Genomic DNA, 144,179 nt, shown 5'->3' with positions numbered 1-144,179 from the left:
ACCACCAGGGGAGCCCAAAAAGCGGATACACAACAGGCGGGGTTTAATGTGATTGACGCTCAGTTCATCCAGGACCAGAGTCTCTGTCCTCATAAATTGTCTAGGCCTATACCTATAATAGATATAGATTCTGTACCCTTAAGCCAGGTGTATTTTACTCATGTCAATCAAAAAATATGTCTGCAGGAAGGGTCCATGCACTCGGAATCTATCGAATGTTATGTGTTAGAGGGTTTGCTTTCCCTGGTAGTTTTTGGACTACCTTGGCTGATGTTACACAATCGCTTGGTGGAGTGGCAGATTAGGGAAGTAGTAACATTGAGTGATTACTGTCAAAAACACTGCATGTGCACCCATATAGCCAGTGCTGCCCCTCGATCTCTGTCGGAATACCTGTCTGATTTTGGGGGGTGTCAAGAACTTTTACCTCATCCACCATATGATTGCTCCATTAATTTAATTTCTGTGGTCAAGTTGCCTGAGAGCAGGGTATAAATCCTTTCAGGTTCGGAAAGGGAAGCCATGAAGGAGTATATCACTGAAAGGCTGGCTAAGGGTCATATCAAACCCTCCTCATCTCCCATTACCCTCCCATTGCAGCAGGGCTTTTCTTTGTTAAGAAAAAAGAATGAAGGTTAAGCCCCTGCTTAGATTTCCAAGAACTAAATTGGATCACTGTCTGAGATCTGTACCCTCTCCCTCTCATTCCGGACGTTTTTAATCAGATCATCGGGGCTAAGTGGTTTTCCAAACTAGACCTCTGGGGGGCATATAATCTCATCTGTATTAAGGATGGGATGACTGGAATACTGCTTCTAATATACCAAAGGTGTAGCGCCCACATCTCTGCCCACAGTCTCTCTCTCCCTGCAGAGACATCAGTGTAATTACCGCAGAGGCTCCCGTCATGCTCCTTCCAGGTCTGCTGCTGCCTGGAGTGCATGGACTCCTAGCAGGTCTCCAGGCATTGTGCTTAGGGTGCATGCATAGACACTTCCTATTTCATGAAGATGCGCACGTTCATTTAAAGTGTCCCCAGCCAATAGCTGGAGGTCACTTACTATTTAAAGCACTTCCTCCAACATGGAGATGCCTGCGCAATGTTGTGAGTTTGATCCTAACATGCTTGTCAGTTCTCAGGTTCCAGTATTTGTGTTCTAGACTGCTGCACCAGCCAGTGCTTTCTTCCATGGCAGCAGAGACTGCTGCACCCACCAGTGCTTTCCTCAATGGCAGGCAAGCCAGCTGCACCCACCAGTGCTCACCTCAATGGCACCCGAGCTAGCTGCACCTGCCAGTGCTCACCTCAATGGCAGCCGAGCCAGCTGCACCTGCCAGTGCTCACCTTAACAGCAGTCAAGACAGCTGCACTCGCCAGTGCTAATCTCAATGGAAGCCGAGCCAGCTGCACCCACCAGTGCTCATCTCAATGGCACTCAAGCTAGCTGCACCCGCCAGTGCTTGCCTCAATGGCAGCCGAGCCAGCTGCACCCGCCAGTGCTCACCTTAACAGCAGTCGAGACAGCTGCACTCACCAGTGCTCACTTCAATGGAAGCCAAGCCAGCTGCACCCACCAGTGCTCATCTCTCCATCAGACTGTCCTGTCAGCACCTGTGGTTTCTGTCATCTCCTCTGCCTGCCTGCATCTGTTGGACATTCCCCCGGGCCATCCCAGCTACCCGTTCCTTGGGGTCAGCTGCCATCTTCCCAAGGTTAGTCCTGGAGTAGCACCTGGATCACCTCCCTTGTCTCCTTGTCTCTCCCTGGACCTCGCTGTCGTTAGCTGCTGCATGTCTGTGGTCAGATTGCGTGAGGCTCCTAGTCACACCCCTTCAGGTTTTCTGTTGTGAACTATATTTGTTGGCTCCCTCTTGTGGTCACTAGCGGTATGGCACTTGGATTATCCTTCCCCAGGTTGGTACCCACCTGGTTCGTTAGGCCTTGGGTGTTCCTATTTAGACTTCCTGGAAACTCAGTCTAGTGCCTGGAATCGATGTAATCAGTCTATGTCTGTTTTCCTCCTGACTCCTGGTCCCTGAGTTTTGCAAGATAAGCTAAGTTCTGCTTTCTTATTTTTGTCCTTTTGCATTTGCTCTTATTTTGTTCCAGCTTGTTCAAAATGTGATTTCTGTTTTTGCTGGAAGCTCTAGGGGGCTGATATTCTCCCCCCACACCGTTAGTCGGTGCGGGGGTTCTTGGATCTTCAGCGTGGATATTTTTATAGGGTTTTTTGCTGACCGCATAAGTCCTCTTCCTATTTTCTGCTATTAATTAGTGGGCCTCTCTTTGCTAAATCTAGTTCATTCTTACGTTTGTCTTTTCTTCTTACCTCACCGTTATTATTTGTTGGGGGCTTGTATAATAACTTTGGGGTCTTTTCTCTGGAGGCAAGTGAGGTCTTATTTTCTCTGAAAGGGTTAGTTAGTTCTCCGGCTGGTGCGAGACGTCTAGAATCAACGTAGGTACGTTCCCCGGCTACTTCTAGTTGTTGTGCCAGGATCAGATATGCGGTCAGCCAAGTTACCACTTCCCTATGAGCTGGTTTTTGTGTTTGCGGACTTAGCTGGAACTCCTGAGATCCTCTACCACTAGGATCATAACAGTTTTCATTGGTCTTTGGCACAGTGGTTCCACCACCCAGCCCATTAAAGTTTGCAAAAGCCATGGTATCCACTGGCTCCCAGGCATCTTCAATCTCAGATCTATACCAGGAGGTCTCCCACCAGAAGGATAAACAGGACAAGATTCTATCCTATCTACTGTCTGTTAATACCCGTCTTGATACAATGGTACTTGATGCTTCCACATCCTCTCAGGCCGCAGTTACCACCACCGTGACTTACTAGGCAGCCAGTTATGCACCAGGTTCCGGACCTCTTCTGTCGGCTCCCCTACGCTCTGTCAGAGATCCCGCCCTGTGTCGGGGGTTCAATAACCAGTGCGTGCTGCACTTTGAACTCCTGGCTCATCAGTTCACCTTGGACTGAGCCAAAGTGGCCTTCATCATGTCACATCTATCTGGTGAGCTCCTAGCATGGCTCAATCCTCTGAGGGAAAGAAGGGATCCGTTAGGGTCAAACCTACAGTCCTTCTTGGAAACCTTTTGTAAGGTCTTCGACAAGCCCATTTGCGTTTCTTCTGCAGCCTCTTCTCTGCTTCAGTTACACCATGGTAGCCTCTCCGTGGGCCAGTATGCTGTTCGTTTTCATACCTTGTCTTTGGAACTACCTTGGAACATTGAGGCCAGGTGGTACCAACCTCTCTCGATAATCTGGTGTCTCCCGCAAACTTAATTGACATTAGGTTTCAGGAATGGACAAAAGAGGTTAACCGTGAGAGAAGATCAGTATATCTGGCTCCCACCTTTCAACAACCGATCATTAAGCAAGTTCCTTCTTCACTTGAACCTATGCAGATTGACCAGGTGAAGCAATCCAAGTGCTACCAAGAAGTTTGTCAGGCCAAAGGGACATGCTTCTTCTGCGGCAGCTCTGAACACATTCGTGGCATCTGGTTACCCAGCAAGTATTAGATCTGCTTCACCTTGCTTTTAGCAATACAGGACTTTGTTGCTCTGTTATTGTTAAGGGTTAATAAGTTTTATCTATCTCCTGGAACTCTGTCTTGAATCGTTTCAGTTGTTCTGTGTTGTCCATTCCTCTCTGATGCCTATGCTCTCCTGTTGCACTTGGGATTTGCTGGTGATAGTTTACAACTTCCCAGTTTGGTGTTCAATGAGTAGTCTGAATTAGCTGCAGTCAGTTTGTGTTGTTTCGAGAGATATCTGCATGGATTTGGTATTGTGTGTTATCCTAATCCTCTAACTATTAGGTTTGCCCCTCCTACTGTTCCCTTGATTTTCACTCAGTTGTTTTGTGAGTGTATTTGTATGATTATAGTCTTCTTTTATCCCTGTCTGTTTGCCCTATCTGTCAGGTTTATGTTATCCTATACACTTCTGTCCCATACATCTCTGGGTGGGGGAGGAAACTGATCAGCATGCATATAGGAGCATAGCAAGGTATGAGACCCCAGCATCTCCACCATCAGGGGTAATCTGGGGAACAGAGATAGCCTAGGGTCCTACTAGCTTGAAGGTCAGGGAAGGATCCCATATTGTGACAACATCTCAATTTATTCATCTTCATGTATGAGCACTACATGTAGATAAACAAGCACTTACATATATTGGTATGTTACCAATGAGGCTATTAATAGTTATCTGAATATTATTCTGCCATGCTCAATGCACTGGTGCAAAGAAATTATCGAAATCCACTGCTGGCAGCTCCCTTTTCTATAGCGGATCAATGACATCCCAGATGTGATCGATGGAAGACAAGATTTAGGTAATTAAAGCAGCTCCTAGCAAAGGCGTATCTAGACAGCTGGGGCATGTACCCCAGGCACATCTGGCAGGGGGGCGCAATAGGGCTGCCTAATGCGACGGTCCATAGTGTCTGCCCCGGTGGCTGCATTCTGCCACTCCCAGACTGAGAGTCGCCTGTTCTCTGTGCCAACTGTCAAGCTGACAGCTGACACAGAGAAGCTGCAGCACGCTGGCTCCCAGGGACATGGGCAGACATACCGCATGTGCGCTTGTGTAGCGATCTGTCCTGCTTCCTGCTTGCGCTTCCTCTCTCACACAGATAGCAGCCCCACTGGATGACATCATAATTCAGTGGCCAGCTGTGCCAGAGAGAGGAAGCTGCTGACAGTGATGCTTCAGCTGTGGGAGAGCGTGCAGACAAGTGATAGGTGCTGTGTGTGTGTGTGTCTGTGTGTGTTTGTATGCGTGTTGCTTGTTTGTTGTGTGTGTGTGCATGCGTAGCACTGTGGGGGAATGTGCAGAAAGGTAAATAGTGTTGTGTGTGTAGGGGAGGAGAGGGCAATGATGGGGATGGTGGGGGAGGAGGAAATGATGGAAGTGGTGGAATGGGCAAGGATGGGGATGGTGGGGGAGGAGGAAATGATTGATGTGGTAGAAAGTGCAATGATGGGTGTGGTGGGGGAGGAGGAAATGATGGAGGTGGTGGAATGGGCAATGATGGGGATGGGAGGAGAAGGCAATGATGGAGGTGGTGGAATGGGTAATGATGGTGGTGGGGGGAGAATGCAATGGTGGAGGGGGAGAGGAAATGATGGAGGTGGTGGAATGGGCAAGGATGGTGGTGGTGGAAAGAACAATGATGATGGTGGAGAGGGAAGTAAATGATGGAGGTGGTGGAATAGGTAAGGATGTTGGTGGTGGAAAGGACAATGATGATAGTGGTGGAAAGGGCAATGATGGGGATGGTGGGGGAGGAGGAAATGATGGATGTGGTGGAAAGGGCCATGATGGGGATGGTGAGGGGGAGGAAATGATGGATGTGAGGGAGAATGCAATGATGGTGGTAGTGGAAAAGACAATGATGGGAATAGTGTGGAAGGAGGCAATGATGGGGGTGGTGGAGGAGAAGGCTGTGATGGAGGTGGTGGAAAGGGTAATGATAGGGTGGTGGAGAAAAAAGCAATGATGGAGGTTGTGGAAAGAACAATGATGGTAGTGGTGGGGGAGAATGCAATGATGGTGGTGGTGGAAAGGACAATAATGGGGGTGGTGGGGGAGGAGGAAATGGTAGAGGTGGTGGAATGGGCAATGATGGGAGTGGTGGGGAAAAGACAATGAAGGGGTGGTGGTGGAGAAGGCAATGATGGAGGTGGTGAAGAGGGTAATGATGGGGTGGGGTAGAGGAAAAAAATGGCATGCGGGAGGAGGAGGACAATGAGGGGTGTTGGGGATTGGGATGAGAGGAAGGGGAACTTATAACGGACTTAGGAACAGGGGGAGGTTGAGGAAGACATTATTGCTTATTATGTCAAGCACAGTCCCTTAGCATAGAGTGTACATACTTATTATGTATAACACAGTCCCTTAGTATATAGTGCACTCACTTATTATGTATAGCACAGTTTCTTAGTATATAGTGTACTCACTAATTCTGTATAACACCATCCTTAGTTACATAGTTTCCTCTTTTATTATGTATAACATTGTCCCTTATTACGGACCATTCTCTCTAGTTATGTATGGTGCCATCCCTTATTATATAGCTTCCTCTGCTGTTATGTACAGTTCTGTCTCTTGCACAGTGTATTCTTGTTATTTTGCTATTCACAGCGCCCTCTTTTATTACATAGTCCCCTCTCCTTTTAGATATAAAATGACTGCTGATGGAGCAGCCGGTGACCAGATGACCAGTCCATCAGCTCCTCCATTAGAAAATAAACTTTCCCATGCTCCATAAGCCATCATTGCATTATACAGCTAAAAAGAGAGGATGGTATGTAATAAAAAAGAGGGCTCTATATAGTCCAATATGTAAGGAACGGTACTGTACATAACAAGATAGGGCACTGTATAATAAGGGACGGTAATATACATAATAAATATATACACATGTATGTGTGTGTTGCTATATACAGTATATACACTATATACACTCACCGGCCACTTTATTAGGTACACCTGTCCAACTTCTTGTTAACACTTAATTTCTAATCAGCCAATCACATGGCGGCAACTCAGTGCATTTAGGCATGTAGACATGGTCAAGACAATCTCCTGCAGTTCAAACCGAGCATCAGTATGGGGAAGAAAGGTGATTTGAGTGCCTTTGAACGTGGCATGGTTGTTGGTGCCAGAAGGGCTGGTCTGAGTATTTCAGAAACTGCTGATCTACTGGGATTTTCACGCACAACCATCTCTAGGGTTTACAGAGAATGGTCCGAAAAAGAAAAAAAATCCAGTGAGCGGCAGTTCTGTGGGCGGAAATGCCTTGTTGATGCCAGAGGTCAGAGGAGAATGGGCAGACTGGTTCGAGCTGATAGAAAGGCAACAGTGACTCAAATCGCCACCCGTTACAACCAAGGTAGGCCTAAGAGCATCTCTGAACGCACAGTGCGTCGAACTTTGAGGCAGATGGGCTACAGCAGCAGAAGACCACACCGGGTACCACTCCTTTCAGCTAAGAACAGGAAACTGAGGCTACAATTTGTACAAGCTCATCGAAATTGGACAGTAGAAGATTGGAAAAACGTTGCTTGGTCTGATGAGTCTCGATTTCTGCTGCGACATTCGGATGGTAGGGTCAGAATTTGGCGTAAACAACATAAAAGCATGGATCCATCCTGCCTTGTATGGAGCATCTTTGGGATGTGCAGCCAACAAATCTGCGGCAACTGTGTGATGCCATCATGTCAATATGGACCAAAATCTCTGAGGAATGCTTCCAGCACCTTGTTGAATCTATGCCACGAAGAATTGAGGCAGTTCTGAAGGCAAAAGGGGGTCCAACCCGTTACTAGCATGGTGTACCTAATAAAGTGGCCGGTGAGTGTATATATATATATATATATATATATATATATATATATATATATATATATATATATATATATATACACTGTGTTCCAAATTATTATGCAAATAATATTTCCTCATATTTTCTCTAAATTACCTATCTGAATTGCAGTCATTGTTATTTTCCAGTTATCTACTATTCTAGTATAATTGCAATGTTTTGGAACAAACTGCCTATGAAAACAGTATCTTTAAAAAAAAAATAAACACTCAAAATGCATGTTCCAAATTATTATGCACAGCAGAGTTTTCAACCTTTTTTTACTTAAAAATGGTCAATTGTGAAGTTCTAAGCATTATCAGCTTATTACAAAATGAAATCAAACAGTTTTCAAGTGAAAACTTTATTCTAGGTGATGTTACATTTGCACATAGGACCCCTTGTTCGAAAGAAGCCTCTGAACTCTCTCGTCCATTGAATTTGTCAGTTTTTGGATGGTTTCTGCTTCAATTGTTTTGCATGTGGACAGAATACCCTCCCAGAGCTGTTGCTTAGATGTGAACTGCCTCCCGCCATCATAGACACTCGTTTTGATGATGCTCCAGAGGTTCTCAGTGGGGTTGAGGTCAGGGGAAGATGGTGGCCACACCATAAGTTTGTCCTCTTTTATGCCCATAGCAGCCAGAGATGCAGATGTGTTTTTTGCAGCATGAGACGGTGCATTATCATGCATGAAAATGATCTTGCTGCGGAAAGCACGGTTCTTCCTCTTGAACCATGGCAGGAAGTGTTGTTTTAGAAACTCCACATAGATTATGGAGTTCATCTTTACCCCTTCAGGGATCATAAAGGGGCCGACAATCTCTCTCCCCATGATTCCAGCCCAAAACATTACTCCACCTCCTCCTTGTTGGTGCCTTAGCTGTGTTTTCATGGGGTGTCCATCAACCAGCCATCCTCCACTCCATCCATCTGGACCATTGAGCATTGCACGGCACTCATCGGTGAACAAAACCGTTTGGAAGTCAGTCTTCATGTATCGTTTGGCCCACTGGAGCCGTTTCTGCTTGTGTGCAGTGGATAGAGGTGGTCGACAGGATGGCTTACACACAGCTGCAAACCTCTGAAGGACCCTGCATCTTGTTGTTCTGGGGACGTTGGAGGCACCAGCAGCTTCAAAAACTTGTCTGCTGCTATGACAAGGCATTTTTGCAGCTGCTCTTTTAACCTTACGCAATTGCCTGTTGGAAAGAGTCCTCAATTTTTCCTTATCAGCACGCACATGTGTGTGCTGGGAATCAGCTACATACTTCTTGATTGTGCGATGATCACGATGAAGTGTCTTGGCAAAGTTGATTGTAGTCATGCCTTGACCTAAATACTCCACAATTTGTTGCTTCTCAGCAGCCGACACATCCTTTTTCTTTCCCATTTTGGCAAAAAATGTAGGCTGCTTAATAATGTGGAACAGCCTTCTTAAGTAGTCTTGCCTTTATTTGGACACACCTGCCAAAATAATTTGCACAGGTATCTGCAATTGCTTTCAGTGATATAAAGAGCCCTGACACACATCACCATCAATGAGTTTAAATGACAAACAAAAAAATTCTAACCTTATCACTCCAAAACTCTTTGTGCATAATAATTTGGAACACAGTGCATATATATATATATATATATATATATATCTTTTTTGTCAGAAAAGGAGGGGGGTCCAGACACATTTCTTGCACAGGGGCCCCAAGCTGTCAGTGTTTACCCCTGCCCAGGGATCAATCTTACAGAAGCGAGTACATTTGAGGCTCTGACTGCTGGGTCAGAGTGACACGAGCAGCATGATCAGATCATGTCATAACGCTGCTGATGTCATTCACTTGGACTGCAGAGGCGAACACTGGTGATAAATGATCCAGTGGAGCAGAAGACACCAAAGATTAAGTGCACAGGGGGGACAATTTGAGTGGGGATGGGGGGATTTATTATGTGTGGGGAGAATTTGAGTGGGGATAGGGGGATTTATTATGTGTGGGGAGAATTTGAGTGGGGATAGGGGGATTTATTATGTGTGGGGAGAATTGGAGTGGGGATGGGGGGATTTATTGTGTGGGGAGAATTGCAGTGGGGATGGGGGTGTTTAATGTGTGTGGGGAGAATTGGAGTGGGGATGGGGGATTTATTGTGTGGGGGGAAAATTGGAGTGGGGATGGGTGGATTTATTGTGTGTGGGGAGAATTTGAGTTGGGATGTGGGGTTTTTCTTGTGTGTGGGGAGAATTTGAGTGGGGATGGGGGATTTATTATGTGTGGGGAGAATTGGAGTGGGGATCGGGTGTTTAATGTGTGTGGGGAGAATTGTAGTGGGGATGGGAGTGTTTAATATGTGTGGGGAGAATTGGAGTGGGGATGGGGGTATTTAATGTGTGGGGTGAGATTTGGAGTAGGGATGGGGGATTTAATGTGTGTGTGGAGATCTGGAGTGGAGATGGGGTTATTTATTGTGTGTGGGGAGATTTGTAGTGGTGATGGGGGGTGTTTAATGTGTGGGGGAGATTTGAGGACACAAAATGAAGAGCAAAGGGGGAGAAGGTGGGCATATATAAGGAAACAGTACAGGAGAATAGGGGGCATGTATGAGGAAACAGTACGGGGGAATAGGGGGCATGTATGAGGAAACAGTATGGGGGAATGGGGGGCATATATGAGGAAACAGTATGGGGCATGGGTGCAGATATTATGGGGAGCGAACGGGGGAATGTATGCAGACACAGTATGAGAAGTTGTCATGTCGGACGCTATTCACACTAGGGCGTCCGACAGACAGCGGTAATTCCACATTCGTCCACTATAAACTCAGTGGCGCCGGCTAGACTTTATCCAGGTTGTCAGGGGTTAATCTAGCTGGTAATCGGGTTGGAGGCTGGGTCACACCCATGGCCTTTAAATAGTCATTCTGGACTTTGGGCGTCGCTGATTATAGCTTGTGTCTTGTGCCTGGTGATCTTGGTCTGGACTGGTGGTCTAGGAGAAGAAATATCGTATCTGGTGGTGTATTATCCTTTTTCATATTTCTCCTTCCTATATTTGTATTTGTTTTGCCCTGTGCACATTATAGTGTTTTCCTGTGTGTCTGCGGCGTGGTGCGTTTTTAGTTTTCCCTGTCTGTGCTTTCTGTAGGGGTTGGTGTGTGGTCTTTTCACTGGGTGGCGGGTGGAGGTTTCAGCATAGGACTGAAACAGGAGTCAGGGTCAGGCTGGTGGCCCAGACAAGCACACCATCAGTGTAAATTCTGGGAGAGGGACAGACAGGGTTTTCCCTAGTCTGAGGGATATCGCAGGGGCCCGGGTAATCAGCTGTAGTCTAACCAGTACCCGCGTGACATTATAAGCGGCCTAAATAAATTTTGGATGCCATGGATCCCATGACTTCCATAACCCGCCAGTTGGAGGCGCTGTCCTTACAGGTCACTGAGTTGAAGGCGGCAGTTCAGCAACAGGGTCTTGTAGTATCTAATGTGCAAGCTGAAACTGCAGGTAGAGTTGCAGAGGCAAAGATTCCTTTACCTGAGAGTCTTGCTGGGGAACGCAGTAAATTTGTTGTTTTTCGTGAAGCTAGCAAATTATATTTTCGTATGCGCCCGGTTTCCTCAGGTAATGAGGCTCAGCGTGTGGGCCTGGTGTTGTCATCACTGATTGAAGACCCCCAAGCATGGGCATTTTCATTACCATCTGATTCAGCTGCATTTAACTCAGTGGAGTTTTTTTTCTGCTCTTGGGTTCATATATGATGATCCTGACAGATTAGCTCTAGCAGAATCTAAAATATGCGCTCTCCGCCAGGGGGAGCGAATAGCGGAGGATTAATGTTCTGAATTTCGCTGCTGGGTGGTGGACACACAATGGAATGACCCGGCGCTGCGGAGTCAGTTTGTACATGGGGTTTCGAGAAGGGTTAAACAAGCCCTCCTGATGTATGAGACTCCTGCTTCTCTAGAGTCTGCCATGAGTCTTGTTGTCCGCATTGATCACCATTTGCGTCAGGGGATGCAAGAAACACCACTTATGGGGGAGGGCGTGGGTGCACGTGAGGTTGCTGCAGGTGAGCCCACGGAGCCTATGCAAATCGCAGGGGTGTCACATAATCGAGCCCCCTCACTCAGGAAGCTGGGAGCCTGTTTTTGCTGTGGTAAAAAAGGGCATTATGTTAATGCTTGTCCTCTGTTTTCTAAGAAAAGAAAAAACGGCGAAAAACTACAAAGCTCAGAGGGTGTGGAGGAGGCCAATCTGAGCTTATGCATATCCTCCATGGTGGTCTCTCAATGTATGCTTCCTGCCAGAGTTATGGTCGCTGGCAGAGAGCTGCCAATCACTGTTTTTGTGGATAGTGGGTCGGCCACCAATCTCATTGATGAGGAGTTTGCGCGCACGGCCGGGTTCATGGTCGGAAAACTGCCTCATCCTATCCGGGTGGTCACCATCAATGCTACTCCACTCCCACAGGGGGAGATTACTGAGTTTGTGGCTGAGGTTAAACTCCACATTGGGGTCCTAAATTCTGAGCAAGTTACATGTAGGGTGCTCAGTAATCTTCCTGCATAAATGGTTCTGGGTTTTCCATGGTTGTCTATGCACAACCCGGTGATTGACTGGAAAACTCAGGACATAATTCAGTGGAGCGGATTCTGCCAGGAGAATTGCCTGGCCACTTGTGTTTCCGCTGTGACTCCTAGCATTCCTGAGTCACTGCTGGATTTCGCAGATGTGTTCTCTGAGAAGGGTTGCTCAGAATTGCCACCACATCGATCCTATGACTGTACTATTAGGTTTAAACCAGGGGCCAAATTGCCAAAAGCTAGGATGTTTAACATCTCTGGTCCTGAGAGGCAAGCTTTAAAAGACTACATTGCTGAGAGTTTGAGCAAAGGGCACATCAGGCCTTAGTCCTCGCCGGTGGCAGCGGGGTTCTTCTTCGTTAAGAAGAAAGATGGCGGACTACGCCCGTGTCTGGATTTCAGGGAGTTAAACCAGATTACGGTCCAGGATCCATACCCTATGCCACTGATACCTGATTTGTTCAACCAGGTGGCTGGTGCTAAGTGGTTTTCCAAGCTTGACCTCAGGGGGGCGTACAACCTCATAAGAGTCCGTCAAGGTGATGAGTGGAAGATGGCTTTTAATACTCCTGAGAGTCATTTTGAAAATTTGGTGATGCCATTTGGGTTGACAAATGCGCCTGCTGTATTTCAACATTTCATAAATGTTCTCGCATGTACTGGGGAAATTCGTTATTGTGTACCTAGATGACATTCTCATTTATTCATGCGACCGTGATACTCATTTAGAGCATGTGAGGCAGGTGTTACAGCTACTCAGAGAAAATAAGCTCTATGCAAAACTGGAGAAATGTGTTTTTTCGGTTCAGGAGTTGCCTTTCTTGGGTTATATTGTGTCTGCTTCAGGGTTTAAAATGGACGCCACTAAGGTGCAAGCTGTGCTGCATTGGGAACGGCCTGATAACCTAAAAGCACTCCAGCGGTTCCTTGGATTTTCTAATTATTATAGAAAATTTATCAAAGATTTTTCTACCATTGCTAAACCGCTTACTGACATGACGTAAATGGGTACCAATTTCTCCGTCTGGCCTGAGGCTGCTGTGCGCGCATTCGAATTTCTGAAGAATAGTTTTGCTTTGGCCCCCATTCTGGTGCAACCGGATGTATCAAAACCATTTACCTTGGAAGTCGATGCGTCTGAGGTTGGAGTGGGGGCGGTGCTGTCAAAAGGCTCATCCTTGGGCGAGTTGCGTCCATGCGCCTACTTTTCCAAGAAGCTGTTGCCTGCCGAACGTAACTACGATATCGGCAACAGGGAGTTGTTGGCTATCAAGTTGGCTTTTGAGGAATGGCGACACTTCTTGGAGGGGTCGGTCCACCAGGTTACAGTTATCACTAGTGTTGAGCGATACCGTCCGATACTTGAAAGTATCGGTATCGGATAGTATCGGCCGATACCCGAAAAGTATCGGATATCGCCGATACCGATACCCGATACCAATACAAGTCAATGGGACACCAAGTATCGGAAGGTATCCTGATGGTTCCCAGGGTCTGAAGGAGAGGAAACTCTCCTTCAGGCCCTGGGATCCATATTAATGTGTAAAATAAAGAATTAAAATAAAAAATATTGATATACTCACCTCTCCGGAGACCCCTGCACCTTACCGCTGTTAACCAGCAGCCTTCTTTGCTTAAAATGAGCGCGTTTAGGGCCTTCCATGACGTCACGGCTTCTGATTGGTCGCGTGCCGCTCATGTGACCACCACGCGACCAATCACAAGCCGCGACGTCATGGAAGGCCCTAAACGCGCTCATTTTAAGCAAAGAAGGCTGCCAGTTAACAGCAGTAAGGTGCAGGGGCCTCCGGAGAGGTGAGTATATCAATATTTTTTTATTTTAATTCTTTATTTTACACATTAATATGGATCCGATACCGATTCCCGATACCACAAAAGTATCGGAACTCGGTATCGGAATTCCGATACCGCAAGTATCGGCCGATACCCGATACTTGCGGTATCGGAATGCTCAACACTAGTTATCACCGACCATAAAAATATGCTTTATTTAGAGTCAGCCAAGCGTCTGTCCCCTAGGCAGGCTCGCTGGGTATTGTTTTTCATGCAATTCAACTTTTTTGTTACATACCGACCGGGTCTAAGAACACTAAGGCAGATGCTTTATCTAGGTGTTTTCTGGGGGGAGAACCTCAGGAAGATCTGGTACCCATCCTCCAAAAGGGTGTAGTGGTCTCGGCTCTCACGACAGAGGTTGAGGCTGAGATTGCCGAGGCTCAGGAGGAAGTACCACCAGAGCTTCCCATTAACAAATCATTTGTACTGCTTCATCTTCGCCTAAAGGTGTCGGGTGAGCATCATGATGCTGTTTTGGCTGGCGATCCAGGGGTTAGGGGTACCTTGGAGTTGGTGTCGAGTCGGTTTTGGTGGACCAAAATCTGACAGGATGTGGTCTTGTATGTATCAGCATGTAACACGTGTGCTAATGCTAAGACACCTCGCTCCCATCCTGCTGGCTCATTACATCCTTTAGGGGTACCCAGTAGGCCATGGACGGAGATCTCCATGGATTTTATTACAGACCTGCCCTCCTCAGCTGGGAACACGGTCATCTTGGTGGTTGTTGATCGGTTCTCAAAGATGTCGCACTTTGTGTCCTTGCCTTCGTTGCCTAACGCGAAGACTCTGGCTCAGGTTTTTGTGCAGGAGATGGTCAGACTTCACGGGGTCCCGTGTGACATAGTGTCGGATAGGGGTACTCAGTTTGTGGCAAAGTTTTGGAAAGCATTTTGCTCACGGCTGGGGATCAAGTTGTCGCATTCTTCGGCGTTTCATCCTCAGTCAAATGGTCAGACCGAGCGTATGAACCAAAATTTGGAGCAGTACTTACGCTGCTTTGTTTCTGACAACCAGGAGGAGTGGTCGACGTTCCTTCCTTTGGCTGAGTTTGCCATTAATAATCACCGCCAGGAATCGTCTGGAGAGTCCCCGTTCTTTTGTGTTTACGGGTACCATGCTCAATTTTGTACTCTGCATCAGGGTGGCTCTGCTGGCATTCCGAAGGAGGACCAGCTAGGAGCACAACTGTCATCCGTTTGGAGGAGAGTGAAACAGCGCTTGCTGAGCGTGGGTGCAAGGTACAAACGAGTGGCTGACAGTAGATGTGTGCAAGGTCCAGACCTGAGTGTGGGTGATTGGGTGTGGATGTCCACAAAAAACATAAAACTCAAAGTACCATCCCTGAAATTGGGTCCAAGGTTTATTGGTCCATTTAGGGTCGCCGCCATCATTAACCCGGTAGCCTATTGTTTGGAGCTTCCTACGGTATATAAAATACACAACGTGTTTCACAGATCTCTTTTAAAGAAGGTGGTGGGTTCCGTGGACGCGGCGCCGATGCCACCTCCAGTCTTGGTGGATAGCAATTTGGAGTTTGAAGTCTTCAAGGTGGTTGACTCTCGTATATTGCGCCGCACATTACAGTACCTGGTACACTGGCGTGGTTATAGGCCGGAGGAGAGGTCTTGGGTACCAGCTTCGGACATACATGTGGACCGGCTGGTCAGTATGTTTCACCACTGCCATCCGGACAAGCTGGGTCCTAAAAGTCGTGAGGGCCCTGGGGTCCCTCGTAGAAGACGGGGTACTGTCATGTAGGACGCTATTCACACTAGGGCATCTGACAGACAGCGGTAATTCCACATTCATCCACAATACGCTCAGTGGCGCCGGCTAGACTTTATCCAGGTTGTCCAGGGTTAATCTAGCTGGTAATCGGGTTGGAGGCTGGGTCACGCCCATGGCCTTTAAATAGTCATTCTGGACTTTGGGCGTCGCCGATTATAGCTTGTGTCTTGTGCCTGGTGATCTCGGTCTAGAGTGGTGGTCTAGGAGAAGAAATATCGTATCTGGTGGTGTATTAACCTTTGTCATATTTCCCCTTCCTATATTTGTATTTGTTTTGCCCTGTGCACATTATAGTGTTTTCCTGTGTGTCTGCGGCGTGGTGCGTTTTTAGTTTTCCCTGTCTGTGCTTTCTGTAGGGGTTGGTGTGTGGTCTTATCACTGGGTGGCGGGTGGAGGTTTCAGCATAGGACTGAAACAGGAGTCAGGGTCAGGCCTGGTGGCCCAGACAAGCACACCATCAGTGTAAATTCTGGGAGAGGGACAGACAGGGTTTTCCCTAGTCTGAGGGATATTGCAGGGGCCCGGGTAATCAGCTGTAGTCTACCCAGTACCCGCGTGACAGAAGTGATGTGAAAAATGTATGTGGACAGAGTACTGGGGAGTCAGGTGAGCAGGAAGTATAGAAAGTGAGGGGGTAAGTATATGAGGAGACAGTATGGTGAACATGGGGGATGTGAGAGGAGACAGTATGAGGAGAGAGGGGAATAGTGTGAGGAGACAGTATGGGGGAGAAAAGTGAGTGGGCCCAGAATAGAAACTGAGTAGTGTGGGCGTAGCATGGAGGGACAGTGTAAGGGCACAGACAGGAGGGGAGGGGGAGTGTGATGAGAGTACAGTATAAATAATGAGCCCTATAGGGGGACACAGTATGAGAGGACAGTGTGAAGAGGGGGGCCGGTATGGAAAGGAGAGGTCCGTGTGAAGAGCATGTACCATAAGAGGGACAATGTGGGGGTCATATTTTGTGCAGACAATATAGTTAGGGGCAATTTTTTATCCAGGAGCATTATAATGACACTTCTATCTTTCAGGACATCATGTGGAGATTTACTGCAAAAGAGCAGAGAAGATGGAAGTCTGCAGAGACGAGCTGTGGATGAGAAAACTCATCATGGGGTCTGGACAAGATGAAGAAAAGAAAAGAAGGAGAACGACTCCAGAGACAACATCATCTATAAGTTACCTGAATGTAAATGTTAATTTGATACTAGCTAAGTCTCATGTTTTTATTTATCAGCATTGGTGATTTACATACATGCAGTCATGCGCTGACTAGACATGTGTGGCCTCACTCAATGAAAATTAACTGAGTGAGGTCTGGCACGTCTAGTCGGAACGTGGTCAGAAGTATACAAATCGCATGCTTGTGCTGACATAACTGTCCACCCCCAAGGGAGAATCCTAAAAGTATGCAGTGCATTAGTTGTGAGAATTCAGAAGCCTGCGATGCCAGGATTCAGCTCTTTAGGTTCCAGTAGTCATCACATGGACACTTCACTCATATGCGACTTTCATATTTAGCGTCCTGTGACAATGAGCTTCTCTTCCTGCTTCTCTCAGTTTTTCACTGAACATTGAGAGCATTAGGGAGAGCAGCTCGTGGGTACATGACTAAGTATGCAAATTGCATATGTCCTTGGTGGAAGGGGGGGCGCCAAACTGAATTCTTGCCCCAGGTGCCAGAAAACCTAGAAACACCTCTGGCTCCTAGGATATTTTGGAGAAATGACTGTATCACTGGTTTCTTGACCAAATCAAAGTAACATCATGCTGTTAGTGTAACTGGTTGTAAGACTATGAAGGTTTGGCTACTGTACATTATCCCCCACACACAAACACACACATGATAATTTTAGGAGAAGGACCACTGTGATGTTACCTCATGAAGGCCTTCAATGTAGCACACCAGACCTCACACAACTATTAAAAATCTCATTAATAGCACGAAACGCATGTAAGTGAACGTATTTCTGCTAGTTGATAATGAATAAATTTAAAATTTTGATTTATTTTTTTCCATTTTGTCATCTTTTACACATAATTAACAAGTCTATTGATACTTTGATTTCCGTAACTCCATGACTTTTTCATCTTGTTGTTGCAATTTCAATGAAGAGGAGCGTATTTAGGTATTCGGTATTAGGTATATAAAGCATCTGAGACTCCAATGACATAGGACTGTAATACATTTTCAGTTATCTAAGATGTGGTTTACTTACAAAACAGGCAGAAATCGTATATGAGTTTATAGCATATACATCTGTACCTAGGCAACAGTTTAAGAATATGCTTTTGTAAATATAGTAAATGCAACCAGTAAAGAATACATAGCTTATTTTTGGCAATTTCGTCTTGAGAACCACAGCCCATGGCATGACAATTTGCCACCGGGAAGAACGGAAAGTGCCTAGAAGCATTATTTCATGCAACATATGTTTTTGACATACAATCTGGTCTATATTCCCAGCAGACCCATATTAGATGCGCCAACTGTCAAATGTGCATTACCAAAAATCCCTTTCACAGTTAAACTATAAATGATTTTGTTCAACCATATTCAGTAAACTGTCACACACCTAACACATTTCTTAAAGTATATGTATAACTGCGTCATCTAATACTGTTTTCATTTCCTAGCTTTCTTCTGTGCACCTATTATTTAACTCTGGAAAGTAGTAATAAAAAAACAAAAACTGTACATGATATCTAATTAATACTATATTAATCATGAATTCTATTAGTGATGTAATTATAAGTATTACATCGATAGACAGTATATAGAGTTAATTCTATTAAAAATGTTATTACACCAAAAGATATGCTTAAATGGATTCAATAGTTAAATAAAGATTGTCTCCAATTTATTATTTTTCTTTCCATTTTACAGCTTATGCATGTTAAACTAAGGCAAGTTCAACTAATGTAAAAGAAAATAGTATATACTTTCAGTGCATGTTATTCATCAGTCATTAACCCCTTTCTGTCATCCGATGTACTATCATGTCCATATGGGCTGGGCGCATATGACCATGGATGGGATAGTGCGTCCAAGTCGATCGGCTGCGCACACGGGTGGTGTGCGGACGATCAGGGCCGGCGTCAGCTGATTCTCACAGCTGACACCTGGTACTAAGTGCCAGGAGTTTTCACTGACTGCTTCCGACACTTTAACCCCAAGAACACTGTGATTAAACAAGATCGCAGCATTCCTGTGGAATAGAGAAGCATCGCGCAGGGAGGGGGCTTCCTACGTGCTACCCTCAGAACAACGCAATGTGATTGCATTGTTCTGAGGTTCTCCCTGCTTGTCGACCCCCGGATCCAAGAAGGCCACTGGGTCCTTCCGAGTCCTGCAGGGAGGTGGCTTCTCAGTGCCTGCTGAGAGCAGGACCTGAGAAGCTTACTTCACTGCCTTTCAGATCGCTGATCTGACACAGTGCTGTGCAAAGTGATGTCCCACTCTGGGACAATGTAAAAAAAATTAAAAGAAAACATTATACTGTGTAAAAATATATTTTTTGAAATTCCTAAATAAAGAAAAAAAAGTTCCAATAAATGCATTTCTTTATGTAAAAAAAACAAAACAATAAAAGTACACATATTTAGTATCACCGTGTCCATAACGACCTGACCTATAAAACTGTCCCACTAGTTAACCCCTTCAGTGAACACGGTAAAAAAAACGAGGCAAAAAACAATGCTTTCTCGTCATACAATTATTTTTATATAAAATAGTTTTTATTGTATAAAAGCGCCAAAACATAAAAAAATATAAATGAGGTATCACTGTCATCGTACTGACCCAAAGAATAAAACTACCTTATCAATTTTACCACACACGGAACGGTATAGACGCCCCACCCAAAATAAAGTCATGAATTGCAGGTTTTTGCTTATTCTGCCTTCCAAAAATCGTAATAAAAAGCAATCAAAAAATGTCATGTGCCCGAAAATGGTACCAATAAAAATGACAACTCGTCTCGCAAAAAAACAAGACCTCACATAACTCTGTGGGCCAAAATATGGAAAAATTATAGCTCTCAAAATGTGGTGATGCAAAAACTATTTTTTAACAAAAAAACGTCTTTTTGCGTGTGACAGCTGCCAAACATAAAAACCCAATGTAAAAACCCACTATAAATAGTAAATCAAACCCCGCTTTAACACCCCCTTAGTTAGGGAAAAATAATAAAATAAAAAAATTTATTTATTTCCATTTTCCATTAGGTTTAGGGTTAGGGCTAAAGTTAGGGTTATGGTTGGGGCTAAAGTTAGGGTTAGGTTTGGGGCTAAAGGTAGGTTTAGGGTTAGGGTTGGGGCTAAAGTTAGAGTTAGGGTCCGGGCTAAAGTTAGGGTTAGGGTTGGGGCTAAAGTTTGGGTTAGGGTTAGGGTTGGGGCTAAATTTATGTTTAGGGTTGGGGCTAAAGTTAGGGTTAGGGTTGGGGCTAAAGTTAGGGTTAGGGTTGGGATTACATTTACGGTTGGGGCTAGGGTTGGGATTAGGGTTAGGGGTGTGTAAGGGTTAGGGTTATGGTTAGGGTTGGGATTAGGGTTAGGGATGAGTTGGGGTTTGGGGTTTATTGAGCTTAGGGTTGTGGTTAGGGTTGTTTTTATGGTTAGGGGTGTGCTTGGGTTAAGGGTGTGGTTAGGGTTATGGTTAGAGTTGGGATTAGGGTTAGGAGTGTGTTGGGGTTAGGGTTGGAGTTAGAATTTTGGGTTTCCACTGTTTAGGTACATCAGGGGCTCTCCAAACACGACATGGCGTCCGATCTCAATTTCAGCCAATTCCGCATTAAAAAAGTCAAACAGTGCTCCTTCCCTTCTGAGCCCTGTCGTGCGACCAAACAGTGGTTTACCCCCACATATGGGGTATCAGCATACTCAGGACAACTTGCACAACTACTTTTGGTGTCCAATATCTACTGTTGCCCTTGGTAAAATAAAAAATTGGGGGCAAAAAGATCATTTTTGTTAAAAAAATATTAATTTTTAATTTTACGTCTCTACATTATAAACTTCTGTGAAGCACTTGGGGGTTCAAAGTGCTCACCACACATCTAGATAAGTTCCTTATGGGGTCTACATTCCAAAATAGTGTCATTGTGGGGTTTCCACTGTTTAGGCACATCAGAGACTCTCCAAATGCGACATGGCGTCCGATCTCAATTCCAGCCAATTTTGCATTGAAAAGTCAAACGGTGCTCCTTCCCTTCCGAGCTCTGCTATGCGCCCAAACAATGGTTTACTCCCACATTTGGGGTATCAGCATTTTCAGGACAAATTTCTCAAAAACTTTTGGGGACCAATTTCTCCTGTTACCCTTGGTAAAATAAAACAAATTGGATCGGAAAAAAAAAAATTTGAAAAAAGTTAAATGTTCATTTTTTTAACATTCCCAAAATTCCTGTGAAGCACCTGAAGGGTAATAAACTTCTTGAATGTGGTTTTGAGCACCTTGAGGGGTGCAGTTTTTAGAATGGTTTCCTTTTTGCTTATTTTCTATCATATAGACCCCCTCAAAGTGACTTCAAATGTGATGTGGTCCTTAAAAAAAAATGGTCTTGTAAAAATGAGAAATTACTGGTCAACTTTTAACACTTCTAACTCCCTAACAAAAAAACAATTTTTGTTCCAAAATTGTGCTGATGTAAAGTAGACATGTGGGAAATGTTACTTATTAAGTATTTTGTGTGATATATCTGTTTGATTTAAGGGCATGAAAATTCAAAATTTGAAAATTGCTAAATTTTCAACATTTTTGCCAAATTTCCATTTTTTCACAAACAAATGCAAGTCACATCAAAGAAATTTTACCATTACCATGAAGTACAATTAGTCATGAGAAAATATTGTCAGTATCACCAGGATGCGTTAAAGCATTCCAGAGTTATAACCTCATGAAGAGACAGTGGTCAGATTTGTTAAAATTGGCCTGGTCATTAACATGCAAACCTCCCTTGGGGTAAAGGGGTAAAAAGAAGCACTCCCAAGATCATCTGTTTTCCCTAAATTTGTCTAAATGAGCGTATAATGTTGTGTAAATGCAATAAAATATTTACTGATCACTGTCTTCCCCAGTCCTCTCATCACCCATGTAACTCAAATCCAGACTTGCCGGGTCACAAAGGGGGTTATGTGTAAACCTAAGTCACTTTTGGGGAGCAGTCAGATGGTGGCATAAATCAGCCCAAGATTGGAACAGAGGACATAGTACTCTCCCAACCCAAGGGTGACAACTTCATGTATTTCTATATAGCTGTAGCGTTTGAGTCAGGCGAACGGCACTGCGTTTCGATCTTGGTTTGATTTAAACAGCAATCTAACTGTGCGTTTACAATGGGAGTCTCTGGAGCATCACAATAGCCTCAGTATTGCTCAGGGTAGTAGATAAAAGTTGGTCAGTATCAATATCATTCATGACCTGCTTGGGTTGTGCTGGAGGTAGTAACAGTTTTGTATCAATAGATTTCTATATGGGCTACCACATTGCTTCGTCTTCGAAAGGCTCGATGTGGAGTCAGACAGAGAATGACCAAAAGAATAGAAAAATTGAGATTTCTTTGGAAATGCTTCAAATGAGTAGATTACTTAGTGGCTATTTATTAATATTATTATTACTAACAATTATAATAATAATAACACAGTTTTTACTGCCCGTTTATGGCCAATGATATATATTTTCATTAGTTTGGGTTGTGAAGTACATATTTTCGATTATTCATATTTGGGGGGGGGCTTGTTGCAATTTATTTTTTTTCTTTTCCAGCAATAAGCCACATCTAAATTGCAACACTGTAAACCCAAGACTTATTTATGTAATTCCGTGATCTCACTTGTGGCCACCCATACATGATCACATTTCCATCAAAGCAGCATCAATAGTAAAAATCCCACTGATTTTCTGCTGTATCTTTGCACCAAGTTTATTTATAGCTTCAAATCAGTAGTTTTAGGGGTTTTTTCTATAAAAAATATATAGTTTTAAAGTAAAACTTCTTTGAACTGGTGAAACTTAGCATACAATTGTTTATGTTTTAAATGATGCCCCTAATACACTAAAGAGATGATGAATATCTCCTTTCTGACAGTGCACTGGATAAAAACCATATAGTAAACAGACGTGATAGCCACTCCATCTGTATTATGGCACGCGATGATAGCTGGATGTTAAAGATTTGATATATAGATCTATTTTTTATTGCCAACCCTGCCCCTGGAGAAAGTATTAAAATTTCCAGATGAGTAACCAAACAATAAATAGATGAGACAGTAGCTGTGAATATAACATTTTTGCATAATAATGAGAGATTGCAGGATAATGCAGTGTGCAGTTCAGTTTGTCTATATTATCATTTTGATTGGTTGACTGTAAAATCAAGAAATATAAACCAATAAACATGTGTCAGATGTTTTATTCTCTAGAGATTTAAAACAATAGTTATAAGGAAAGTTTACAAATGTAAAAATAAGCACAGCCCTCTCCTGTCTATCAAAACATATCTTACCTATTTATTAATTATTTTTTATTTGTGTATTTGATTTTTAATAGAAATAGAAATATATTGATGTGCAAGACAAAATCTTTCTTTGGAAGCACTGGTTCAGGATGTATTAGGATTTTCTGCATGTGGATGTCGATTTCTCAAGTCTCTGTATATATAATGACATATGATAAAAGAAACCCATACACAAAATATAATAAACACTTATGACTTTTACCGATACAAGTCAAAAGTTTAAAAAAAATTACAGGGAATTAAATCATCGTTTTAATTTTTTTAATTTAATGTGAATTTATTTAAAAAAATGTAATTGTTTTAGAAATCACAAATGATGCAAAAGTAGATGATGGCATGATAAACAATTTGCACGCCATATAATGTATATATCAATTTATCCCTTTTCACCTTAACCCCTTCACGACCCTGCCCTTTTCCGTTTTTGCGTTTTTGTTTTTCCCTCCCCTCCTTCCCAGAGCCATAACTTTTTTATTTTTTTGTCAATATGGCCATGTGTGGGCTTGTTTTTTGTGGGACAAGTTGCACTTTTCAACGACATCATTGGTTATAGCATGTCGTGTACTAGAAAACAGGAAAAAAATTCCAAGTGCGGTGAAATTGCAAAAAAAGTGCAATCCCACACTTGTTTTTTGTTTGGCTTTTTTGCTAGGTTTACTAAATGCTAAAACTGACCTGCCATTTTGATTCACCAGGTCATTACGAGTTCACAGACACCAAACTTGTCTAGGTTACCTTTTATCGAAGTGGTAAAAAAAAAATTCAAACTTTGCTAAAAAAATTGCACAATTTTCCGTTACCCGTAGCGTCTCCATTTTTCGTGATCTGGGGTCAGGTGAAGGCTTATTTTTTGCGTGCCGAGCTGGTGTTTTTAATGATACCACTTTTGTGCAGATACGTTCTTTTGATCGCCCGTTATTACATTTTAATACAATGTCGCGGCGACCAAAAAAACGTAATTCTGGCATTTTGAATTTTTTTCTCGCTACGCCGTTTAGCGATCAGGTTAATCTTTTTTTTTATAGATCGGGCGATTCTGAACGCGGCGATACCAAATACGTGTAGGTTTGATTTTTTTTTTTTATTGTTTTATTTTGAATGGGGCAAAAGGGGGGTGATTTAAATTTTTATATTTTTTAATTTTTTTCATATTTTTTAAAACTTTTTTTTAAACTTTTGCCATGCTTCAATAGTCTCCATGGGAGGCTAGAAGCTCACACAACTGGATCGGCTCAGCTACATAGCAGTGATCATCAGATCGCTGCTATGTAGCTGAAATGTAGGCTTGTTATGAGCGCCGACCACAGGGGGGCGCTCACAGCAGGCCGGCATCAGTAACCATAGAGGTCTCAAGGACCATCAGGTTACCATCCTGACGCATCGTAGCCGCGCGCCGTAGATAATGCCACTGTCAGCGTTTACCAGCGGCATTTATCTGGTTAATAGTGGTGGGTGAATCGCGATTTCACCCGCCGCTATTGCGGGCACATGACATGTCCTGGCTTTGAGGTGGGCTCAGCGCCAAAGCCCACATCAAAGCAGGGGACCCGACCTCCGTAGTAATAGTGCGTCGGAGGTTGGGAAGGGGTTAAATCCTTAAGTTTACCCCAATGTCAGACTTCCACCCTTTGATGTGGGCTCTGGCGGTGAGCCCACATCTTTCCTGGCACATGTCAGCTGTTTTGAACAGCTGACATGTGCCTGAAACAGCCGCAGGTGGAATTGCGATCCACCCTTGGCTATTAGCAAGCTAAATGCCACTGTCAATCTCTGACAGTGGTATTTAACATGCGATTCCGACAATCATGCCGGAAATCTGCCCATCATGACCCCGTCACGTGATCGCGGGTCACTGATGGGTTAGCATAACAGCCAGAGGTCCCCTGGAGACCTCTATGGTTGTCACTGCCGGATTACTATGAGTGCCGCCCGGTGGTCGACACTCATAGCAAGTGAGGCATTCTGCTACATACAGGTGATCTGATCATTGCCTGTATGTAGCAGAGCCTATCGGGTTATGGCAGCTTTTAGTCTCAAATGTGAGACTATTGAAGCATGGCAAAAGTGAAAAAAAAAAAGTTTTTAAAAATATAAAAAATTTAAAAATTCAAATCACACCCCTTTCACCCATTCAAAATAAAACAATAAAAATATCAAACATACACATATTTGGTATCACCGCATTCAGAATCGCCCGATCTATCAATAAAAAAAAAATAACCTGATCGTTAAATGGTGCAGCGAGAAAAAAGTCAAAACGTCAGAATTAAGTTTTTTTGGTCGCCACAACATTGCATTAAAATGCAACAATGGGTGATTAAAAGATCATATCAGCACCACAATTATATCATTAAAAACATCAGCTCGGCATGCAAAAAGTTAGCCCTCACCCAACCCGAGATCGCAAAAAAAATGGAGGTGCTATGGGTATCGGAAAATGGCGCCTTTTTTTAAGCAAAGTTTTGATTTTTTTTACCACTTAAATAAAAAGAACCTAGACATGTGTGGTGTGAACTCGTAATCACCTTGAAAATCATAATGGCAGGTCAGTTTTAGCATGTAGTGAACCTAGTAAAAAAGCAAAGCAAAAAAGAAGTGTGGGATTGCAGTTTTTTTGCATACATCATGGTAAAACCAATGGTGTTGTTCAAAAGTACAACTTGTCCTGCAAAAAATAAGCCCTCACATGGCCATTTTGACCAAAAAAATAAAAAGCTATTGCTCTGGGAAGAAGGGGAGCAAAAAATGAAAATGCAAAACCAAATATACCTTATAAATGTCGTTAAGGGGTTAATGAATCTAGAATGGAACCTCTGTTGGCAATATATTTGGATGTATCCAGTTTTACCCTTCATAATTTTCTGTGCCTGTTTTGTTTTTTCAATCTACATTCATATATGCGTTTTTTTCATTGTTTTTTATATATGTGAACTCTTTGGAGTAGTTTGACTTTATTATAAGTCAAGTAAATAAGGCAGCACACTGCAGCGCTGAAACATGCAAACATGAAACATGAAAACTGAAATGCATTACTGCACTAGAAATATGAAAAATGAGAGCATTTAGTGCATAAAAATGGCCAATTTTATGTGTACCTGGTAGCCTCTTTAGGGCATCTCTCGTATACCAGGTCCTATGCTTTCCTTTCCTCACTGAGAATAAACGTCTCCATCTGAATGGGTACCTGTGAAAATCTCTTCTTAGACTAACATTCTCTCTCTGTGGAGGGGTAATGGACCTTTTGCTATTTAATCACCTGTGGCTAGGAGGCAGAGTGCTTGGTCAGAAGGCTAAAGAATACATTTCAAAAAACTGACCGTCACATCCAAACATAGACTAAGTGTGAACAGGTGCTGAACCTAGAGTCACCAACTCATATACAGTCAAGTAAATAAGACAGCACACTGCAGCGCTGAAACATTCAAACATGAAACATGAAAACTGAACTGCATTACTGCACTAGAAATATGAAAAATGAGAGCGTTTAGCGCATAAAAATGGCCAATTTTATGTGTACCGAGCACACCGCCTCCTAGCCACAGGTATTTTAATCGCAACAGGTCCATTACCCCTCCACAGATAGAGAGAATGTTAGTCTAAGAAGAGGTTTTCACAGGTACCCATTCAGATGGAGACGTTTATTCTCAGCGAGGAAAGGAAAGCGTAGGACCTGGTATACGAGAGATGCCCTAAAGTGGCTACCAGGTACACATAAAATTGGCCATTTTTATGCGCTAAACGCTCTCATTTTTCATATTTCTACTGCAGTAATGCCGTTCAGTTTTCATGTTTTATGTTTGCATGCTTCAGCGCTGCAGTGTGCTGCCTTATTTACTTAATTCTAAAATAAATAAGATAAAAAATGGAGACATCAAAATAAAGAGACTGCCTACCAGATAAATAAATCAGTTCATAATAATCCAAAATTCTCATAAATGAATAAAAAGGCCTAATACAAAAATAGGATACCTTGAAGCAATATGAAAAAAGGAGAGAATTGAATATTCTAGGTGCGCATTGCATCCTATATAATCAAGTACAGTTAATAACACTCCTAAAAGTAAAAAAACATACAGTAAGTTTGATATCCAGTGTATTAAAGATAAATTAGCCAACAATTTAATCAGGGTTAATCCTAGTTCTGCCCTATCTAGACTGCTAAACATACATACATGGTTATTTATGTCATTACATATGCTACATAAAGTGCATAGTGCTTTAACCCTTTCACGACATGCGCCGTACTATTACTGCGCATGTCGTGTCTCCCCCTTTGATGTGGGCTCCGGCGCTGAGTCACATGTGTCAGGACAGTAACCATAGAGGTCCTTGAGACCTCTATGGTTACTGATGCTGGCCTGCTGTGAGCGCCCCCCTGTGGTCGGCGCTCACAGCACACCTGCAATTCAGCTACATAGCAGCGATCTGATGATCGCTGCTATGTAGCTGAGCCAATCGAGTTGTGCCAGCTTCTAGCCTCCCATGGAGGCTATTGAAACATGGCACAAGTAAAAAAAAAATGTTTTTAAAAATATGAAAAAAATATAAAAAATATAAAAGTTTAAAACACCCCCCTTTCGCCCCATCCTAAATAAAACAATTAAAAAAAAATCAAACCTACACATATTTGGTTTCGCCGCGTTCAGAATCGCCCGATCTACAAATAAAAAAAGCATTAACCTGATCGCTAAACAGCGCAGCGAAAAAAAAAATCGAAACACCAGAATTACATTTTTTTGGTCGCCACGACATTGCATTAAAATGCAATAACGGGCGATCAAAATTACGTATCTGCACAAGAGTGATATTATTAAAAACGTCAGCTCGGCACGCAAAAAATAAGCCCTCACCCAACCCCAGATCACGAAAAATAGAGACGCTTCGGGTATCGGAAAATGGCACTTTTTTTTTTTTTTAAGCAAAGTTTTGAATTTTTTTTCACCACTTGGATAAAAAATAACCTAGACATGTTAGGTGTCTATGAACTCGTAATGACCTAGAAAATCACAATGGCAGGTTAGTTTTAGCATTTAGTGAACTTAGCAAAAAAGCCAAACAAAAAACAAGTGTGGGATTGCACTTTTTTTGCAATTTCACCGCACTTGGAATTTTATTCCTGTTTTCTAGTAAAAGACATGGTAAAACCAATGGTGTCTTTCAAAAATACAACTTGTCCTGCAAAAAATAAGCCCGCACATGACCATATTAACAGAAAAATAAAAAAGTTATGGCTCTGGGAAGGAGGGAGGTGAAAAACGAAAACGCAAAAACCAAAAAAGGGCCGCAACTTGAAGGGGTTAAATTAATGTGTCTATACAGACTACAAAAGCATTCATAAAGGGTATATATATATATATATATATATATATATATATATATATATATATATATATATAAATCCATGGACAAATACCCAATATAGATATAGTAGCTTAAAGCATCAGAATAGCAGCAAGGTAATTAGCAGCAGAGTAGAAACAGAAGTAAATAAAGTGCATAGGCTGAAAGAAAGGGGTACATAACCTGGTAGTGCAGTGCAGATCCCCGATGTTTTGCGTGCTGCTTCTTCCTGGGGGATTCCTGTGAACTTATCTTTAATACACTGGATATCAGACTTAAGGTACCGTCACATTAAGCGACGCTGCAGCGATATCGACAACGATGCCAATTGCTGCAGCGTCGCTGTGTGGTCGCTGGACAGCTGTCACACAGACAGCTCTCCAGCGACCAACGATGCCGAAGTCCCCGGGTAACCAGGGTAAACATCGGGTTACTAAGCGCAGGGCCGCGCTTAGTAACCCGATGTTTACCCTGGTTACCATTGTAAATGTAAAAAAAAAACCAGTACATACTCACCTTCTGATGTCCGATATTTACCCTGGTTACCATTGTAAAACATTGCTGGCATCGTTGCTTTTGCTGTCAAACACGACGATACACGCCGATCTGACGACCAAATAAAGTTCTGGACTTTCAGCAACGACCAGCGATATCACAGCAGAATCGAGATCGCTGCTGCGTGTCAAACACAACGATATCGCTATCCAGGATGCTGCAACGTCACGGATCGCTATCGTTATCGTTGCAAAGTCGTTTAGTGTGAAGGTACCTTTACTGTATGTTATTCCTTACTAACTGTACTTAATTATATAGGATGCAATGCACACCTAGAATATTCAGTTCTCTCCTTTTTTCATACTGCTTCAAGGTATCCTATTTTTAGATTGGTCCTTTTTGTTCCTTTATGTGGATTTTGGATTAGGAACTGGATTTGGATTAGGAATTTATCTGGTAGGCAGTCTCTTTGTATTGATGTCTCCATTTTTTATCTTATTTATTTTAGAATCATTTGTGAATAAAGTTTCTTGTATTTTACGTTGGCTTATGCTTTCTTATTTTGCGTTGGACCAACCTTATAATTACTTACAGTGGTGCTTAAAAGTTATTGAACCCTTTGGAATTTTCCATATTTCTGCATCAATTTGACCTAAAACTACATCAGATTTTCACACAAGTCCTAAAAGTAGATAAAGAGAGCCACGTCAAACAATGAATGAAAAATGTTAGACTTTGTGGCCTTAGATGACGTCGCGGCCTGTGATTGGTCGCGTGAGCGGTCACGTGACCGCCACGCGACCAATCACAAGCCGCGACATCATCTAAGGACTTTCAAGCACTTGAAAGACCTTAGATGATGTCGCGGCTTGTGATTGGTCGCGTGGCGGTCACATGACCGCTCACGCGACCAATCACAGGCTGCGATGTCATCTAAGGTCTTTCAAGCGCTCATTCTTAGGAACAGAAGCTGCCGGTTACATCGGTAAGGTCCAGGCTGCGTCGGAGAGGTGAGTATATCAATATTTTTTATTTTTATTCTTTATTTTACACATTAATATCGATCCCGATACCGATTCCCGATATCACAAAAGTATCGGATCTCGGTATCAGAATTCCGATACAGCAAATATCGGCCGATACCCGATACTTGCGGTATCGGAATGCTCAACACTAGCTGTCACACCAGATATTGAAAGCAAAGGTTGGCAAATTTTGCCACTCTCAAACTTTTGATATCGTTGTCATCAATAAAATAAATTACAAAGTCTAGTATTGTTGATTGATTTGTTAGATTTGTTTCTTTTTATCTAGTTTTAGGACATGTGTGACAATCTGATTTAGTTTTAGTAAAATCTTTTTAAATCTCTAATTAATTTAACATATTTAACTTGATTATAGAAATTAAACAAATATGATTTGAATTCCCTGAGATCTGCGGATCCTGTCAAGTTTGAACAATGTGAGATTTGATTCACATGAATCATCCTAAAATGTCAGTTACAATTTTATACTTTGTAGTTGATTGTATCGGCTGTAGAGAGATGTTGTATGGGTTTCCATAAATGTCTCTTTCTCTTTCTCCCCCTCCTGCTTTCTCTTTCCTTCCTTCTCATCAAACTCCTGTATTCACTGTAAGGCCGGCGTCACACTAATTCTAATTCTCAACAGGCATTCAGTCAGGCTGCCGTCATACTATCAGTATTTGGTCAGTATTTTACATCAGTATTTGTAAGCCAAAACCAGCAGTGGTGATAAATACAGAAGTGGTGCATATGTTTCTGTTATACTTTTCCTCTAATTGTTCCACTCCTGGTTTTGGCTTACACATACTGATGTAAAATACAGACCAAATACTGATAGTGTGACGGCAGCCTGACTGAATGCCTGTTGAGAATTAGGTAACATAACTCTAAGTTCTCATCACACAGCCCAATTCACAATAACATCTTTCTCCCTGTAAATATCTTCTAATTTCTTTTGTTTAGAGGTACATGCTTGTCCCCACCAATCACTCCTATTATATCTAGTTTTAAGGAAGTTGAAAAATAACAGGATTCACATGTTCATAAGGAGCATCAGGACTACCACGTATTGTCCTACTTCAGAAATTTTACCCACCTAGCTCTCTTTCTCTCGCTCTATCTTTCTTTCTCTTTTTCCCACATCTCACTTCCAACTTACTGAAGCCACTTAAACACATTACAAAAGCAGCATCCGCTCTTAGGAAACCTCGTCTACTAGTCACATCATTTCAGCACAATGAAAATTACCTGCAAATCAAATGTTTAGGAAAAAATCACCAAACCTAAGGAATTCGAATTTTCAAAAGGTTCCATCAGCTCGATGTGATTACAATGAAATCTAGAAAACATTTAGCAATTTCTATAAAAATAAAATATAACATATACAATGTTTCATCTGGTTTTACAAACATTTCCTATATGTATTGATTTGTAACAGTCATGTCATCAATAAACACTAGTGACCCAGTGCCATTGGAAGCCATGCATGTCCATGCCATCACACTGTCTCCACCATGTTTTACAGAGGATGTGTTGTGCTTTGGATCATGAGCTGTTCCAAGCATTCTCCATACGTTCTTCTTCCCATCATTCTGGAACAGGTTGATCTCAATTTTATCTGTCCAAAAATACTTTTCAGAACTTCTTTAGATGTTTTTTTGAAAAGTCTAATCTGGCCTTTCTATTTTTAAGGCTGCTTAATGGTTGGCACCTTGTGGTGATCCACCTGTATTTGCTATTATGAAGTATTTTCTTTATGGTAGGCCTATACACTAAAATAATTATTTCCTGAAGAGTGTTCTTCACTTGGGTGGATGTAGTGAAGGGGTTATTCTTCATCATTGTAAGAATTCTGCAATCATCCACCACTGTTGGCTTCGTGGATGTCCAGGTATTTTTTGAGTTACCAGGCTTACCAATGCATTATTTTTTTGCAAAATGAAATCAGATGACATGTGCAAAAAAAGCTGTGGGCTCATCGCTGGAGCCCGCATCAAACAGGGGGAGGCGACCTTGGACGTACCAATACGTCCAAGGTCGTAAAGGGGTTAAAGAGGTTGCCTGAAATGTTTTTTTTTTCTAGGCATTGCATGGTATAACATGTATAACATAATTAATAGAGGCATATTCAACTGTTGTCATCCCAATGAAACCAGGGCAGACTACTCCACTTGTCAGTGATGTCTATAGAAGCAACTAATTTATCAGCTAGATGTCACGGGATCGCTAAAGAATGAGATTGCCTGCAGCGGTCTGGTGACTGGAACAGCATTTTATGAGATGTTTCTCTGACTATAAGCTGTTTTATTCACTGACTGGTGCACTGGATCCATGGGGGTGACAGGAGGTGAATATGCCTCCATTTACAATTTTTTAAAGGAGCCAGACAATCTGTTTAAACTGCTTATTATGTCAAATACCATAGTAACCAGTATGAATAACTTATCTCCTTTATTTGCTGGAGGGTTTATCACATTCATTAACCCCCATGACATTTCAGTAAGTAACATGTCCTGAACTACCTCAAATTTTTCTTTTGTTTTAATTGCATTTCTTTTTTTCTTAACAATCATTTTTTTCTGAGTTGTAGCCAGCAATTTAGTTCCTGCACAAATATCTACTTCCTCACCCCCCCATGTAATAACATCACTGACCTTTCCATAGAAACTATAGTAGCTCAGTGACCTGTTCATGTTGGTTAGTGGGAACATTACAGGTTTATCCCTGTAATTATATACATGGACTAGTAGTCACTGCACCAAACAAGCAAATTCACCTCCTGCTTCACGTCACAGCTGGTTTATTCTGCATGCTCTAGCAACCAGAGTAGGCAACCTAAGTAGTCTCAAAAGCATTCTTTGCAGCATAACTTAGATTATTTTTGCCACTAAAAAGGTATCATAATGACAAGATTATTATTTTATTTCTCCTACTGAGAGCAATCAATCTTCTATCCACGATAGACCTCCGACTTTATCATATGTTACTGCTGCTGCAGTATATTGCAAGGCTGCCAAGCGCTATAAAGGTGATAAGTAACGGGTCTAAATCTGTTGCCTTCAAGTGGGAGATTATATTAATTAATTAATTAATTATCACTAACTACTTGTTAAGTAATGTGTGTTTGGTAATAGGTCTAGTAGTAGAATGTATATTTATTATATCTTATGTTGCTTTGAAAAACACTGTCTTAGTAGTGTAAGGAGAATGCCATGAAGCCACAAAGCAGACACTTCATACAATCTGATGGTTTTTACATCTATGAATAAGAGGAAAAACATTTCAGCCTCTTCCACTGTCAAATAATTCAATAATCCTATTGTACATTAGGAAAATATTGTGTTTTTGTCCATGTTTTCTGTGGTCTAAAACATCAGTTTCATATGTCACACAGTTTATTATCTTCACGTGTTTGTATGCAACTAGTGAATTATTAGTTCTATAGAGGTGATTACTTTTCTGGGATATACCGTTAGGTGCACATAATGACTTTACAACTCCTGTAACGCTTCACAGGGATAAGGTCAAAATCTAAAAAGCGCACGTTATAAGTAGAGACATACTCAACTGTTGTCACATTGTTCCAAATGATGTCATATTAAATGAATAAATACTATACCCTGTTATATTGCTGTAGACAAAGTAGCCTAGATGCAATAAAAACATTACATAAACACTATATTAAAGGTGAATAGTTAACAAAGGTAATAAAAAACGAATATATGTACAAAACAAGGCAGTTGAACTACATGAATGTGGAAGCTCAGTATAGTATTTGTGGGAAAAATGACTCTTCAATTTACAGCAACTGTAATAATTTACATTGATCCCAACAGAAAAATACAATGCAATAAATATGTTTTTTGCAATGCTTTTCAAAATTACCTTTTTTTCTAATTGAAAAGCAATATCTGTATGGAGGACATCAGCTAGTGTAACTAAATGTGATAGATAGATAGATAGATAGATAGATAGATAGATAGATAGATATGGGATAGATAGATAGATAGATAGATAGATAGATAGATAGATAGATAGATAGATAGATATTAGATGGAGAGATAGATATTAGATAGATGGATGGATGGATGGATGGATGGATGGATGGATGGATGGATGGATGGATAGATGGATGGATAGATAGATAGATATTAGATAGATATTAGATAGATAGATGATAGCTATGAGATACATTTTATATTATAAATATAGCATTCTAAATTAAGGAATTTCATTTTCTAGCTACAAGGCTCATCTTTAGTCTATTAATCTAACACTAATTTCCACTTGATATAAACCTAATATACTGGTACATAAAGGAGATAAAACCTTTTCCCTTTAGAAACTGTCCTATCTCCAACACAATGTGAAAGTGAACATTACAGAGTTTTTATTGTTTCTGGAAAATGTTACAGGTCTGTGGGCCAATTGGTGCCTGTAAAATCTTTACACTATCTTTTTTAACAGAGGATGCCAATATAACTTGCACTGTAGTGCAAACAAATCCTAAAAAGAGGCGAGATAACATGAATTTAAATTCCAATGGGGTTCCTGTGCTGGTTTCCTAGTGCACCAGTCAGTAATGTGTTTGTGGGAATTCAGTCTTTTTGTCTGTAACAGGGGGGAAAAAAGCTAAATCTACATCGGTGGCCCAGTCTAGGTTTGCCATTCTTTAGGTTTTCTATTGATGTGAATGAAGTGGCCTGGACCTTTTATTTGATCTACTCAATTGCATAAAGTGACAGAATTCTAATATATTTGTTTAATGCACTTCAATAGGATTTCACTTTCTAACTTGCACATAAAGCCCAGACTTTCTAATGTGTTACCTACTCTTGGCACAGGGACATATTTCATATAACCTTGCCAATGTGTTCAGCAGAATTTAAGAAGGTTTTCCAAATCAAAAGTTGGCTATAAAGAAACAGATGTGAAGTTAGTGTGAATTCCTATAGTGAGGTCTGAGCCTATTGTAGGGGCACTGCAGGAGGTCCTGAGGGTCTATTTTCCATGCTGTAATTGAAACATATTAATTAGGTAATTTGTTGTTAGTTGGGTGAAAACAAATAAAGGACTCAGAAAAGACTGACATGGGGTGTTTTGGGATTTTTCTTTTATATTTTTGCTGTTTGATTTATTATTGTATTATGAGGCCCATTCATGCTTCTCATGCCATCAAATGGTTAAACTGCTTCCCTAAAATCGCTAAATATTTCTAACTAGCTGCATCAAATAATATTATAAATGGCAACTTTTTGAAAGTTTGCGATATACAATTATTCTGTTATTTACGTTAATTATCTCATGCCAGATTTGGATTTTTTTCCGCCTTCCCTAAAAGTGTTTATTGACTTTGGCCGAGAGCCACTGATGAGGATTAAAAAAAAACAAAGCTGTTGATTCATTCAGCCGTCAACCTACTTACTTGTTGATAAGCTTGAAATGAAAGTCCTGTTACCCAGAACAACAGTTTGGTTACAGATTTTTTTCACGTTTTCACTTATTCTCACAATGCAGTACACCAAGCATGTTCTCAATAGGGCTTCGACAAAACTTGGTGTAAAAGCCCAAACGTCTTTTAAGAAATCTCCAAAATGTTGCAAAATAGTTTTAAAATAATATGGAGTAAAAATTAAGTTTAGAAATTTACTAAAATCAATTAAAACAAGTCCAGTAGATAGATGTATCGCTTGCATTAGTTGATATCTTGTAGTCTGCAGGTGCCACTTTAAGATGACATGCGTCCTACTGCTCAATATATCATGACGGTCATAGTGATATAAGGTTATTTATTATTGTTGTGATTACTTATAATATCATTTACCATCTCTGGACCCTAATGCTTTTATAACCAATGTTTTGATTTGCATGAATTTGTAGCATTTATTTATTGTAGCATTTATTTAGTCCGTCCACAGGGACATAAAGCAGAAAAGCAAAAAGTGAAGTAATTCTCATTTGCCCCATGATACTGTAACATATTTATTTTAGGAGAAATGTGCTTTCACTTTTATATAGTGATGTATTCTTTATTCTTTGGCTCCTCTACTATAAATAAATACTTTTTTGGCCCTATTCTTAATTTTAATTAAATTTGTCCTTTACACCACATTGTCTGTTTCTGGTTTGGATAACTAAATGACAAATATAAATATATATATATATATATATATATATATATATATATATATATATATATATATATATATATATATATATATATATATATATATATATATATATATAATTTATAGCCATATAATATTCTCTGAATGTCCCAATTTTATCACCTGAAGTATGACCCTTTACATTTTGCAATTATAAAATAGTCTAAACGCTACTGTATAAGCAGATATACCTGTTAAGATACCAGTAATTTATACTACATTCACATTTTTCCTGTTTAATTGTGCCTCAAGCTATTAAATGCAAATATTCGGAGTTCAATAGCAATCTATGTTTGATTTAATTAAGATGAAAAAATCTTCAACTTGTGGCCACTTATTCCAATAAACAGAAACGAGATAAAAATACTAATAAAGAACTGCACACCTAATACCCACATAGCCACGATCTCACATATACACATAGAAAAGGAAATAAACAGAATTCAACTTAATACTATATATAAAAAAACTAATACAAAAAGACAGACCATCATGTTGAATTAACATTTTAATGAGAAAATATTATTTGGACGGCTAGGTTCATAATTTAACGGCGACACTTATTTTTGTAGTCTGACATACACACATGCTGTGAATAATAACATCAATAAGCAAATGCCATGCCTTCTGTACAACAAGGAGACTGAGTGGTCATTTCTTTACAGCTCAGATGACAGTAGGATCATTTGGAATTAACGTAAATTCACCGTACACAGCAACAGTACACTTGTGGGATTTTTTTTCAAAATTATTATTTTTTCAGCAAATTGCCTAAATCAAAACTGTAAGTGGGTCAAATAAAAGTGCATTAAACACATTTTATATTCATTCATATTCACAAACATTTACAATAATTTTAGGAAGTTTACGGGAGGGCTCCCCCTCTACCCCCCAAAAAAAACTGTGTTTCCAACCTAACTAGGGATATGACCCCTAACTTTAAAAATAAATAGATAAGCAATTTCAGTTCAGTGATATTAACTGATCGTTTTCCAGTGCCTTAAAAATAATACTAACAATTGACAGCCAACAAGTACAAGTGAATGGTTTGCTTTCTACGCTCTATATGTACATTAGGGCAGTATACGTGTAAACATATTTCTCTTATCAGGATAAAGGGTTAAATATATTATGCTCGCTTTCAGTGTTAGTGTTAGTGTTATGTTTGAAACTAATTAGCAACTTATATAGCTGTGCACATACATGTATTTGTTTCTACATGTAAGCAAATTAAGTCAAGATGATAAATCTGGCCAAAATAATCATTCACTGTGTCTTTAAGTACAGAAGATTGGATAATACCGCAATGCATATTGCTAATATTATAGACATCCTCTAACCATTCCATATGAGTTGCTGCAAATGTATGTGCCTTTTTTCTGTTTCTTTCTATTTTAGGGGGCACTAATATAGATATGTGCTCTTAAACTCTATTACCTGAAATTGCCTGCCCTTCCTTTCTGAAGTACATTGATTATAAGATGTGCAAAAGTGTCTTTGAGAATGGCATTCTTAAGCAGAAAAAAGTTTTCAAGTGTGTGAAGTCATGAACAAGAATACAAAATATCACATTAGATGAACAACTATCAAATTTCACAAACAATGTTGACCTCCTTGCCGGAATTAGTCTTTTGCTTTGACAGGGAAAAAAATAAAGTGAGTAAACTTTGGAGAAATGATTTGTGTTGCACAGTCCTTCACGTTAGTGCACTGCCACAGAAAGTAGGGAGGTGGGTGGGCTGGTGAGAGTGTCACTCGGTGTTGCAGGGCTACTTTGGCTGGTTGCTGTTTGGGGAGATGTTGGGCTCAATGATGGAGAAGAGTTTGACAAAATAGCTGGGATATGTGTTGGGAGTGCTGGAAGTGTTGGCATAGCTGCTGGTGTAGGTTTAATAGGAACTGGAATAGCAGGCAAAGTCTGTCCTCCATGACAAAGTGGTTTGATAGGCACTCCATAAGCACTTACACTGTAATCACTGTTAGCCATTGATATAGGTGTGGTAGTGTCTATCATGCTGGAACTGTACATGTGATGCCAACCAGTGCCAATGGGGCTGCCAACTGTAGTCAATTGGTTGTGAAGAGGATAAGCAGCTGACATTGGTGGCATTGTGGAAAAGGCAAGTCCTCCTGGCATTTTATATTCTCTGGCAATTATATTCTCAATAGCAAAGGGATGTTTAAAGCTTGATGTCTGTGAGACCCCCAGGTTATATGTTGACATCTGTGGCAAATGGGTACCAGAGGCAGCCAAAGCACTAAGCCTAAGCTTTGCTTGTTGCTGTAAGTACTGTGCTGCATCTGATGGTTTAGTAGGGGCAAGATGATCCGATTTCATTACCTTGAACCTTTTCCTACGCCTCAGGAAACTACCATTTTCAAACATATCACCACAACTTGGATGAAGTGCCCAGAAACTTCCCTTGCCGGGCTGATCTGGTCTCCTTGGTATCTTGATGAAGCAGTCATTGAAGGACAAGTTATGTCTCAGAGAGTTCTGCCATCTTTGAGTGTTCTCCCTGTAGTATGGAAATCTGTCCATGATGAATTTGTAGATTTCACTCAGGGGTAGCATCTTCTCCTGGGAGCTTTGGATAGCCATGGCCGTCAATGAAATATATGAGTAAGGGGGTTTTTGATCACTGTATGTGTTTCTTCCTGGTCGAGGCATCTTCAATATGGTCACAGGTAATCTATATGTAATCGAGGAGAGGTCACCAAGTCAGCTTTTTAGATAAAATCACAAGTACATATGTAAATTATTATCATTTACAAAATTGATATTACTATAGTTACTTAACAGTAATAACTCTTCCATATATTCTATATATATAATGTTTAGTTAAGTAAACCTTTATATCACTTTTCTTGGGTTATAAAGAACATAACAAGTATAAAAATACCATCATACCTTCAACTTTCTTGTAACAACTTGACACTCTGCATCCGGAATGTAGCAACGAAGAGGTTTCTTCCTTTCCGAAAACAAAATCCACAAGAACTAGCACTTTCTCGTTTTTCAGGTCTTAATTCAATTCTTAGCCAGCCTGGACCCTTCTTCTATAAACTCTGATCCTCTCCTTAGCATCAGGAATAAGCTTCTTTTCTATGCAGCAGTTGAATGGAAGCAGAGAAAGTATTTCTCCTTAGCTGGGTGGGAGATAAGCTAAGTAGTTGTGTCCATGTCCTTCCTCAAACCATCTGATAGTTTTATGTGGTGACATGAACAGAAAAGACCCCTGTAGAGGCGCTTCATTAATGTGCCACTTCTTTGCTATCATATGACAATCGCCTTGGGAGGAGGAGGAGGGAGGGAGCAGAGGAGAAGCAGAGTAAAGAGGAGGGGGCGTGGGGGAGAGAAAGGAATAATCTGGTTTCATTTACACCTATTTACATGGACACCTTGGGCCAATAGAAATCATTTCCATTTGAAGACAAGGCAAGGGGTGAAAAGGCTCAGCAACCGGAATTGAAGTGTGATGGTACCCAGTAACAGTGTGTGTGAAGGTATGCACCAACCTTCCTGTGTGCATTGCAGGGAGCTTAGTCTGCAATTCACACTTACAAATGGAGCTACTGAGCAGTGGGATGTTTGACATGGAAATTGCTTGGCTGTGGTATTCTGTTTGTTCTATATTGTTATCTGATTTGTATTGTTAGCTAACTTAAGACAGCGCTTTTACTTTTTTAACAAGAGGGGGAGGGCACCTGTTCTCAGGCCAATTCAACTAATTCCTAAGTTTTACTTCAATGTTACTTTTTTCTTTTTACTTTTTTTTTCTAGATGTGGCATTTCTGTTATTATAGATAACAAATACATCCTTAGGAAGTGCAAGACATTCATGTGTAAATATTATCTTGTTACTTTTACTGCCAATTGCATTATTTGTTGTATTTTCCTTAATAATGAAATTGAAATTGTTTTTTCAAACTACATTTGTTTTTGGATAATACCTAACCGTGTAATTTGAATGCTGAAAATTATTGAACATTAATGTGGCAATCAATAATTTGGCTAAACAAACTTTTGGGAACGCTTGTAAGTAGATTTACATTTGTGCCATAGGTTAGATTGCTAGAATAATTTTATTTCACTCTTCTTTTAAGTAGTTAATTCAAATGTCATGTCCATCAACCCAAACGTATGTAAATTGCGATAGACGTATAGCAGACGCATTAATGTGAAATTAGTGCCTAATTCCTAAAGATCAATATCTTGATTAATAGCATGGTATTCGATGTAACACAAGCTATCAAGTTATAAAACACCAGATTGATCCATAAAAAAGGAGTCTCCAAGGGGTGGAAGAGCAATTGATTTGATTCTTCTGCTATCTTGTTCTAAATCCCAAGGGGTGTCTCTGATAATCCCTAATCATTCAAGCTCATAACAACACTGTAAACTAAACAGCTGCTAAGCGGCCAGATGTGAGGCTGTAAGACACACATTACAGCTCTACAACAACAGGCGTGTTAATGACATCGCTAATGCAAAGCAAGGAGGTAGTGTTAGACTAGTTTCCCAGCATCATTCATATTAAGTAGGTATGAGATGAGAACTTTAGGAATAAAAGCATTTAATGTACTGAATACAATGTATATTCCTTGATCTTCATAAAACAATGCCAGCACAGAATGGTAAGTCTTCAAACAATTATCTAACCATAAATGCAACGTGTGTACAAATGTCCGCTTGTGCATGTGTATTAGCAGAATTCATCATTGTCTCCACTTCATCTCCGCTGCTTTCTCGTTTAACCCTCCCTCTCCTTACAGAGCGACACTCTGTGATTCTGCTGCTTCTCGGAGACAGAAAGGGTGACTACAATGATATTAATCACAAGATTCTCGTAATTCTGGCTATTCCTGTTGAGAGAAGTTGTTTGTTTCAAAATACCCAGTAGACATAATCATTATTGTGTCAAAATAAATAAAAGATGCACACTTGTTCAGCTTGGTCAACAATAAATTCACTTTTAAATTGTCCCTAAAAAGCAAAATATTTTCAGCTCAAATTTTATTCTATTTTTTAAGTATTTGTTTGATTGCTCCAAGTCGATGATTTGTGAATGCCTCACAGTTATATAGTAATAGTAATACCATGATCTCAAAATATACAAGACAAAAACAGTTATTAGTCAAAATGTAAAGCCAAGTGTGATAAAAATGCAAAGGACTTGACTTGATTATTACTTATTACTATTCAGATTAATATTATAAGCGCATTTAATATTGTCAACAAGTGGTTTTCATTAGTTGGATGTTTGCAAAGAAAATCATTTAATTTGTAGCTACAACAAAATGATGAAAAACAATGGCTACTGCTTACTAATAATAATAATTATTATAACCATAATAACAATAATAATAATAATCATTATTATTATTTATAATAAATAATATTAAATAGTATACATTTGTTTTTTAACTCTTTAAAATATTAACATTGCATAAGTACAGATGATGTGTTGGGTTTAGCTGCAGTCCTATGTAAACCAATAGATAACACTTTATCATTTTGCTTTGGATGATAAAAATATTATAGGGTGTAAAAATGACAATCTTAACTCTAAATAATTTGCATGTTTCACTTTTGTTATTTAATAATCTGCTAAGTCAAATGTCTTGTTTAACTTATCAAGCAATCTATTCAAAAGCATGATCGAAGCATATACTTATTATTTGCATCTAGATATAGATATTATTTATATGTGAGTCCAGTAGCTAACAAAAAATAGAGCATAAAAAATACATCATTTTTTTTCTTCATCCATTTATCTATGTGTTATATTCCATAAAAATAAAATTGGTTCATTTATGAGAAGAATTATTTATGGATAGAAAAAAAACTTTTAAAGAACTATTGTTAACACGACGATAAAAATGAGCAAAATATTAAAATTATTGAAAGCAAAATCATAAATGCGTTCAATGAGATGAGAACGTTGGTTGGGTAATTCCTAAAATATAAGTCTGCACTATAACATGCTTTAGACACCAATGTAGAATAAAAACCTAAAAAAGCCTATTAGGTTTGAAATCTAAAGAATTATGTCTTTACTTACCTGAGAATCACATAGCTACACAATAATATAAATAATATACATAATGCAATTTGTAAAGTGTTAGTATTTAGATTTATTAGTACATCGGTAAATATGGTGCTTCTCTGTATTAATACTGACTTTGCAGGACAAAAGATCTACATCATTAAAGGTTTTTTTAGACTTTTTCTTGCTGTTTTCTACTTTTTGAGAAGTTTTAAACCAGTGTTGAACATAAGAAATAATCATTGGAATAAACGTCAGCACTACAATGTGATCAATCATTGCCTCGCTACTTACCTGGGAACTTGACTGTTGCTACTAGTTTATATGACTGTATTATTATCATCAATCATTATTCGCATTTTATTTTTACAACTTTTCATTGTCTATGCTGGGTGTAAATTACTCCTCTAATGTGGTATCTTTAAGCCCAGAGGGCTTTGTACAATTAGATGTAGCTCACAAAAGATATGTTGGGACAAGCAAAACATTAATGACAGTTTTCTTTGCTGACCAATAAATCACCAAATCGTTACTTAAACACGATGAATTTAGGAGATTAAACAATTTCATTAATATTGAAATAGCTGCTGGGATTCAGATGACTTACTTGAAATGCAGAATCACGTTTCCCAATATTAACTGAAGCACTTGAGCACTAACACAATATGACCTTCTAAATTCAGTAAAAAAAAAAGAATTCATTTACAGAAAGCCTTGTCTGTGTTTTTAAATATATTAATTCCTCTTTACGGTATTAACTAATGATATTCTATGGATGTATACATAATTGTGTTGCATACGCTCTGGGAGAAATGGGTTAATACATTACATACACAGAAATGTAACTATCATGTATATGGATAAAAGGAGATCATAGGACTAAGGGATTAAAATAAATTAACTCACCATAGAATTACAATCACTTTTCATCTGGGACTGTTTAATTGAATGATTCAATATATTTATACTGTTAATAATGCCACAGTAAATTAAGGTGATTTAAGATGATAATTTATTGACTTTTCTAAGTTATTTTTTTCTTATTATTTTTTTTTACTATTTATGTTTTCTATTTCTAAAAAATAAAAAAAGAAACAAGCAGAATTTTTTTTTTTTTTTGCATTTTTAATATTTCCATCTTTTTTTGCTTAAGCATTTTATCAATTAAATTACTCATTTTTATTATCTCTTTAAAATGAATTTTTTTTTGACACATATACCCAAAGCAGGGAAATAGATTGGTTATCAATCTAAAAAAAATGTAAGGTAAGCGATCATTTATTTCATGTCTGTAGCAGGTGTAAGTTTACGGTATTAAGGTCTGTGGAAACTGTAATTCTATAAGAAGGAACATTTAAAAAAAATATGATTAGATAATATGGAATAATTACACAAAATCTTCTGAATTAAATGTAACGGGAATAAGAGTTTAATATGTTATTGACTGAATGTGTTATTTCATTAAAATAATCATATGAAACAACAATATATTGCTCTTTTAACGTTGTTCTTTTAATTATATAAGCCTGGGTATGCATTGAGAATCACATTTCAGTGCAGCTCATTGCTCTTAATAATGGAATGAATGGGATGTGAAATGTGTGTACTGGGTGTCTTTTAAAAGTGAACTTATCTCTTTGTAAAGAAATGCAACACAAATAAAAAAGAGGCTTTCTTGAGACTCATTTAAATGAGAAGATCCAACTGTTGTGGGGAAAATAGAATAAAATACACATAAGTCAATTATATCAATGTGCAAAGCAAATGGGAATCTTCTTCCAACCAAAGCTATTCAGTCTTTCTATCATGATGTGTAAAGCTCAGCTTTCTGCTTGAAAGGACTGCAATAGACTCCTGTTTTCTCCAAAAGCAGGACCCCACACGTTTACAGGTTTGGCAATAATTTATGCTAATTTCCCTTCAATAAATCCACAATTCGCTTCAGTAGCATGCAGCCTGTTCAGATGGCCAAGGGAGAGGGGCATAAAAGTGGCTAACACAATATTGGTTTTCATTCTGTAGGTTTTCAATGCAGGTGTGAGCATATTGTGCGCCCTGGATCTATCCTTTAACTCCAGCAGAAGCTAAAATAGACTAGCCTTCCTTTTCAAACACATGTTAATATTTACAATATAGAATTGGGGAGATGTTAAGCAGCTTCTTAGGGTCTCCTAGGCTTCAAACAATACACAGATCCAAACCAGATTTTTCAACTTGAAAGTATCCCCCATGCATTTCCAGTTAAGTCCTAGATTATATTTGATGAACTTACTTGTGCTCCCTCTGTTTACTTATTGACACTGAAAAGGGAGCTGATAGAATTGGGTTTGGGGACTGGTTTCTTTTGTTGTACTTGAAGGTTTTTTGAGTTTACCGAAGTGATTTCTCTGCCTATGGGAACTAAGAGCATGGACCAAACCCTTTGTTGCAGAACACTATTTAACAAATATACCACATTGCTGTGAGAAGCTACTTATCTTTCCTTTAAATGGGGCTTTGCTGCTTAGCATAATCTCTATGTCCCCACAATGACCAGTGATTCTTCCATACTACAAATTTCTGGAAATGCACTTGTAGCAGGTAAATATAGTAGATTAAAGTATAAGATTTCGTAAATGTAGTATTTTTCTAGGAATAGACAGAAACTTCACTTTGGTACATACATACATAGCAGATTATGTTCTTTTATTGGGAGTGAATCCTGCATACAACATACATTTTTGTATACAATATGTACTAATTATTTATTATATACTGTATTTATATCTATGTCTTTGTATATTTTGTTGTTCTAAAGTGTACCTATTTTAGGGTTTGTGCCATTGTGAACCTAATAATCTATTGTTTCTTGTATTTTGTATTTTATATTTCCGCCATTTACATATTGAGCTATTGTTACCTGTCATTAACTTGACTGTTGGCAAGTTCTTGCATGTTCAACCATGTATTCCATATAGAAATATACATGAGAAATCATTATTGAGATTGTAATGGAATATTATTTATCAACGCAGAATGAGAAGATGATTCTGTACCTTTCACTGAATGTAGCTGCACTGGTAAGTGTAATTCTTACTGATCACGCTACCAAAGATCTCTATTCCTTCCACTAATTTGTATTTCAATGTTTTATTTGTTTTGCTCTACATTAATATCACTTATTGGTGATAACTGAAATGTATTATTCTTTTATATTGCTACAAAATTGTACATTAGATATGGCTTTATAAATAGCTATATATTTTTAGTAATTATAATATGCATGACATTAAATGGACATTCTCACTAGCTAGATAACACCTATGCACAGAACAGATTAAAAATGTTTGAATGCTGGAGATTCGAATGCTGCGACCCTCATTGATTCTGAGAAAGGGTTTCAAAAATCCCATATAAATGGAGCGGAAGTGTGCATGCTTGACCACCACCCCATTCACTTCTTTGTGACTGATGGAAATAGCTGTCTCCATCATCAACTGAAGAAGTAGATGGAGTGGTATTCATACATGGACATTAGATAAATTCGCAAGTGACCCAGTTGGGAACCAAGTTGTCAGACTATCAGCAATTATACAAATGTCACATATCCAGTATACAGGCAATAAACATATTTAGTTGGAAAACTCCTATAAAAACGTTCTTGATCAGAGTACAAATTTGACATAGAAAGTGCTGGAGGAATAACAAACCCTAGCTCAACTTACAGTGAAAGCTCTATAGGTTCACATCAGTTATATATAATGCAATTATTTCTGCAAAAAATATGACCAATAATCTACAGGAATTGGTATATCCTAACAGGTTGGATTAAAAAAAGTAGTACATTTACCTTACCAATCTTCTGCCATTTAGATTTTCACACATCTCTGATAACCAAGCTCATCTCTGTTTATTCGATACTAGCGATGACAATGTTAGTGTGTGACTGTTGTAGTGCTCACATGTCTGCACAACTCATCATCACTTGAGGTCAGGAAACAGAGACTGGCTGGGTGACCAGGGATGCCTTGATAATATAATTTGCATCTATCAATTTTGCTGTACATTCACAGGCAATTCTCAACAAATTCCAAAACACCAGAATTTGATTGTTCAAATATCAAACCACTTTCTTAAATACTGTATTTGGCTGTCACCCCGCTGCAATGCAGGTAGGTACAAGTTCCACTAGATGGCAATGGAGTAGAAGGAGGGCTGCACCTAGACAAAGCAGGCCTGTCATGCAGCAACGAGGCTACCACTAGGCGGCAGCAGGAGAGTCAAACAAGCCAGTGCAGTATAGTCAGTAGCGCAGTACCAAAGGAATAGACGAAACAGAGTCAGAGACAAGCCAAAAGGTCAGTAACAGTCAGGAGCGGATAAGCCAAAGACAGAAGCAGGTCAGGATACAAGCCAAGTCAAAACCAGGGAGTATATACGTAAAAGGGGAACCACTAAGTCAATACAGACATTGGGGAAAACAGAGATATGGGTTAAATAAGCTAAAGCAGCAGGATAAATCAGGATATACCAGAGTCAGCTACACACGCTGTAGGCAGAACTATAACTGGCACCGCCTGCAGGATGCAACAGCAATAAATAGTGAAGCCTGAAACCAGACTGAGGCTGAGAAAAGTTAACCCTTGACATGATCAGAATGGGAAAAGGGGAGACAGAACTCAAAACCCAGTCTGGATCATGACATCGGCATTATGCAAATCTTTCTGTCTCTTCATGTGATCACTTCCATTACTCCTTGTTCTTCTTTATGCTAAAGATAGATCTTAATAACAATGCCTATATATATTGGTCATTGTGCTGCTGCAGAATATATTTGGAGCCAATAAGACAACTCCCTGGGAGTATTATATGATAGATTAGAACTGGGTGTATGTCTCAGTATTGAGGACACTATTAACATTGACCAAATCCCCAAATCCATTAGCTGAAAAGCACACCAAAATTGCAAGGCAAATCCACCATGCTTCCCTATTGTATGCATGCACTCATTGTTCTGCTCTCCAGGCCATCAGTAAACAAGTTGCGTTTTGTTACAGTCAAATACATCATATTTTGACTGATCAGTCCAAAGCACCTGCTGCAATTTGTCTTGTGTTGTGTTTTCTTGCATAGTTGAGTCACTTGTCCTTGTTTTCATGCCAAAAGATGCTTAAATATATTTTGGTTTCAATTCTTCCATGAAGACCACTTCTGATCAGACTTCTCTGAACAGTAGCTTGGTATAGCTGGGTCTCACTGTTGCTGATAGTTCTGAACTGATGGCACTGCTGGACATTTTCCGATTTAAATGGAAAGTAAGTATAATGTGTTTTTCAGCTGCTGTACTAAGCTTCCTTGGCCGACCCCAGCGCATGCGGCCCTCACCATTGCCCTCTTCTTAATTTCCTTAATGGTGAGATATACAAGCAGATACTTATTCATCATGCAATACTATCAAGGATGCATCTGATTGGCTACAAATTTAGTTTGCAGCAGTACAATGGCCATAAACATAGAGCTAATGTTATTATGAACTATTTTCAGTGTGAAAAACAATAAATCCTGGTGATAATATGGCCTCACAGAGCCCTGATCTCATCATCATTGAGACTGCCTGAGATTACATGAAAATACAGAAACTTTTGTACAATACATCAAAAAGAAAAATACCTGCCTAGATAAATGGCAAAGCTTCAAATCAATATAACCATCAAAAAAACGAACCTAGAAGCTATTTAGCCATAAAATAACAAAGTTTTATTAAAGACATACAAAGGTACAACATCAATAAACAAAAATTAAAAAATTAAAAAATGGAGGTAGAAAATATGCAAAAAAACCACCAAGAGGTAATACAATGCAATGATGTTAAATATACACAGGGTTAATGAACAAGTGTTTAATTCTAATACAAATGTGCGCAAGGATCAATTTAATGGAGTCCAAACAAGGTACTTCCCTTCGCCAAAAAACCCCCCACAATGTTAAAAATGAGATAATAAATGGCACTATGCGCATATAAATATAAACCCAGGCATATTAATAATAGGGCCTACCAAAGAAAATGCAGACTCCAAAAAACATGTGGCATTATATATTTTGTATGAAGGCTACAGCAGAAATCAAAAAGAATATAATCCTTAAATGAACAAAAAAATCATACAAAAAACCAAAATAGTTTAAAGTGCATACAGTGATCTAAGTAGTATAGCAGCCTATATAATATAGTAGCCTACATAAAGGGAATATAGTCCTTAATGTATAATGAGCCAGTCTCATACCAATAGTAAAACTGATTGGTTTTGTACAAGCCTACATCCACAGAAGATATTTTTAAAGTTCTCTAAGATGTATAGAAAACGCCCCTGCTAAGTTCCTTCAAAACCTATGTGCAAGTGTAGATTGAAGAATGGACGGTGTTCTTGGATTTCTCTCAAGTAGATTAATTAGAAAGTGACTTCCAATGAGCAGGCATGATTTGATGCTGTTTTGAAAATAACCGGAAGTCACATCAAATATTGGTTTGATTTAGATTTCTGTTAGTTTGCCATTATATTTCGAACAACTTCCTTGCAAAGTTCCTTCAAATCTTGCGTGCAAGTGTACCTAGAAGAATTGATGCTTTGATACTATTTTGAAGGCAAAGGGTGGTCACATCAAATATTAATTTAATTTAGATTTCTGTTTTGCTCATGCACTATGCATTTTGTTAATTGCTAAAAATAAACTATAACTATTTCTATTTTTTAAAAGCATTCTATATGAATATATACATACACACTGTACTCTGCAAAGTTTTAGGTAGATGTGAGAAAATTCTGCATTGTAAGAAAGCTTTAAACAATGAAAGTGTTAAAAGCTTATTTTTCATCAATTAACAAAATGCAAAGTGAATGAACAGAACTTAAATCTAGACAAAGTCAATATTTGGTGAGACCACCTTTTGTCTTCAAAACAGCATCAAAGCATGAGAGAGAGATAAGCAGAGCAAATAATAATAATAATAATTTTTATTTATATAGCGCCAACATATTCCGCAGCGCTTTACAACTTATAGAGGGGACTTGTACAGACAATAGACATTACAGCATAACAGAAATCCCAGTTCAAAACAGATACCAGGAGGAATGAGGGCCCTGCTCGCAAGCTTACAAACTATGAGGAAAAGGGGAGACACGAGAGGTGGATGGTAACAATTGCTTTAGTTATTTGGACCAGCCATAGTGTAAGGCTCGGGTGTTCATGTAAAGCTGCATGAACCAGTTAACAGCCTAAGTATGTAGCAGTACAGACACAGAGGGCTATTAACTGCATAAAGTGTATGAGAACACGATGCAAGGAAGCTAATTATGTGTTGTTTTTTTTTTTTTCTATTTTTAATAGGCCACACAGGGATAGTTAGGTTAATGCGTTGAGGCGGTAGGCCAGTCTGAACAAATGCGTTGTTAGGGCACGCTTAAAACTGGGGATTGGGGATTAATCGTATTAACCTAGGTAGTGCATTCCAAAGAATCGGCGCAGCACGTGTAAAGTCTTGGAGACGGGAGTGGGAGGTTCTGATTATTGAGGATGCTAACCTGAGGTCATTAGCGGAGCGGAGGGCACGGGTAGGGTGGTAGACTGAGACCAGAGAGGAGATGTAGGGTGGTGCTGAACCATGGAGTGCTTTGTGGATGAGGGTAGTAGTTTTGTACTGGATTCTGGAGTGGATGGGTAGCCAGTGTAATGACTGACACAAGGTAGAGGCATCGGTGTAACGGTTGGTGAGGAATATGATCCTGGCAGCAGCATTCAGGACAGATTGGAGCGGGGAGAGTTTGGTAAGAGGGAGGCCGATTAGTAGAGAGTTACAATAGTCCAGACGGGAATGAATAAGAGAAACAGTAAGAGTTTTTGCAGAGTCGAAAGTAAGAAAAGGGCGAATTCAAGAAATGTTTTTGAGATGCAGATAAGAAGAGCGAGCCAGTGATCGGATGTGGGGGGTGAATGAAAGCTCAGAATCAAGGATGACCCCAAGGCAGCGGGCATGTTGCTTTGGAGTAATGATTGAACCGCACACGGAGATGGCAATGTCAGGCAAAGGTAGGTTAGTAGAGGGAGAGAACACGAGGAGTTCAGTTTTTGACAGGTTCAGTTTCAGATAGAGGGAGGACATGATGTTAGAGACAGCGGTAAGACAATCACTGGTGTTTTCTAAGAAGGTCGGAGTTAAAGCAGGAGAAGAGGTGTATAATTGGGTGTCATCAGCATAGAGATGGTACTGGAACCCAAATCTACTGATTGTTTGTCCAATAGGGGCAGTATACAAAGAGAAGAGGAGGGGGCCTAGGACTGATCCTTGAGGAACCCCAACAGTAAGGGGAAGGTGAGAGGAGGAGGAACCAGCAAAACATACAGTGAAGGATCGGTCAGAGAGATAGGAGGAGAACCAAGAGAGAACGGTGTCCTTGAGGCCGATGGAGCGGAGCATAGTGAGGAGGAGCTGATGATCCACAGTATCGAATGCTGCGGAGAGATCCAAGAGAATTAGCATGGAGTAGTGACCATTAGATTTAGCTGTTAGTAGGTCATTAGAGACTTTAGTGAGGGCAGTTTCAGTAGAGTGTAAAGAGCGGAAACCAGATTGAAGAGGGTCGAGAAGAGAGTTATCTGAGAGATAGCGGGTAAGACGGGAGTGGACCAGGCGTTCCAGGAGTTTAGAGATGAAGGGAAGATTAGAGACAGGTCTAATTAGCGGCACAGTTTTGGTCGAGGGAGGGTTTTTTAAGTAATGGATGTATAATGGCATGCTTACATGAGGAGGGAAAAATACCGGAAGTGAGGGAAAGGTTGAATATTTTTGTTATGTGAGAGGTGACAGCCGGGGAAAGGGACTGGAGGAGATGTGACGGAATGGGGTCACTGGTGCAAGTGGTCAGGCGAGAAGATGCAAGGAGCCTGCTTACTTCTTCTTCAGTAACTGGTTCAAAGTCAGAGAGTGAACTAGATGCAGTGGGGGAGGGAGGACAGTGCCTGGTATGAAGAGATTGGGAGATGATTTCCTGTCGAATGTGGTCAATTTTTTCTTTGAAGTAATTGGCCAGATCGTCAGCGCGGAGATCTGTGGTTGGGGCCTGCTCTCTTGGGTGGAGTAGGGACTGGAAAGTGTTGAAGAGACGTTTAGGGTTATTGGACAGTGAGGTGATGAGGGTGTTGAAATAGGTTTGTTTGGAGAGGTGAAGGGCAGAGTTGTATGTTTTTAGCATGAACTTATAATGGATGAAATCTTCGGGTAGATTAGATTTTCTCCACAGACGTTCGGCGCACCTGGAGCATCGCTGCAGGAAGCGTGTTTGCAGCGTGTGCCACGGTTGTCGCCGTCTGTGTCGAGTTGCTCTATCAATAGGAGGAGCAGCTTCATCCAGGGCACTTTGCAGGGTTTTGTTGTAATGGTTCAGAGCAGAATCAGGACATGAGATGGAGGAGATTGGGGCCAATGAGGACTGCAGGTTCTTCATAAGTTTTTGGGTGTTAATGGCCTGTATGTTTCTATAAGTGTGGAAAGTGGGGGTGACCTGAGCGGGATGGCAGTTCTTGATAGAGAATGAAAGAAGGTTGTGGTCAGAGAGCGGGAGAGGGGTGTTTGTGAAATCATCCACTGAGCAAAGTCGGGAGAACACCAAGTCAAGGGAGTTTCCATCTTCATGCGTTGGAGAGTTAGCATGCTGCGAGAGGCCGAAAGAGGAGGTTATAGATAAAAGGTGAGAAGCAGACGGGGAAGGGGGAGAAGCAATGGGGTTGTTGAAATCACCCATGATAAGGGTGGGGGTGTCACAGGAGAGAAAGTGTGGAAGCCAGGTGGCAAAGTGATCCAGGAACTGATGAGAGGGGCCAGGAGGACGATACACCACCGCCACTCGCATGGAGAAGGGGACTTAGAGTCTGACAGCATGGACCTCAAAGGAAGGGAATACAAGTGAGGGTACTTGGGGGATAACTTGTAAGGTACATTTGGGTGAAAGGAGCAGCCGAACGCCTCCACCTGCTCTGTTGTCTGATCTTGGGGTATGAGAAAAGTGTAGTCCACCATAGGAGAGAGCAGCAGCAGCGGTTGTGTCTGACTGCTGGATCCAGGTTTCAGTAAGAGCCAGGAGATTAAGAGCCTTAGAAAGGAAGTAATCATGGGTGAAGGAGAGTTTATTACACACAGAGGGAGAATTCCAAAGAGCACAATTGAAAGAGACAGAAGGCATGCATGGAATATTAATAAGGTTAGAGGGGTTTCTGGGTGTAGCAGTTGGGAGGTTTGACTGGCTATAACATGGGGGGCCGGGGTTTGGAGAGATGTCTCCAGCGACTAGGAGAAGGAGGATAGAAAGAGTGAGCAGATGGTTAAGTGATTTGTGAGTGCGTCTTTTGTGTTGGATGGTTGGACTGAATGGATCTGTGCTGTTAAGCAATGTGAACAGAGCTTGAGTGCTATACATAGGGGAGGCAAGGACAGAGGGGCCGATATGGATGGAGTTTAAAGAGTTTATGCAAGGGCGGTGAGTGAATGCAGCAGCCAGGATATAGATTATACAGATACATATGGTGTGTATTTGTTCTGTTTCAAGTGAATAGGGAGTAGGTTTAGATTGTCTTACCTGTCTCCTGCCCTGTCTAACTGCCATGTTATAACTGCGTCATACTTAGAAAAAAATATACTTTGAAAAAAGGATCGAATTGGAATGAACTTACAAGAATCTAAACATTTTGATATTTGACTTTCAGATCACAAAAAATATAACTTCCCTGACACCATTTCCCACACAGAATAGGCAATCATCAGTTTTCACTGTTGTGCAGGCCTTCCCATAATGTCCTGCAGCCAGGGCTGTTGTGAATTCTGTTGTGGGTTCTGCTCTTGGGCTCCCTCCGGTGGTTATAAGTGGTAGTGCTGCTGTTTGTCCTTCACAGCAGTCATCAGGTGCGTCCACTTCGGACGGGGCTATTTAGTCTGGCCTCACCCTTTGGTGAGTGCCAGTTGTTCATTGTTTCTGGAGGATTCACATTCCTTCCTGGTCGCCCCTGCTTGCAGTTCATTTCTTCAAGATAAGTTCTGCTTGTTTTTCTGCCCACATGTTGTGGGCCTCATTGTTCAGTGCATTGCATGTTTTTTCTTGTCCAGCTTAATCTGTGTAAGGATTTATGCAGCCGAGCTGGAATCTCTGGAGAGGCAGATTTAGGCTATGTGCACACGTTAAGTATTTTTCGCGTTTTTTTCGTGTTTTTTCGCTATAAAAACGTGATAAAAACGCGAAAAAAACGCTTGCATATGCCTCCTATTATTTTAAGTGTATTCCGCATTTTTTGTGCAAATGTAGCCTTTTTTTCCGCGAAAAAATCGCATCGCGGAAAAAAAAGCAACATGTTCATTAAAATGCGGAATTGCAGGGGATTCCGCACACCTAGGGGTCCATTGATCTGCTTACTTCCCGCACGGGGCTGTGCCCACGATGCGGGAAGTAAGCAGATTATGTGCGGTTGGTACCCAGGGTGGAGGAGAGGAGACTCTCCTCCACGGACTGGGCACCATATAAGTGGTCAAAAAATAGGAATTAAAATAAAAAATAGTCCTATACTCACCCTCGATGTCTTCCCGCCTCCACTGCATACTGTCGCTTCGGTTCCTGTAGCTGGTGTGCGGTGAAAGACCTGCCGATGACGTCACTGTCCTGTGATTGGTCGTGAGCGGTCATGTGACCGCTCACGTGACCGTGACGTCACGGAAGGTCCTGTGCGCACACACCAGCTATAGGAAGAGGAACGGACGACGCTGAGGAGATGTCTGGGTGAGTATAAGCATTTTTTTTATTTTTTTATTTTTTTTAAACATTCTATCTTTTACTATAGATGCTGCAAAAGCAGCATCTATAGTAAAAAGTTGGTCACACTTGTCAAGCGCTATGTTTGATAAGTGTGACCAACCTGTCAGTCAGTTTTCCAAGCGATGCTACAGATCGCTTGGAAAACTTTAGCATTCTGCAAGCTAATTACGCTTGCAGAATGCTAAAAAACGCGAAAAAAACGGAAAAAAAACGCAAAAAAAAAAATGTGGATTTCTTGCAGAAAATTTCCGGTTTTCTTCAGGAAATTTCTGCAAGAAATCCTGAACATGTGCACATACCCTTACCCTCCAAGTCTTTAGTTAGATTTGGAGGTTTTTTTGTATTATCTGTGGTGGACATTTCTTAGTATTTTTAATACTGACCGCATAGTTCTATGTCCTATCTTTTCTATCTAGCTAGATTGGCCTCCTTTGCTAAATTCTGTTTTCAGCCTGTGTATGTTCCTTCCTCTCCTCTCACAGTCAATATTTGTGGGGGGCTGCCTATCCTTTGGGAATTTTCTCTGAGGCAAGATAGTTTTCCCTTTTCTATCTATAGGGTTAATTAGTCCTCCGGCTGTGAACAGAGGTGTCTAGGATTGGTAGGTACATCCCATGGCTACTTCTAGTTGCGGTGTTAAGTCCAGGGTCTGCGGTCAGTACAGTTACAACATTCTCCAGAGTACGTCTCATGCCGCTCTTAGGCCACCAGATCATAACAGTACAACTGGCCAACAATGAGTTAACCGCATCTCAAAAGAAGGGAAAGAAAGTGCTGAGCCATTTTTTTTTCTCTACTCTGTGGTGTTTTTTTTTCCCTCTTTACCTCTGGGTGGCTCAAGAGTTAGGCGCTGATATGGATGTTCAGGGACTTGCTTCTTGTGTGGATCAACTTGCTGCTAGAGTACAGGGTATTTCTGATTATATCGTGCAGACTCCTGTTTTGGAGCCTAGAATTCCTACCCCTGATCTGTCTTTTGGGGACAGGTCCAAATTTCTGAGCTTTAAAAATAATTGTAAACTGTTTTTTGCTCTGAAGCCCCGTTCCTTTGGTGAACTCATCCAGCAGGTAAAAATTGTCATATCTCTGTTGCGTGGCGACCCTCAGGATTGGGCATTTTCCCTGGAATCTGGGAATCCGGCCTTGCTTAATGTAGACACCTTTTTTCAGGCGCTTGGGATATTGTATGATGAACCTAATTCTGCGGATCATGCTGAGAAAACCTTGTTGGCCCTGTGTCAGGGTCAAGAAGTGGCAGAATCGTATTGCCAGAAATTTAGAAAATGGTCTGTGCTTACTAAATGGAATGAGGGTCTTTCTGAATCTGTTAAAGATGTTATGGTGGGGTTCCCCACGCCTGCAGGTCTGAGTGATTCTATGTCTCTGGCCATTCAAATTGATCAGCGCTTGCATGAGCGCAGAGTTGTGCACACTATGGCGTTGTCTTCCGAGTGGAGTCCTGAGCCAATGCAGTGTGATAGGATTGTGTCTAGAGCTGAACGCCAAGGATTCAGACGTCAGAATAGGTTGTGCTTTTACTGCGGCGATTCTGCTCATGTTATTTCTGATTGCCCTAAGCGTGCCAAGAGAATCGCTGATTCCGTTACCATCAGTACTGTACAACCTAAATTTCTGTTATCTGTGACCCTGATCTGCTCATTATCGTCATTTTCTGTCATGGCATTTGTGGATTCAGGCGCCGCTTTAAATTTAATGGACTTAGAATTTGCCAGACGTTGTGGTTTTCCCTTATAGCCTTTGCAGAGTCCTATCCCTTTGAGGGGCATTGATGCTACACCATTGGCTAAAAATAAACCTCAGTTTTGGACACAGTTAACCATGTGCATGGCGCCAGCCCATCAGGAAGATTATCGTTTCCTGGTGTTGCATAATTTGCATGATGCTATTGTGCTGGGGTTTCCATGGTTACAGGTACATAATCCGGTGTTGGATTGGAAATCTATGTCTGTGACTAGTTGGGGTTGTCAGGGGGTTCATGATGACGTTCCTCTGATGTCAATTTCCTCCTCCCCTCTTCTGAAATTCCTGAGTTTCTGTCAGATTTCCAGGATGTTTTCGATGAGCCCAAGTCCAGTTCCCTTCCACCGCATAGGGACTGTGATTGTGCTATTGACTTGATTCCAGGCTGTAAGTTCCCTAAGGGCCGACTTTTCAACCTGTCTGTGCCTGAACATGCCGCCATGCGGAGTTATGTTAAGGAGTCTTTGGAGAAGGGGCATATTCGGCCATCTTCTTCTCCATTGGGAGCAGGTTTTTTTTTGTTGCCAAGAAGGATGGCTCCTTGAGACCCTGTATTGATTAGCGCCTCTTGAATAAGATCACGGTCAAATTCCAATACCCTTTGCCTTTGCTTTCTGATTTGTTTGCCAGGATTAAGGGGGCTAGTTGGTTTACTAAGATTGACCTTCGAGGGGCATATAATCTTGTTCGTATTAAGCAGGGTGACGAATGTAAAACTGCGTTTAATACACCCGAGGGCCATTTTGAATATCTTGTGATGCCATTTGGACTCTCTAATGCCCCATCTGTGTTTCAGTCCTTCATGCATGATATTTTTCGGAATTATCTTGATAAATTCATGATTGTATATTTGGATGATATTTTGATTTTTTCAGATGATTGGGAGTCTCATGTGAAACAAGTCAGGATGGTATTTCAGGTCCTTCGTGATAATGCCTTGTTTGTGAAGGGGTCTAAGTGCCTCTTTGGAGTACAGAAGGTTTCTTTTTTGGGCTTCATTTTTTTCTCCATCATCTATAGAAATGGATCCGGTTAAGGTTCAGGCCATTCATGATTGGATCCAGCCCACATCCGTGAAGAGCCTTCAGAAATTTTTGGGCTTTGCTAATTTTTATCGCCGTTTCATTGCCAACTTCTCCAGTGTGGTTAAACCCCTGACCGATTTGACGAGGAAGGGCGCTGATGTAACGAATTGGTCCTCTGAGGCTGTTTCTGCCTTTCAGGAGCTTAAGCGCCGATTTACTTCTGCCCCTGTGTTGCGTCAGCCGGATGTTTCTCTTCCTTTTCAGGTTGAGGTTGACGCTTCTGAGATAGGGGCAGGGGCCGTTTTGTCTCAGAGGAATTCTGATGGTTCCTCGATGAAACCGTGTGCCTTTTTTCTCGAAAGTTTTCGCCTGCGGAACGCAATTTTGATGTCGGCAATCGTGAGTTGTTGGCTATAAAGTGGGCATTTGAGGAGTGGCGACATAGGCTTGAGGGGGCCAAGCACCGTATTGTGGTCTTGACCGATCATAAGAATCTGATTTACCTCGAGTCTGCCAAACTGCTGAATCCTAGACAGGCTCGATGGTCCCTGTTTTTCTCTCGTTTTGATTTTGTTGTCTCGTATCTTCCGGGTTCTAAGAATGTTAAGGCTGATGTCCTCTCTAGAAGTTTTTTGCCTGATTCCCCTGGGGTTCTTGAGCCGGTTGGTATTCTGAAGGAGGGGGTGATTCTTTCCGCTATCTCCCCTGATTTGCAACGGGCTCTTCAGGAGTTTCAGGCTGATAAACCTGACCGCTGTCCAGTGGGGAAACTGTTTGTTCCTGACAGATGGACTAGTAAAGTGATTTCTGAGGTTCACTGTTCTGTGTTGGCTGGCCATCCTGGGATTTTTGGTACCAGAGATTTGGTTAGTAGGTCCTTTTGGTGGCCTTCTTTGTCACGGGATGTGGGTTCTTTTGTGCAGTCCTGTGGGACTTGTGCGCGGGCCAAACCTTGCTGCTCCCGCGCCAGTGGGTTGCTTTTGCCTTTGCCGGTCCCTGAGAGGCCTTGGACGCATATTTCTATGGATTTTATTTCGGATCTTCCTGTTTCCCAGAGGATGTCTGTTATCTGGGTGGTCTGTGACCGGTTTTCTAAGATGATTCATTTCGTACCTTTGCCTAAATTGCCTTCCTCTTCTGAGTTGGTTCCGTTGTTTTTTCAGCATGTGGTTCGTTTGCATGGCATTCCGGAGAATATTGTGTCCGATAGAGGTTCCCAGTTTGTTTCTAGGTTTTGGCGGTCCTTTTGTGCTAAGCTGGGCATTGATTTGTCTTTTTCTTCCGCATTTCATCCTCAGACAAACGGTCAAACCAAGCGAACTAACCAGACTTTGGAGACTTATTTGAGATGCTTTGTGTCTGCCGATCAGGATGATTGGGTGGCTTTCTTGCCATTGGCCGAGTTTGCCCTTAATAATTGGGCTAGTTCTGCTACCTTGGTTTCACCCTTCTTTTGTAATTCTGGATTTCATCCTTGTTTTTCTTCAGGGCAGGTTGAGTCTTCTGATTGTCCTGGGGTGGACTCTGTGGTTGACAAGTTGCAGCAAATTTGGGCTCATGATGTGGACAATTTGGTGTTGTCTCAGGAGGAGGCTCAGCGTTTTGCGAACCGTCGTCAGCGTGTGGGTTCCCGGCTTCGGGTTGGGGATTTGGTCTGGTTGTCTTCCCGTCATGTTCCTATGAAGGTTTCTTCCCCGAAGTTCAAGCCTCAGTTTATTGGTCCTTATAGGATTTCTGAGATTATCAATCCAGTGTCTTTTCGTTTGGCCCTTCCAGCCTCTTTTTCCATCCATAATGTTTTTCATAGATCTTTGTTGTGGAAATATGTGGTGCCCGTGGTTCCCTCTGTTGATCCTCCTGCCCCGATGTTGATTGATGGGGAGTTGGAGTATGTGGTGGAGAAGATCTTGGATTCTCTTTTTTCAAGACGGAGGCTTCAGTATCTTGTCAAGTGGAAGGGTTATGACCAGGAGGATAATTCTTGGGTTGTTGCCTCCGATGTTCATTCTGGCGATTTGGTTCGTGCCTTCCATTTGGCTCGTCCTGATCGGCCTGGGGGCTCTGGTGAGGGTTCGGTGACCCCTCCTCAAGGGGGGGTACTGTTGTGAATTCTGTTGTGGGTTCTGCTCTTGGGCTCCCTCCGGTGGTTATAAGTGGTAGTGCTGCACTTTGTCCTTCACAGCAGTCATCAGGTGTGTCCACTTCAGACGGGGCTATTTAGTCTGGCCTCACCCTTTGGTGAGTGCCAGTTGTTCATTGTTTCTGGAGGATTCACATTCCTTCCCGGTCACCCCTGCTTGCAGTTCATTTCTTCAAGATAAGTTCTGCTTGTTTTTCTGCCCACATGTTGTGGGCCTCATTATTCAGTGCATTGCATGTTTTTTCTTGTCCAGCTTAATCTGTGTAAGGATTTATGCAGCCGAGCTGGAATCTCTGGAGAGGCAGATTTACCCTCCAAGTCTTTAGTTAGATTTGGAGTTTTTTTTGTATTATCTGTGGTGGACATTTCTTAGTATTTTTAATACTGACCGCATAGTTCTCTGTCCTATCTTTTCTATCTAGCTAGATTGGCCTCCTTTGCTAAATTCTGTTTTCAGCCTGTGTATGTTCCTTCCTCTCCTCTCACAGTCAATATTTGTGGGGGGCTGCCTATCCTTTGGGAATTTTCTCTGAGGCAAGATAGTTTTCCCTTTTCTATCTATAGGGTTAATTAGTCCTCCGGCTGTGACGAGGTGTCTAGGATTGGTAGGTACATCCCACGGCTACTTCTAGTTGCGGTGTTAAGTCCAGGGTCTGCGGTCAGTACAGTTACCACATTCTCCAGAGTACGTCTCATGCCGCTCTTAGGCCACCAGATCATAACACAGGGCCTAGGCAAGGGGTAGGCAGGGTAGGCACTTGCCTAGTGCGCTAATTCCTGCCTCCTTGAGGGGATGCACTATGGGGTAAAAAAAAGACATTTCTGAATGCCTGCGGCCACCTGCATCTTCTTCTTCACGTGTACTGATTGTGGTTCTGGTGCCATTTGTATGTACTGACAGTCGTTCTGGTGACCTATTTATTGATTATAGTTCTGATGCTGTATTTATGTACTATTGATGGCACTGCTGTTCTATTTATATGCTAATGATTTTTGTCTCATATTCATGTAGTGATGATAGTTGTGGTGATGAATACAGCACAAGAACCGTCATCACTACATGAATACATCATGAGAGCCATCAGTAGTATATGAATACTGCAGCAGAACAACCATCACTACATGAAAACATCACCAAAAGCACCATCAGCACAAAAATATGACACAAGAACAACCTTCAGTACATGATCTATGGCCCCAAAACCACCATTAGTACAGAAATATGGCACTAGAGCCACCATCAATACAGGAATACAGCATCAGAACCACCATCAGTACAGGAATATGGTGTCACTATTATTTGTAGCATGACTGATGCAAAACCCATCATAACTATCCCTTTATCTATAATGGAGTCTGTTTTGTTTCCATTATGGTATCCGTAAATGTTCAACAACTTCACTGAAACCAATTAGCCACCATTATAGTCAAGTTAGTTTCCATGAGTGTCATTGAGCCTGATATTTAAATATATGATATCAGGGATGAATACTACTATTTCTCCCTGGTATTGTGTAAATTGTTCACAAACAATGATTCCATATCTAACTTTGAAAACACACTCCCTGATGAGTCTCAGATTTAAAGTACATCACATTTTTTCTACTTTTGTGGGTATTATTTGGTGATAAAGGTAACAACTCTAGTTGAAGTGGTCATCAGAGTTTGTTACCTTAACCATCAGATGGGGAGGAGGATGCATAAGGTCTCCTTTTAATTTAGTCCCCAACCCATTCCTTTACTTTGGGAATGAGGGTTCATTGGATGGGGTTGGGGTGGTGCCATTGGCTTCATTTGCATAGGGCACCAAAATATCTTGTTCTGGCCCTGCCTGCAGCTATGACATCTTATGGATTATTATACCTTATTCCAAAGTTTCCCAATTCCGGTCGTCAAGAGCCACCAACAGGTCATGTTTTCAGGATTTCCTTAGTATTGCAAAGGTGATGGAATTATTACCTGTGCAGGTTATGCAATTATCACCTGTGCAATACTAAGGAAATCCTGAAAACATGACCTGTTGGTGGCTCTTGAGGACTGGATTTGGGGAACACTGCCTTATTCAGTGGTTAGTTCCTGGGCCATCACAAATCAGCAGTTCCCAGTGGAGCACAGTTTGTTCAGCAAAGTTGTTTTCCATCTCCAAGGTCAATGTGTAAATCTCTCTTCTGTAGAGTGTAAGCTCTTATGGGCAGCGGGGTCCTCTCTCTTTCGCTTTCATGTAGAATGCAAACTCTTATGATCAGCAGGGTCCTCTTTCTCACCTGTAAAGTGTAAGCTCTTAAGGTCAATGGGCTTTGAACTCTTTCTCTCCTCTTCCCTATTTGTATTTCCAAGCAATTACAAACTTTCTACTATTGCTATTTGTGGAAATTATTTTCCGGCAAATATAATTTATGAGAAACATTTGGCAAGGTCAGCAATTTTGAACTTCAAAGATCTGTTCATCTCTAATATACACCATTGCTTCTTTCACTATATTTGTGGAGCGCCCCCAGTAGGGCTATGGGGTACTCGGTACCGGGTCCTTTGGTATTCTGTGGGGATGTCACGGTGGCTGACCCGGTCCGTGGCCCTAGGGATGTCCATATTAAAAGGGAAAGGTCTTTAAAGGGATAATGTTCGTAACCCTGTTCGTGTCCAAATACCACACCTGTGGTATTTGGTCAGGATGACCGACGCTGGTTAGGAGTCCGCTGGGGTGATGTGATGGCAGCTAGATGGTATACCTTCCCACAGGTGAAGTGTATCCCCAGGGCTTCCCAGAAGTGTAGATTGTGATAGTGGATGATGTAAGGTGCAGGGAATAACGAGGACACAAGGTTGCAGTCTCTTTACCTTTTACTGAAGACTTCAGCATCCACAGTCCAGGGTACAGACCACAGGGTAGGCAGAGTCCAGCCAGTCTGAAGGCAAATCCAGAGTCCCCTTATCCAGGTGGAAATCAATAGCCTTCCTCTAGCGCCTGTGTGTTGTAGTACCTCCCTGCTGAGTTTCTCAGTGAGGTCCTCACAACTGTTGTAGATGTTCTAGATGTTATGTCTTCCTCTCTGTCCCCCAGATGGTATGGATTGGACAAACCCATATGACTGATGGCCTGAGGCTTTTTACAGGGACCCTAGAGATGCCCCGACCTCCACAGTTGCCACCGTGCCTCCTGGGTATTAAGGTCGGGCAGCCGACTTGGAATCGACTGTCCTGCCGGTCTCTGGAGCAAGACTTGGAGACGGTTGCTCCCTCGGTGTTCCGGCCACCGGCTTCTGTGCCTCAGAAGGAGGCAGCCTATTACAGGGCAGAACTCCTTCTGGTTTTATCTCCTTGTACTATGACTTTGTTTCTCACCCTCTACAATACAATTCTCTTCATGTCCTTTCTTAGGATGCTGCCGCATGTGGGGCAGGTGCAGCTCCGTAGCCTTCTATCTAGGCCTCTGGTAGGATTCCACCCCTGCCAGGGACCCTCTGTCTGCAGCTCCGATGTTCCTCCTTTCCCCCTGTCTGCCTGACAGGTGTTGCCTGGGCAAAGCCCAGTCAGCTTCTGACCAACTTTCTATCCAGCCCACCAGTTTTACCCTTTTGTGAGGAGTGCCCCAGTAGATAGGAGCAAGGCTCCCCCTGGTGGACTGGAGTGTGAAGTGTGATGTATGGTTTGTGATACCTGGTAGGAAGATCTCCTTTATTGCCATCAGACGTAATATCACTCCCCCTGGTGGAAGAACGACATTACTGCAACGACCAGGACTCTGGGGCACTGCATATGGTTATAAAATAAAAAAAAATGGACTGTTAAGCTGTGAAATGCAAGCTATAATGTAACATAGTAGAGTAACATATATTATTTCTACTTATTATGTCGCAATAAAAAATCAATTATAGATTAAATTGCATTGGGTTTTGTGAAATTTGTGTGTAAAGTTTAATTTGAGTGGAAAATTACAGCAAAATGATAAAAATAAATGTGCATATTACACATGCCCTAGAATAGGCAATAAAATAATCAATGAAAATTCAAGGTTCCTTATTGCCACCTGCTGGTCATTTTGCATAATGTTTCACTGAGGTCTGTGATTGTATGACACCCTGCCTGGGTTGACAACTGTCCAGAAATTCCAGAACAGTCTATAAATATAAGGCACTTTTTTGCGCTGTCCATAAAAAATAATGGAAAGTGTCTGTGATTTTTTAAAGCTGACAAAACTTTTACAACTTATTTTGATTGGAATTATCATCATTTTACAGTTTACAGTGAATTCAGCCGATGGCTTCATGCCAGAATTATGGGCAGTAGTCAAGTTGGTAACCCTGAACCTTGCACCTGTGCACATTTACCTTTGTTTATTCGATTGACGTAGGCCAAAACTGTTCTTTTAATTGATAAGTGTGTTTAACTGTGTAGGAAAGTGTTACAGACTGTGCTTTCCTATACAAAGAGCCACTTAAAAAAACCCCCATGTTTTTATAACAATGGGTCTGTATGGTGGATAGGTGTCGAGGCATCCATCCTGACTCCCTACTGTTGAGTGTGTACCTCCTGAGTGTATCTTCCTGACATGGTCATACGTGCAGTGTGTCTCTAGCCTCTGTCATGCATATGGAAACAGTTTTTATGGCATTTTTTGTAGCATTTAAGGCATGCAATTTTCTGGCTATGTGAAGTCCTATAGAGAAGATCTTGGGAAAAAATACCTGTAAAAAACGCCATGCAAAAGAGTGCAAAAACAAGTGTATGTCGACAATTCATTTGCTCCAAAAGCTGAAGCAGTTTTGATCTCCCCCACAAAAACATAATAAAATAAGAAAACTCCCGCCAAACGTTGTTTGAATCCAGCCATAAATCAATATATTAACACCTCAAGCCATGCAATATTGGCAAGCATATAAACAAGCAGGTAATAGTGCAATTACATGGGTAGTTAAGATGACATATCACAGCAACTTCAGACTGCTTACCCTACACATAAGGATAGCCACGCAATTTAGGTTTGCTGGTGTATATGTGTTTTACATGAAAAAAGGAAATAAGCTGCCACCCAACAACCAAGGCAGCTGCTTATCTCCCCTGAGAACAAGAAAATTGGCCATGCTGAGAGCCAACAGCCCGATCCCTCTCTCCAACCAACATCTACCATCATTGTAAGGATAGATCAGCCTTATACACACTATATTGTCAGACAGTCCCACAGAGAGGAGGAGGATCATGACCATCATTTGGCCAAACATTAATTAAGAAGATAAAAGGAATGTATTGTTAGGGCTGGCGGAATGCACCGAGTTAATTGAGAGATGTTATTTGGTGCGTTTGCAGCCCGGTGTCCACCGTGCAGAGAAGGGGACCTGCTGCTGGCAAATGGCAGCCCTTTAAGGAAGTAGAAGCGAACTCTGTTACTTCACAGAGACGCTGTGCCAGATCTCACTCTGACCCTCGGTGGCTTTTGAGCCCGCGCCTGAGGATGCCCCGAGTCAGCAGCTGAGACCTTGGCAACTAAGATACGCGGAACCCTGTTGACTTCACAGGAGTATCCAGCAACTGCCGAGCTGATGGCAGTGTGTGGCAACACAAACATACAATCTCCTCACTGGAGGAGCTGGTATTCTAGGGGCTTATTTCAGCCGAGGCCCTAAATCCACGCACACAATCTCCTCGCCGGAGGTGCCGGCATTCTAGGGGCTTATTTCAGCCGAGTCCCTGAACACACATAAATGTGACCACACTGGTGCATGCACATAACTGATTCAATACTAGCGCATGGCCGTCCAGTCATGAGAGCCTTAAATAGCTGCAGCAACTACAGGACCTTCCTAGAAGGACCAATGAGAGGCTGCCACAGAGCCTGAGCACCTTCAGGACCTTCCTGGAGGACCAATGGATTTAGCTGCAGTATCTGAACATGTGACCCTCGATCTCCACTGAGAGATCTTACTCTGGGCATGCTCAGAACAAGAAAAGCAGGACTTAGTCCCAGAAACGTCTGCTCGCCGCTGCCCAGCACTGGCTTCAATGGCAGAAGCTGGAAAAGCAACAGTAACCCTTTGTACAGAGTCAGACTGAGCGAGACGCAGGGACTGATGTCTCTGCTGAGCAGGCTCCACTGTGGCAGGAGAAGAATGGGAGAACGCAGCGGAGATGGCCCGAGATTCCCCCTGTGCAGAGGCGGGAACTCGACCCCTAACATGTATGGTATCTATAGCACAGTAGACAAGAAAATCACTGTTAAGTGGACCTTTTGGCTCTCCTGACATGTCTGCTTTGGTATATGTTTGTATTTTCTAATGACCCTGTATTCTCTGTTAGTCCGACTAAATACTTATAAATGAATTGACAACTGGGTGTTATCATTGATTATGTGATGACTGAGTTTCCAATCTCTCAAACTCATATTTTGCAATATCAGCAATTTTAGGCTTCCATAATCTTATTCACTAATTGTAAGACCTTTGGCAAAAGATCTTAGTTATTCACATGGCTGATGAATAATTTTAACCCCATTCTTCATTGCAGAACAGCTTTATTTCAGACACATTGCTGCTTTTTCAATAAACTGCTTATTGAAGGTTCCAGACCATCATCTCCATAGGTCATGTGTTATGTAAATACCAACTCTTGATTTCATCACAACCAATTACCAATTTAAATTTAGCAAAGATGAGCGAATATTTTGAAATAAAAATTTCATGAGAGTCATCAAACGTTTCCTAAAAATTTCATTTGAAACAGATCACAAGAACTGCAAAGCCTCTGGTTGCTCAGAAAACATGTGTGCAACGCAATGGGGTCTTATAGGACTGAACTGAACACTTTTCAAGCTCTTTAATCAAAATGTCAAACTGATCATTCTCATACTCATACTCAAACTCATCATAGATGGCTGTGGTAAATGGTTGTGAACTGTTCTTCACTGTTGTCCGATCATACACAATCTCTAATGTTTATTCAGTGTTTTATTACTTTCTCTCCCAACTCCATTGCTTAGCTATGAGTTGGGATGTACTTTCACTATCCATATTCACTTTTAAATGGCTGCTGCATTTCCTGCCTTTGCTTTTATATAGACTATGATAGTCCCTCCTGTTTGACTATGAAATAACATGTGATGTAATATTTGCAAGTCATTATAAGTAGTGCTTGAAGCCATGTGATCCTTCTTTGACCCATGCAATATTCTGCTTTGTGTAAAATAGTGGTTGGCATTTTATATAATTATTTGTGTGAATCAAATTGCAAATTGTTCTGAATTTTCCAGGTCCAACATATTTCCTAAAATGCAAGACACATGCAATTCACATCCAATTGATTCGCTCATCTCTCTCATTTACACTTGCCTTTGCAGTTTTATCAATGCCTTGTTGTATAATTTATTTATGCCCTTTCTTCTTAGTTTCTCTAGCTAGTTGTTCTCTAGTTGTCCAAGAAAGTTTTCTCATTTCATCACAGTACTTCCACGAATTTTGACTGTTAAAAGGATGTTCACAAGCTACAATCACAGCATATGTGTCAAATATATCTATAGGAACCTCATGACAAATAGAGGCCACAATAAGGAACAATGTAGTCAACTGAGCTATTTCAAATAGAAACACTAAAAAAAATAAAGTACATAGAATGCTTTTTTTTCCTTTTTCAATGGGACCATATGAATTGTGATATTGACTTAATGAGTGACATACAACAGAGTGATCATACATCAGTGGTATATGTCAATTAAGGATCCATCTACCGTATTTTTTTGGACTATATTACGCACTGGACCATAAGAAGCACCTAGGTTTTAGAGGAGGAAATTAAGAAAAAAAAATTGAAGCAAAAAAATGGTCAATTCTGTACTTAATATCCCCTATCCTGGTATATATGATCTCCTCATCCCAATTCTGATACACATGGCCCCTCATCCCTATCCTGGTATGCATGGCTTCCTCATTCCTATCCTGATATGCATGGCCCCCTCATCCCTAATCTTGGTATGCATGGCCCCCTCATCCCTATCCTGGTATGCATGGCCACCTCATCCCCATCCTGATATGCATGGCCCTCATCCCTATCCTGGTATGCATGGCTCCCTCATCCCTATCCTGGTATGCATGGCCACCTCATCCCCATCCTGAAATGCATGGCCCTCATCCCTATCCTGGTATGCATGGCCTCCTCATCCCTATCCTGGTATGTATGGCTCCATCACCCTATCCTGGTATGCATGGCCCCCTCATCCCTATCCTGGTAAGAATGATTGCCCTAATCAGTATACTGGTATGCAGGGTCCCCATCTCGTTCAAGTATGCATAGTCCCATCCCTATCCTGGTATGCAGGGCCCCCTTCTTAGCCTGGTATGATTGGCACCATCCTGGTCCTGGTATGCACGGCACCATCCCAGTCCTGGTATGATTGGCCCCATCCTTATCCTGGTATGATTGGCCCCATCTCGTTCCTGGTAAGATTGGTCCCATCCTTATTCTGGTATGATTGTTCCCATCCCATTCCTGGTATGATTGGTGCCATCCTTATTCTGGTATGATTGTCCACATCAAGGTCCTGGAATGATTGGTCCCATCAGAAAAGATAAAAAAATTACACTTACCTTCTGTTAGGAGTCGTTTCCTCTGCTGCACAGGGGGAATCTCGATCCATGTCTGCTGCGGTCTCCCATTCTCCATCGGCCGCAGTGGAGCCTGCTCAGTGGAGACGTCGGTCCCAGCGTCTCTCTGAGACTGATTCTGTGCAAAGGGTTACTGCTGCCTCTCCAGGCTCTGCTATTGTACCATGCACTGATCTGCGGGAGCAGGCTTTTCTGGGACTAAGTCCTGCTTTGAACACACTGAGCATGCCCAGGGCAAGATCTCTCAGTGGAGATCAAGGGTCACATGCTCAGGTACTGCAGCCAAATCTATTGGTCCCTCTAGGAAGGTCCTGTAGGTGCGCAGGCTCTGTAGCAGTCTCTCATTGGTCCTTTTAGGAAGGTCCTGTATGTGCTGCAGCTATTTAAGGCTCACATGGCTGCACGACCATGCGCTAGTATCTTCCAAAGTTACATGCTTTGCGGCATTGTGGTCATGTGTTTGAATGTGTTCAGGGACCCAGCTGAAATAAGCCCCTAGAATGCTGGCACCTCCGGCGAGGAGATTGTGTTTGAGTGTATTCAGGGACCTGGCTGAAATAAGCCCCTAGAATGCTGGCACCTCCGGCGAGGAGTGTTGTGTGCATGCATGACCACTGACTGCTCTCATCTGGGTAGTTAGCCTGTGCCTCTGTGAGAGTCTAACAGGGCACAGAGCTTTGCTTTCTCTGCCGCTCTGTGAAGCTAACAGAGCTGGTTCATACCGCCATATTGTGCCGCCATTCACTTAGCAGCAGGTTCTTTCCTGCACGGTGGATCCCGGGTTGCGAACGCACCAATCCCATCAATAAATATATTCGGTGCGTTCCGTAAACCCTAACAGTATACTAGCGCCAGGATCTGGCTAAGTAATGGTGGACGAACAGCGATTGCAGGGGTACATCCAGCTGCTGGAGGGTCGGTTGACGTCTCTTGAGCGTGCAACCTCGGTGGTGGATGTTACCGCAATAGCTGTTCAGGCTACTAGCATGGCTGCAGCAGCTTTACCCACTGCCACCTCTGTTCCGACCATATCTCACCTCCCATTGCCTGAGAGATCCTCTGGGGACAGTAAGTCCTGTAGGGGTTTCGTGAGCCAGTGTGGTATACACCTTGAGCTCCTGGCTGCACATTTTCCCACAGAGCGGGCAAAGGTGGGATTCATAATCTCTCTCTTGTCGGACAGGGCGTTGGAGTGGGCTACGCTGCTGTGGGAGCGCAACGATTATGTGGTGCGGAGTGTTCCTCGGTTTCTGGACACTCTGAAACAGGTCTTTGTAGGACCTCAAGTCACTCATGATACAGCGCTCCAGCTGCTGGCTTTGACTCAGGGTTCAGACATGGTCAGCCATTTTGCGGTTACCTTCCGGACGTTAGCATCTGAGTTGGAATTGCCAGATAAAACCCTCATTCCCGTATTTTGGAGGGGGCTGGCTGACCATGTGAAGGATGCTTTGGCTACTAGGGAGATTCCCGCCACACTGGAGGAGCTCATAGCTGTATCAACTCGCATAGACCTTCGTTTTCACGAGCGAAGGTTGGAGCGAGCCCAGTGTAGGCAGAGGTTTCAGCTGGCTCCCACCTTCGCCAGACCTCTGGAATCTCCAGTCGAGGCATCCGAGTCACATGAGGCCATAGAGGTGACACGAGCGGGACCCAAGTCCCAGTCCGCTCGTGCACATAAGGTCTGTCATGTTTGCCGGCAGTCAGGACATCTTGCCTCCAAGTGTCCTCAGCGATCGGGGAAACGTCAGCATCTAGTGGCAGTAGGAGGAGGTACACTAGACACGGCGACGTTTGCCTCAAAGTTGTCCTTCAAGGGGACAGTTACCTTTGGCCCATCCACTCTTATGGTAGAGCTATGCGTGGACTCTGGGGCGGAGGGTAATTTTATGTCATCCGCTTTCGCCCAGTGTCACGCAATACCCCTGGTAATGCTCACCAAACCAGTAACCATTCGACTGGTAAATGGGTCGACACTACCCTCTCAGATTACCCACCAAACCATTCCTATCACGCTTTCTGTGTCTCCATCACATCAGGAGATTATCTCCCTATTAGTCATTCCTGAGGGAATTGATGAGGTCCTTTTGGGGATACCATGGCTACGCTACCATTCTCCTCATATAGAGTGGTCCTCAGGGAGAATTTTGGGATGGAGTAAATCCTGCGAGGGTAGATGTCAGAGGGAGTGCGTTCAGGTTGCTACAACTCAGGTACCCGCAGATCTTTCCTCTCTCCCCAAACACTATTGGCCCTATGCAGACGTGTTCTCCAAAAGGGCTGCGGAGACCCTTCCGCCTCACCGCCCCTATGACTGTCCTATTGACCTCTTGCCTGGTGCTGAGCCTCCCCGGGGTCGAGTTTATCCGTTATCTCTCCCGGAGATGGAGGCAATGTCTCAGTACATCCAAGAGAATCTGGCAAGAGGATTCATTAGGAAGTCAGTGTCACCTGCAGGGGCACGGTTCTTCTTCGTACAGTTGAAGACAAGGGACTTACGTCCATGCATAGATTACAGGGGTCTTAACGCTATCACCGTTAAGAACAAGTACCCATTACCCCTGATTTTTGAGCTTTTTGATAGGCTACGGGGAGCAAGGGTATTTACAAAATTAGATCTGCGGGGTGCCTACAACCTGATTCGCATCCGTGAGGGGGACGAATGGAAGACGGCTTTTAACACCAGGGATGGGCATTATGAATACCTGGTGATGCCCTTCGGGCTCTGTAATGCACCAGCCATTTTCCAAGACTTTGTGAACGACATTTTCCGGGAAATGCTCACCACCTCGGTCGTAGTCTATCTGGATGATATTCTCATCTACTCTCCAGATATTGACTCCCATCGGAGAGATGTTCGCAAAGTCTTTGACCTCTTACGGGCAAACTCCCTCTACGCCAAGTTGGAGAAGTGTGTGTTTGAGCAGGAGTCCTTGCCTTTCCTTGGTTATATCATCTCTGCCCAGGGTTTGGCTATGGATCCTGCCAAGCTACAGGCTGTGATGGACTGGCAGGAACCCCATTCTCTTAAAGCGGTGCAGCGCTTTATGGGGTTCATTAATTACTATCGCCAGTTCATTCCACACTTCTCAACTTTGGTAGCTCTCTTGGTTCAGGGACCTGGCTGAAATAAGCCCCTAGAATGCTGGCATCTCTGGCGAGGAGATTGTGTTTGAGTGTATTCAGGGACCTGGCTGAAATAAGCCCATATAATGCTGGCACCTCCGGCGAGGAGTGTTGTGTGCATGCATGACCACTGACTTCTCTCATCTGGGTAGTTAGCCTGTGCCTCTGTGAGAGTCTAACAGGGCACAGAGCTTTGCTTTCTCCGCCGCTCTGTGAAGATAAACAGAGCTGGTTCATACCGCCATATTGTGCCACCATTCACTTAGCAGCAGGTTCTTTCCTGCGTGGTGGATCCCGGGTTGCGAACGCACCAATCCCATCAATAAATATATTCGGTGCGTTCCGTAAACCCTAACACCTTCCTCCGCTCCCTCGCAGTTGCAGCATCCTGCTCCAGTGCCAGCAGCTGCTTAATGCTTGTAAGCAGCGCATGGTAGGGACGTCATGCACTGCTCACAAGCACAGCAAAGCTGCCAGAATACTCACCGGGACCGTTTATTGGAGAGAGAGGTGAGTATCCATTCGTCTTCAGTAGCGCTCAGTGTCAGCCACCGACTTCCTGCTGCTGCGACAGTCACGGGTGCTTATACTTAAGAGAAATGAATATTCAGAATATTCATTTCTCTTAAGTATTGGCACATGTGACCGCCGGCAGCAGCAGGAAGGTTCCGGTTGACACTGTGTGCTACTGAAGAGGAATGGATACTCACAGCTCTCTGCAATGAACGGTCCCGGTGAGTATTCCGGCAGGACATTGTGATGGAGCGGAGGAAGGTAAGTGCATACTTGCATGGTTTGTTTTTTAAATCTTTTCTGATGGGACCAATCATACCAGCAACGGGATGGGGCCAATCATACCAGGATGCCAGAAAGAAATGAATATTCATTGCCCTCTAAGCCCATATGCGTGGAATGCAGTGAATATTCATTTCTCTTTAGCAGCGGGTACAGGAGTTAGCAGGAGCCACTGGCTCCAGCCTCTTGTGACCGCTGCTCCCCCAAAACCGCTCCCCCACCTCCCCACTACAGCCAGAGCCCATACATATGGACTAGAAAACGCACCCCCCATTTTTCTCCACATTTTGGGAGGAAAAAAGTGCATCTTATAGTCCGAAAAATATGGTAAGTGTCATTTTACAAATCTGAAAGGAACATTCATAGCAGTGATTATTTCTGCTTGCCTAGCTGTCTTGTATTGTAAAGTTATGAACACAGACTTTTAGTTACACTTGGATGATCTAGTTATCTGTAATTTTAGCAAGCATGCTATGTACAATAAGGTCTGTCATGATTCTCAATGGCGAGAGAACATAGCCCAGCATATATGAGAACTAGCTCTTGGAAGATGGAAACTATACTGACCATGAACTAAACCTGCCGCACAACTAGAAGTGGCCGGGTAGCATGCCTACGTTTTTTTATCCCTAGATGCCCAGCGCCAGCCGGAGAACTACCTAATCCTAGCAGAGGAAAAGACAGTCCTGGCTCACCTCTAGAGAAATTTTCCCAAAAGGCAGACAGAGGCCCCCACATATATTGGCGGTGATTTTAGATGAAATGACAAACGCAGTATGAAAATAGGTTTAGCAAAATCGAGGTCCGCTTACTAGATAGCATGAAGACAGAAAGGGCACTTTCATGGTCAGCAGAAAATCCTATCAAAACACCATCCAGAAATTACTTTAAGACTCTAGCATTAACTCATAACACCAGAGTGGCAATTTCCGCTCACAAGAGCTTTCCAGACACAGTAACGAAACAGCAGCTGTGAACAGGAACAAAATGCAAAAACACACAAGGACAAAAGTCCAACTTAGCTGGGAGTTGTCTAGTAGCAGGAACATGCACAGAAAGGCTACTGATTACATTGTTGACCGGCATGAAACTGACAGAGGAGCAAGGTTATATAGCGACTCCCACATCCTGATAGGAGCAGGTGAACAGAGGGGATGATGCACACAAGTTAAATTCCACAAGTGGCCACCGGGGGAGCCCAGAATTCAATTTCACAACAGTACCCCCCCCTCAAGGAGGGGGCACCGAACCCTCACCAGAACCACCAGGGCGATCAGGATGAGCCCTATGAAAGGCACGGACAAGATCGGAGGCATGAACATCAGAGGCAGTGACCCAAGAATTATCCTCCTGACCGTATCCCTTCCATTTGACCAGATACTGGAGTTTCCGTCTGGAAACACGAGAGTCCAAGATCTTTTCCACAACGTACTCCAACTCACCCTCAACCAACACCGGAGCAGGAGGCTCAACGGAAGGCACAGCTGGTACCTCATACCTGCGCAACAATGACCGATGAAAAACATTATGAATAGAAAAGGATGCAGGGAGGTCCAAACGGAAGGACACAGGGTTAAGAATCTCCAATATCTTGTACGGGCCGATGAACCGAGGCTTAAACTTAGGAGAAGAAACCCTCATAGGGACAAAACGAGAAGACAACCACACCAAGTCCCCAACACAAAGCCGAGGACCAACACGACGACGGCGGTTGGCAAAAAGCTGAGTCTTCTCCTGGGACAACTTCAAATTGTCCACCACCTGCCCCCAAATCTGATGCAACCTCTCCACCACAGCATCCACTCCAGGACAATCCGAAGATTCCACTTGACCGGAGGAAAATCGAGGATGAAACCCCGAATTACAGAAAAACGGGGACACCAAGGTGGCAGAGCTGGCCCGATTATTGAGGGCGAACTCCGCCAAAGGCAAAAAAGCAACCCAATCATCCTGATCCGCAGACACAAAACACCTCAAATATGTCTCCAAGGTCTGATTAGTCCGCTCGGTCTGGCCATTAGTCTGAGGATGGAAAGCAGATGAAAAAGACAAATCTATGCCCATCCTAGCACAGAATGCCCGCCAAAATCTAGACACGAATTGGGTCCCTCTGTCAGAAACGATATTCTCCGGAATACCATGCAAACGAACAACATTTTGAAAAAACAGAGGAACCAACTCGGAAGAAGAAGGCAACTTAGGCAAGGGAACCAGATGGACCATCTTAGAGAAACGGTCACACACCACCCAGATGACAGACATCTTCTGAGAAACAGGCAGATCCGAAATAAAATCCATCGAGATGTGCGTCCAAGGCCTCTTCGGGATAGGCAAGGGTAACAACAATCCACTAGCCTGAGAACAACAAGGCTTGGCCCGAGCACAAACGTCACAAGACTGCACAAAGCCTCGCACATCTCGTGACAGGGAAGGCCACCAGAAGGACCTTGCCACCAAATCCCTGGTACCAAAGATTCCAGGATGACCTGCCAACGCAGAAGAATGAACCTCAGAGATGACTCTACTGGTCCAATCATCAGGAACAAACAGTCTACCAGGTGGGCAACGATCAGGTCTATCCGCCTGAAACTCCTGCAAGGCCCGCCGCAGGTCTGGAGAAACGGCAGACAATATCACTCCATCTTTAAGGATACCTGTGGGCTCAGAATTACCAGGGGAGTCAGGCTCAAAACTCCTAGAAAGGGCATCCGCCTTAACATTCTTAGAACCCGGTAGGTAAGACACCACAAAATTAAACCGAGAGAAAAACAACGACCAGCGCGCTTGTCTAGGATTCAGGCGCCTGGCAGACTCAAGGTAAATTAAATTTTTGTGGTCAGTCAATACCACCACCTGATGTCTGGCCCCCTCAAGCCAGTGACGCCACTCCTCAAAAGCCCACTTCATGGCCAAAAGCTCCCGATTCCCAATATCATAATTCCGCTCGGCGGGCGAAAATTTACGGGAAAAAAAAGCACAAGGTCTCATCACGGAGCAGTCGGAACTTCTCTGCGACAACACCGCCCCAGCTCCGATTTCAGAAGTGTCGACCTCCACCTGAAAAGGAAGAGCAACATCAGGCTGACGCAACACTGGGGCGGAAGAAAAGCGGCGCTTGAGCTCCCGAAAGGCCTCCACAGCATCAGGGGACCAATCAGCAACATCAGCACCCTTCTTAGTCAAATCAGTCAATGGTTTTACAACATCAGAAAAACCAGCAATAAATCGACGATAAAAGTTAGCAAAGCCCAAAAATTTCTGAAGACTCTTAAGAGAAGAGGGTTGCGTCCAATCACCAATAGCCTGAACCTTGACAGGATCCATCTCGATGGAAGAGGGGGAAAAAATGTATCCCAAGAAGGAAATCTTCTGAACCCCAAAAACACACTTAGAACCCTTCACACACAAGGAATTAGACCGCAAAACCTGAAAAACCCTCCTGACCTGCTGGACATGAGAGTCCCAGTCATCCGAAAAAATCAGAATATCATCCAGATACACAATCATAAATTTATCCAAATAATCGCGGAAAATGTCATGCATAAAGGACTGGAAGACTGAAGGGGCATTTGAAAGACCAAAAGGCATCACCAAATACTCAAAATGGCCCTCGGGCGTATTAAATGCGGTTTTCCACTCATCCCCCTGCTTGATTCGCACCAAATTATACGCCCCACGGAGATCAATCTTAGAGAACCACTTGGCCCCCTTTATACGAGCAAACAAATCAGTAAGCAGTGGTAACGGATATTGATATTTAACCGTGATTTTATTCAAAAGACGATAATCAATACACAGCCTCAAAGAGCCGTCTTTCTTAGACACAAAGAAAAAACCGGCTCCTAAGGGAGATGACGAAGGACGAATATGTCCCTTTTCCAAGGACTCCTTTATATATTCTCGCATAGCAGCGTGTTCAGGCACAGACAGATTAAATAAACGACCCTTAGGGTATTTACTACCCGGGATCAAGTCTATGGCACAATCGCACTCCCGGTGCGGAGGTAGTGAACCAACCTTGGGTTCTTCAAAAACGTCACGAAAGTCAGACAAGAATTCAGGAATCTCAGAGGGAATAGATGATGAAATGGAAACCAAAGGTACGTCCCCATGAGTTCCTTTACATCCCCAGCTTAACACAGACATAGCTCTCCAGTCGAGGACTGGGTTATGAGATTGCAGCCATGGCAATCCCAGCACCAAAACATCATGTAGATTATACAGCACCAGAAAGCGAATAACCTCCTGGTGATCCGGATTAACACGCATAGTCACTTGTGTCCAGTATTGTGGTTTATTACTAGCCAATGGGGTGGAGTCAATCCCTTTCAGAGGTATCGGAGCCCCCAATGGCTCCAAATCATACCCACAGCGTTTGGCAAAGGACCAATCCATAAGACTCAAAGCAGCGCCAGAGTCGACATAGGCGTCCGCGGTAATAGATGACAAAGAACAAATCAGGGTCACAGATAGAATAAACTTAGACTGTAAAGTGCTAATTGAAACAGACTTGTCAGGCTTCTTAGTACGCTTAAAGCATGCTGATATAACATGAGTTGAATCACCACAATAGAAGCACAACCCATTTTTTCGTCTAAAATTCTGCCGCTCGCTTCTGGACAGAATTCTATCACATTGCATATTTTCTGGCGTTTTCTCAGTAGACACCGCCAAATGGTGCACAGGTTTGCGCTCCCGCAGACGCCTATCGATCTGAATAGCCATCGTCATGGACTCATTCAGACTCGCAGGCACAGGGAACCCCACCATAACATCCTTAATGGCATCAGAGAGACCTTCTCTGAAAATCGCCGCCAGGGCGCACTCATTCCACTGAGTAAGCACAGACCATTTGCGGAATTTTTGGCAGTATATTTCAGCTTCATCTTGCCCCTGAGACAAGGACATCAAGGCCTTTTCCGCCTGAAGCTCTAAATGAGGTTCCTCATAAAGCAACCCCAAGGCCAGAAAAAACGCATCCACATTGAGCAACGCAGGATCCCCTGGTGCCAATGCAAAAGCCCAGTCTTGAGGGTCGCCCCGGAGCAAGGAAATTACAATCCTGACCTGCTGTGCAGGGTCTCCGGCAGAGCGAGACTTCAGGGACAAAAACAATTTGCAATTATTTTTAAAATTTTGAAAGTGAGATCTATTCCCCGAGAAGAATTCAGGCAAAGGAATTCTAGGCTCAGACACAGGTGCATGAACAACAAAATCTTGCAAATTTTGTACCTTTGTGGCGAGATTATTCAAACCTGTAGCTACACTCTGAAGATCCATTTGAAACAGGTGAACACAGAGCCATTCAAGGATTAGAAGGAGAGGAAGAGAGGAAGGCTGCAGTATAGGCAGACTAGCAAGTGATTCAATTAAGAGCACACTCAGAACTAGAGGGAAAAAAAAAAAAAAAAATTGTAGCAGACTTCTTTTTTCTCTCCTTTCTCAGCCAGTAATTTAACCCTTTTTTGGGCCGGTCAAACTGTCATGATTCTCAATGGCGAGAGAACATAGCCCAGCATATATGAGAACTAGCTCTTGGAAGATGGAAACTATACTGACCATGAACTAAACCTGCCGCACAACTAGAAGTGGCCGGGTAGCATGCCTACGTTTTTTTATCCCTAGATGCCCAGCGCCAGCCGGAGAACTACCTAATCCTAGCAGAGGAAAAGACAGTCCTGGCTCACCTCTAGAGAAATTTTCCCAAAAGGCAGACAGAGGCCCCCACATATATTGGCGGTGATTTTAGATGAAATGACAAACGCAGTATGAAAATAGGTTTAGCAAAATCGAGGTCCGCTTACTAGATAGCATGAAGACAGAAAGGGCACTTTCATGGTCAGCAGAAAATCCTATCAAAACACCATCCAGAAATTACTTTAAGACTCTAGCATTAACTCATAACACCAGAGTGGCAATTTCCGCTCACAAGAGCTTTCCAGACACAGTAACGAAACAGCAGCTGTGAACAGGAACAAAATGCAAAAACACACAAGGACAAAAGTCCAACTTAGCTGGGAGTTGTCTAGTAGCAGGAACATGCACAGAAAGGCTACTGATTACATTGTTGACCGGCATGAAACTGACAGAGGAGCAAGGTTATATAGCGACTCCCACATCCTGATAGGAGCAGGTGAACAGAGGGGATGATGCACACAAGTTAAATTCCACAAGTGGCCACCGGGGGAGCCCAGAATCCAATTTCACAACAAAGGTCTTTTCCATTTGGCTCTCACTGCAAATTGATTTTTTTTCTTTTTTTTGTTACATGTTTCTTGAATTTTCTCCATTGCACTTATAAAAAACATTGTGAAGACTATTTAATACTTGGCAAGGTGAAGTTTCAGCATGGATTGGCACAATTGAAATGCTAATAAAAATGGTAGGTGTTGTGAACTCCGTTTTCAGGCTCCCTCTTGTGGTCACAGATGGTATTGTGTGACTTTGTTTTTTTGGCTCCCCCTGGTGGTTTGGTTTATTATCCTGCGGGTCTGGCTGGATCAGCTGCCTCGTTATTCACCAGGGAGGCTCCTATTTAGCTCTGCTTCACTTCCACTTGTTGCCGGCTGTCAATGTATTCAGTGCTATTCTGATTACTCCTGATTATCTCGTTTTCTGCCTCTTCAGGATAAGCTAAGTTCTGTTTGAATATTTTTTGCTCATCTGCCTGCAATATGATTTCTGTGTATGATGAGTCTAGTTCAGCTTGCTAATATGTGATTTCTTTTTGCTGGTAAGCTCTGGGGTACGGAGTTGCTTCCCCCGCACCGTTAGTTGGTGCGGGGGCTCGAGCAATCTCTGCGTGGATATTTTGAATAGGGTTTTTTAATGACCGCACAGTTCCCTTCCTATTTTCTGCTATCTAGTATTAGCGGGCCTCATTTGCTAAATCTGATTTCATCTCTGCGTTTGTGCTTTCCCCTTAACTCACTGTTAATATTTGTGGGGGGCTATTCTATATCTTTGGGGTCATTCCACTGAGGCAAGAGAGGACTTTCTTTCCCTCCAGGAATAGTCAGTTTCTCAGGCCGTGAAGAGACGTCTAGGATTTTTAGGTAACGTTCCACGGCTGCCTATAGTTGTTTGCGGATAGGATCAGGTTGCGGTCAATCTAGTTACCACTTCCCCAGAGCTAGTAGTCTGTTCAGTTACTTAGCTAGTCCGACCTGCGATCCTTGCCACTAGGATCATAACAGGTAGGAAGCATTTTGTTGTGCATTACATATATGTGCTTACATACAACACTTAAAGGGAACCTGTCACCCACCCACCTTCAGCAGCACCAAGGCTGCATTCTGCGAAGGTGGCTCTTATGTTTATTATCCCTAGGAATGCTGAAATAATGAGTTTTAGAAATTTCCCACCATACCTCTGTATTGAGTCAGGGAGGTATGTTTTCTCCCCCTTACTCAACCCTCTGGCCTCCGGGCACCGCCTTCGCTCTTTCTCGTGATGTCACCGAAGCCTGCGCTTTGCAATCAGTTCTCGGCCATGCGCTGTGCGCGCTGCTCGGGAACTTACATCAGGTGATGTAAAGATATCGCGCCTGCGTGTAGCGGAGGCCCCAGATCCCGCCCTGCAGTGTGTTATGATGTATTCACACTGCGGGGCTGGGAATCTGGCCCCTGCGTAGTGAGGATCTCTGGAGGAAAGAGGCAGAGGGAGAAGGGGACAGGCGCAGAGATTCTAGCCCCGCAGTGTGAATAAATCATAACACACTGCGGGGCGAGATCTGGGGCCTCCGTTACATGCAGGCACGATATCTTAACATCACCTGAAAGTCATAAATATAAATAATAAATAATATAAAGCTCATTATTTCAGCGTTCCTAGGGATAATAAACATAAAGAACAGCCTTCACAGAATGCAGCCTTAGTGCTGCTGAAGGTGACTCTTTTACTTTTATAGGCCCTGGGGGGGGAAGGTTCCCTTTAAACAAAAGTTTTAGATCAGTGTGTTCCAAACTCCAGTCTTCACAGTCCCCAACAGTACATGTTTTCAGGATTTCCTTAGTATTGCCCAGGAGAGCAATAATTCCAACACCTGTGCATTACTAATAAGATTTTGACATTTGATCTGTTGTGGGAATGGGGCCTTAAGTTTGGGAAAGAGTGATTTAGAGGATAGAACATGGCACGTTGAAAAAAAGATTCTGGTGCTACAAATTAGATCAATTTAGTGTTTATTGTCACGTTATATTTTGGATAATGTTTTAATATAGGTTTATTGCTACATAATCCAAGATTATATTGTGACGTTTTGCCATCTCACTTGAGCTTTGTCAAACATTGGATTATAGATGGAATGGTGGTATGTGAGACTAAATGCATATCGGATGGCAGGACCTTAGTGGTACATACATGGCCAAGGCCCACACTCATCTCTCCATGGAGCTATCTCTCTTCGGTATGGTGTCTTCTGTCTTCAAAGTTCTTTTCGGCACTTTGTGTCTCATGCGGTGTAATATAATGTTATCACATGTAATCAATCAAATTCTGTTCGGCACTCATAGTTTGAAGACCGTGGATCTCCGCTGTAGGAAATGTCCCTCTAAACAATAGTGTGAAATATCATTGCGTTCACTGCAATATGTAGTTAACATGTAACTTTTATCGATTCTCTTACATACATTTTCTATGTACTTAACATGTGACAGGAGTATTATTTAATATTTGCATATTTAGTTTTAATTTTTTCATTTGTACTTGTATTGCCTGTGTGTGGGTTTGACATACTCTATATGTATTAATTGCAAATTATTATTTTATTCAAGGCTATAACCAAGGTCTGGGATAGACCAAAATGTTAATATTGGCCATCCTTTCTATACCACATACTGACATCGATAAAACTTAAATCTTAAAAGCATATCTGAGTGCTGTGGTATTTTGTTCTATTGTTTGGAAAGACTTCACATGGAAAGACTCTTAATACATATAAGAATCACCAAAGAGCACTTGTGAAGATGGATTACCGGTCCAGAAGAATAACTTTGTGGAGAACCAGGTGGAGAGCTGCAAGAAAGAATGTGTGAGAGTTAGGACAAAGTGAATATAATTTTTTTTTCTGAGTGGATTCCCATGTTTTCCACAGACTCATTAATTTCCATGGCTGAGTGGGATCTGATATCAGATCCAATTTGGGCTAACTGCGAGCCAGACCGTGCAAAAATTGGAGATGTGCACAGTCCCATAGAAAAACATTGGTTCGAGTCTGAAGCGATGTTTTGACTGATCACACTTGGACCAAAAATATGTTCATGTGCATGATCCCTAATGAGGAACAATATCCGAGTCTAATTCGAGGTATCGAAATCTGCTAAATTAAAATTTTGTCGGATTTGATCATTTCTACTGGTGAACGTAGAAGTAGGCTATTGGCTTCTTTGTATTTTTTTCATGTCGTTAAGTTTTATTTGTCAATCTGGATTTTTTTCTAAGTTACAGTATAGTAAGATACTAAATAAAATTTAGTTTTTCTTGAAAAATGCTCAAAAATTTCTAGCTGGACTGTTGTATTTGGAAGTGTGTATATAATAAGCTGTATGGATCCAGACCAAGCTTTTATTGACTAAGATGTTCATTTATAATGGTGATAGCTAATTCTCCACTTTATGTGATAGATAGGTGAATGAAATAATTATAAGCTTTATATAAAAGGACCAATTGAAATTGGATTATGACCGGAGGGATGCTGAGCCTTTGTGAAAGACATAAAATACACATTTCCACATTTTTCTCTGTTGGAAATAGTACCAACATAGAAAATACCACCTTGGTACTGGAGGGATTAGCTCTCTCCCAGCCTCTCACTGCAGTGCTAAGGCAGCAGTAGATCAACTGTATAATGTGTACTCTGTTTGGTCATTTGTACAAGCAGAACAAAGGTTGAGCTTAGCCAAATTGCATTGCACTTGTGAACTGAGCCCCAATTTGAAGTATCTTTTACAGCAGGGGGAATGAGAACAATTTCGTGTGTGTCTAAAAAAATGGAATAACAAAGCCACTTTCTAGAGCATCTCAAAGTGAAGTACTGAGGCGTGACATTCCCAGGGTGAGATGGGACAAAGGCAGGGTCAGGAGGATGAAAAACAGAATCAAACAGCCACTTTCACATGTCTGCCCTCAACTGCTGCACCTCTCCATAATAGAAAACAAATGTTGTAAAAAGGGGGATTGCTCCAATTCATTTAAAATAGCAAATGATAGCTAAACAACATTGTCAGAACGGAATCAACCTCTATGCAGTGCCACCCAGAATAGGCTATAGTGCTTCCTTCAATAGGGGCAGCAACAGTTTTTAACTCTCCCCAAACTTTCAATAGATTCTTACACCATGACCGGGTGGATACAGAGCAGGTGTCTGTAACAACGTCTGTAAAAGATATTTAATATATGAAATTTACAAACCACCTGCTCTACATCTGTACACAAACTAAAGTAATTACTACTTAGAATTTTAGAATTATTTTATAACAGCATTGATTTTAATACATTTTATGACTTCATATTGCTCAACACAAACGCTTGGGTTTGTTTGTTGTCAGTGTGTAGAAACATTGTATTATACTATTTATTCTGCTAATCATATACATGGTTTAAGTATACCAACAGTTTATTATTGGCTCTTGAAAAGGTTAATAGAACTCTATTCATTCCTTTCAACTTGTCTTCTTTATTTCTTTTTCCTCAGTTCACCAATGCCTTGCCACCCACAAAGCTGGCAAAAGGAGGTCATGTGATTATAACTAACCTCCAGTGAACCAAAGGATGGCTAATTCCTAGTGTCTAAGAGCAGCATTGATCCCTTTCCAATGAATGATCTTTGCATTCAGCAAAAAACAAGCACTTTCTACAGGAAAGAGGTCATTTGCAAAAAGTCTGGACATGAAAGACTTTCAGACACAATATGGAGTTTTTCATGTTGAAATAAAAAGGTACTGGCTTGGAATAATAAAATATCTCAGAATGTACTTCTTTTTATACTGGCAAAAATAAATATCTGAACTCCAGAACGGTCTATGTATCTGAAAATATATTTTAATTCATTAATTCATTTGATCTATCTATCTATCTATCTATCTATCTATCTATCTATCTATCTATCTATCTATCTATCGTATCTACCCCTTATCTATGGTATATATCTATAAAAAAAAGGAAAACAGCACAAAAAAATGAAAAAAGTGGACTTTATTGACCAATGGCGTGGCGACGTTTCGGATGTAATATCCTTTCTTAAGCTTGAGAAAGGATATTACATCCAAAACATCGCCACGCCATTGGTCAATCAAGTCAACTTTTTTTCATTTTTTTGTGCTGTTTTCCTTTCATATTTTATTGTTGGAAACCATTGGTTTATTGGTTGGGAAAACTCTGTATATCATTTGAGGTAATACTTTGATGCTGTTCCTACAACTTCTATCTATCTATCTATCTATCTATCTATCTATCTATCTATCTATCATAAAGGTTTGTACTCACTCAGCTGCTCTTGAGGTAACCACAGGAGGCGGTTTTCATGCAAAGTCCAGACAAGTTTATTTCACTTCATAAACTGCATCGGGTGGCAAAATAAAACAGAGCTTTTTCTGGCACAAAGTGAAAACAAAGTGAAAACAAATAGTCTATATGGTAATTGTGGGTCCGCCCACTCAGGTCGGTGCCTTTAACAACACACACTGAAGGTGAACACGAACTGCAAGTAAATAGTTCATATAGCACTGCGGCTCCACCCGCTCAAGTCAGTGCCTTAAGCAACACATACTGGAGGTGTGGAGACCTCCAGCCACAGACACTGTATGAGAGATCCGGCCTCTATTTTATCTGCCAAAACACGCCCCTGGGTTGGGTTATGTGAGCAGTCATTCCCATCCATCTCTTATGACTGCACATAAAACCTGGCCCTGGAATGACCAAATAACTCTCTCAGCACTATAGGTGATGGAGCATATTTCCAAGCTCACATCACCGCAGCTAATAGCCGTGATGACACATATCTCCCTTCAAGTACTTGTCCAACGGCCATCTTACATACCCTCCCCCTCTGCCCAAAGCCAGGGGGCTTGGCACCTTCTGCCAATAAACAGTGGACTCTCGACAGAGCATCAGCATTGCCATGCAGTTTCCCTGAGCTATGCTCCACATGAAAGTTAAAATCCTGAAGTGCTAGGAACCACATGGTCACTCAGGCATTGTTCCCTTTTTTCTCACTCATCCACCTCAAAGGCGCATGGTCTGACACCAGTCTGAACTTCTTGCCCAAGAATGTCCAATGCCCACTTGATGGCTAAACATTCCTTCTGCACTATGGAGTGATTTTTCTCAACAAGTTTCAGCTGAGATACATTATGGGGTGTTCTTCCACGTTTACCTTTTGAAATAAGACAGCAACCAGCCCAACATCCGATGCGTCAATCTGGACCACAAGTGCCTTGGAGAAATTGGGTGCTACCAACACCGGCTGTTTGCACAAGGCCAGCTTCAGTTCCTGGAAGGCTTCTGGAGACCACTTAGCCATAGCCGACTTTGTCCTTTTAAGGAGATCCGTCATAAAGGTTGCTACCATGGCAAAGTTCAGGATGAGCCGGTAGTAATATCTCACAATGTTAGGGCTGGCGGAACGCACCGAGTAAATATAGAGATGTTATTTGGTGCGTTCGCAGCTCGGGGTCCACCGTGCCAGAAAAGAACCTGCTGCTGGCAAATGGCGGCACTATATGGCGGTAGAAGCGATCTCTGTTGCTTCACAGAGTTGCTACAAAGAAAGGACTGTGTCCTGTTAAACTCCACAGGAATACACAGTAACTGCTGAGCAGATAGCAGCTTGTAGTCACGCAGTCAAGGAGGCAAACATACAATCTCCTCACCGGAGGAGCTGGTATTCTAGGTGGCTTATTTCAGCCGGGGCCCTGAAACCATACACACAATCTCCTCACCGGAGGTGCCGGTATTCTAAGTGGCTTATTTCAGCTGGGTCCCTGAATCCACACAAGCGTGGCCACATTGGCGCAAAACTCATAACATGCATTGATACTAGCGCATGACCGTGCGGCCATGCGAACCTTATATAGCTGCAGCAAGTACAAGACCTTCCTAAAAGGACCAATGAGAGGCTGCCACAGAGCCTGAGCACCTTCAGGACCTTCCTGGAGAACCAATGGGCTTTGCTGCAGTATCCAAGCATGTGACCCTCGATCTCCAATGAGAGATGTTACCCTGGGCATGCTCAGAAGGAGAAAAGCAGGACTTAGTCCCAAAAGCGTCTGCTCACCACTGCCCAGCACTGGCTTCAATGGCAGAAGCTGGAAAAGCAGCAGTAACCCTTTGCACAGAGTCAGACTGAGCGAGACGCTGGGACCAACATCTCCACTAAGCAGGCTCCACTGCAGCAGGAGAAGAATGGGAGACCGCAGTGGAAATGGCCCGAGATTCCCCCTGTGCAGAGGCAGGAACTCGACCCCCAACATTACCCCCCCAGGGCCCCCCCCCCTGGACCTCACCACGCTCGAAGGCAGCAATGAGCTGTGGAGCCTGAATATGCTCAGCAGGCTCTCAGGACCATAACCCTTCCAGTCCACCAAATAAAATTTTTGCCACGTACCACCTTGCACCCCAAAATAGCGTTCACCTCGTAATCATCCGTAGACGAGCCCGATGTCCCGGCAGATGACTCGGAAAACCGAGACATGTATGCAGGTTTCAAGAGGGACACATGAAAGGTGTCGGTGATACCCAGGCGTGGAGGAAGGGCTAAACAGTAGACCACAGGGTTAACCTGTTCGAGGACCTTGAAAGGGCCCAAGTAGCGAGGTGCAAATTTAGTGGACTCAACTCGCAGCCTGATGTTACGTGCGGAGAGCCACTGTAATAATTATAGGGGATAACTCAGGAGACTCTTTGCGTGGAACAAGACAACTACAGGACACAGTTTTATAAGTGGTAAAGTCTATATTATCACACAGTGATTCAAACAGGTGCAGAGAGAAACTCAAGTCCACAACACTTGGTGTAAATATTAAACGCAGCTTAGCAGTCTACAGGAAACTTCAGAGGAAAATGCAATCAAGCAGAAAGTCTATGAAGCACAGTTATTCTTGAGGATACTTGACACAAACAATTCCTTGTCTTAGTCCAGACACAGATAGATATGCTTATAGGCAGTTCAAATCATATCTTAGCTCAACCAGGAAAGCCTGGTTAATAGCCTCAGGTTATAACAAAGCAGCAGCAGCTTACATGTCCAGCAAATGCAGATGGAAGTAAACACGAGCAGCAGATGAAGGAGGATTACTGGAAACTGGTGTAGCAGCAGGAACTCAGAGCAGAGTAGCAGGATCACCACACAGGTTCACAGCAGCAGGTATATAGCCAGGGAGTAATCAGAGGTCAGGAGCTGGATGCAAGGCAGAATACTCTAGTACAGACTGAAGACTGGGGTGGAGATTTATAGCAGGAAGAGACAGTGCACATGAGACCAAAGATGCCATCTTGGAAAAGGGCAGTAATGCACAAAAGGTAAAAAATGTTCAGAGTCCTGACAGCCACACCAAGTCCCCAGGAGAAAAGGTCAGAGTGGGGCGCCGATGTGCATCGGCGGAGGACCTCATTCTCTCCTTGGAGGCCTGAATGGCATCCAGAGTGCAGTTCCAAATATCCCGTGCCTCCACAGCCCAGTCTGCCACCCTGGAGTCAGCGGAAGACACAGGCATAGGCATAGGTACCCGCGGATGCTGACCATAGTAAAGGAGGAATTGGGTTTGTCCAGTGGAGTCGGCGCAAACTCTGCCCACGGTAGCAGGGAAGCCCAGTCATCCTGCCTGGTTGAGACAAAATGTCGCAGATATGTGACCAAGGTCTGGTTGGCCCTCTCTACCAACCCATTCGTCCCAGGATGATATGCGGAAGAGAGATTCAACTCAATGCAGAGAAGACGACAAAGCTCTCTCCAGAACCAAGACGCAAACTGGGACCCGGGTCACTGACAATTTTGTCTGGCATACCGTGTAGGCGGAAAATGTGTTTTATGAACAATGCTGCCAAGGCCCGTGCAGAAGGTAGCCATGGAAGCGGCACCAAATGCACCATTTTAGAAAAATGATCGGTGATAACCCAAATGATGATACAGCCATTAGACTTGGGCAAACTCACCACAAAGTCCATCCCAACCATCTCCCAGGGCCTGTCTGCCACTGGCAAGGGATAGAGGAACCCAGCTGGCCGTTGTCGAGGAGACTTATTTTTGGCGCAGGAGACACACGCCCGAATATAATCTCTGACATCACGGACGATATGTGGCCACCAGTACGTCCTCGCCAGCAGCTCAGATGTCCTCTTTGTCCCAAAGTGTCCACCCACCCTGGACGAATGAGCCCAAGAGAGAACCTCCGGTCCCAAATTAATGGGTACAAAAGTCTTGCCTGGAGGCACAGACTCTAGCGAAACTGGAGCTACGGTTCTCAAGCTCTCAGAAGGGACAATAAGCCGAGGCTCCCCTTCCTCTCCTCAGATGACACAATGGAGCGAGAGAGGGCGTCAGCACGAATGTTCTTCTCCCCAGCGAGATAATGGAGGGTGAAGTGGAATCAGGAGAAGAACAAGGACCATCTGGCCTGACGAGAATTTAGCCGCTGGGCTGTTTGTAAATAAACCAAATTTTTGTGGTCCGTGAAGACCTGGAAGGGAAAGCGAGCCCCCTCCAAAAGATGTCTCCACTCCGAGAAGGCTAACTTCATTGCTAGCAACTCCCTGTCTCTGATGGAATAATTCTTCTGCGCTGGTGTGAAGGTCTTGGAGAAGAAGAAGCAAGGATGCTTCCGGCCTTGAGCATCCTTTTGGAAGAGGACTGCTCCTGCACCAACGGATGAGGCATCCACCTCCATTATAAATGGCTAATCAACATCGGGACCATGTACGATGGGAGTGCTAGCAAAATGAGACTTAATAGAAGAAAAAGCCTTGGAGACCTCTTCAGACCACAATTTGGGATTTGCTCCCTTTTTGGTGAGGGCTACCAAGGGAGCTACCAAAGTTGAGAAGTGGGGAATGAACTGACGATAGTAATTTATGAACCCCATAAAGCGCTGCACCGCTTTAAGAGAATGGGGTTCTTGTCAGTCCATCACAGCCTGTAGTTTGGCAGGATCCATAGCCAATCCCTGGGCAGAGATGATATAGCCCAGGAAAGGTAAAGACTCCTGCTCAAACATACACTTCTCAAACTAGAGGGAGATTGCCCATAAGAGGTCGAAGGCTCTGCCAACATCTCTCCAGTGGGAGTCAATATCTGGAGAGAAGATGAGAATATCATCCAGATAGACTACGACCGAGGTGGAGAGCATATCCTGGAAGATATCATTGACAAAGTCTTGGAAAACGGCTGGGGCATTACAGAGCCCGAAGGGCATCACCAGATACTCATAGTGCTCATCCCTGGTATTAAACGCCATCTTCCATTCGTCCCCCTCACGAATGTGAATCAGGTTATAAGTAGTGTTGAGCGATACCGTCCGATACTTGAAAGTATCGGTATCAGATAGTATCGGCCGATACCCGAAAAGTATCAGATATCGCCGATACCGATACCCGATACCAATACAAGTCAATGGGACACCAAGTATCGGAAGGTATCCTGATGGTTCCCAGGGTCTGAAGGAGAGGAAACTCCCCTTCAGGCCCTGGGATCCATATTAATGTGTAAAATAAAGAATAAAAAAAAAAAATATTGATATACTCACCTCTCCGACGCATCCTGGACCTTACCGATATAACCGCCAGCCTCCGTTCATAAGAATGAGCGCTTGAAAGTCCTTAGATGATGTCGCGGCCTGTGATTGGTCGCGGAGCGGTCACGTGACCGCAACGCGACCAATCACAAGCCGTGACGTCATCTAAGGTCTTTCAAGCGCTTGAAAGACCTTAGATGACGTCACGGCTTGTGATTGGTCGCGTTGCGGTCACGTGACCACTCTGCGACCAATCACAGGCCGCGACGTCATCTAAGGACTTTCAAGCGCTCATTCTTATGAACGGAGGCTGGCGCTTACAACCAGGGCGCGTCAGAGGGTGAGTATATCAATATTTTTTATTTTTATTCTTTATTTTACACATTAATATCGATCCCGATACCGATTCCCGATACCACAAAAGTATCGGATCTCGGTATCGGAATTCCGATACAGCAAATATCGGCCGATACCCGATACTTGCGGTATCGGAATGCTCAACACTAGTTATAAGCACCCCGCAGATCTAATTTGGTAAATACCCTTGCTCCCCGAAGCCTATCAAAGAGCTCAGAAATCAGGGGCAATGGGTATTTATTCTTAACGGTGATGGCGTTAAGACCCCTGTAATCTATGCAAGGACGTAATTCTCCATTCTTCTTCTGCACAAAGAAGAACCCCGCCCCTGCAGGTGACACTGACTTCCTAATGAACCCTCTTGCCAAATTCTCCTGGATGTATTGGGACATAGCCTCCATTTCTGGGAGAGAGAGGGGATAGACCCGTCCCCGAGGAGGTTCTGCTCCAGGCAAGAGATCAATAGGACAGTCATAGGGACGGTGAGGCATAAGGGTCTCCGCAGCCTTTTTGGAGAAGACGTCTGCATAGGACCAATAGCACTTGGGAAGGGAAGAGAGATCTGCGGGTATCTCAGTAGAGGAAACCTGAACGCACTCCCTCACACATCTGCCCTTACATGAATCACTCCAAACCAATATCCTCCCAGAGGTCCACTCAATATGTGGGGGGTGGAAACAGAGCCAGGGTATTCCCAGCAGAATCTCGTCCATTCCCTCGGGAAGAACAAGAAGGGAAATAATCTCCTGGTGGGAAGGGGACATAGATAACGTGAAAGGGACAGTCTGGTGTGTGATTTGTGAGGGAAGTGTCGACCCATTCAAAACTCTAACAGTCACCGGTTTGGCAAGCATCACCAGAGGTATTGCATGGTGCAGACCAAAAGCAGAGGACATAACATTCCCCTCTGCTTCAGAGTCCACACAAAGCTCGACTATTAGAGAGGATGAGCCTAACATGATTGTCCCTTTGAAGGACAGCTTGGAGGAAAATGCCGCTGTGTCTAGTGAACCTCCTCCAATGGTTACTAGACGCGATTGTTTACCCGACCGCCATGGACAATTATTTGCATAATGTCCTTGTTGTTGGCAATTTCTACAAACAACAGGTACTCGAGCGGTCCGAGACTTAGGTCCCGCTCGAGAAACCTCCATGGCCTCATGGGAGTTGGACGCCTGAATGGAAGATTCTAGAGGTCTGGCGAAGGCGGGAGCGAGCCGAAACCTCTGCCTACACTGGGTCCGCTCTAACCTCCGCTCGTTAAAACGGAGGGCGATGCGGGTAGATATAGTAATGAGCACCTCCAGTGTGGCGGGAATCTCCCTGGTGGCCAAGGTGTCCTTCACATGGTCTGCCAGTTCTTTCCAGAACACCGGAATAAGGACTTTATCAGGCCACTCCAGCTCAGAGACCATAGTCCGGAATTGGACGGCGAACTGGCTGACCATGGACGAACCCTGTGCAATTGCCAACAATTGGAGCGCGGTATCGTGGGTGACACGAGGTCCAAAAAGACCTGTTTCAGAGCATCCAGGAAGAGAGGAGCACTCTGCACCACATGATCATTACGCTCCCATAGTGGCATTGCCCACTCCAACGCCCTGCCCGACAAAAGGGATAAAATAAATCCCACTTTCGCCCGTTCTGTAGGAAAACATGCAGCCAGGAGCTCAAGATGTATGGAGCACTGACTCACGAATCCCCGACATAGCTTACTGTCACCAGCAAACTTGTCTGGAAGCGGGAGATGAAATATAGTCGGAGAAGGGGTGGCAGAGGACAAACTGGCTGCAGCTACACTGGCAGCCTGAGCAGCGAATGCAGTAACATCCACAGCTGAGGTTGTGCGCTCAAGAGCCGCCAACCTACCCTCCAGCTGCTGGATGTACCGCTGTGGATGCTGATCGTCCGCCATTTACCAGCCAGACCCTGGCGCTAGTATACTGTTAGGGCTTGCGGAATGCACCAAGTAAATATAGAGATGTTATTTGGTGTGTTTGCAGCCCGGGGACCACCATGCAGGAAAAGAACCTGCTGCTGGCAAACGGCAGCACTATATGGCGGTAGAAGCGATCTTTGTCGCTTCACAGAGTCGCTACAAAGAAAGGACTGTGTCCTGTTAAACTCCACAGGAATACACAGTCACTGCTGAGCAGATAGCAGCTTGTGGTCATGCAGTCAAGGAGGCAAACATACAATCTGCTCACCAGAGGAGCCGGTATTCTAGGTGGCTTATTTCAGCCAGGGCCCTGAAACCATACACACAATCTCCTCACCGGAGGTGCTGGTATTCTAAGTGGCTTATTTCAGCCGGGTCCCTGAATCCACACAAGCCGTACGGCCATGCGAACCTTATATAGCTGCAGCAAGTACAAGACCTTCCTGGAAGGACCAATGAGAGGCTGCCACAGAGCCTGAGCACCTTCAGGACCTTCCTGGAGAACCAATGGGCTTTGCTGCAGTATCCAAGCATGTGACCCTCGATCTCCAATGAGAGATGTTACCCTGGGCATGCTCAGAAGGAGAAAAGCAGGACTTAGTCTCAAAAGCATCTGCTCGCCACTGCCCAGCACTGGCTTCAATGGCAGAAGCTGGAAAAGCAGCAGTAACCCTTTGCACAGAGTCAGACTGAGCGAGATGCTGGGACCGACATCTCTGCTGAGCAGGCTCCACTGCGGCAGGAAAAGAATGGGAGACCGCAGTGGAGATGGCCCGAGATTCCCCCTGTGCAGAGTTGGGAACTCGACCCCTAACACACAATGCCCAGGAATGCCCTGACCTGCTTCTTTGAGAGGGGTTGTGGCCAACCCTAGATCACCTCAACTTTGCTTATCTGGGGCTTTATTTTGCCCCTGCCTACAACATAGCCAAAGTATTTTGCTTCTTGCATTCCCAAAGCACTTTTTTCGGGTTTTTGCCTTCCGTCAAGCATCAAGTACCACTTGGACTTTGCTCAGATGTCTCCCCCAATCCTGGCTGAAAATTACAATATGATTCAGGTAGGCCACTGTGTACCATTTGTGGGGAACCATGATCCAGTCCATGACTCTCTGGAATGTAGCTGGAGCACCTTGTAACCCAAACGGCATCCTTGTGTAATGGAAGCACCCATCGGGCGTTGTAAAGGTAGTGTTCTCTTTTGCATCTTGGGACATAGGGATTTACCAATACCCTTTCGTGAGGTCAAGGTTAGTAATATACTGAGATGGCCCTAGCCTTCTCAATTAGTTCATCAACTCGGGGCATTGCACAAGCATCACAAATAGAAACTTCGTTCAACTTCCTATAGTCGTTGCAAAACCGCCATTCTCCATTTGGTTTCAGCACTAAGACTTTTGGACTGGACCAGCCACTTTTGGACTCTTTGATAACTCCCATTCAAAGCATCCGCTTTACCTCCTTTGAGATTACTTCTTGACAAGCTTCAGGAATCCAATATGGCTTTACATTGACAAGGACATGAGGCTCCTTAAGGACATCATGCTCTATAATCTTCATACACCCCAAAAGTTCTGATAACAGGTCTCTGTTTTGCTGCAGCAACTCCTGACATTGCTTCTTCTGTGAATGGGATAAGGTGTTTGCTATCTTGAAATCCTCTGCACTGACATTGGACATGGCCAGCAGACAAGGGGCTTCCTTGGGTTCTCTGGCCTGCCACAGTTTGATTAGGTTCACATGGTACACCTGGTAGGTCTTCCGCTTCCCTGGTTTGTGGATTTTGTAGTTGACCTCCCCAACTTTCTCCACTTCCTCATAGGGATCCTGCCACTTGGCCAGAAATTTGGTCTCCACTGTGGGCACAAGAACAAGTACTCTATCCCCTGAGTTGAACTGTCATACACTGGCTGACCTATTATGCACCCTGGACTTGGCTTCCTGAGCCTTAAGTGATCCTTCACAATGGGCATCACATTGACAATTCTCTATTGAATCTGGGTGACATGCTCTACCACGCTTCTATATGGGGTGGTTTCAGCCCCCCATTATTCTTTTGCCACATCCAGGAGCCTTCGAGGGTGTCATCCATAGAGCAGTTCAAACAGGGAGAAGCCAGTGGACGCTTGGGAAACTTCCTGGATGGAGAGTAACAGCTAAGGAAGCAGACAGTCCCAGTATTGGCCATTCTACTTCACTGCTTTCTTCAGCCTAGCCTTCAAGGTTTTGATAAACCTCTCCACCAGCCCATCTGTCTGGGGATGGTTCACAGAGGTTCTGAGGTAGTATATTCCAGGACCACCAGTATGTACTGATATCCTCATGCAGATTTTACCCTGGGTCCCACCAGGTCCATCGCTATTCGCTCGAATGGCACCTCGGTAATGGGCAACGGTACCAGAGGACTGCGGAAGTGGGCCACAGGGGAGGTCAGCTGGCACATCAGGCAGGAACAACAGTAGTTCAAGATTTCTCTGTAACACCCCAGCCAGTAGAATCTCTGCAGAATGTGCTTATCTGCCCCCAGGTGACCACCCAACACATGGAAATGAGCCATGTCTAACATCCTGCGTCTAAAGGGCCCTAGTACCAATAGCTGCTCTATCACCTCACCCCTTGCCTTGGTTACTTTATAAAGCAGATAACCAATCACAGCAAAATGAGGGAACCAACTGTTGATCCCCAGCTCCTGAGGCACACTATTTAACACAGTTACATTTTCAAATGCCCCTTTAAGAGTTAGTTCCCTGAGTTGGCAGTTCCAAAGTTCACTCGAACACCTCGAGCTCAGGCACTTTGGCCTCAGTGGATTTAGCCTCATCCTCATCGCCAAAAAGCGCACAAAATGGAAACCTATCATCCGCAACCTGCAACAAGATTTATTTGGGAGCAATCTGGCTGTTGTCCAGACAACCAGACTTCCTCCCATTTCCCCACAAGTCCCAAAATAACACAATGCCCTGCCCTAATATAATAGGGTGCAATTGGTCCTTGACCACACCTACCTCATGGGACTCGGTGCCACAGTTTGTGTTTATGACCTCTTGGGCCACCGGGTAGTCCTTAGCATCGCCCTGGATACAGCTGACGCCCATCCTCTTTCCAGGAATCAGCTGATGGGGAATTGTGGCCCTCACTACGGTTACCAAACTTCCTGAGTCCAGAAGACCAGTCATTTGCACCCCAATTACTGTCACAGGGCATGGCTGCGGTCCCTCTGCTTTTGGGGGAACCGCACTGGAGGCCTAATATGCAAAGTACGAGCAGCGCTGTCCTGTGCTGCAGTCCATTGGATTGGTGGTCGGTAGTGTTGAGCATTCCGATACCGCAAGTATCGGGTATCGGCCGATACTTGCGGTATCGGAATTCCAATACCGGGATTCCGATACTTGCCGCGTATCGGATACCGGAATCGGAAGTTCCCAGATTCAAAACTCCGAAATTCAGCCAATGAGAATGATTCCAAGTGTGGGCACATCCTGTTTAGCATGGAGGGCATGAAACTACTGGCAAGGCTGTGATTGGCTGCTGAAATGATGTCATGATGCAGTTTAAAAGTCGCTGGCGCCATTTTGCGATCACTCTGCTGTGAATTCAGTTAGTGACAGGACGCTGTTTGCTGACTGAGGGACAGTTTAGAGATAGCGATTTGCTTCTTTGTGCTTTCCAAAGGCTAATTTAGCAACCGCTGTGTTCACCTACTATTCACCTTGCTTTTGCCTTGTAGCGCTGTTTTCACAGCGATCTGCAAGGTCTGTGTGTGTGTGTGTGTGAGTGCAGCCCACTCTCTAGTCTGAGTGCAGCCACATAGGCCATCCATAGCTGGTTGTATTCAGTTCAGGGAGGGTGGTTCATTGCCTCATACTGTTCTTTTTTTTTTTTTTTTTTTTTTTCAAGTAGTGTAGTCTGCTGCTAATTTATTCAAAAAAATCCTATTAGTGTCTTTCCACCCGTCTCCAGCTAATTTGTGGAAAAACACTACATAGGATAAAGTAGAGGAGGGTTTTTGGGCCTTGCAGCGCCGTTTACGGCTGTCTGCACGGTCTCCGTGTGACTGCAGCTCGCCCTGTAGTCTGTGAGCAGCCGTAGCCTGGTTGTCTCCAGCTCAGGGTTGTTCACTGCGTCATACCGCCAAATCAATTTTAATTTTTTTTCAAGTAGTGTAGTCTGCTGCTAATTAATTTAAAAAAATCCTATTAGTGTCTTTCCACCCGTCTCCAGCTAATTTGTGGAAAAACACTACATAGGATAAAGTAGAGGAGGGTTTTTGGGCCTTGCAGCGCCGTTTACGGCTGTCTGCACGGTCTCCGTGTGACTGCAGCTCGCCCTGTAGTCTGTGAGCAGCCGTAGCCTGGTTGTCTCCAGCTCAGGGTTGTTCACTGCGTCATACCGCCAAATCAATTTTAATTTTTTTTCAAGTAGTGTAGTCTGCTGCTAATTAATTTAAAAAAATCCTATTAGTGTCTTTCCACCCGTCTCCAGCTAATTTGTGGAAAAACACTACATAGGATAAAGTAGAGGAGGGTTTTTGGGCCTTGCAGCGCCGTTTACGGCTGTCTGCACGGTCTCCGTGTGACTGCAGCTCGCCCTGTAGTCTGTGAGCAGCCGTAGCCTGGTTGTCTCCAGCTCAGGGTTGTTCACTGCGTCATACCGCCAAATCAATTTTAATTTTTTTTCAAGTAGTGTAGTCTGCTGCTAATTAATTTAAAAAAATCCTATTAGTGTCTTTCCACCCGTCTCCAGCTAATTTGTGGAAAAACACTACATAGGATAACGTAGAGGAGGGTTTTTGGGCCTTGCAGCGCCGTTTACGTCTGTCTGCACGGTCTCTGTGTGACTGCAGCTCTATCTGTTGTCAGTTCAGCCCCCAAAAAAGAAATAAATAATAAAGTTCACCAAACACACCAGTTACACCACTTTACATTTCTGTAGGCCACATTAGCTCATATTAAAGTCTAGTCCACACTTTAGAAAATTAGTGTTTCTTATACCTGTTAGGAGGAGTTGCTCAGGAATAAGCACACAAATCCGTTAGTACTTTTCTGCTTATCTTTATCAGTCAACCAAGATGAAGAAGGCAGTGAGTAAGGCACGTGGGCGTGGGCGTGGGCGCGGAGCAGGGAGGGGACGTGGGGATTCTGTGCCTGCTGCGGGCACCGGTGACTCATCAGCACCCACTTTCACCAGGCAACAGTCGTTCATGCGCAGCTTTGTGTCAGAGCGCCGTACACCGCTGCTGCGTCAAGACCAAATTGAAGCTGTTGTCGGATGGATGGCAGCTAATGCATCAACTTCCATTAGTGCCACATCCTCTCAGACACAGAGCACTGGAGAGCAGCCATCTGTCTCTTCACCACCTGCCAAATTGCCCAGGCAGACAGAGAGCCCAGGACAGGAGCCGTCTCTACTTCTGTTCTCTGAATCTCTTGGCTTGGAAACAGGGGGCCAGCCAAGCAGCATTGGAGAAATGGAAGAAGAGGCAGGGTGCAGTGATGCCCAACAGCTTTTTCTGTCTTCCTCTGAAGAGGCGGGTGGGCCAGTGGCTCCGGTCACCACATCGCAGGCCGCATCAGCTGATGATGACACTCAGGTGCCACTTACTGGTGCGTGCTCTGCTGCTGAGACTACCCAGGAGGAGCAGTTGGGGGCAGAGGGTAGTGTAGATGATGAGGTCCTCGACCCATCTTGGCGTGAGGGACAGGAAGGTGGTGGGAGCAGCTCTGAGGAAGAGATTCCCCGTACGGCCCAAAGAGGGAGAGGGAGGGGGAAGACTGCGGATCCTGCAGCCTCCGCTTTGGCACCCGTTAGGAGCATGTCTCTTCCAAAAGCCAAAAAGGGCGCTCCCAAGACTTGCAGTGCCTGGTCCTTTTTTGACACAGTTGCAGATGACATTTGCTATGTCAGATGCAACGTGTGTCATCAAAAAGTCAAAAGAGGTCGAAATGTCAGCAACCTCAATACCTCCAACATGTGGAAACATGTGCGCAACAGGCACCCAGCGGAGTTAGAAAAACACACTGAAGAGGTAGGCCAACCAACAGCGGCAGCTACCACCTCTTCAGCTCGTGTTGCCTCTTCCTCTAGCTCACACGCAGCTGGTTCGGCTTCCTCCCAGGATCGCCGTGGAAGAACCTCTGGCCCTGTTGTCCAGAGACCCGCTGTAATTCCACCCGCAGCACCACTTTCCCAGTCATCCACACACTCCCAGCCCAGTCTACAGCCATCGGTAGTACAGGCATGGGAGAAAAGGCGGCCTTTCTCGTCAAACCACCCACGAGCACAGGCTCTGACTGCAGGCATTGCCAAACTGCTGTCACTGGAAATGCTGTCATTCAGGCTGGTGGAGACTGACAGCTTCCGTGACTTGATGTCATTGGCAGTCCCACAGTACAATGTGCCCAGCCGCTTTTACTTCAGCAGGCAAGCCGTCCCTGCCCTGCACAAGCATGTGGAGGGACACATAAAACACGCGCTTCTGAACGCCGTCAGTAGCAAGGTCCACCTCACCACCGATGCGTGGACCAGTCAACATGGACAGGGGCGATACCTTTCCCTCACTGCCCATTGGGTTAATGTTGTTGAGCCAGGTACAGACCGTGCGAGTGGCGCAGGACGTGTCCTGCCCACTCCAAGGATTGCAGGAATCCATTCTGTACGCATTGACTCCTCCTCTTACACCAGTTCCTCAGAATCATCGCTGCAGGAGCCGTCACAGTCCACCTCCACATGGACCCGTGATGAACGTGTACCTGTTACGACCGACATGAGCACAGCCGTGGCCAAACGTCAACAGGCCGTCTTGAAATTAATTTTTTTGGGGAATCGTAGCCACACAGCGCAGGAGCTCTGGAATGCCATCAAGCAGGAGAGCGATGTGTGGTTTGTGCCAGCGAATCTCCAGCCAGGCATGGTAGTGTGTGATAATGGCCGAAATCTGGTGGCAGCTCTGGGCCTCGGCAACCTCACTCACATCCCATGTCTGGCACATGTGCTCAATTTGGTCGTGCAGAGCTTTTTGAGGGACTATCCGGATCTTGATGCACTGCTGCACAAGGTCCGCCTAGAGTGTGCTCACTTGCGGCGTTCCAGCACGGCAAAAGCGCGCATTGCGGCTCTGCAGCGCCGACACCGCCTGCCGGAACATCGCATCATATGTGACCTACCTACCAGGTGGAATTCCACGTTACATATGTTGGAGCGGTTGTGTGAGCAGCAGCAAGCTGTAATGGAGTACCAGCTGCTTCAGGCGCAAAAAAGTCGCAGTCAGCGCCGTACAGACTTCACAACCACAGAGTGGGCCACTATGAATGACGTCTGCCAGGTTTTGCGTCCCTTTGATTATTCCACGCGGATGGCGAGTGCAGATGATGCACTAGTCAGCATGACTGTCCCCCTTATCTGCCTGCTTGAAAAATCACTGCAAGCGCTAAGGGATGATGTTGTGGAAGAGGTGGAGGATGAGGATTCACCATTTCCATCATCTTCTGGACAGTCAGCGCCACGTGGTTCCTCACAAACGCGTAGGCAGGGGACAGTTTGTGAGGAGGATGAGGAGGAGTCAATGGAGGAGGAAGACGTCCGTCCAGAGGAGGGAGTTACCGAATTGTCCAGTACTCAGTGTGTACAGCGAGGGTGGGGTGATGACGAGCAGGCAGAGATCACGCCTCCAGCAGGGGACAGCGTTTCTTGGGCAGTTGGCAGTCTGCAGCACATGGTGGATTACATGCTGCAGTGCCTGAGAAACGACCGCCGCATCGCCCACATTCTCAACATGTCTGATTATTGGGTGTTCACCCTCCTCGATCCTCGCTACCGGGACAACGTAGAAAGCCTCATCACACCGTTGAACCGGGAGCGAAAAATGCGGGAGTACCAAGACACACTGGTCAATTCCATCATCTTCTCCATTCCAACTGAGAGAAGTGCTGCTAGTGCATTACAAAGCAGCTCAGTGCGTCCAGGCAGTGGAGGAGGCTCTGCACAAAGAGGGAGCAGAAGCAGTGCCTCTGCCCAAGGCAAGACCAGTATGGCCCAACTGTGGCACAGTTTTCTGTGCCCCCCACAAAAGTCTACACCATCACAGACGGCTCCAGTCAGCAGGAGGCAACGGTTCCGTCAGATGGTGACAGACTACATGTCTTGCCCTCTTGCTGTACTCCCAGACGGCTCTTCCCCTTTCAAGTTTTGGGTCTCAAAGCTGGATACATGGCCAGAGCTAAGCCAGTATGCATTGGAGGTGCTGTCTTGCCCTGCGGCCAGTGTATTATCGGAACGTGTCTTTAGTGCTGCAGGTGATGTACTAACTGACCGTCGCATGCGACTATCCTCCGATAACGTTGACCGGCTTACTTTCCTGAAAATGAACAAGGCCTGGATCTCGCAGGAATTTGCCACTCCTCCTCCTGATTAAATAATTAGGTCACTGTATACGTTATCCAGGTCTCCTGTTGTGTTCATCTTTCTACCACCTGAACTTAAATTCCTGTGCTCCAACACCGCCAGTTGAGGCTCAGAAGTGCCGTCTGCACAGTCAAAACATACGACCCAGTGTTATTGGGTTTCAGTAACGTCAGCTGATCCCCAGCTGTGTAGCCGGCAATGTGTCATGCGACCGCCACGCTGACACAACAACTGAAATGTAAGGGAATCTGTCCCCCCCCCCCCCAAGGCGTTTGTTACTGAAAGAGCCACCTTGTGCAGCAGTAATGCTGCACAAGGAAAAGGTAGCTATTTTTGTTTAGCTCCTTGCACACGCAGAACTTAACACTTATAAAATGTGTCCACTGATACCGTAAAACCGTCCCGGAGGTGGGACTTTCCTTCGTAATGTGACGCAGCACAGCCGTCATTCCTACCCCCACGGCGCCGCGCACCGGCTCCTCAGCGTTGTTTTATTCCGTCCCGGAGCCTGCGCTGTTATGTTATCCCGTGGCCAGGCACACTTAGCGCTGCCCGTCTTCTGGCATCATTTGGTGTCAGGATGGCTGCGCCTGTGCGGCCGTGCTGGCAGAGAGCCCGCCTCGCAGTGTCTTCTGATTTAATCCCACTGGGGGCCTGGGATCCATGGACATGCGCAGTGCATATCTGAACCTCCACCTCTCACTCATTTCCCTATGGCTTCTTCAGACTGTTCGGTGTCAGCTGGTCCCTAATAGCATGCCACGGCCGTGACACCGCACAGTCTTAAGAAGCCGTAGGGAGGGGAGTGAGAGGCGAGGATATGCACTGCGCATGTCCATGGATCCCAGGCCCCCAGTGGGATTAAATCAGAAGACACTGCGAGGCGGGCTCTCTGCCAGCGCGGCCGCACAGGCGCAGCCATCCTGACACCAAATGATGCCAGAAGACGGGCAGCGCTAAGTGTGCCTGGCCACGGGATAACATAACAGCGCAGGCTCCGGGACGGAATAAAACAACGCTGAGGAGCCGGTGCGCGGCGCCGGGGGGGTAGGAATGACGGCTGTGCTGCGTCACATTACGAAGGAAAGTCCCACCTCCGGGACGGTTTTACGGTTGCAGGGGACACATTTTATAAGTGTTTAGTTCTGTGTTTGCAAGGAGCATGATGAAAAGAGCCACCTTTTCCTTTTGCATCTTTTGTGCTGCACAAGCTGGCTCTTTCAGCTACAAACGCCTTGGGGGGGGGTTAAAGGTTCCCTTTCGACTTTCTCAGGCTTCGGCCTACATTGTGTTCCTCTGCTTTTCCACCTGTCCCTGGGCTCCAACACCGCCAGTTGCCGTCCAGAAGTGCTGTACGCACAGTCAACAGTCCCTCCTCTGTTATTGGGGTTCAGTAACGTCAGCTGTTCCCCTGCTGTGTGTGTGGCAATCCCTCCTACCTCCTCCAACCTCCTCCTCCTCCACCTGCCCCTGGGCTTCAACACCGCCAGTTGCCGTCCAGAAGTGCTGTACGCACAGTCAACAGTCCCTCCTCTGTTATTGGGGTTCAGTAACGTCAGCTGTTCCCCTGCTGTGTGTGTGGCAATCCCTCCTACCTCCTCCAACCTCCTCCTCCTCCACCTGTCCCTGGGCTCCAACACCGCCAGTTGCCGTCCAGAAGTGCTGTACGCACAGTCAACAGTCCCTCCTCTGTTATTGGGGTTCAGTAACGTCAGCTGTTCCCCTGCTGTGTGTGTGGCAATCCCTCCTACCTCCTCCTCCTCCACCTGTCCCTGGGCTCCAACACCGCCAGTTGCCGTCCAGAAGTGCTGTACGCACAGTCAACAGTCCCTCCTCTGTTATTGGGGTTCAGTAACGTCAGCTGTTCCCCTGCTGTGTGTGTGGCAATCCCTCCTACCTCCTCCAACCTCCTCCTCCTCCACCTGTCCCTGGGCTCCAACACCGCCAGTTGCCGTCCAGAAGTGCTGTACGCACAGTCAACAGTCCCTCCTCTGTTATTGGGGTTCAGTAACGTCAGCTGTTCCCCTGCTGTGTGTGTGGCAATCCCTCCTACCTCCTCCAACCTCCTCCTCCTCCACCTGCCCCTGGGCTTCAACACCGCCAGTTGCCGTCCAGAAGTGCTGTACGCACAGTCAACAGTCCCTACTCTGTTATTGGGGTTCAGTAACGTCAGCTGTTCCCCTGCTGTGTGTGTGGCAATCCCTCCTACCTCCTCCAACCTCCTCCTCCTCCACCTGCCCCTGGGCTTCAACACCGCCAGTTGCCGTCCAGAAGTGCTGTACGCACAGTCAACAGTCCCTCCTCTGTTATTGGGGTTCAGTAACGTCAGCTGTTCCCCTGCTGTGTGTGTGGCAATCCCTCCTACCTCCTCCAACCTCCTCCTCCTCCACCTGCCCCTGGGCTTCAACACCGCCAGTTGCCGTCCAGAAGTGCTGTACGCACAGTCAACAGTCCCTCCTCTGTTATTGGGGTTCAGTAACGTCAGCTGTTCCCCTGCTGTGTGTGTGGCAATCCCTCCTACCTCCTCCAACCTCCTCCTCCTCCACCTGTCCCTGGGCTCCAACACCGCCAGTTGCCGTCCAGAAGTGCTGTACGCACAGTCAACAGTCCCTCCTCTGTTATTGGGGTTCAGTAACGTCAGCTGTTCCCCTGCTGTGTGTGTGGCAATCCCTCCTACCTCCTCCAACCTCCTCCTCCTCCACCTGCCCCTGGGCTTCAACACCGCCAGTTGCCGTCCAGAAGTGCTGTACGCACAGTCAACAGTCCCTCCTCTGTTATTGGGGTTCAGTAACGTCAGCTGTTCCCCTGCTGTGTGTGTGGCAATCCCTCCTACCTCCTCCAACCTCCTCCTCCTCCACCTGTCCCTGGGCTCCAACACCGCCAGTTGCCGTCCAGAAGTGCTGTACGCACAGTCAACAGTCCCTCCTCTGTTATTGGGGTTCAGTAACGTCAGCTGTTCCCCTGCTGTGTGTGTGGCAATCCCTCCTACCTCCTCCAACCTCCTCCTCCTCCACCTGCCCCTGGGCTTCAACACCGCCAGTTGCCGTCCAGAAGTGCTGTACGCACAGTCAACAGTCCCTCCTCTGTTATTGGGGTTCAGTAACGTCAGCTGTTCCCCTGCTGTGTGTGTGGCAATCCCTCCTACCTCCTCCAACCTCCTCCTCCTCCACCTGTCCCTGGGCTCCAACACCGCCAGTTGCCGTCCAGAAGTGCTGTACGCACAGTCAACAGTCCCTCCTCTGTTATTGGGGTTCAGTAACGTCAGCTGTTCCCCTGCTGTGTGTGTGGCAATCCCTCCTACCTCCTCCAACCTCCTCCTCCTCCACCTGTCCCTGGGCTCCAACACCGCCAGTTGCCGTCCAGAAGTGCTGTACGCACAGTCAACAGTCCCTCCTCTGTTATTGGGGTTCAGTAACGTCAGCTGTTCCCCTGCTGTGTGTGTGGCAATCCCTCCTACCTCCTCCTCCTCCACCTGTCCCTGGGCTCCAACACCGCCAGTTGCCGTCCAGAAGTGCTGTACGCACAGTCAACAGTCCCTCCTCTGTTATTGGGGTTCAGTAACGTCAGCTGTTCCCCTGCTGTGTGTGTGGCAATCCCTCCTACCTCCTCCAACCTCCTCCTCCTCCACCTGTCCCTGGGCTCCAACACCGCCAGTTGCCGTCCAGAAGTGCTGTACGCACAGAGCCAAACACCTCGCCAATGTGTTAGTGGGGTTCAGCACCGCCAGCTGTTCCCCTGCTGTGTATACGGCAACGTGTACTGCGACCGCCACGCAGGCACAACAAGTTAAATTTAAGGGAACCTGTCCCCCCCCCCCCCCAGGCGTTTGTTACTGAAGGAGCCACCTTGTGCAGCAGTAATGATGCAAAGGGAAAAAGTGCCTCTTTTCGTGGTGCTCCTTGCAGATGCTGAACCTAACACTTATGAAATGTGTCCCCTCACAGCGTTCAACCGTCCGGTAGGTGGAACTTTCCTTTGTCATGTGACGCAGCACAGCCGTCATTTTTACCCCCTTGTCGCCGTGCGCCGCCTCCTCAGCGTTGTTTGAATCTGTCCCGGAGCCTGCGCTGTTAGGTTACCCCTTGGCCATGCACACATTTTGCGCTGCCCGTCTTCTGACATCATTTGCTGTCAGGCTGGCTGCGCCTGTGCGGGTGCGCTGTCCGAGATTCAGCCTCGCGGTGTCGTCTAATGTAATCCCACCGCGGGCCTGGGATCCGTGTCCATGCGCAGTGCATATCCTCGCCTCTCACTCCCCTCCCTACGGCTTCTAAAGACTGTTCGGTGTCAGCTGATCCCTAATAGCATGCCACGGCCGTGACACCGCACAGTCTGAAGAAGCCGTAGGGAGGGGAGTGAGAGGCGAGGATATGCACTGCGCATGGACACGGATCCCAGGCCCGCGGTGGGATTACATTAGACGACACCGCGAGGCTGAATCTCGGACAGCGCACCCGCACAGGCGCAGCCAGCCTGACAGCAAATGATGTCAGAAGACGGGCAGCGCAAAATGTGTGCATGGCCAAGGGGTAACCTAACAGCGCAGGCTCCGGGACAGATTCAAACAACGCTGAGGAGGCGGCGCACGGCGACAAGGGGGTAAAAATGACGGCTGTGCTGCGTCACATGACAAAGGAAAGTTCCACCTACCGGACGGTTGAACGCTGTGAGGGGACACATTTCATAAGTGTTAGGTTCAGCATCTGCAAGGACCATAATTAAAAGAGCTAAGTTTACCTTTTCCAGCATTAGTGCTGTACACGATGGCTCTTCCAGCTACAAACGCCTGGGGGGGGGTTAAAGGTTTCCTTTCAACTTGCTCCAGTGCAGGCTTCGGCCTACACTCCGCTCCCCCTGCTCCTCCTGCTGACCCTGGGCTCTAACACCGCCAGTTGGGGCCCAGATGTGCTAGCTGCACAGAGAAAAACACCTCGCCAATGTGTCAGTGGGGTTCAGCACCGCCAGCTGTTCCCCTGCTGTGCAGCCGGCATCGTGTCCTGCAAAAGCCACGCAGACACCAGAACTGAAATTGAAGGGAACCTGTCCCCCCTCCCCCAGGCGTTTGTACGTTTTTAAGGCCACCTTGTACAGCGGTAATGCTGCATGTGTGCAAGGTGGCTCATAAACGTATTCTCCTCGCACATGTGGAACGGAAAACACGTCTAAAATGTGTCCTCTGTGTGACCATTTAACCATCCCGGTGGTGTGACTTTCCTTTGTAATGACACGCTGCAACCCCCTTGGTAGCGCTGCCCGTCTTCTGGCATCATTGTTTGGCTGCCTGCGCCTCTGCGGCCGCCCTGACCCACACAACGCCCCTCGGTGTCTTATTTCTTGGGAGTGCGAGGGTGTGATTGATGGGCATGATCAGTGCATCAGTTCGCCTGTCCCTCATCTCCTTCCGCCTTCTTCAGACTGTGCGGCTTCATGGCCGTGGCATGCGATAAGGGATCAGCTGACGCCACATAGTCTGAAGCAGGTGTAAGAACCCAAGCGAGAGGCGAACATATGTACTGCGCCAAGCCATGAATCCCAGCCCCGCAGTGTTTTAACTATGTCAATACACTGCGGGGCTGTGATTCATGGGCATCGCGAACCGCACCAGCCAACATTAAATGAGGTCAGAAGATGGGCAGCGCTAACAGCGCTAGGCCAGGGGATAACACGACAGCGCAGACTCCTGTACAGCAAATAACAACGCTCAGGAGGCTGCACCCAGCACCAAGGTGGGATTCTTGACATCTGTGCTGCGTCTCATTACAAAGGGAACTCGCGCCTCCAACACAGTTTGACTGTATAAAGGGCTAAATGTTATACGTGTTCCATTCAGCGTGTGCAAGGAGCCAAATTAAAAGAGCAACCTTTGACTTGTGCACCACTACTGCTGCATAAGCTGTGGCTCTTCTACTTTGTAACCCCTGAGGGGGGGTTAAAGGTTACCTTTGAAATTGGTTCGATTAGGCTTCGGCCTACACTCTGCTCCCCCTGCAGAGCCCGGGCTCCAACACCGCCAGTTGGGGCCCGGTACTGCTAGCTGCACAGAGAAAAACACCTCGCCAATGTGTCAGTGGGGTTCAGCACCGCCAGCTGTTCCCCTGCTGTGCAGCCGGCAACGTGTCCTGCAACAGCCACGCAGGCACAACAGACCCAAAGCTGCCGCCAGTGCAGGCTTCGGCCTACACTCTGCTCCCTCTCCTCCTCCTGCTGACCCCGGGCTCCAACACCGCCAGTTGGGGCCCGGTATTGCTAGCTGCACAGAGAAAAACACCTCGCCAATGTGTCAGTGGGGTTCAGCACCGCCAGCTGTTCCCCTGCTGTGCAGCCGGCATCGTGTCCTGCAAAAGCCACGCAGACACCAGAACTGAAATTGAAGGGAACCTGTCCCCCCTCCCCCAGGCGTTTGTATGTTTTTAAGGCCACCTTGTACAGCGGTAATGCTGCATGTGTGCAAGGTGGCTCATAAACGTATTCTCCTCGCACATGTGGAACGGAAAACACGTCTAAAATGTGTCCTCTGTGTGACCATTTAACCGTCCCGGTGGTGTGACTTTCCTTTGTAATGACACGCTGCAACCCCCTTGGTAGCGCTGCCCGTCTTCTGGCATCATTGTTTGGCTGCCTGCGCCTCTGCGGCCGCCCTGACCCACACAACGCCCCTCGGTGTCTTATTTCTTGGGAGTGCGAGGGTGTGATTGATGGGCATGATCAGTGCATCAGTTCGCCTGTCCCTCATCTCCTTCCGCCTTCTTCAGACTGTGCGGCTTCATGGCCGTGGCATGCGATAAGGGATCAGCTGACGCCACATAGTCTGAAGCAGGTGTAAGAACCCAAGCGAGAGGCGAACATATGTACTGCGCCAGGCCATGAATCCCAGCCCCGCAGTGTTTTAACTATGTCAATACACTGCGGGGCTGTGATTCATGGGCATCGCGAACCGCACCAGCCAACATTAAATGAGGTCAGAAGATGGGCAGCGCTAACAGCGCTAGGCCAGGGGATAACACGACAGCGCAGACTCCTGTACAGCAAATAACAACGCTCAGGAGGCTGCACCCAGCACCAAGGTGGGATTCTTGACATCTGTGCTGCGTCTCATTACAAAGGGAACTCGCGCCTCCAACACAGTTTGACTGTATAAAGGGCTAAATGTTATACGTGTTCCATTCAGCGTGTGCAAGGAGCCAAATTAAAAGAGCAACCTTTGACTTGTGCACCACTACTGCTGCATAAGCTGTGGCTCTTCTACTTTGTAACCCCTGAGGGGGGGTTAAAGGTTACCTTTGAAATTGGTTCGATTAGGCTTCGGCCTACACTCTGCTCCCCCTGCAGAGCCCGGGCTCCAACACCGCCAGTTGGGGCCCGGTACTGCTAGCTGCACAGAGAAAAACACCTCGCCAATGTGTCAGTGGGGTTCAGCACCGCCAGCTGTTCCCCTGCTGTGCAGCCGGCAACGTGTCCTGCAACAGCCACGCAGGCACAACAGACCCAAAGCTGCCGCCAGTGCAGGCTTCGGCCTACACTCTGCTCCCTCTCCTCCTCCTGCTGACCCCGGGCTCCAACACCGCCAGTTGGGGCCCGGTACTGCTAGCTGCACAGAGAAAAACACCTCGCCAATGTGTCAGTGGGGTTCAGCACCGCCAGCTGTTCCCCTGCTGTGCAGCCGGCATCGTGTCCTGCAAAAGCCACGCAGACACCAGAACTGAAATTGAAGGGAACCTGTCCCCCCTCCCCCAGGCGTTTGTACGTTTTTAAGGCCACCTTGTACAGCGGTAATGCTGCATGTGTGCAAGGTGGCTCATAAACGTATTCTCCTCGCACATGTGGAACGGAAAACACGTCTAAAATGTGTCCTCTGTGTGACCATTTAACCGTCCCGGTGGTGTGACTTTCCTTTGTAATGACACGCTGCAACCCCCTTGGTAGCGCTGCCCGTCTTCTGGCATCATTGTTTGGCTGCCTGCGCCTCTGCGGCCGCCCTGACCCACACAACGCCCCTCGGTGTCTTATTTCTTGGGAGTGCGAGGGTGTGATTGATGGGCATGATCAGTGCATCAGTTCGCCTGTCCCTCATCTCCTTCCGCCTTCTTCAGACTGTGCGGCTTCATGGCCGTGGCATGCGATAAGGGATCAGCTGACGCCACATAGTCTGAAGCAGGTGTAAGAACCCAAGCGAGAGGCGAACATATGTACTGCGCCAGGCCATGAATCCCAGCCCCGCAGTGTTTTAACTATGTCAATACACTGCGGGGCTGTGATTCATGGGCATCGCGAACCGCACCAGCCAACATTAAATGAGGTCAGAAGATGGGCAGCGCTAACAGCGCTAGGCCAGGGGATAACACGACAGCGCAGACTCCTGTACAGCAAATAACAACGCTCAGGAGGCTGCACCCAGCACCAAGGTGGGATTCTTGACATCTGTGCTGCGTCTCATTACAAAGGGAACTCGCGCCTCCAACACAGTTTGACTGTATAAAGGGCTAAATGTTATACGTGTTCCATTCAGCGTGTGCAAGGAGCCAAATTAAAAGAGCAACCTTTGACTTGTGCACCACTACTGCTGCATAAGCTGTGGCTCTTCTACTTTGTAACCCCTGAGGGGGGGTTAAAGGTTACCTTTGAAATTGGTTCGATTAGGCTTCGGCCTACACTCTGCTCCCCCTGCAGAGCCCGGGCTCCAACACCGCCAGTTGGGGCCCGGTACTGCTAGCTGCACAGAGAAAAACACCTCGCCAATGTGTCAGTGGGGTTCAGCACCGCCAGCTGTTCCCCTGCTGTGCAGCCGGCAACGTGTCCTGCAACAGCCACGCAGGCACAACAGACCCAAAGCTGCCGCCAGTGCAGGCTTCGGCCTACACTCTGCTCCCTCTCCTCCTCCTGCTGACCCCGGGCTCCAACACCGCCAGTTGGGGCCCGGTACTGCTAGCTGCACAGAGAAAAACACCTCGCCAATGTGTCAGTGGGGTTCAGCACCGCCAGCTGTTCCCCTGCTGTGCAGCCGGCATCGTGTCCTGCAAAAGCCACGCAGACACTTGCTCTTGTACCTTCTGCTCCCCATCCTGGTTCCAGTACCGTCAGCTGGTTCCGGGCAGAGCCTTTGGCTTAGGTGCCTCCCTCTGGGTATCCGAGTTCCACCAACGTCAGGTGGTCCTTGGTAGTGCTTTCAGGCACGGGTACCTCCTGCTTAGTAACCGGGTTCCAGTAACGTCAGCTGGTCCTCGGTAGTTCCATTGGCTCTTGGACCTTCGGCTACCCATCCGGGTTCCAGCACCGTCAGCTGGTTCTCGGCACTGTCTTTTGCTCTTGTACCTTCTGCTCCCCATCCTGGTTCCAGTACCGTCAGCTGGTTCCGGGCAGAGCCTTTGGCTTAGGTGCCTCCCTCTGGGTATCCGAGTTCCACCAACGTCAGGTGGTCCTTGGTAGTGCTTTCAGGCACGGGTACCTCCTGCTTAGTAACCGGGTTCCAGTAACGTCAGCTGGTCCTCGGTAGTTCCATTGGCTCTTGGACCTTTGGGTAGCCATCCGAGTTCCAGTTCCATCAGCTGGTTCTCGGCATTTTCTCAGCCTTCTTGTACCTTCTGCTACATTTCCAAGTTCAAGAGACTAAACACGATGACCCGGAAGAACACCCCTAAGATGACGACGACACCAGAGACGACAACCACCGTGATGACGACGACCCTGGAGACGATGACCCTGAAGACCACCGTGATGACGACGACCCCGGAGACGACGACCCTGAAGACCACCCCGATGACGATGACCCGGGAGACGACGACCCTGGAGACGACGACCCTGGAGACGACGACGACCTGGAAGACCGAGAAGCAGAAGAACAAGAGGCTGCAGAACAAAGAGCAGAAGAACATTAAGCATAACACTAAATATCAGAGCAAAAAATATTATCTAAATTATAAGCAGAAGAAGACTAAGCAGTGTATGGGGGTGAGTCCGTTCCTCCTCGTGGTGCCCCTGGATAAAGCCTGATGCTGCAGGCCAAACTGAACGCGGACAAATGTAACTGTTTTGTGACAGGCAGAACGGAAGGTGTAATCTTCAAACTTTTATAGATAACAACTACAGGAATGCCTGTCACAAATAAGAATATGATGAAGAAGTAGAATATGATGAAGATAATAGTAAAATAAAAAGAATATGAACAATGTAACCCAAAAAATAATAGGTAGAAGATGAAGAAGAAGATGAATAAGGTGAAGAAGTTGATGTCAAAGAAGCTGATGATGAGGATAATGAAGAAGAAAGCGTGGGAGAAGAAAAAAAGAAGGTGAAGGGCGTTGAAGTAGTGAAACATCAATATGTGGCATAAAAAAAAAAAAAAAATTAACATAGTCAAATTCTTTCTAACGCCGAACGTCATCCAAAAAAAAAAAAATCCTGCTATTCTATTACATTGGGCTAAACCTCTGTGCCTTTAATGTCTCCGCCACGTCCCCCAATACATCCTACATTATTCTTAGTTGTTTTCCTTCATGTAGAATGAACCTACAAGTGTATAAAGGGTTTATTTTAATTCCGATATTTTCGTCCCATTGACTTGCATTGGGATCGGGTATCGGTATCGGATTGGATCCGATATTTTGACGGTATCGGCCGATACTTTCCGATACCGATACTTTCCGATATCGGAAAGTATCGCTCAACACTAGTGGTCGGCAATGTGGCCAGCGTTATAGCTCCTCCAACAAATTATACTATGGGAAGAGACCTAGGACACTAACTTTGGTGCTCTTTCCCACCCCCAGGTGTGGTCATCAGCATTACAGGGCAACCCATGATTGCACCGGCCTCAGCAGGGAGCATATTAACCTGTCCATAATGACCGTCTCCACCATCTGTGCTGGGGAGTGCAGCCGTTTTTGGACCAGGTGTTGGAGGTCAAACATTTGGGACCGGGGAGGTTTGCCACTGCAATAAGCCCAGTGGTGAACTCGCTGCGCACTGCCAGTCATAGTCACTCCTAAGCATTCCAAGATCTCAGCTTTCAACTTGGCACACTCTTTAGCATCCTGCAAGGCTAGGTCATAATAGGCCTTTTGCAGTTCACCTGTTAAATATGGCACCAGGACTTCTGCCCACTGCTCTGAAGGCAATTTCTCCTTTTCTGCCACCCTCTCAAAAACCGTCAGGAACGCGTCAACATCATCTCCTGGGATCATCTTTTGCAACTCTCTACTTACCGTTTTCCTGGTGTACAAGTCATCACCTGGAGTTGGGGAGGAGAACGCTGGCCTCCCATGAACTGCGTCTGTGAGGATTTCCATCTGCCGCGTTTGCGCCTCCTGCTGCTGCCGCTGCTGCTGGTGTTGTAGCTCCTGCGCCAACAGCTTATTCATTTCTTGCTGCACCATTTGCTGCTGTTGACTAGTGACCTGTTGCTGTTGTTGTACCAGGACCAAATGCTTTGCAAGCTCCTCCATGCTGTCAGATTTCGCTCCTGCAGCCGCTATCACCCAGAACATGCGATATCTGTGCAGCAGTCACACTGCCCCTTGGAATTTGTGACTGTGCTAGCATTAATTGTAGAGGTTTGTACTCACTTAGCTGCTCTTGAAGTAGGCACGGGAGGCCGTTTTCATGCAAATTCCAGGCAAGTTTATTTCACTTCATAAAGCGCTCCAGATGGAAAAACGAAACAGAGTCTTTTCTGGCACAAAGTGAAAACAAACTAAAAACAAATAGTCCATATTGTAGTTGCAGGTCCGCCCGCTCATTTCAGTGCCTTTAGCAACAAACACTGATAGTAAACACGAACTGCAAGTAAATAGTCCATATAGCACTGCGGGTCTGCCCACTCAGGTCAGTGCCTTTATCAACACACCAAAAAACAGCACTATCAATGCCGGAGCATACTTCTGAGTTCACATCACTGCAGCTAATCTTGCGCAGGCATGTACTCCGGAGGACAGAGAATGAACTTCAATCCAATATTGCGGCCAGCATGCAGCCAGCGGGTAAGGAAAGGGTGAATCAAACACCTGAAAACCCCACCCATATGACCCAAAACTGGTCCCGCCAAATTCATGTGACAGGTTCCCTTTAATCAGCATTCATATGTGTATTAATCACAATATTCCATATATATTTAGATAACCAATAACAAAGGAGCTTGACAATATGGTAATTAACTAACCACCCCTTTTCTATATGCAATTATAAATCCATGTATGTACAATAAGCCATCAGTATTGGTGGCATGTTATTCTGTCACCTCGGTGTACAGTGTCATTCTTGATGAGCACTCAAAATACTCAGTCTAATTGGGAACAGCCGCAGCACACACAGGGATATATTTATCCAAACCAAGTTTCCATAACACCATGTTTTTCGGATTGTAAGACGCACTTTTACCCCAAAAATTGGGAGGTAAATGTATATGCATCTTTTAATCAGAATGTAGCCTACTGGGGAAGGGGGGTTAGGAAAGTGGCTGCAGTGCAGCAGGGAGACGAGATCTCAAGCTGCACATGCTCTGACTCCGACACCCATTTCCTCCAAATTCATGGTAGGGAAATCAATGGGAAAGTGTGGGGACTTCGCTCAACGTCAACATTTTCTGATTGTCCAGGGCCAACAGCCTCACAGCGCTGGGACAACCCCTCATCCCAGCTTGAGGACCCCAGCATTGCCCCATTCTTGTCACCACCAGCTTCCCGCAGCAGCGACTTTGCTTCGTGACATGCTGTCACGGGAAGCCTAGGTGGGCAAGAGATAAAAACCCGGGCCCCTGCAATTTCCCTCAGACTAGGGAAATCCTGACTGACCCTCTACCTAGAGTTTACACTGATGGTGTGCATGTCTAGGCCTCCACCCTCTCCCTGTCTCCTGCTTCAACCCTAGGCTGAAACCACAACCCACCACCCAGTGAAAAGATAATACACCAATACCCACAGTTAGCACAGACAAGGATAACGGAAAATATACACCACGCCGCAGTCACTCAGGAATACACTATAAATGCGCAGGGCAAAATAAATACAAATATAGGAAGGAGTAAATAAGACAAAGGGAAATACACCACCAGATAAGATACTCCAACTCCTAGCTCACCACTCCAGACCGAAATAACCAAGCAATAGACAGAAGCTATAATCGGCAACGCCCAATGTTCAGAAGAACTATTTAAAGGCAGTGGGCGTGACCCAGCTTCCAATCTGAGCACCAGCTAAATTAACCCCGGACCAGCTAGATAAAATCTAGCCGACGCCACTGAGCACATAGTGGACAAAAGCGGAATTACCGCTGTCTGTCGAACGCCCTGGTATGAACAGCGTCCGACATGACAGTACCCCGCCTTCTACGAGGGACCTCAGGGCCCTCACGGCTTATAGGAACCGGCTTGTCCGGATGACGGCGGTGAAACATACTGACCAGCCGGTCCGCATGAACGTCCGAGGCTGGTACCCAGGACCTTTCTTCAGGCCCATAACCATGCCAGTGTACCAAGTACTGTAAAGTGCGGCGCACTACCCGAGAGTCAACCACCTTGGAGACTTCGAATTCCAAATTACCATCCACCAAGACTGGAGAAGGCATAGGTGTCGCGTCCACAAGACCCACCGTCTTTTTTAGCAACGACCTGTGGAACACGTTGTGTATCTTATACACTGTAGGAAGCTCCAATCGGTACGCTACAGGGTTAATGACGGCGGCGACCTTAAATGGACCAATAAACCTTGGACCCAATTTAAGGGATGGTATATTGAGTCTTATGTTCTTTGTGGATAACCAGACCCAGTCATCCACACTCAGGTCCGGACCTGGCACACGCCTACTGTCAGCCACACGTTTGTACCTAGCACCCACACTCAACAGGCGCTGTTTAACTCTCGTCCAGACTGATGACAAATGTGCTCCTAACTGGTCTTCCTCCGGAACGCCGGAAGAGCCCCTCTGACTCAAAGTACAAAATTGAGGATGTAGCCCGTAAACACAAAAAAACGGAGACTCCCCAGACGACTCCTGATGGTGATTATTGATGGCAAACTCAGCCAAAGGAAGGAATGTAGACCACTCCTCCTGGTTATCAGAGACAAAGCAGCGTAAGTACTGTTCCAAATTTTGGTTCATACGCTCAGTCTGACCATTTGACTGAGAATGAAACGCCGAAGAATGAGACAACTTGATCCCCAGCCATGAGCAAAATGCTTTCCAAAACTTTGCCACAAACTGAGTACCCCTATCAGACACAATGTCAGACGGAACTCCATGAAGTCTGACCACCTCCTGCACAAATACCTGAGCCAGAGTCTTAGCGTTAGGCAACGAAGGCAAAGACACAAAATGCAACATTTTTGAAAACCGATCAACAATCACCAAGATGACCGTGTTCCCAGCTGAGGAGGGCAAATCAGTGATGATATCCATGGAGATTTCCATCCACGGCTTACTAGGTACCTCAAGAGGAAGTAGTGTGCCAACAGGACGGGAGCGGGGCTGTTGTGAATTCTGCTTTTGGGCTCCCTCCGGTGGTTATAGGTGGAAATGCAGTTGCCCCTGAGTTGCAGTCCTGGTCAGGTGTATCTGCTGATTGCAGATCTGACTGGGGTATTTAGGCGTGCAGGATTCTTTAGTCCTTGCCAGTTGTCAATTGTTGTTGGGAGGTGTAGGACCTCTGCCTGGTTCCTCCTGCCTTTCTGCCAGATCAGCAAAGATAAGTGTCTGGTTCTTTTTCCCTGTGGCACCCATGTTGTGTGCTTCACAATTCAGTGCTATTCTTTGTGTTTTCTTGTCCAGCTTAGATTGTGTCAGTATTTTCTCAGTCTTGCTGGATTCTCTGGAGTGGCAGATATACATTCCATGTCTTTAGTTAGATTGTGGAACTTTTTGTATTATCTGCTGTGGATATTTTTGGAAGGGTTTTAATACTGACCACCTAGTTATCTGTCCTATCCTTTCCTATTTAGCTAGAGTGGCCTCTTTTGCTAAATCCTCTTTTCTACCTGCGTGTGTCTATTCTTCTCCTACTCACAGTCATTATTCGTGGGGGGCTGCCTATCCTTTGGGGGTCTGCTCTGAGGCAAGATAGCATTCCCATTTCCATCTATAGAGGTATTTAGTCCTCCGGCTGTGTCGAGGTGTATAGGGAGTGTTAGGCACACCCCACGGCTAGGGTTGAGCGACTTTCATTTTTTTAAGATCGAGTAGGGTTTTGGGAAACCCGATTTTGTCCAGAGTCGAGTCGAGTGCAGTCGGCCGATTATCGCTAAAAGTCGGGGATCGACCGAAACACGAAACCCAATGCAAGTCAATGGGGAAGCATAGTCGGCAGTGAGTGGAGGCCAGGAAAACACCTACAGTGCCCATTTTAATGCCAAAAACATCCATTCTTGTTTCTGAAGCTTGCCAATCTTAATTAACTGTATAATAATAGTTGGGCATAGGGAATTGGGGGAAAGTTGTGGGGGGAGTAGGGCTGGCTCAAGTTTTTCGTGGGCCCAGGAAATGCGGACTACGTCACGGCGGTGTTGCAGGGAAAGGTAAGTATTTAAAAGTTGCAAGTGCTGTGATCCTGAGCAAGCAGGGGGGGCCCACTCGTTCGCATTGCCACTGGCACAGGGCCCCTCAAAGTACGGCGGTGTGTTTGCATGGCGGGGGCGCCTCCCACCAGCAGCGACACTTTTGCGTACTCTGAGGGGCCCTGTGCCAGTGACGTCGCCAACGAGTATGCCCCCCCACCTGATGAAGGAACCTGCACTTTCATCTGCACCTTCCTCTTTGTCCCTGTGTAAGGTGGTATAACATGCGGGAAGGGGAACCTTACTTTCAGCAGGGACAGATTCTGGCTGTGTAGAGTACAAGGGGAATGTAGTGGTCTAGGTCAATGTACCAGCAGACTCATTTAGCAGTGGCTGGGCAATGGGCAGGATGAGGAGGAAACAGATATAGGGCCAAAGAATAAAGTAGGCTACATGCAGTTCAAAATTGGTAACAGGACTAAACAGGCGGCATTGCTTTGTTCAGTGGAGTAGCAAACCCAAGAGCAGCAGACACTGTTTCAAGGGCCTAACCACACTAGTAGGCCAAATGCAGTTTAATATCTGATAGTATAGGGCGAAAGCCAGAATGTGGAAGCTCAGCTTTGTTCAGTTGAGGACAACACCAGGGAGGGGCAGACACCTTTAGTAGGCCGGAAAAGCCTATTGCATTTTTTAAAATGGTAATTTGGAGCAGAAGGTTGAAGCTCAGCTTTATTTAGTTGAGGGCAACACCAGGGAGGGGCAGAAGCCGTTAGTAGGCCCTAACCACCATTTTTTTTTTTTTTAAAACCACTTAATGAGAGCCGGAAGGTTGAAGCTCAGCTTTATTTAGTTGAGGACAACACCAGGGAGGGGCAGAAGCCGTTAGTAGGCCCTAACCACCATTTTTTTTTTAAAACCACTTAATGAGAGCCGGAAGGTTGAAGCTCAGCTTTATTTAGTTGAGGACAACACCAGGGAGGGGCAGAAGCCGTTAGTAGGCCCTAACCACCATTTTTTTTTTTTTTAAAACCACTTAATGAGAGCCGGAAGGTTGAAGCTCAGCTTTATTTAGTTGAGGACAACACCAGGGAGGGGCAGAAGCCGTTAGTAGGCCCTAACCACCATTTTTTTTTTAAAACCACTTAATGAGAGCCGGAAGGTTGAAGCTCAGCTTTATTTAGTTGAGGACAACACCAGGGAGGGGCAGAAGCCGTTAGTAGGCCCTAACCACCATTTTTTTTTTTTTTAAAACCACTTAATGAGAGCCGGAAGGTTGAAGCTCAGCTTTATTTAGTTGAGGACAACACCAGGGAGGGGCAGAAGCCGTTAGTAGGCCCTAACCACCATTTTTTTTTTAAAACCACTTAATGAGAGCCGGAAGGTTGAAGCTCAGCTTTATTTAGTTGAGGACAACACCAGGGAGGGGCAGAAGCCGTTAGTAGGCCCTAACCACCATTTTTTTTTTTAAAACCACATAATGAGAGCCGGAAGGTTGAAGCTCAGCTTTATTTAGTTGAGGACAACACCAGGGAGGGGCAGAAGCCGTTAGTAGGCCCTAACCACCATTTTTTTTTTTAAAACCACATAATGAGAGCCGGAAGGTTGAAGCTCAGCTTTATTTAGTTGAGGACAACACCAGGGAGGGGCAGAAGCCGTTAGTAGGCCCTAACCACCATTTTTTTTTTAAAACCACTTAATGAGAGCCGGAAGGTTGAAGCTCAGCTTTATTTAGTTGAGGACAACACCAGGGAGGGGCAGAAGCCGTTAGTAGGCCCTAACCACCATTTTTTTTTTTTTTAAAACCACTTAATGAGAGCCGGAAGGTTGAAGCTCAGCTTTATTTAGTTGAGGACAACACCAGGGAGGGGCAGAAGCCGTTAGTAGGCCCTAACCACCATTTTTTTTTTAAAACCACATAATGAGAGCCGGAAGGTTGAAGCTCAGCTTTATTTAGTTGAGGGCAACACCAGGGAGGGGCAGAAGCCGTTAGTAGGCCCTAACCAAAGTTGAAGGCCAAATGCAGTTTAATTTCTGATACTATAGGCCGAAAGCCAGAAGGTGGAAGTTCCGATTTAGACAGTGGAGGACAATTTGAATTAGGGACTGCAGACAGACTTAGTAGGCTGTCCCCTGTGGACCATGCATCCACCACATTAACCCATTGCGCCGTAATGGACACGTAATCTTCCGTGGCCATGCCTACAGGTCCATGCGTCTGTTGTCAGGTGCACCTTTGTACTCACAGATTGCCAGAGTGCATGGACAATGCGGTCTTCTACATGCTGGTGGAGGGTTGGGATGGCTTTTCTCGCAAAAGAAGTGTCGACTGGTTAGCTTGTAGCGTGGTACAGCGTAGTCCATCATGGCCTTATTAATAGTAAATAAAATATATAACTAGGCTCTATGAACTTTTAAATAGGTTCCAGGGGTACACGGGCAGCATTGGTGTGGTCAGTGGAGGAGTATTGCAAGTAGGGGCTGCAGACAGGCTATCAAAGGCCTAAAATAACAAACAGTAGGCAGTCATGGCAGTTTTACATCGGTTACATGGATACACAGGCAGGCACTCCAGGCAGCATTGTGCTCAGTGGAGGAGTATTGCAAGTAGGGGCCGCAGACAGGCTATCAAAGGCCTAAAATAACAAACAGTAGGCAGTCATGGCAGTTTTACATCGGTTACATGGATACACAGGCAGGCACTCCAGGCAGCATTGTGGTCAGTGGAGGAGTATTGCAAGTAGGGGCCGCAGACAGGCTATCAAAGGCCTAAAATAACAAACAGTAGGCAGTCATGGCAGTTTTACATCGGTTACATGGATACACAGGCAGCTAGGTGGTGAGTGGAGGAGTATTTAAAGTAAGGACCGCAGACAGGCTATCAAAGGCCTAACATAACAAACAATAGGCTCATGGCAGTTTTACAGCGGTTACATGGATACACGGGCAGGCAGCTTGGTGGTGAGTGGAGGAGTATTTAAAGTATGGACCGCAGACAGGCTTCGAAGGCCTAACACAATAAAATGGGCTGGCTGTAGGCACTTTAAAATTGGTTCCAGGGGTACACGGGCAGCAGTGGTCTGGTCAGTGGAGGCCTAGTGGAAGGAGGGACCGCAGACAGGCTTCGAAGGCCTAACACAATAAAATGGGCTGACTGTAGGCACTTTAAAATTGGTTCCAGGGGTACACGGGCAGCAGTGGTCTGGTCAGTGGAGGACTAGTGGAAGGAGGGAGCGCAGAAAGGCTTCAAAGGCCTAAAATAACAAACAATAGGCTCATGGCAGTTTTACAGCGGTTACATGGATACACGGGCAGGCAGCTTGGTGGTCAGTGGAGGAGTAGGGACCGCAGACAGGCTATCAAAGGCCTAAAATAACAAACAATAGGCTCATGGCAGTTTTACAGCGGTTACATGGATACACGGGCAGGCAGCTTGGTGCTGAGTGGAGGAGTAGTGCAAGGAGTGTCTGTCCCAGTACTCCCAAAATATAAATAGATGTTAATGTCTCGCAAAACAACCAAAACAAAAAAAAAGATGGCATACTTAGGTACAGGGGTGGGCTCATCTGCTGTGTTTCTGACATAGTAATTTGGCAGTAACTATTTAATGGTGCCAATATAGGACACAGACACAGACTACTTTAAGTTGCATCATAGATGTCTACAAATTTGTATTGTCAGTGCCAGACATTGAATGATGTCAGCGAATAGACTAAAGATTGGTGGAGCTGTGCGACATAATTTTGCACGTAGTAGAGCCCAGTTTGAGCTGGGGTAGGGGGGAACTCTCTTGAGGCCGGCGGGACCGCCCCAGGGCCACTCATGTTACAACGGTGTGTCTGACGTTGGGTGCGCACCACCACCGCCAGAGACACTACATTGTACTATGAGGGACCCAGTAGCAATGCCGTCAACCAAAAGCGAGCACACCCACCTCTTCAGACAAACAGCAGTCTCACGGGTGCTTGCGCCAAGTCGCGATACCACGGCCCCGTGTGGGGAGTTTGGCCATTTAGGGAGGTGTAAACATGTCGTATGCTGTACAATCTGCAGCAGCAAATTAGACATTAGAAAAGTAATTCACAGGCAAGAGCTTTTCATAGGAAAGCTAGGTGTCGGCCGGGCAAGGTGGGGCAAAAGATTTTGAAATCCAGTTGTGGTTCATTTTAATGAATGTTAGATCGTCAACATTTTGGGTAGCCAGACGAGTCCTTTTTTCGGTTAATATTGACCCTGCAGCACTGAATACTCTTTCTGATAGGACACTTGCTGCCGGGCAAGCAAGCTCCTGCAATGCATATTCTGCCAATTCTGGCCAGGTGTCTAATTTGGAGGCCCAGTAATCAAATGGGAATGACGGTTGAGGGAGAACATCGATAAGGGATGAAAAATAGTTAGTAACCATACTGGACAAATGTTGTCTCCTGTCACTTTCAATTGATGCAGCAGTACCTGTCCTGTCTGCGGTCATAGCAAAATCACTCCACAACCTGGTCAGAAAACCCCTCTGTCCAACGCCACTTCTGATGTGTGCACCCCTAACACTCCTAGTCTGCTGCCCCCTGGAGCTCGTGTGAGAACGATCACGTGCGCTGTGTGCTGGGAATGCCTGAAGCAAACGGTCAACAAGAGTTGATTGTTTGGTTGCTAATATTAGTTCCAAGTTCTCATGTGGCATAATATTTTGCAATTTGCCTTTATAGCGTGGATCAAGGAGGCAGGCCAACCAGTAATCGTCATCGTTCATCATTTTCGTAATGCGTGTGTCCCTTTTTAGGATACGTAAGGCATAATCCGCCATGTGGGCCAAAGTTCCACTTGTCAAATCTCCGGTTGTGATTGGTTGAGGGGCAGTTGCAGGCAAATCTACGTCACTTGTGTCCCTCAAAAAACCAGAACCCGGCCGTGACACGCAACCAATTTCCTGTGCCCCCGTGAAAGTTTCCGCATTAAAAATATACTCATCCCCATCATCCTCCTCGTCCTCCACCTCCTCTTCGCCCGCTACCTCGTCCTGTACACTGCCCTGACCAGACAATGGCTGACTGTCATCAAGGCTTCCCTCTTCCTCTGGTGCAGACGCCTGCTCCTTTATGTGCGTCAAACTTTGCATCAGCAGACGCATTAGGGGGATGCTCATGCTTATTACGGCGTTGTCTGCACTAACCAGCCGTGTGCATTCCTCAAAACACTGAAGGACTTGACACATGTCTTGTATCTTCGACCACTGCACACCTGACAACTCCATGTCTGCCATCCTACTGCCTGCCCGTGTATCCTCCCACAAATAAATAACAGCACGCCTCTGTTCGCACAGTCTCTGAAGCATGTGCAGTGTTGAGTTCCACCTTGTTGCAACGTCTATGATTAGGCGATGCTGGGGAAGGTTCAAAGACCGCTGATAGGTTTGCATACGGCTGGCGTGTACAGGCGAACGTCGGATATGTGAGCAAAGTGCACGCACTTTGAGGAGCAGGTCGGAGAACCCAGGATAAGTTTTCAATAAGCACTGCACCACCAGGTTTAAGGTGTGAGCCAGGCAAGGAATGTGTTTCAGTTGGGAAAGGGAGATGGCAGCCATGAAATTCCTTCCGTTATCACTCACTACCTTGCCTGCCTCAAGATCTACTGTGCCCAGCCACGACTGCGTTTCTTGTTGCAAGAACTCGGACAGAACTTCCGCGGTGTGTCTGTTGTCGCCCAAACACTTCATAGCCAATACAGCCTGCTGACGCTTGGCAGTAGCTGGCCCATAATGGGACAACTGGTGTGCAACAGTGTCATCTGCCGATGGAGTGGTTGGCCGACTGCGTTCTGTGGAAGAGCTGTAGCTTCTGCAGGAGGACGAGGAGGAGGAGGAGGGGGTGCGAACGCCTACAGCCAACTGTTTCCTAGACCGTGGGCTAGGCACAACTGTCCCTAAATTGATGTCGCCTGTGGACCCTGCATCCACCACATTCACCCAGTGTGCCGTGATGGACACATAACGTCCCTGGCCATGCCTACTGGTCCATGCATCTGTAGTCAGGTGCACCTTTGTACTCACAGATTGCCTGAGTGCATGGACGATGCGCTGTTTAACATGCTGGTGCAGGGCTGGGATGGCTTTTCTGGAAAAAAAGTGTCGACTGGGTAGCTCGTATCGTGGTTCAGCGTACTCCATCAGGGCTTTGAAAGCTTCGCTTTCAACTAACCGGTAGGGCATCATCTCTAACGAGATTAGTCTAGCTATGTGGGCGTTAAAACCCTGTGTACGCGGATGCGAGGATAAGTACTTCCTTTTTCTAACCAGAGTCTCATGTAGGGTGAGCTGGACTGGAGAGCTGTAGATCGTGGAACTTTCGGGTGTGCCGGTGGACATGGCAGACTGAGAGACGGTTGGAGACGGTATTGTTTCCGCCGGTGCCCTACATGCAATATTTCCTCCTACAAAACTGGTGATTCCCTGACCCTGACTGCTTTTGGCTGGCAAAGAAACCTGCACAGATACTGCCGGTGGTGCGGAAAATGGTGGCCTTACAGTGACGGAAGGGATGTTGCGTTGCTGACTAGCTTCATTGGCCGAGGGTGCTACAACCTTGAGGGACGTTTGGTAGTTAGTCCAGGCTTGAGAATGCATGGTGGTTAAGTGTCTATGCATGCAACTAGTATTTAGACTTTTCAGATTCTGACCTCTGCTTAAGCTAGTTGAACATTTTTGACAGATGACTTTGCGCTGATCAGTTGGATGTTGTTTAAAAAAATGCCAGACTGCACTCTTCCTAGACTCTGATCCCTTTTCAGGGATTGCAGACTGAGCTTTAACCGGATGGCAACGCTGTGCTCCAACAGGTTTTGGCTTTGACACGCGTTTTGGTCCAGATACGGGCCCGGCAGATGGAACCTGTTGCGATGTTGATGCCTGCTGCGGCCCCTCCTCCACCTCCGCTTCTGAACTACTGCCGCCTGCACCCTGTTCCCCCAATGGCTGCCAATCGGGGTCAATAACTGGGTCATCTATTACCTCCTCTTCGAGCTCGTGTGCAACTTCGTCTGTGTCACTGTGTCGGTCGGTGGTATAGCGTTCGTGGCGGGGCAACATAGTCTCATCAGGGTCTGATTGTGGATCTGTACCCTGAGAGGGCAATGTGGTGGTCTGAGTCAAAGGAGCAGCATAGTACTCTGGCTGTGGCTGTGCATCAGTGCACTCCATGTCAGAATATACTTGTAATGGGCATGGCCTGTTAAATGTTTCACTTTCTAAGCCAGGGACGGTATGTGTAAAGAGCTCCATGGAGTGACCCGTTGTGTCGCCTGCTGCATCCTTCTCTCTTGTTGTAGTTTTTGCTGAGGAGGACAAGGAAGCGACTTGTCCCTGACCGTGAACATCCACAAGCGACGCGCTGCTTTTACATTTACCAGTTTCGGAAGAGGAGGCAAAAGAGCTAGAGGCTGAGTCTGCAATGTAAGCCAAAACTTGCTGTTGCTGCTCCGCCTTTAAAAGCGGTTTTCCTACTCCCAGAAAAGAGAGCGTTCGAGGCCTTGTGTAGCCTGACGACGAAACTGGCTCCACAGCTCCAGACTTAGGTGGAATATTTTTATCCCCATGACCACCTGATGCTCCACTACCACTACCATCATTACCAGCTGACAATGAACGCCCACGACGACCTCTTGCACCAGACTTCCTCATTGTTTTAAAATCTTAACCAAAGTAACTTTATTTGTTGCTATCAAACAACTTACACGGTGAGCTATAACTTCAGTATGATTTCAATATCCCTTAACAGGTTGGTGAGACCACAAGGAAAATCAGGCACAATGTTACACACTCTGTTTTCTGTGGCACAAAATCACAGAGATGACACACACGCAGGACTGTCACTCAAGCACTAATGTCAATATTAATCTCCCACCTAATTTATTTATTTTTTTTTCTCAGGGAGACTTTAGAAACCAAATAATATTAAAAAAAAAAAAAAAAAAGGCTTTCTATGGCCCACAATTAGAGAGAGAGAGGTGGCACAACCAGGAGTCAAGACTGGCGCACAAGCTGAAAGGGCAATATTACTCTCCCACTGTTTTTTATGTTTTTTTTGTTTTTTTCAGGGAGACTTTAGAAACCAAATAATATTAAAAAAACCAAAAAAAAAAAAGGCTTTCTATGGCCCACTGAATGAGAGGGAGAGAGGTGGCACACCCAGGAGTCAAGACTGGCACACAAGCTGAAAGGGCAATATTACTCTCCCACTGTTTTTTTATGTATTTTTTGTTTTTTCAGGGAGACTTTAGAAACCCAATAATATTTAAAAAAAAAAATAAATAGGCTTTCTATGGCCCACTGAATGAGAGGGAGAGAGGTGACACACCCAGGAGTCAAGACTGGCACACAAGCTGAAAGGGCAATATTACTCTCCCACTGTTTTTTTAGGTTTTTTTTTTTTTTTCAGGGAGACTTTAGAAACCCAATAATATTTAAAAAAAAAAATAAATAGGCTTTCTATGGCCCACTGAATGAAAGGGAGAGAGGTGGCACACCCAGGAGTCAAGACTGGCACACAAGCTGAAAGGGCAATATTACTCTCCCACTGTTTTTTTATGTATTTTTTGTTTTTTTCAGGGAGACTTTAGAAACCCAATAATATTTAAAAAAAAAAATAAATAGGCTTTCTATGGCCCACTGAATGAGAGGGAGAGAGGTGGCACACCCAGGAGTCAAGACTGGCACACAAGCTGAAAGGGCAATATTACTCTCCCACTGTTTTTTTAGGTTTTTTTTTTTTTTTCAGGGAGAATTAGAAACCAAATAATATTAAAAAAAAAAAAAATAGGCTTTCTATGGCCCACTGAATGAAAGGGAGAGAGGTGGCACACCCAGGAGTCAAGACTGGCACACAAGCTGAAAGGGCAATATTACTCTCCCACTGTTTTTTTATGTATTTTTTGTTTTTTCAGGGAGACTTTAGAAACCCAATAATATTTAAAAAAAAAAATAAATAGGCTTTCTATGGCCCACTGAATGAGAGGGAGAGAGGTGGCACACCCAGGAGTCAAGACTGGCACACAAGCTGAAAGGGCAATATTACTCTCCCACTGTTTTTTTAGGTTTTTTTTTTTTTTCAGGGAGACTTTAGAAACCAAATAATATTAAAAAAAAAAAAAAAAAAAAAAAAATAGGCTTGCTATAGCCCACTGAATGAGAGATAGCACACACAGCAGTGGCACACAAGCCCTGACTGAGGCCAATATTTTTCTCCCACTGATTGATGTAGTGTTTTTGTGTTGAGGTAGAATTTAGAACACAAATCACGGAAAAAATAAATAGGCTTTCTATGGCCCACTGAATGAAAGGGAGAGAGGTGGCACACCCAGGAGTCAAGACTGGCACACAAGCTGAAAGGGCAATATTACTCTCCCACTGTTTTTTTATGTATTTTTTGTTTTTTCAGGGAGACTTTAGAAACCCAATAATATTTAAAAAAAAAAAAAAGGCTTTCTATGGCCCACAATTAGAGAGAGAGAGGTGGCACAACCAGGAGTCAAGACTGGCGCACAAGCTGAAAGGGCAATATTACTCTCCCACTGTTTTTTATGTTTTTTTTGTTTTTTTCAGGGAGACTTTAGAAACCAAATAATATTAAAAAAACCAAAAAAAAAAAAGGCTTTCTATGGCCCACTGAATGAGAGGGAGAGAGGTGGCACACCCAGGAGTCAAGACTGGCACACAAGCTGAAAGGGCAATATTACTCTCCCACTGTTTTTTTATGTATTTTTTGTTTTTTTCAGGGAGACTTTAGAAACCCAATAATATTTAAAAAAAAAAATAAATAGGCTTTCTATGGCCCACTGAATGAGAGGGAGAGAGGTGGCACACCCAGGAGTCAAGACTGGCACACAAGCTGAAAGGGCAATATTACTCTCCCACTGTTTTTTTAGGTTTTTTTTTTTTTTCAGGGAGACTTTTGAAACCAAATAATATTAAAAAAAAAAAAAAAAAAAAAATATAGGCTTGCTATAGCCCACTGAATGAGAGATAGCGCACACACAGCAGTGGCACACAAGCCCTGACTGAGGCCAATATTTTTCTCCCACTGATTGATGTAGTGTTTCTGTGTTGAGGTAGATTTTAGAACACAAATCACGGAAAAAATAAATAGGCTTTCTATGGCCCACTCAGTGAGAGATGGCACACACAGGGATGGCACTGTAGCAGAAATGCCAATCTTAATCTCCCACAAAAAAAAAAAAAAAAAAAAAAAAAAACTGTCCTACAATTACTATCTCCCTGCAGTAATGTAAGCCAGGTATGGCAGGCAGCAATAGGAGTGGACTGATGCACAAATTAAATAAAAAGTGTGGACAAACAAAAAAGATAGCTGTGCAGAAAGGAAGGAACAAGAGGATATGTGCTTTGAAAAAAGCAGTTGGTTTCCACAGTGGCGTACACACAGCAATACAGCTATCACGGAGCCTTCTAGGGCAGCCCAATGAGCTACAGCGCTGAGGGGAAAAAAAAAAAAAAATAGCTTCCACTGTTCCTGCACACCGAAGGTGGTGTTGGACAGTGGAAATCGCTGCAGCACAAGCGGTTTGGTGGTTAGTGGACCCTGCCTAACGCTCTCCCTGCTTCTGATGAAGCGGCAGCAACCTGTCCCTAAGCTCAGATCAGCAGCAGTAAGATGGCGGTCGGCGGGAACGCCCCTTTATAGCCCCTGTGACGCCGCAGACAGCAAGCCAATCACTGCAATGCCCTTCTCTAAGATGGTGGGGACCAGGATCTATGTCATCACGCTGCCCACACTCTGCGTTCACCTTCATTGGCTGAGAAATGGCGCTTTTCGCGTCATTGAAACGCGACTTTGGCGCGAAAGTCGCGTACCGCATGGCCGACAAGCACAGGGGTCGGATCGGGTTTCATGAGACGCCGACTTAGCCAAAAGTCGGCGACTTTTGAAAATGATCGACCCGTTTCGCTCAACCCTACCCACGGCTACTTCTAGTTGCGGTGTTAGTTCAGGATTGCGGTCAGTACAGGTTCCACCGACTCCAGAGAAAGTTTCATGCGGCTCCAAGGTCACCAGATCATAACACGGGGTATCTTAGCCCTAGCGCACATGGTACAAGTTGACACGTATGAGACCACGTCCTGTCGGATCTTGGGCCACCAAAACCAACATGACACCAACTCCAAGGTACCTCTGTTATGGAAATATTAGGGTTGGATAAATATATCCCTGTGTGTGCTGTGGCCGCTCCCAATTAGACTGAGTATTTTGAGCGCTCATCAAGAATGGACTGTACACAACTGTGACAGAACAACATTCCATCAATACTGATTCTTTATTGTACATACATAGTTTTATATTTTCACATAGAAAGGAGTGGTTAGGGGTTGTCAGGGGTGGTTAGTTAATTATCATATTGTCTAGCTCCTCTGTCATTGGTTATCTAAACATATATGGAATATTGTGATTAATGCTCATATGACTGCTGATTAAGCTAAGACATCTGATCAGCAGTCATCAGACATCTGACATTATTCCGCTTTTAGGGATGGAAAACCCCATATGATCTGTCTGGTTTATATTAGTTCATGTCAGCCATTTTATGATCTGTCTAGGTTATATTAGTTTGTGTCAGCCATTTTAAACCATTGATTATAATGTATATATTAGCTGTGAGCATATAAGTATATATTTGATTATAGAGGAGTATACATGCAAGTGAGATCTACATGATATATATATTTCTATCACAAGCCCCCCTTAGATATCACTTGCCCTAATCCTAGCCTCCTGTCCCAAAGCGCTGCAACTCTTTTGTGCTGTTGGCGAACTGACACAAGCCTAATGCCTGTGCCCCACTCCATACAGACTTTTCGCAAATGGGCGGTCAGGAGATCTGTCCCTAACGGGGGGTTCGTTGCAATCAGTCTCTTAGTCAATAGCATGTGTAGTGAGCGATGTGTAGTCTTTATCAGGTAGGTCATCTGTTCGGTCAGGCAGGGCATCCACGACATCATTCTGGCTTGGGTGTCATCTTCTGGTAGGGGAGCTTTCTTGCCATGCGATGAGTGGATCCAAGCGAGTCTTCCCTCCAGTTTCACAGAGTTTGGTGTCATCAGCAGCACTTGAGCAGGACCATCAAATCTGGGATCGAGTGGTGTTCTCCTTACAAGCTTTTTCACCAACACCCAGTCTCCTGGCTTCTAGGAGTGCATACCGGACACTGAATCTGGATCTGGCAATGAAGAAAAAAACTCGAGAATGGATGTTAGCAAGTTTCTTGGTGATTTCAATTACATAAGCAGACAAAGTATCATATTGCATAATCAGCTGCTAAGGGAAAGGATACCCCTAACCTGGGACTAGACACAAACAAAATTTCATATGGTGACAGCTTTTCTGGGCCTCTGGGAGTGTGCCTAACACTGAGTAGTGTGATTGGGAGTGTGTAGGCCTAAGTCTGACCCTACTGCTGACTAGATCTCTCATGTGAGGTTTGCTGTGAATGCAGGTCCCTGGTCACTCTCTATCACTTCTGGGACCCCATAGCTGCATATCTCGTCTCTGAGAGTAGCTTCTTTGCAGTAGTCTTTGCTGACTGGTTCCTCACTGGGAAAGCTTCTGGCCATCCTGAGAACACGTCCGCGACCACAAGGGCATATTCGAATCCTCCACTTGGCGGCATCTGGATGTGGTCTATCTGGATCCTCTGGAAGGGGGTACAGTGGTCTGGCAAGTTGATGTGTGGGAACTTTCTTCATTCTTCCAGGGTTGCATTTGCCACAGGTTAGACAGCTGTTTATGAACTTGGCTGTTAGGGTGGAGATTTCTGGAGCGAACCAGTAAGCACCAATCGGATCATTCATCTGTGTCTTTAATCTGTGTGTGGGCCCATGTGCCCACTGGACCACCATAGGGTACATGCTTCGGGGTAAACAGGGTTTGTAGTCCATTTAGTATACCCTTCCTTCTTCATGTGTTGCTCACTTCTGCACCCAGCATTCCTTCTTGTCCTTTGGGGCTTGCTCTTGCAACTTTTTGAGCAGATCCCAGGATGTCATCTTGTCAGGTTTCCTGTCTTCAGCCGTCCTGTAGTAGCCGTCCGGCTCTACGACCTCTTCCACTTGTCCATATTGTCTTCCCTTGACTGTTTCTTTGGCTGCCATATCCGCCATGTTGTTGCCTCGTGCCCCTACTGTGTTCAGTTTTCCATGCGCTTTGACTTTTAGCATTGTCACCACTTTTGGAAGTTGAAGTGTGTTCAGCAGGTCCTTAATGGCTCCATTGATGCTTCACGGTTGTTCCGCTTGCTGTGAGGAAGTCCCTTGCAGCCCAGATGGGTCCGAAGTCATGTGCTATGCCATGCAAGTACCTTGAATCGGTAAACATTTTCTCAGTCTTGTCTTCTGCCATCTGGTAGGCCTTCATCAGCGCTATCAGTTCTGCTTCCTGGGCTGACAGACTGGGCGGCAGACTTCTGGACCACAGGATCTCTTGATTGCTGGTCGCTGCACCTCCCGTGTGGAATCTTTTTTCATCATCTGCAAATCTGGAGCCATCCACATAGAGGATCAACTCTGGGTTGGTCAGTGGCTCTTCTGCCACCTTGGGTAGTCCTGCTGTTTCCTGTTGCATGATGCTGAAGCAATCATGGTCATCCGTCCGGAGCAAATTCAGATCCCTGCAGAAGGTATCATGCAGATTTTGATCAGACTTTTTATCTGAGGATCCGTATCTGTATCCCCCCTTGGGAGTGGGAGTAGAGTGGGCGGATTGAGGACTGTGCATTTGGAGATGGTGACATTGTTGGGCAGGAGTAGAGAGCACTGGAGGCGAAGATGCCTGGCGGTGGAGAGATGTTTTAGCTGGGTTTGGTTGAGGATTGCTGAGATGTCATGCAGAGCCAGGATTTCCAATGGTTTTTTCCACTGATGTCAGTAGTCCTGTCCAGGAGGGCATGTGCTGCAACTGCTGCCTTCATGCGGGAGGAAGAGGCTTCCCTTGCAACTGGATCCAGGCAAGCTGAAAAGTAGTCCGAAAGTCTCTGTTTTCCCCCCTGAAGCTGTGTCAGGACTCCAGTAGCAAGGCCTTCTCTTCTCATCAAGTAGAGACGGAATGGCTTCTTGTAGTCAGATAGGCCTAGTGCTGGCGCTGAGACTACAGAGCCTTTTAACTTCTTGAACGAACTGAAGGCCACATCTGTCTGGAGGAACGGGGTCACGCTGTTTTATTCACACAGAGGCTGCATTAGGACGGAAGCATCAGGGATCCAGGCTCTGCAATATGAAACTAGACCAAGGAAGGCCTGTAGCACCTTTGGAGTTGTCGGAGGGACCATCTTCTCCACTGTGGTCTTCCGGTCATCTGTCAGGTATTTCACCTGGTGAGCAATACAGTGTCTCTGGAACGTAACTTGCTTCAGACACCACTGGACTTTGTTCTTTGAGATCTTGCAGTGCTGCTCCGCCAGGTAGAGTAGGAGATACAAGGAATGGGCTTTAAACGTGTCAAAGTCAACTGCACAAAGGAGTAGATTGTCCATGTATTGTAGCAGGGTTACTTCTGCTTGTTCTGTGACTCAGTTGGTGAGAACTGTGGACATTGCTTTGGTGAACTGTGAAGGGCTGTTCTGGGCCCACTGTGGCATCACTGTCCATGTGTGGTGTCCCCCCTGGTGCATTAAGGCAAACAGGAACTGGTCTTCCGGATGAGGGGGAACACTGAAGAAAACCTTAGCCAGGTCGGTCACTGTGAACACTTTTGCTGTGGCAGGCACATTTGAGAGCAGAGTGTGCGGATTCGGCATAATTGCAGTTTCAAACACTGTGGCGTCATCCACAGCTCTCAGGTCATATACCATTCTGAACTTGGCTGGCTCTCCTTTTACAGTCTTTTTCTTGACGGGGAAAAGCGGGGTATTGCAAGGCGATGTGCGAGGAACAATGATTCCTATTTCCAGGTAGACCTTCAGTTGGTCAGAGGCAGCTTGACTCTAGGCCTGGCCTGGGCCTTACGAGGGTACGGGGTACATGGCTTGAGTGACACCCGTACTGGGGCAACTTGAGGTTTTCTCACGTGCTGGGGTCCCTTAGACCATAGACTTTCTGGTACTACATCCAGTACCTCCTTGGGTAGGCCTCATCGATTGTTTAATGTTCTTGTAGGGCCGCCAGCATGACTCTTCTCGGGTCAGGGATGAAGAAAGTGTCACTGTCCCATCTTCCTGGAACACTGTGGTTGTCTTCAGCTTCTGCAGTAGGTTCGCTCCCAGCAGGTTGAGTGGCAGGTCCTTTACACCACAAACTGGGACAGGATAGAGTGTCCTGGCTGAGTGCACACGCTCAGTGGCTTTGTAAGCTGAGAATGTCTGACTTGACCATCAATGCCCATGCGAGACACAGAGAATTCTGATAGGCAGGTGGGATCAGCGAGTTCCACTGGGTCGCCAGGCCACAGGTGTCATCACACTTCTGGCTGCACCACTTTGGATCTGACAACGCCATCCATTTTAAGGGTAATTTGAGGTACTGGTCTTGCAGATGAAGTTTTACATGTCAGGAGCGTAGTGTCTTGCAGACCTGGCTTGCTTGCCTCTGTCCTATGGACGGGGTACTTCACTGCTTTCTGCACTTCCTCCTTGACCTGTTTCTCTGGACCAACTCTTGGATTGCATGGGTCCAGTCTCTTCGGGGGCGTGAGTGCTTTGCACTGGTTCTGGAAATGGCCAAACTTGCCACAGATGTAACACTTGACACTTTTTCTGTCTTTGTAGGGTGGTTGCGCTTTCAGGTCAGTGGTCACCATGAGAGGGGCTGTCTTCTGCACCCCTGGTTGGGACTCAATCCCTTTGGCTACTGTGGACAACGGCATGATGGGTACTGTAGCGGCAGCGGGGTCCGGCCTGCTGATTGAAGCTGCGGTGGTAAGACGGGGCCTGCAGGTGCATTCGTGACGAGGCCTGGGGTGCCATGGGACCGGCGGCTGCATCCAACCCAAGGTCTTGGGGCGTTACAGGGGCTGTGGCTGCATCTGCCATCACTTCTTCCCCCTGCTCCAACATAGCTTCTCCCCTTTGCTAACCTTATTGAGGTCGGTGTCTCCTCTCTGGAGTCTGCAGCGGTTCTTCTGGTGTGTTGGTCGGCACTTTGCAGCGTCTTCACCTCTGGCTCCCCTTCCAGCGTTCTCAGCAGCACGGCACCCGTTTCCTTCTTCGCGCTCTTTGCGGTGCTATAATGGCGGCAGTTTTGGTGACAATCGGCAATAAACAGTCTCCTAGGCGCACATAAAACATTTTTTCTGGGTCAGTCCACTGCTATTGACCTGTTCTCAGGCCTAGCCACTATCAGTGGTTTCCTGATTGGCTGTCTCAGTCCATGCCCAAAGGCCTGTGTATCTGGTCATGAATGGTGAAGCCCAAGTCTTGGGATACTTGCATTACTCTGCAATGAAACTTCTTTACAGACTCTGTCTTATCTTGGCTCATGTCATGGCTCACTCTCTGAGCTGTTCAATTAGCTGTGGCCCTGACTTCCAAGCGTGTATGTCTGATTCTGCTGGAAGTTTGAATTGTTCCTTCATGATTGGCCAGAGTGCATCACCTGCTTCTATTTTCATTCATGGCCCAGAGATCATTCCAGCTGGCTACATATGTTCACTGCTTCTGCTACATTCTTCGGTAAAATGGCATGGGATGCATCCCTGGGTCTGGAAGATTGTCACCTGACTTGAAGTGCAGTGCACATAGTGTAATGGTGGTGCCTCTATCTGCCCTTGCATTCTTGGTGCCTGTGGGTTTCTTTTCTAGTACTAGACAGCATGTATGATGTTCCCTCTTCATCTTCATCAGAAGAATAGTTGTGACAGCTTGTACTGGGGTCATACACTGACTGATTTTGAACTTAGAAGTTGCTTTTTTATGTGAGGATGTCTCCCCCCTTGCTGAAGCTATGATGGATTAGGATTATAGTTTCATGTTGGTGTGAATGTGGATGTAGGCAGCTCTGACCGGTGCTGAAGCTGTACATTATCAATACATGGTGATATCAAAGTTCATGTAAAACCTTAAGGGTTACAATATTGTTGACTGTGAAATGAGGTAACGGAGGATCTGTCAGTGAGCTCGTTCTGATATCACTCCTCCCCCCTCTGCACCCAGGGCTGAGCTGACTGCTGCCTGACGTGTCTGGGGCTGCCCACTGTAGGGGGGGCTTTCACCTTCTCTCCCCGATATCACAACTGGCAATGGCTGGACTGTGCCAGGGACACTTTGTGCTGTAAGCACCATATTGTTTGAATTGGGCGTTGGCCCAGCCGGCAACACGGAGGAAAAAAAAGAGGAAGAAGAAGGAGGAGGGGGTGATGAGTGAGACAAAGGAATAGTAGGAGGGGAGAGAGAGAGAGAGAGAGAGAGAGAGAGAGAGAGGATAAGAGAGGAGTGGAGAAAGAGGGGAAGAGAGAGAGAGAAAAAAATGTGGAGGAAGAGGAAAGGAGAGAGAGAGAGAGAGAGAGAGTGTGGAGAGAAAAGACTGACAGAGGAAAAAGAGGATAGATGAGAACAACAAGAATAATAGAGAGGAGCAATTATGCCTTCTCCCTGTAGGGAGAGACGGGGTGCACCACATACTGTGCAAAAATAACTACCTATACCATGGATTCTGCTAAAAGCAGACTGCGCAGATTCTCCCGTCTCATACCCACAAAAATCACTTCCTGGTTTGCTCACATAACTTTCTGTACCATCTAAACGATGTAAGCTCTGCTGCCACTTCATACCATGTATTAGTATTCAGCAATCTAACATCAGCTAACTTCCTCTATTTTCCTTTCTACGTCATGCCACTCCGCAGCTTGAAATCTGCCATTCTAATGAATTTCACGTACTTTATACCTTCCAAAAATCTTCACATACTTAATACCTTCGTATTCTGTCACTATCTACTGACTTTCCTGTTGCTCGGCCACTCTATTCCCCATGGCAAAAGCAAAAAATGAAAATGAAAAACACACAAAAATGAGAAAAGAAAACAGTACTAAAAAAAACTTCTAAAAATGAGTATATAAAACACTAAGTAAAACTCAAAACGATAAAAAAAACCTTCAAAAACTTAGTTCACAACCAAAAACTCAAAACTTTGATACAAGAGTAAAAAAAAACTTTTTCCAAAAATAAATAAATAAAAAATAAAAAGGTAAAGAGATTGAAGATTGAGGAAAACTTAATTAAAAAAACTTTAAAATGCCGCAAAAAGAAAGACCCTTTAAGAGAGTAAAAATCTCTGCGCTCAAATGCAGTCAGAGACATACTTCCTCTTTTTATATACCGTATGCTATTGCAATAATATCAAATGTCACTAAAATAACGTATGTCACATCAAAAATGATGGATACAATTTAACTTCTTCACAAAAAGCTACACATAGCCAGCATTGCAAAAGAAAAAGGAAAAAAAAAAAAAAAAAACAGATATGACAGTGTGATTTACAATGCATATCTCTCCTCTCAGCTGAAAAAGAGGAAGTTCATGAAAGAAGGAAAAAAAAAACCAAAACTTTCTTTTCACTATTTCATGCTTCTTAAAGCGGCAATAGTACATGACACAAACAGACAGATAGACAATCCGAGAGATGCCCTTTTTTTTATTCTGTGACACATGCAGGTTGCGCTGGTAACAGACTACTGCCAATCGCACTGGCACGCATATGCCGGGTTCTACCACCCTCCGCTCCGGTCGTCCTGACTGGCCGCCGGCTACGGGAATCTGCAGTAGCCCCTCTAAGTTATCACTACCCGTGCCTGGAACATGGGACTACCTGTCCCGAGACCTCCTGTCTCTCCTATGCACGGGAATCCTGCAATAACTTATCGAGCGATTTGGCCTCCTGCGGTCTGTTTCTCAGCAATCACAAACAAAAGTCACTTTTTCCTTCTTCTCTCGGATTTTACACAAACACATACACGGTCCACAGCAGACACCTCCCAGGGTGGATTCGTGGCTACGGATTTTTTACACTACCTGGGAATTTGTGACCACATCTTACCGGCAAGAGGCATAGACAAGGACTGGGCACAGGGGACTTTCAGGTAAGATGATAACATTTTCTTACCTTACTTATGGAGCTGCGCAGTCTCCTGCCCCTGTGCCAAGGCCACCGCTACACTTCCGTATCTCCGGTCAGAAGGATCCCGTGCTTTCATCCGTGCCTCGCTGTTGGGGGCCATTCTGTTATGGAAATATTAGGGTTGGATAAATATATCCCTGTGTGTGCTGTGGCCGCTCCCAATTAGACTGAGTATTTTGAGCGCTCATCAAGAATGGACTGTACACAACTGTGACAGAACAACATTCCATCAATACTGATTCTTTATTGTACATACATAGTTTTATATTTTCACATAGAAAGGAGTGGTTAGGGGTTGTCAGGGGTGGTTAGTTAATTATCATATTGTCTAGCTCCTCTGTCATTGGTTATCTAAACATATATGGAATATTGTGATTAATGCTCATATGACTGCTGATTAAGCTAAGACATCTGATCAGCAGTCATCAGACATCTGACATTATTCCGCTTTTAGGGATGGAAAACCCCATATGATCTGTCTGGTTTATATTAGTTCATGTCAGCCATTTTATGATCTGTCTAGGTTATATTAGTTTGTGTCAGCCATTTTAAACCATTGATTATAATGTATATATTAGCTGTGAGCATATAAGTATATATTTGATTATAGAGGAGTATACATGCAAGTGAGATCTACATGATATATATATTTCTATCACACCTCTAACCCCTGGGTGGCCAGCCAGGACAGCATCATGATGCTCCGCCAAAACCTTTAAGCGGAGATGAAGCGGTACAAAAGATTTGTTGATGGGAAGCTCAGACGGTACCTCCTCCTGAGCCTTGGCAATCTCAGCCTCAACCTCAGTAGTGAGAGCCGAAACCACAACACCCTTTTGGAGGATAGGTACAGGATCCTCCCGAGGTTCTCCCCCCGGAAAACACCTGGACAGAGCATCCGACTTAGTGTTTTTAGACCCTGGTCTGTAAGTGACAACAAAGTTGAACCGCGTGAAAAACAATGCCCAGCGAGCCTGCCTGGGAGACAGACGCTTGGCTGACTCCAAATACAGCAGATTCTTATGATCGGTAATAACAGTAACCTGATGAACCGACCCCTCCAAGAAGTGTCGCCATTCCTCAAAGGCCAACTTGATTGCCAACAACTCCCTGTTGCCGATATCGTAGTTACGTTCGGCGTGCGACAGTTTCTTGGAAAAATAGGCGCATGGACGCAAATTACTCAAAGATGAGCCTTGTGATAGTACCGCCCCCACACCAACCTCAGATGCATCGACTTCTACAACAAAAGGTTTTGATACATCTGGCTGCACAAGAATGGGGGCTGAAACAAAACTGTTCTTAAGAAATTCAAATGCGCGCACAGCAGCCTCAGGCCAAACGGAGAAATTGGTACCCTTTTTAGTCATGTCAGTTAGCGGTTTAGCAATGATGGAAAAATCCTTGATAAATTTCCTATAGTAGTTAGAAAACCCAAGGAACCGCTGAAGTGCTTTCAGGTTATCAGGCCGTTCCCAATTGCACCTTAGCGGCGTTCATTTTAAAACCAGAAGCAGACACAATATAGCCCAAGAAAGGCAACTCTTGAACAGAAAACACACATTTCTCAAGTTTAGCATACATCTTATTCTCTCTGAGAAGCTGTATCACCTGCCTGACATGACCTAAATGAGTATCACGGTCACAAGAATATATGAGAATGTCATCGAGGTACACGATAACGAATTTCCCCAAAACATGCGAGAACACATCATTAATGAAATGTTGAAACACTGCAGGTGCGTTAGTCAACCCAAAAGGCATCACCAAATTTTCAAAATGACCCTCAGGGGTATTAAAAGCCGTTTTCCACTCATCACCTTGACGGACTCTTATGAGGTTGTACGCCCCCTGAGGTCAAGCTTGGTAAACCACTTAGCACCTGCCACCTGGTTGAACAAATCTGGTATCAGTGGCATAGGGTATGGATCACGAACCGTAATCTGGTCCAACTCCCTGAAATCCAAACCCGGGCGTAATCCGCCATCTTTCTTCTTCATGAAGAAGAACCCTGCTGCCACAGGCGAGGATGAAGGCCTGATGTGCCCTTTGCTCAAACTTTCAGCAATGTAATCCTTTAACGCTTGTCTCTCCGGACCGGAGATGTTAAACATCCTTGCTTTAGGCAATTTGGCCCCAGGTTTAAACCTGATAGTACAGTCATAGGGACGATGTGGCGGCAACTCTGAACAACACTTTTCAGAGAACACATCCACAAAATCCAGAAGTGACTCCGGAACGCTTGAAGTCACAGCAGACAAACATGTGGCCAGGCAATTCTCCTGACAGAACTCGCTCCACTGAATTATGTCCTGAGTTTTCCAGTCAATTACCGGGTTGTGAATAGACAACCATGGAAAACCCAAAACCACCTGAGCAGGAAGATTCCTGAGCACCTTACATGTAACCTGCTCGGAATGTAGAACCCCAATGTGGAGTTTCACCTCAGCCACAAACTCAGTAATCTCCCCCTGTGAGAGAGGAGCAGCATTGATAGTGACCACGCGGATAGGATGAGGCAGTTTTTCAATCCTAAAACCTGCTGTGCGCACAAACTCCTCATCAATGAGATTTGTGGCTGAACCACTATCCACAAAAACAGTAATTGGCAGCTCACTGCCAGCGATAATAACCTTAGCAGGGAGCATGCATTGAGAAACCACCATGGAGGATATACATAAGCTCAGATTGGTCTCCTCCACACCCTCTGAGCTTAGAAGTTTTCCGCCGTTGCGTTTTTCTTAGACAGCAGAGGACAGATTTTAATAAAATGACCAGTTTTACCGCAGTAAAAACAGGCTCCCTGCTTCCTGAGCTCAGGGGCTCGACGCTTCACATGTGACACCCCTGCGATTTGCATAGGCTCCGTGGGCTCACCTGTAGCAACCTCACGTGAACCTAAACCCTCTCCCATAGGCGGTGTCTCATGCTCCCCCTGATGCAAACGGCGATCAATGCGGACATCCAGACTCATAGCGGAATCTAGAAAAGCAGGAGTCTCGTACATCAGAAGGGCTTTTTTAACCCTTCCAGATACCCCATGAATAAACTGACTCCGCAGCGCTGGATCATTCCACTGTGTGTCGACCACCCAGCGACGAAATTCAGAACAGTAATCCTCTGCAACTCACTCCCCCTGGCGAATAGCGCGTATCTTAGATTCTGCTAGAGCCATTCTGTCAGGCTCATCGTAGATATTTCCAAGAAAGGAAAAAAAACTCTCCACAGAGTCAAATGCAGCAGAATCAGATGGCAAAGAAAACGCCCATGCTTGGGGATCCCCGCTTAACAATGACAACACCAGGCCCACACGCTGAACCTCATTACCCGAGGAGATCGGGCGCATATGGAAATATAGTTTGCAAGCTTCATGAAAAGAAACAAATTTACTGCATTCCCCAGTAAACTTTTCAGGTAAAGGAAACTTAGGCTCAGCAACTCTGCCTGTCGCTCCAGCTTGCACATTAGATACTGCTAGTCCCTGTTGCTGCACTGCCCCTCTCAACTCAGTGACCTGTAGGGACAGCGCCTCCAACTGGCGGGTTATGGAAGTCATTGGATCCATGACAAAACAACAAAAAAAAGGAAACCCTTTTTTTTTTTTTTTTTTTTTTTAAGGCCGATTATAATGTCACGGGAAGCCTAGGTGGGCAAGAGCTAATACCTGGGCCCCTGCAATTTCCCTCAGACTAGGGAAATCCTGACTGACCCTCTACCTAGAGTTTACACTGATGGTGTGCATGTCCAGGCCTCCACCCTCTCCCTGTCTCCTGCTTCAACCCTAGGCTGAAACCACAACCCACCACCCAGTGAAAAGATAATACACCAATACCCACAGTTAGCACAGACAAGGATAACTGAAAATATACACCATGCCGCAGTCACTCAGGAATACACTATAAATGCGCAGGGCAAAATAAATACAAATATAGGAAGGAGTAAATAAGACAAAGGGAAATACACCACCAGATACGATACTCCAACTCCTAGCTCACCACTCCAGACCGAGATAACCAAGCAATAGACAGAAGCTATAATCGGCAACGCCCAATGTTCAGAAGAACTATTTAAGGGCAGTGGGCGTGACCCAACTTCCAATCTGAGCACCAGCTAAATTAATCCCGGACCAGCTAGATAAAATCTAGCCGACGCCACTGAGCACATAGTGGACAAAAGCGGAATTACCGCTGTCTGTCGAACGCCCTGGTATGAACAGCGTCCGACATGACACATGATCCATCAAAGCTGCCACCCACTGGTAAGCTGCCTTAAAACCAGGCTATAAGACGCACCACCATTTTATTTAAAAAAAATGTTTTCCCATTTTCCTCCTCAAAATGTGTGGTCTTGTGTGTCTTATAGTCCGCAAAATATGGTATATATATATATATATATATATTAATTCTATTGATTTATCTCTTTATTTAAGAATACAGCAGCACACTGCAAGCACTTAGATGTATGCAAATATTGAATATAGTTTGAACTGCCTTAATGTTATATAAAATATAATTATAAAATTAAGGTATTTGGCATATAAATTGGCTAATTCATGAGAGCCCACCGGCCACAACAAAGTGTACCTTTTTTTATTAGATCCATTCCTAACCTAATATTTATCAAATATTACTCTCCTGGGATTAAAGCCTGCAAACTTAAATGCCAGGTGGGATCCAGGAACAATTAAAAACAGCCTTAAAGTGATGGGAGGAACGCTCAGGTAAATATGGAGGAAGTCACTAAATCCAAAAGAATACTACAAAAAACTGACCAGCCCCTCCATACAGAATAATGCAAGCATAAACAGGTAAAAGCTGACATGACTGGATAATAGACAAACAAAAGAATACAGCAGTCCTCTGTAAGTACCAAAATGTATGCAAACATTGAATATTTGGACTGCATTACTGGTATATTGAATATGCTTATTAAAAAGAAGGTACTTAGCACATAAACTAGCTACTTATGTCCATTTATTTTACTGTCCCTATATTAATCTTAGATATCTGAACTTACCTGAGCATCATACAATATATTATTAATATGTTACTTTATTTGTACACAGATTTCTACCTTTCTTTTATGTCATATTTATCTAACGAAGAAATGAAATGAAATTGAGTGAATTGCCAAATTTGTGAATCCAACAAAATGGTAGCCATTTCTTCCAAAATTTTAATTTTTTGTTATTTGCTATGTTGCTGGCTAGGGAAAGTATTAAAAAATATTAAAAATAATACCTATCCAGATACTTCCTGCATCCTCTTTACTTTTCCATGGCATGCAACGACATCTTCCTCCATCTTCACTTGGCCTTGGGATTTCCGGTACCAAGAAGATCTCTAACAGCATGATTTGCATCACCCAAGGCCTAGTAAGTACATTGGGTGATGCAGGTCTTAATGTCATTTTCATGACATCAGAGGACAACTTGGTGCCATCGCAGATTGAAAATACTGTATATTAAAAGGACACTGCGTGCCATGGAGATATAAAGAAGAGACCAGAGGAAGCTGTGTAGATAACCAGATGGGGGACTGCTGCAGACTGATAGGTGAGAGAGGAGGTGAGTAAAAAAAAATTTCAGCCTATATTTATTGTTTCTTGGCCAAAAGCTTCAGTGCAAATCAGATTTCCTTGGCAAATTCTAGTGAACTGACGAATTTGAAGTTCTGCAGATTTGCTCATCACTCATTAAGAGCCATGCTCCTCTTAATTAGTTGTATGTACTGCAGTGGGCTTCTGATTCCTGACTGCAGAATGAAATGCAAGTCCTCATAAATTTTCACCTATGCTTTTTACTTCTTTCAAAATGATTGACAATCTTGATTTTATCTAGCGGTTGAAAACACATACAAGTGTATTACTTCTCCTGGTTGAGAATTTTCTATTAAGTGTAAATAGTATAGGCAATTCCTCCTCATCTAAATACCATACATTGCACTTGCGTGAAGTCTAGTTAGATATTCCTATGGATTATTATGTGCAGTAATTGTCTTCCAGCCATCTCACGGGTCAAATATCTCTCTAGTCCAATGTATCTATGCCAATATTAAGCTACTATTTCTATAGCTATATAATAATTTTTAAATTCAATATACTGAATATTTCCATATTTCTATATATCTATGCCTCTGTAGTTTTATGCATAGAATCTATAAATTATGGATACATGGATCTATCTATCTATCTATCTATCTATCTATCTATCTATCTATCTATCTATCTATCTACAGTATTTATCTATCATCCATAAACCTATTTATCTATCTAACATACATATCATCTATTTTTTGATCTACCTATCTATCTTGTGTGTACATTGTATGTTCATGCTCTGTTCCAAATAAGAAAAAAAAATTATTGAAATGTAAAACACTTCCCATTGCATAGATAGTTGACATCTGCTCAACATAATGTTAACGTTAATCCTATTGAAAGCCTCACCAAACCTTGGTGCTCAAGCAGAAGGATATATTTAACTTCTTTAATATTTAATTCTGGGAATATGTTCTTTAGATCTGACTTTAGAAAGGATTTCCCCCGCAGCTATCCCTTCCTTTGTGTTATTTTTCTGAAAGATATCACACAGATAGGCAGGATTTAATCACTTGCCTAAAGTAGAGATTGTGGCTTAGACTTTTCTTGAGAGAAAACTTTTATGATCATAGAATACAAGTGGAAAGTTCATTTAAAAATGTTTTTAGTTAATAAAAATAAGTGCCTTGTAAGGATTTTGTAAAACTATATACTTACATTCTATAATTCTGCATAATTCGCTCTAATGAAAACAGATCAAGCTCTAAAAATTTCCATTTCTCCTTTTCAATTGAATTATTTTTTTATCATACACATTTTTTTTCAAATATGCCTCAGAAAATAGTAGAGTTAGATCAGCTGGTAAGTCACTTGGGCCAGACTGTATAGCACTTTGTAGTACTGAAAATCAATCTTTACAAAATGAGTTTATTTTCTTAATGACAATTTTTACCCCAAATATCCTACTCTTCTAGGGCATATTCTCTCTTCCTTATATTGATAAATGTAGCCCAAAAAACTTTGGCTTTCACTTTGTCACTGACATCGCCTTCTGCTGGTAGATCTGTCAAAGTTTCAGATTGTTGTCTAGCCTTATTGCACAGAACTCTAAATTTAAAGAGAGTTGTACCACAATAAAAGGTCTTCACTTATCCATGGGGAATACATCATTTTTTGTCCTTATAAACTCAAACATTAAGGGGCTTTTAGTTTCTAAGATTACCAAGTAGTATAAAGAAATGTCAGCTGTCCATCTAACCCTCTAACATCTCTAAAATCAAAAAAGGACATAGCACAAAGTAAATTGGCTTGGGAACGTAGCCTAGTGATATAGAGTTCCCCCACAAGGTATTTGTGGTATGAAAGGTGATGAATTCCCATATGGATAGACATTCAGAAGGAAAAAATGGAGTAACCTACTCTCACCAAAAAGGAGATAGAATATTGTGTATAAAATCACAATACTTTATTATTACATAAAAAATAAAAAAAAATATCAGGAATAGTATACCATGAAGTCAATAAAAAATATTAATCCAAAGAAAAAACACTGGAGCAGGATGATCCCCCCCACGCAAACAGCGAACATCCAAAGTCATTATACTGTAGGTAGCATTATACAATATTCTGCTCAATTGACTGTATCTCAAATCTGTTTATAGAGGAAAAGTGCATGTGCATAAAAAATTATCAGAACCTGATGGTCATCCATAGACCTTTGAAGACAACAACTGGCAGGCCTCATTCAAATATTGAAGATTAAAAACATTTAATGTGCTGCTTTCATCTGTTGGTGTGGAAAGTCGGGGTTAATCAAGGCATTGTTTATTTTTATCAGAGTGAGCCTTTTGGCATTTTTTGTCAATACGCGAAAGTGTCTGTCTGTTATGACTCCATTGGTGGCACTACAAACCCACTTAGACAAGACGCAAGTAGCAGGGCAGCACATTACCTCCAAAGACATAGAGGGATAGCTCATGCCAGATGTCCATGTCCATGCTGGTCTTGTTGGCCAGGTATTGCTTGACCATATTTAAAAACTTTTCTCTCCTTGGGAAAAATACCCAGTCACCAGGGTATGGATGCTGGGAGGTTATCATGAAATTAGCTCAGACCTTTGACAGTGTTCCCCTGCCTATCCTGTACTTGGTGAGTGTTTACCTCTCTTCTTCTTGGTTGGGCAAGGAAGCTTGCCTCCTTCCGCTAGCATTTTCACAATGGCCTTCTGGTATAGCACTATTTTAGTAAACCTCTCTACCTCAGGAAGAAGAGATGCAAAATGTTCCTTGTAGCATGAGCCTAGCAGGGTGAAAAATCAGTACTCTTTTTTTATCCAAGATAAATGTAATGCAAGGGTCATGGGAGAGGCAGCGGGTCATAAAGTTGGCCATATGTGCCAAGCTCCCTACAGCCAACTCTTCCCTGTCTCCACCATGAAAACTACTCTCCATCTCTTCCTCCTCCACCATTTCTTCCTCCTCATTCCCCTCCTCAGCCAATCCATTTAGGAGAGACAGGATGAAGTTTATGTGGGTACTAGCCTCTGTTGTGCTATCAACCAGTTTGTGTTACTTCTCCTCCACCTCCCAGGCCTACACCTCCTCAATGTTCCCCAATCTGCGCTGAGCAGATGAAATGAGGCTGGGCGGGGTAGTATTCCCCTGTCTCATGTCTTCCTCCATCTCCACCTGGTACGCATGCAATGCTTCAGATTTAATTGTAAGCAGTGACTGATTAAGTAGGCACAAAAGCCGAATCATTGACTGATTATGGTATCATCGCCGCTCACCATCTTTGTGCAATCCTCAAAGTCTTCAAGTTCTGCACAAATGTCAGGCATCCATGCATGTGGCAGCTGGTATTTGACAACTGGCCTCTGCTGCTCACAAATCCTTGCCAACATGTGCAGTGTGGAGTTCCAGTGCATAGTGACATCGTACACCAGTCAGTGTGCTGGCACTTGCATGTGCTTCTAAAGCACTGTCAGAGAGACAGTGGCTGTAGCTGACTTGCGGAAATGGGCACTGATGTGGCTTACCTTCACCAGAAGCTCTTGCAAATCTGGGTAGGTTTTCAGAGACCAGTGAACTACCAATTTGAGCACATGGGCCAAGCATGGTACATGTGTAATCGTGCCAAGCTTCACAGCCATCACCAGTTTACGTCCATTTTAACACAAAACCATGCCTGGTTGAGCTGTAAGAGCCACAGATCTGCCTAGTCTGTTATTCCTTTCAATAACTCTGCCATGGTTTGCTGTTTGTCTCCTAGACAAATTAGCTTGACTAGAACCTGTTGTTGCTTCGCTGAGGCAGTGCTGCAAAGCTTCCAACTGATGTGAACGACCTACTCTGAGATGCCAAATCAGAGATGGCGGAAGAGGAGGAGCAGGAAGGGGTGCAGGAACTGGTGCAGGAGTTGAAGGAAACCCTCATAGAAGTAAGGACAGTAATCCTTGGTGTCGGTAGAACATGTGCCATGCCAGGGTGGGACACGGCCTCAGCCATCACAATGTTCACCCAGTGTGCCGTCAGTTAAATATAGCATCCCTGGCCACAAGCACTTGTCCATGTGTCAGTTGTTAATTGTACAATCCCAGCAACTGCCTTGGTAAGGGCATGGGTAATGTTCCTGGACATGTGTTTCACTTTTTAAGCGGTGGAAGCTGCAGACTCTTTCAGCGCTGCTATTGGCAGTTTCTTATGATCCAGAGGACTGATGAAGGTCTGGTTGACCAAAACATCTTATTCTATTCTGGATATTCCTTATTTAATAAAATACTCCTGTTCACTGAATTTTATGAGTGCCAAGTATCTTTTTCATACATGCTGGTACAAGACGGGGATGCCACAGCAGGAGAAATAGGGGCAGCTGGGGACAGAGTACAGAGGGACAGCTGCCACCATGAGTTAGTGGAAATCATCGGTATCTACCAGAGTCAATGGAAATAATTCCATGGCAAGCAGCCTTAAAATATACCAATTTAGTGTTTGGGTCTGTGAGTGGGTGGCTGGAAACTTTTTTTTTGTTCCAAGGCCTGGGATATGGACAAGTTTTTGGAAGTGCCTGATGATAGTGTCTCAGAATGTGCAACTTCAGGTGCAGGGTGGGATACATCTGCACTAGGGTTGAGTGAAACAGGTCGGCCATTTTCAGAAGTCGACAACTTTTGGCAAAGTCGGGTTTCATGAAACCCGACCCGACCCCTGTGTGGGGTCGGCCATGAGGTCGGCGATCTTCTGAATCTGGTATCGGAATTCCGATACCGAGTTCCGATATGTTTGCGATATCGGAAATCGGTATCGGAATCCACATTTAAGTGTAAAATAAAGAATTAAAAGAAAAAATATTGATATACTCACCTCTCCGGAGGCCCCTGGAAATCGCCGCTGGTAACCGGAAGCCTTCTTTGCTTAAAATGAGCGCGTTTACGGCCTTCCATGACGTCACGGCTTCTGATTGGTCGCGTGCCGCTCATGTGACCGCCACGCAACCAATCACAAGCCGTGACGTAATTCTCAGGTCCTAAATTCCTCATTCTAGGAATTTAGGACCTGAGAATTACGTCATGGCTTGTGATTGGTCGCGTGAGCGGTCACATGGGCGGCCGCGACCAATCACAAGCCGTGACGTCATCTAAGGCCCTTCACGCGCTCATTCTTAAGAAGGAAGGCTGCTGGAAAGAAG

At 44.6% G+C, this 144,179-nt stretch overlaps 1 protein-coding gene and 1 long non-coding RNA gene across 2 annotated transcripts; one reads left to right on the top strand and one right to left on the bottom strand.

Annotated features, from left to right (window-relative positions):
* Positions 1–36,641: 36,641 nt before the first annotated feature.
* FOXB1 (forkhead box B1) lies at positions 36,642–39,192 on the bottom strand. The gene is made up of 2 exons (XM_077260973.1): positions 39,056–39,192; positions 36,642–38,837 (listed from the first exon to the last, which is right to left on the bottom strand). The coding sequence occupies exon 2, from the start codon at positions 38,813–38,815 to the stop codon at positions 37,847–37,849; it is 969 nt and encodes a 322-aa protein (XP_077117088.1). The 5' UTR covers positions 38,816–38,837; positions 39,056–39,192; the 3' UTR covers positions 36,642–37,846.
* A 32,646-nt stretch (positions 39,193–71,838) lies between these two features.
* On the top strand, positions 71,839–78,771 carry LOC143775600 (uncharacterized). Its single transcript, XR_013215673.1, has 3 exons — positions 71,839–71,942; positions 77,672–77,843; positions 78,658–78,771. It is a non-coding gene; the product is annotated as an uncharacterized LOC143775600 (long non-coding RNA).
* The last annotated feature ends 65,408 nt before the right edge of the window (positions 78,772–144,179 follow it).

The sequence above is a fragment of the Ranitomeya variabilis genome, chromosome 5 (assembly GCF_051348905.1).
Source record: "Ranitomeya variabilis isolate aRanVar5 chromosome 5, aRanVar5.hap1, whole genome shotgun sequence".
NCBI classification, from domain to species: Eukaryota; Metazoa; Chordata; class Amphibia; order Anura; family Dendrobatidae; genus Ranitomeya; species Ranitomeya variabilis.
This window is presented reverse-complemented; position numbering and strand designations above follow the sequence as displayed.

Excerpts from the sequence above, each read along its gene's own strand:
- FOXB1 (XM_077260973.1), bottom strand. The coding sequence starts at position 38,815 with ATGCCTCGACCAGGAAGAAACACATACAGTGATCAAAAACCCCCTTAC.